The 142,454-nt window shown below is 40.2% G+C and overlaps 13 protein-coding genes, 1 long non-coding RNA gene and 2 pseudogenes across 18 annotated transcripts; 4 read left to right on the plus strand and 12 right to left on the minus strand.

Moving 5' to 3' along the window:
- The first annotated feature begins 873 nt into the window (after window positions 1-873).
- On the plus strand, window positions 874-2,948 carry LOC145420576 (inactive serine protease 35-like; annotated as a pseudogene). Its single transcript, XR_013901900.1, has 2 exons — window positions 874-1,223; window positions 1,615-2,948. The product of XR_013901900.1 is annotated as an inactive serine protease 35-like (transcript).
- A 2,807-nt stretch (window positions 2,949-5,755) lies between these two features.
- Window positions 5,756-9,103, minus strand: LOC145420578 (leukotriene B4 receptor 1-like). Its single transcript, XM_080289914.1, has one exon. It carries the CDS (start codon window positions 9,091-9,093, stop codon window positions 8,110-8,112), a length of 984 nt encoding a protein of 327 aa, XP_080146040.1. The 5' UTR covers window positions 9,094-9,103; the 3' UTR covers window positions 5,756-8,109.
- Window positions 9,104-14,859: 5,756 nt separating this feature from the next.
- On the minus strand, window positions 14,860-17,657 carry LOC113007096 (leukotriene B4 receptor 1-like). The gene has a single exon (XM_080290190.1). It carries the CDS (start codon window positions 16,885-16,887, stop codon window positions 15,955-15,957), a length of 933 nt encoding a protein of 310 aa, XP_080146316.1. The 5' UTR covers window positions 16,888-17,657; the 3' UTR covers window positions 14,860-15,954.
- A 5,769-nt stretch (window positions 17,658-23,426) lies between these two features.
- LOC145420454 (leukotriene B4 receptor 1-like) lies at window positions 23,427-25,295 on the minus strand. The gene has a single exon (XM_080289723.1). It carries the CDS (start codon window positions 25,135-25,137, stop codon window positions 24,160-24,162), a length of 978 nt encoding a protein of 325 aa, XP_080145849.1. The 5' UTR covers window positions 25,138-25,295; the 3' UTR covers window positions 23,427-24,159.
- A 3,120-nt stretch (window positions 25,296-28,415) lies between these two features.
- Window positions 28,416-31,053, minus strand: LOC113007080 (C-C chemokine receptor type 8-like). Its single transcript, XM_026143441.2, has one exon. The coding sequence runs from the start codon at window positions 31,033-31,035 to the stop codon at window positions 30,052-30,054; it is 984 nt and encodes a 327-aa protein (XP_025999226.2). The 5' UTR covers window positions 31,036-31,053; the 3' UTR covers window positions 28,416-30,051.
- A 2,332-nt stretch (window positions 31,054-33,385) lies between these two features.
- LOC113037543 (leukotriene B4 receptor 1-like) lies at window positions 33,386-36,235 on the minus strand. The gene has a single exon (XM_080289939.1). The coding sequence runs from the start codon at window positions 36,010-36,012 to the stop codon at window positions 35,038-35,040; it is 975 nt and encodes a 324-aa protein (XP_080146065.1). The 5' UTR covers window positions 36,013-36,235; the 3' UTR covers window positions 33,386-35,037.
- Window positions 36,236-40,904: 4,669 nt separating this feature from the next.
- LOC113006807 (leukotriene B4 receptor 1-like) lies at window positions 40,905-43,690 on the minus strand. Its single transcript, XM_026142993.2, has one exon. The coding sequence runs from the start codon at window positions 43,536-43,538 to the stop codon at window positions 42,564-42,566; it is 975 nt and encodes a 324-aa protein (XP_025998778.1). The 5' UTR covers window positions 43,539-43,690; the 3' UTR covers window positions 40,905-42,563.
- Window positions 43,691-46,360: 2,670 nt separating this feature from the next.
- On the minus strand, window positions 46,361-47,574 carry LOC113037544 (leukotriene B4 receptor 1-like). Its single transcript, XM_080289915.1, has one exon. It carries the CDS (start codon window positions 47,462-47,464, stop codon window positions 46,505-46,507), a length of 960 nt encoding a protein of 319 aa, XP_080146041.1. The 5' UTR covers window positions 47,465-47,574; the 3' UTR covers window positions 46,361-46,504.
- Window positions 47,575-49,223: 1,649 nt separating this feature from the next.
- On the minus strand, window positions 49,224-50,373 carry LOC113037545 (leukotriene B4 receptor 1-like; annotated as a pseudogene).
- A 340-nt stretch (window positions 50,374-50,713) lies between these two features.
- LOC113037617 (clathrin coat assembly protein AP180) lies at window positions 50,714-81,342 on the minus strand. The gene is made up of 23 exons (XM_026194880.2): window positions 80,725-81,342; window positions 80,330-80,608; window positions 69,984-70,126; window positions 69,438-69,513; window positions 67,743-67,845; window positions 67,502-67,595; window positions 67,278-67,389; window positions 67,051-67,157; window positions 66,897-66,938; window positions 66,309-66,382; window positions 66,121-66,126; window positions 65,554-65,566; window positions 65,328-65,461; window positions 64,720-64,793; window positions 64,499-64,513; window positions 63,725-63,895; window positions 61,312-61,410; window positions 57,189-57,263; window positions 54,832-54,918; window positions 53,777-53,838; window positions 52,823-52,900; window positions 52,606-52,717; window positions 50,714-51,945 (listed from the first exon to the last, which is right to left on the minus strand). The coding sequence occupies exons 2-22, from the start codon at window positions 80,457-80,459 to the stop codon at window positions 52,631-52,633; spliced, it is 1,782 nt and encodes a 593-aa protein (XP_026050665.2). The 5' UTR covers window positions 80,460-80,608; window positions 80,725-81,342; the 3' UTR covers window positions 50,714-51,945; window positions 52,606-52,630.
- LOC145420579 (uncharacterized) lies at window positions 57,252-59,053 on the minus strand. Its single transcript, XR_013901902.1, has 3 exons — window positions 58,632-59,053; window positions 57,911-57,997; window positions 57,252-57,390 (listed from the first exon to the last, which is right to left on the minus strand). It is a non-coding gene; the product is annotated as an uncharacterized LOC145420579 (long non-coding RNA).
- A 2,253-nt stretch (window positions 81,343-83,595) lies between the features above and the next one.
- pgm3 (phosphoglucomutase 3) lies at window positions 83,596-89,006 on the plus strand. The gene is made up of 13 exons (XM_026143324.2): window positions 83,596-83,736; window positions 85,692-85,900; window positions 86,002-86,186; window positions 86,289-86,356; window positions 86,551-86,684; window positions 86,829-87,024; window positions 87,107-87,264; window positions 87,363-87,446; window positions 87,536-87,634; window positions 87,740-87,859; window positions 87,944-88,066; window positions 88,299-88,472; window positions 88,596-89,006. The coding sequence occupies exons 2-13, from the start codon at window positions 85,694-85,696 to the stop codon at window positions 88,683-88,685; spliced, it is 1,638 nt and encodes a 545-aa protein (XP_025999109.1). The 5' UTR covers window positions 83,596-83,736; window positions 85,692-85,693; the 3' UTR covers window positions 88,686-89,006.
- Window positions 89,007-89,138: 132 nt separating this feature from the next.
- Window positions 89,139-93,861, minus strand: ngs (notochord granular surface). Of its 4 annotated transcripts, none has more exons than XM_080289917.1 (11): window positions 93,408-93,861; window positions 93,112-93,274; window positions 92,730-92,879; window positions 91,513-91,632; window positions 91,312-91,407; window positions 90,901-91,035; window positions 90,703-90,813; window positions 90,515-90,625; window positions 90,299-90,423; window positions 89,503-89,772; window positions 89,139-89,382 (listed from the first exon to the last, which is right to left on the minus strand). In XM_080289917.1, exons 1-11 carry the CDS (start codon window positions 93,602-93,604, stop codon window positions 89,379-89,381), a joined length of 1,482 nt encoding a protein of 493 aa, XP_080146043.1. In that variant the 5' UTR covers window positions 93,605-93,861; the 3' UTR covers window positions 89,139-89,378. The 4 variants fall into 4 exon arrangements, with proteins under 4 accessions (XP_080146043.1, XP_025999111.2, XP_025999112.2 ...); XM_026143326.2 differs by having other exon boundaries at window positions 89,139-89,387; XM_026143327.2 differs by having other exon boundaries at window positions 93,112-93,277.
- Window positions 93,862-94,333: 472 nt separating this feature from the next.
- Window positions 94,334-102,257, plus strand: ccnc (cyclin C). The gene is made up of 12 exons (XM_026143105.2): window positions 94,334-94,493; window positions 94,846-94,952; window positions 95,135-95,219; window positions 95,447-95,516; window positions 95,619-95,670; window positions 95,774-95,829; window positions 97,122-97,157; window positions 97,248-97,339; window positions 97,442-97,509; window positions 97,606-97,685; window positions 98,219-98,337; window positions 100,990-102,257. The coding sequence occupies exons 1-12, from the start codon at window positions 94,462-94,464 to the stop codon at window positions 101,042-101,044; spliced, it is 852 nt and encodes a 283-aa protein (XP_025998890.1). The 5' UTR covers window positions 94,334-94,461; the 3' UTR covers window positions 101,045-102,257.
- A 1,380-nt stretch (window positions 102,258-103,637) lies between these two features.
- Window positions 103,638-110,930, plus strand: faxca (failed axon connections homolog, metaxin like GST domain containing a). Its single transcript, XM_026143092.2, has 6 exons — window positions 103,638-104,078; window positions 107,237-107,372; window positions 107,553-107,749; window positions 107,841-108,058; window positions 108,692-108,808; window positions 109,747-110,930. Exons 1-6 carry the CDS (start codon window positions 103,819-103,821, stop codon window positions 110,049-110,051), a joined length of 1,233 nt encoding a protein of 410 aa, XP_025998877.1. The 5' UTR covers window positions 103,638-103,818; the 3' UTR covers window positions 110,052-110,930.
- Window positions 110,931-118,148: 7,218 nt separating this feature from the next.
- pou3f2a (POU class 3 homeobox 2a) lies at window positions 118,149-120,490 on the minus strand. Its single transcript, XM_026143613.2, has one exon. It carries the CDS (start codon window positions 120,340-120,342, stop codon window positions 118,948-118,950), a length of 1,395 nt encoding a protein of 464 aa, XP_025999398.2. The 5' UTR covers window positions 120,343-120,490; the 3' UTR covers window positions 118,149-118,947.
- Window positions 120,491-142,454: the final 21,964 nt, after the last annotated feature.

Here is a 142,454-nt window from a genome sequence, read left to right on the forward strand (position 1 = left end):
AACAGCAGGGGTTAAACTACAGGTAAGAGCTGCACTGGACTCATGTCTAGAAACACTTTGATAGGTCGTTTGAAATACATTTAATACACACACACACACACACACACACACACATAAACCTACACTCAAAGTTTCTCGAGGCTGATTTATATGTAAGAGCAATAAATGTTTATGTTTAAATACAGTTCTAAAAGAACGAAATAGCAACATAAACCGGAATCTGTGTCCACACGACTGCAACTTTGACCTCAAACGTGATGTCATCACTTGCTAAAAATACAAAAGCCTTCGTGCTGCTGGGCTGGTTCATCCCTCTGCATGCCTGGTGCGGACTTTATTTTTTTATACTTCGGAGTGGGATGTGGATGCCTATGAGGACCCTGCACGCTGCCTCTCATTGCGATCCCCCTCTTTTTTTTCCTTTGAGCTCAGCAAATGATGGAAGCAGTCTGCGGGAAGTATTTCGGATAGAGAGAGTTTTTTTTAATCCACAGTAAGGACAATATATTTATTTTATCTGCAGGTAGGAATGTTTTATATTTTTCATTTTTTACATGCCGCTAACAACGAAAAGGTCACATTAGCTTATTTACATTAATATGTCCTTCCTAAGAATATCTGTAAAATGTATATATTTTTAAATTTACGGGTTATGCCGATTTATTTTCATAGCTTTCACGTTGTTTGTTATTGACCTGCTTAACTTTGCAATAAATACATTAGTTTGGATCCAGAAAATATGTTTTCGGTTTTATAGGAAAGGTAATGATTATATTTCGTGATTAGATTAGAAATATTTTTCAAAGTTAACGGAAATAACTAACTAAAATGTCATTTTAATTTAAAGTGAAATCTTAAAGTGAAAGTGAAATCTTAAACATTTAGCTGCCGAGCTATTTTCAAGCTTGTGCGCCATCTGCTGGTCATTTAACTCCTAGCCTCAGTGTAAAAATCTTTTGGTATTTCTCTCCAACTCTCAAATTTTTTTTTTTTTTTACTGTATTTTCAGCGGGATGGCCCTGACTCATTTGAAGTGTGTGCTGCTCTGTGTAGCTGCACTTTCAGCTTCTGGTGTTTTTGGCAACAGTGAGAGCAACGAGGTGCACAGGTGGACCAGACAGAGCCTTCCTGAGCTGGTGGCCACACGCACAGCACTTTTAAGAACACCTTTGTTCACAGGGAAGGAAGAGGAAAAAGAAGAATTAGAAAGAAGAGCGGCAAAGATCAGAATACTTTATTGATCCCTGGGGGAAATTATTTTTTGTTACAGTGCTCCATTTTAAACCAACATTAAGACAAGACAGACAATACGCTAACTAAGAATAGTACAATATATACATACATACATACATACATACATACATACATACATAAGTCACTTATAAATAAATAGTTGGAAAAGAAACATGTGTAGCTGTAGCAGCAAACAGTGTGTTAAGTGGATGCGTTGTACAGGGAGATGACCACAGGCAGGAATGATTTCCTGTGTCGTTCAGTGGTGCTTTTCGGTAATCTCAGTCTCTCACTGAACGAGCTCCTGTGACTGACCAACATGTCATGGAGTGGGTGGGAGGTGTTATCCAACATTGTCTTTATCTTGGACAGCATCCGCCTATGCTCTGTGGAATAGAATGTCAAAGCACCCTACCACCTGTAGACCAAACTGAGCAAGAGAGAAATCTGGGATATGAGACGCTGTATGAAAATGGCACTCGCACACATACAGACATGAGTTTGCAGGGAATCAACAAGATGTCTACAAGACCACCGGCACATTCAACAGGTCTTCCCCGCAGGAAACAGCAGGTTTATGGAGCAGATGGTCGTTTTGTGATCTCAGACTCCCATTTCATCACCAACTACCCGTTCTCTGCTGCAGTCCGCATCTCTACGGGCTGTTCTGGAGTCCTGATATCTTCAAAACATGTGCTAACAGCAGCACACTGCATCCATGATGGCAGGGACTACCTGGAGGGTGCCAGGAAGGTTAGATTAGGTTTGTTACAGCTGAAAACTACAAGAGGAAGTGGGGGGAGGAGAAGAGGAGGGAGGAGTTGACAAGGAAGGAAAGGAGGGGCTGAGAAAGGTGAGAAGGAAGGAGAGGAGAAGCTAATGGATGGAGGTGGGGAGATGAATAGTTTAGTTGGGGAGAGAGGGAGAAAGGGAGTTGAAGGTAGAAGACGTAGAGGGAGAAAAAGGGCTGAGGAGGGAACAGCTGATGGTGGAGACAAAGTCTGAGAGAAGAGGGAGACGAAAAGGCCTCATTCGTGTCCGCCGCAGTACTGGGGCCACACAGGAACCAGTGTTTCGCTGGACTCGAGTTAAGCAAACAAAAATCCCTAAAGGATGGATCCACACCCAGAACTCTACTAATTCTCTTTCCCCCGACTATGACTATGCCCTTCTGGAGCTGAAACGACCAGTAAAGCAAAAGCACATGGAGCTCGGAGTAGCACCCTCGACTGCACCCCTCACAAGGATCCACTTCTCAGGCTATGATGCTGACAAAAACCTGCCTGACGGTATCGGAGATGAGAGGGTGGTTTATCGCTTCTGCTCAGTGGCAAAGGAGTCTGATGATCTGATGTATCAGCACTGCGACGCGCAGACCGGTGCTACAGGGGCGGGTGTTTACATCCGACTCAGGCAGGAAGCGGGACACACAGGCAGCAAGGGGAAGTGGAAGAGGAGGGTGATTGGAGTGTTTTCAGGCCATCATTGGGTGAAGGTGGAGGGGGGTGAGCAGAGGGACTTTAATGTTGCAGTGAGGATCACACCTCCTAAATACGCCCAGATCTGCCACTGGATCCATGGAGATCCAAGTCTTTGTAAAGAGGTCTGAAGATACAGAGAGACAGAGCAGAGGGTATGTGAGAGGCAAAGAGCTGAAGACACCTTTAAAGGGACTCAAAGATCAGGGACACTGTGTATAAAACCTGTAGAAAACTGTCTCATTGGTGCTAAACAATTAATCCTTGATTTAAAAAAAAAATAAAATAAATATATATATATATATATATATATATATATATATATATATACATATATATACATATATATACATATATATATATATACATATATATACATATATATATATATACATATATATACATATATATATATATATATACATATATATATACATATACATATATATACATATATATATATATACATATATATACATATATATATATATATATACATATATACATATATATATATACACATATATATACACATATATATATACACATATATATACACATATATATATATATATATATATATATATATATATATATATATATACATATATATACATATATATATATATATACATATATACACATATATATATACACATATATATACACATATATATATACACATATATATACACATATATATATATATATATATATATATATATATATATATATATATATATATATATATATATATATATATATATATATATATATATATATATATATATATATATATATATATATATATACACATATATATATATATATATATATACACACACACATATACAGTGGGGCAAAAAAGTATTTAGTCAGCCACCGATTGTGCAAGTTCCCCCACTTAAAATGATGACAGAGGTCAGTAATTTGCACCAGAGGTACACTTCAACTGTGAGAGACAGAATGTGAAAAAAAAATCCATGAATCCACATGGTAGGATTTGTAAAGAATTTATTCGTAAATCAGGGTGGAAAATAAGTATTTGGTCAATAACAAAAATACAACTCAATACTTTGTAACATAACCTTTGTTGGCAATAACAGAGGTCAAACGTTTACTATAGGTCTTTACCAGGTTTGCACACACAGTAGCTGGTATTTTGGCCCATTCCTCCATGCAGATCTTCTCGAGAGCAGTGATGTTTTGGGGCTGTCGCCGAGCAACACGGACTTTCAACTCCCGCCACAGATTTTCTATGGGGTTGAGGTCTGGAGACTGGCTAGGCCACTCCAGGACTTTCAAATGCTTCTTACGGAGCCACTCCTTTGTTGCCCGGGCGGTGTGTTTTGGATCATTGTCATGTTGGAAGACCCAGCCTCGTTTCATCTTCAAAGTTCTCACTGATGGAAGGAGGTTTTGGCTCAAAATCTCATGATACATGGCCCCATTCATTCTGTCCTTAACACGGATCAGTCGTCCTGTCCCCTTGGCAGAAAAACAGCCCCACAGCATGATGTTTCCACCCCCATGCTTCACAGTAGGTATGGTGTTCTTGGGATGCAACTCAGTATTCTTCTTCCTCCAAACACGACGAGTTGAGTTTATACCAAAAAGTTCTACTTTGGTTTCATCTGACCACATGACATTCTCCCAATCCTCTGCTGTATCATCCATGTGCTCTCTGGCAAACTTCAGACGGGCCTGGACATGCACTGGCTTCAGCAGCGGAACACGTCTGGCACTGCGGGATTTGATTCCCTGCCGTTGTAGTGTGTTACTGATGGTGACCTTTGTTACTTTGGTCCCAGCTCTCTGCAGGTCATTCACCAGGTCCCCCCGTGTGGTTCTGGGATCTTTGCTCACCGTTCTCATGATCATTTTGACCCCACGGGATGAGATCTTGCGTGGAGCCCCAGATCGGGGGAGATTATCAGTGGTCTTGTATGTCTTCCATTTTCTGATGATTGCTCCCACAGTTGATTTTTTCACACCAAGCTGCTTGCCTATTGTAGATTCACTCTTCCCAGTCTGGTGCAGGTCTACAATACTTTTCCTGGTGTCCTTCGAAAGCTCTTTAGTCTTGGCCATGGCGGAGTTTGGAGTCTGACTGTTTGAGGCTGTGGACAGGTGTCTGTTATACAGATGATGAGTTCAAACAGGTGCCATTCATACAGGTAACGAGTGGGGGACAGAAAAGCTTCTTACAGAAGACGTTACAGGTCTGTGAGAGCCAGAGATTTTCCTTGTTTGAGGGGACCAAATACTTATTTTCCACCCTAATTTACGAATAAATTCTTTACAAATCCTACCATGTGGATTCATGGATTTTTTTTTCACATTCTGTCTCTCACAGTTGAAGTGTACCTCTGGTGCAAATTACTGACCTCTGTCATCATTTTAAGTGGGGGAACTTGCACAATCGGTGGCTGACTAAATACTTTTTTGCCCCACTGTGTGTATATATATATATATATATATATATATATATATATATAAATAAAAATAAAATAGAGCTTTAGAAGCTTTGTATAGACAAGCCCCACAACCCACCCCCCCAAAAGTCATTTTAGTAGAAGTATTTTTAAAAGTAATCACATCTTCAAAGTGCAATATGTCAGAATGGAGCTGAATATTTCTCAGTGTATCCAATTTTAGATGTTCTTAAGATCATTCTAGGAAGAAAGAAGAAAACTTGAGGATGTTTTCTTTACAGATACATTCACAATACTGATTTACATATAAAAGAAGCAGAGTTTCCAGTAAAACATTTCCATAAAAGAATTCTTCATCAAATAATGTGAAAACATAATACCTACATGATCCATAATGCAATCCCACTGCCACAGTCTGGTTGGAGGTTAGAATAATAGTGATGTCTTTAAACTTAACTGCAACTTTTAACTGCAAAGGCTGAAGTCATGAACCTTAAGCACAGACAAGGAGTGGATGAGTTTTCTTTTCTTTTTATTATTTAAGTCACTTTAATTTCAATTTTAGCAACAGTTGTTGTTTTTTCTATTTCTAAATTGTATATAATAGGATTGTGGGTTTAAAAGAGCTGCAGCTTTTAATAAATTGTAAAAATGTGAAAAAAATATGATCTGAAATCAGCTTCTCTCTTCAATGAGAGTTTGACAGACCAACCTTGAGTTGAAGACTGCTGCATTTGTCTCTGATTCTGGATCTGTATCCTGTTCAGCCATTTATTGGGTTATTTAGAGAAGTTGGTTTTAGTTGTACTTGTTAAGGAAATACTGGTCTACATAACATATGTATGGATTTTTTTATTACTGTACTTTTGATGATTTTTGACAGTGTTGATGCAACAAACACGTTTTCTTGTGTAATTCTTTCTGTAAAGAAATGGAAATAAAATTTCTGATACAAACCAAAGCAGACAAGTCTGAGCCACGAGGATCACTGAGATCAATATATTGATGTATCCTTCATATTTCATATTCATCCACATTTTATACTTCTTTTATTTTTCTTTCAAAATTTTGTTATGCTACACTGGATAAAGATACAGTGACTTCTTGGAAATAATATGCAGGAAATCCAGCATATACTCGAGCTCTTTAGACTTCAGCAGCAGCATGAACCAGTGTACTGATTTCTGCTTCACCACAAATCACCCAAAATAAACTGAGGCCCCTTTCTAATTACAGACACAACAAAAAAACTTCCTTGTTTCTTTGATTTCCAGCTTAACTTGAACTCACTGTACATGCAAACAGAAACAAGGAAAGGAGCTCTTCAGAGTACCAGATTCACCGGTTGCACTGTATGATGCAGTACCACTCAACACCAGCAAAGGGCGACACAGTACACTATTAATCACTGCCTTTGTTACATCTTAGATTAGATTAGATTAGATTAGATGAAACTTTATTAATCCCTCGGGTGGGTGCCTTCGGGAAATTCAGTTTCCAGTAGCAAAGCACCGAAAGAAGTTGCATGTTACAGATACATTAAGGGGAATGAGAGTAAGGATATAAGCATAAATACACCATATATACACATATACACATATATAGATACAGAATATGCAATATGGATAAATAGGATTGCTCATTTGAGTGAGTATATTGCACAGTGATTATTGCACAGTCAAATATAAGAAAGAGACAAAAAAATAAAATAAAATAATAATAATATTGCAAAAATTGCACCGTGTAGAAAAGTCCTACAACTCAGTTTTTCCCGCCCTCCCTTGTCCCCCTGTTTCTCCTTCCTCTCCCCTCCAGTGAGGAGTTAAACAGTCTGATGGCGTGTGGGACAAAGGAGTTTTTAAGCCTGTTGGTTTTTGACTTTGGGAGTATATCTTAGAGGTAGAAAGTAAAGTGACTAAAGAGGATAGGTACTAACAGTGTGAAACTTTATAGTCTACTTGCCTATTTTTCAAACATATGATTTGATATAACAAAAAGTACTTTTTACAGTTTTCACTCAAAATAAAAAACATGTTTGATCTGTCTTTTAAAATAACGGATTAGGGCAAGAGGCAGGGTACAGACAGGTTTGTCGCAGGGTTAACACATAGACACAGGCAACCATTTGCACTCACATTCACACCTATAGGCAATTTAGAGTTTCCAATTAACCTATCCCCACTAACTGCATGTCTTTGGACTGGGGAAGGAAACCGGAGTCCCCGGAGAGAACCCATCCAAACACAGGGAAAACATGTTAGAATTGAACTCAGGACTTTCTTGCTGTGAGGCAACAGTGCTAACCACTGTAACAGTATATAAGCCAATGAAGCCAACGAAAAAATTTAAATGACTTGCAACATGGAAATTACTTCATTTACTTTATTCATACATCACCTAAAATTATCTAAAGGTATAGTTAACAGGATTGTCATTAAAATGGCTGTAAAGAACGGTTTGATTGTGCACTCGTGTCTTCAACCAACCGCAGCGCATTGTGCCAAGGTGCAAAGATCCAGACCACAGCAAGGATTGTCTCATGACACAGGATGTGATGTGAAAATTGTCCTGGTAACACAAGGGAGTTTGCAGCAGTGGGGAAAGCGACCATTGTGGTGGGTATACTGGGGCTTTTTGGCTGCTTTCAGCATTGGTAGTGTGGTTGGTTAGGTTAGGCAGCAAAACTCATTGATTTGGTTTTGGAAAAATCAGGTTTAGCACACAGTCGATTTGACAGGAGATGTTGCTTAACCTCATAGTTTATTATTAAACCACCAATCATCAACAGCTTTCTGTGATAGATAGAGTGGACTGCACCCTGTGTGCATCAGCAGGAGAGAGGAGATCTCTTCACTTAAGATACAATATTCATTATACATAATCTTATGTTATCTTATTATTAATTATAATAATAATATTAGTAATATAACAGTGTGGTTGAACTCTGCCATGCAGGGAAATCTCTAAGATGCTGGTTCTGTAGTGATATCTCTTGACTCAGGCAGGGTTTGAGCTATTCTGAACTTCTGTATTAAATTTTCAGCAATTTTTTGCCACATTGTGGACAAACGATCAGAAGTAAAGGCATACAGGAGTGGATTGACTGCACCATTTACAAATGTTAGTGCTCCAACAGTATTCCAGCTGTCTTCACAAAATGTTAGCAGGGCCTCATTTTTTAGGGAAATGGCTGCCACACCCAGCACATCGATAACAAAATATGGGACCCACAGGATGACAAAGGTCACAATGATGCTGGTAATCAGTTTTGTGGTCTGTGGATTGTTGAAAAAGGCTGCCCGATTCACCTTTCTGTAGAGACTGATGTATGAAAAAACAATGACAGAAAGGGACACAAATCCTACAAGGGCCTCTGTCAACAGTATAGCCATCCTCTGTCCCTCAGATGAGTACTGAGGTCTGCAATATATCCTTTGCTGATATACTTCAACTAGCTGTTGAGCTAGTAAAGCAGGAGTGGACAGGGTCATTGCAGACAGCCAGAGTGGAAGCAGCAGCTTCCTTGCTCTTACCTGATTTAAACTCCTCTGCAGGTGAATAACCTGAAGATATCGCTGGACACTGAGCACCGTCACAGTCAGCAGACTGGCATAAACACTGCCATACACAAAATATGTTATGAGTTTGCAGGGCACCAGGCTGAAGGTCCAGCTATAGAGGAAAGAGTAAATCCACAATGGAAGGGTACCCAGGCAGAGCAGGTCTGACACAGCCAGACTCAGCATCAAACTCTGGCTCAGACTGGACATGTTCTCCCAGTTTGGCTTGAGAATGATGACAGCGATGTTTCCAGGGAATCCCAGCAGGAAGCAGATGGATAGCACCACTGCAGGAACCAGATTGGTGGAGTACCAGACAGTCCCAGTTGAATATCCAGGAGAGGAGGAGATGTTATAGGTAGCCACGGTGGAGTTGACTTGTGGCATGCTGCAAACTTGCTGATTGTTGTGCACTGAACAAGTGATGATGATGATAAATGTGCAGCCACATGAACAAGTCGTTACTTTTGGTGAAGGCAAAGAGGAACTAAAAACAAGGATACTGTGATGCTGATTCAAACATTTGCATTCATGGTTTCGGGATTTTTGCATGACTCTTTTTAAAAATCTTTGCATTTATTTCCATTTATTCAGAGAGCACCAGTATAAGAACATCTAGAAACATAAGTCAAACTTTCACACTTTGATGTCATCGAATTGTAGATTTTCTACTTTTTAAGGATTTTGAGCCATTTAACATCATAGAAGCTTAGAAATGTGGTTGGACAGCTATGTTTTTTTGTTTTGTTTTTACAACAAGGAGAGCATTTATTGGGAGCTGTGGATGTGTTTATTTTATTTGCAGTTTTTGCATTTTTGTATGTAAGCATATTTGCATGTCTTTCACTAACTTTCACTTTAGCTTTTTGTAGAAATAGAGTTGAACATGAAACTGCATTAAAATTTTTCCACCCGCAAATCAGTGTAGGGGTTTTTTTTGTTTCTTTTTTTAAAACTGGTAATACAAATTTACTTCTCATGGATTTCACACTAATTCACAATTCAGCTCATAACTCTGGAGACATAAGTTTTATAATTTATAATACAGTCTGGCTATATTAACCTACAACCAGAAATGAATGACAATTCAATATCTTGATGAAGATATCTCTTAATAAACCAGATTAGGAAATACCTGAAAGTTGATTCCTTTCATTTCAATGCCATATTTTCAGTGGGAGAAATGTTTGACTCCTCATCCAAGTGACTTCTTCTTCTGCGTTTCATGGCTTCAGGTTTGTTTTGTTCGTTCTTCCCAGTTTAGGTTTTTCTTAGTTTTTGTCCCTTCCCATCTCTGCCTCTGTTTGTATTCTCACGAATTGTAAATAAAGCTCACCCGCAGTAAAGTCAGTGCCTGAAATTGGGTTCTTCTCTTACCACTCCACATGTCTGTTGTTGCAACAGTGACAGTGCTATTAACAGCGAGTTTGGGGTAAGGCTGCAGTCACCGCACTGTAAGGTGTTGACGGATGTGCTCTTAGGACCTTCCTCAGTTCAGAAGTAACTGTTCTCTTTTCACATAAATGGCCTCCATGATTCCTTGGTCAAACCAGCATTCATCTCTGTCCAGGATGTCTGCATCTCATCACTAAAGCTGACCAGTAGTCTCTAGATGCACATATGTACACATGTGTTGCAGCATCGACTTAGCTCACAGCTGTTTGGTTTCTACAGTGTATACTTCATAACAAACGGTGTCTGTATCTGACACTCCTTCACTCCTGACATACAGCCTGATGTCATCATTGTGGCTAACGGTTTGCTCCAATCTATAGTCATGAGTCATAGACTTTCTTGTGGTTCAATTCATGTTGTGCAACTCAGAGTTACAGGAGACAAATGTTTTATACATTTAGATATATCATTACTTTGGGAAATATGCAACTTTATTTTTGACTTATAATGACGGTAATGAATCCGGGTAGGTGTCTTGTTAGCCAGGTGCTACCTGCCAGCTTAACATGGATGGATATATATCTTTACATAGAAATGAAAGCTGACAACATAGACAATGCAGTAGATCAGCACAACGACGTCTTCAGAAATGAATGTAAAAGACTCTTGTCGCATGCTGAGTTCTCTAGCAACCATTGTTTAAACTCATTAACCTAATCCCATCCCTTATTATTTTTGCGATGAAGGCTCCTATAACATAAGCCAAAAAATGCAAAATATGCCAGAGCTGCTTTGATAAAAGCGTTTTGAACCAGTGTTTTGAACCAGTGTGCTTCAGTAGAGTGAAACAGTCTTCAGAGTCTCAGCGTCTCGTTTTTATTGTTGAGAATTATTTCTGAGTAGAGTTCACTTTAGTTCATGTCTTTTATGAGCTCATATTTCTTAAAATAGGGTATTTTTTTATCACTGTGTATTTAGATATCTTCTTTTGCTTTTTTTTTTTTTAGTGTGGTATATAAAACCCTTATTTTGGAAATTATACATATATGGTACTCTATGCCTGTAAGTCATTGGCTGTTTGGGGCCTGATAGACAGAAACAAGAAATGTAGCTTAGTCAAAGTACCTCTCAGATTTGCCTGTTGCATGCTATGATACAGTACCACTCCACACCAGCAAAGGGCGCTGCAGCTCACACTCTGATCAAAATTTCCATTCATATCCAAATTGTGCTTTAAGTAAAGTAAAGTGTTTTCCAGCCTTTGTGGTTTACTGCTGTTTTCCTAAAACATTTTTAGAATGTGTGCTTACCACATCGCTGCGTGACCCTGCACGCTTTAGTCAGAGATATAGCCAGGTGTACAGATACAGAGCACAATGTGTCTGAGAAGTACCCATCTCTGTCAGAGAACAGGATACATATAATAGTTTCAAACATCAGTTAAAAAGATAGTTGATTGATAATCAGTTTTGTCAGCATTGAGGTGGTTTTATTCTCCCAGTGGCATGTTGTGTTATTGTTTTTAGTATAGGTTTTCTGTTATGTATTTTTTTTCTCATTTCTCCTTCTTCCTACCTTTTATTTAATTTATTTTGTTTTTATGTTGCTTTTAAGATCTAATATGAATATGAATGAAAATTTGCAAATTTATTAATTTACATTGTCCCTGTTAAAAAACAAAACAAAGCTAATGACAACGACATTTCGACTTTTTATGGGTAGTATATCCTTTTAATACATTGAATATATCTAGAAGAGAAGTACAAATGACAAATCACACTATTCTGAAATTTAAACCTGATTAATTGTGTTACAACTGACCGATGTCAAAGTAAAATGTGTAATAGACGTGCCGGTCCACTGTGTCCATTTCATGCTTTGCATCTCCAAAACGTAAAATGAAACATGCATGCAGAAGTTCATTACCAGCAGGGGGAGATAACACACAGACTCGGGACTTCCACGTTAAACTCGGCACAGATGTTCCCGTACACTATGCCGGCCGCTTGGTTATGGTGTTCCATGTATGCCTTGTCTGCTAGCATATTGCACCATGCTGTTATGTGCTGGATTCTCTCAGGGGCATACACAGCATGCACCTGAGGTCTCGCCTCTATGGCCTCTACCCCAGCCTCTATGGATCTTGTGCTCAGAGCTTGTTCCTGTGCTGCCATGATTAGTGCCTCCGTGCTGTCTTTCAGTCCAGCCTTATATATATATATATATATATATATATATATATATATATATATATATATATATATATATATATATATATATATATATATATATATATATATATATATATATATATATATATATATATATATATATATATGAGGATGAGATGAATCCCCAGAAGAGGAGATGTTAGAAGTAACCGTGGTGGAGCTGAATTGTGCCATGCTGCAAACTTGCTGACTGTTGTGCACTGAACAGGTGATGATGATAATAAATGTGCACCCACACGAACAAGATGTTATCTTTGATGAAGTGAAAGAGGAACTAATAATAAAGATATTGTCAGAGAATTGTGTCCTAATATGGTGTCATTGTGCAGAAGGAGCTAGACGATTAGAAGATTTATTTTCAGCTTTCTTAATTTTACACTGCAAACATAGCCAGCTGCAACTTCCTGTTTTAATAAGTTTAGCAACACTGCTCACTTCTGCTTTTTACATGCTTTGTACAACTTGGTATGTTAAAGGGTCACGCCATAAATGTAGCGACTGAAAGACTGAAAGAGGTTGTGCCATAGCGACCAGAAGTGTCACACACACATACAGTCCCTTAGAGCTTCTGAATAACTTTGAAAGGAACATTAATACCGATAATATGCCATTTTCAAGCTGCCAAAAAGTGATTACCGCCTACAATTTGTCACTGAAATACTGTTACTACTTCAAAGTTGTTGGAAATCAGTTGTTGGTGCTTTATATCTACATCATCATCATCAAGTTTGCTGATGGCACCGTGGTAGTAGGACTCATCTCAGAGTAGGCAAAAGGAAGTTCAGCATGTTACTAGGAAGAGATACCTCTTAAAGTGGCCATGAGCATAGCTTATGTAAGAACAAAACAAAACACAGTTGCTTTGAGTATCCTTGTATCCCAAATTATTCATTTATTCGTTTATATTTTAACCTCCTAGGACCTGGCGTCCACATATGTGGACATCACATTTTGGGTTATTTAGACCAAAATACTCAATTTTGCTCTACAAGGGCCTGATATCCACTTACGAGGACATTATACTGCTACTGTTCTATCAAAATTTTAAACGAATATCCTCATATGTGGCTCTGATTTTTCATAAAAACAAAAATAAGGTAAAAAAAAAATCTGGTAATTCTTTGTTTTTACATTCATTGGGCCCCAATATGCCCAAATATCAAAGAGAAATTAAAAATGCATGCTGTGGAAGAGTTCAGGTCTTAGGAGGTTAATTCATTCATTTATGTGTTTGATTCTTAATGAATTTCATTATTGTTCCCAACTTTTGAGTTCAGCTTTGCTTTCGATTGGTTTAATTATTCCAGTATTTTGTGTTTTTTTACATGTTAGAGTTGTAGTTACTGGTGGCAAGGAATTTATATATATATATATATATACACGTAGTTCCTTGGTTTCCTTGTATTTTGCCTCCACTATACCCCCTGTTTCTGCTATGTTAGTATAGTTCCATTGCTGTTCTCTTATTTACTTTGATGTAATTGTTGGGGTTTATTTGTTTTTTTTTTAATTCAAAGGTGCTTTATTGGCATGACATTTGGTTTTCCCTTGTGTTTTGTCTTTACTATTACTTACTGTCCCTGATTTGTTTAAGAGGATCTCCTCCCACCTGTTTACATTAGGCCATTACTCCATTTTTTGTGTTATTTTGTGAATTACAAGGTTTTGGACATTTGAGTTTCTTTGTTCGGTCCAATAAAGGCTAGCTTTAAGTTAGCAGTATAATGTGTCACATATGACCCTTCCGAAAGATATCCAGCAAGTTTGAAGCAGAAATATTGTTTCAGTGACAAGTTATAGGCGGCAATCACTTTTTAGCAGCTGGAAAATGGCATATTAGCAGCTTTAATGTTCCCTTAAAGGGTATTCAAAGGTTCCAAGGGATTGGTTGGGGTATAGGGTGTCATATATAACTCTTCTGAATGATTTCCAGTAAGTTTGGAGGAAAAAAAAGTAATTTAGTCACAAGTTATAGGCGGCAATCAGTTTTTGGCAGCTGGAAAATGGCATATTATCAGTGTTAATGTTCCTTTAAAAGGTATTCAATGCTTCAAAGGGACACTTTGGGGTATAATGTGTCACATATAACCCTTCTGAATGACATCCAGCAAGTTTGAAGCAAAAATATTGTTTCAGTGACAAGTTATAGGTGGCAATCAGTTTTTGGCAGCTTGAAAATGACATATTATCAGTATTAATATTCCTTTCAAAGTTATTCAGAACTTCTAAGAGACTGTTTGGGGTACTACTATGTGTCACATATCGTGAGTAGAATAAACCAAAGATTAGAATACAATGTGCTCAGGTTTCCTTAGATAATAGGGGCAGGTGCAGATCAGAAGAACAGGAAATGTTCCATAAGTTTGTTTTTTAAGGATGACTTGGTCAACCCTTGTTTAAAGGACAGTTGTGGACTTTTATTCTCAAAGCATTTAATGTGACCTTAAAGCTCTCAACCTCTGAATCCCAAATGAGTTGGATTAGCTATAATTCCTGGTGTGCAACTGTGTAAAGTAGGGACTTTATTGACAGTGGGGGTTTGCCTGTCATAAAATGAGGAATAAAAGTTGCCTCAGTAAGATAAACAGTAAGAGGCAGTTACAAGCCAGGTGAGGACAGTCCCCCTGTCCCCGGTTGAAAAGATGGTGTCTCAAACTGATGGTTCACAATCCTTTTATTAAACAGCCGTGTATGTGAACACACTGTAAGAGCTACAGCATACAGGACCATTTGCAAATCGAACCGTGTGTTACTTTTGCCCTTTTCCTTTTTCATTAATAACAATTAATTATCTTTACCTTACATAACATATAACAGTGAAACTTGTAAATCATTGCAATCATTAACAACCTTGTTCCCTCATCAACCAGGTGCTAAGGAACCACTTGCAACTCAGAATTGCACCTTAACAGCCGTTTTTTCTCGTTCCCGTTCCTTAACTGTCTCTCTGTGCATTAAAAATCTCACGCTTCTACTGTATAATTTACACCGCTTGATTTATCGCACCTTGTGGCTCTATAACTTTCAAAGTAAAAGCATCAGCTGGGTCCAAGCTGCAACAAAATAATAGCCAGTACAATACTTAGGTCGGCAGGGCATAATTGCAGATGCCGTGTAAGTGCATCCGCCTTCCCTGCATGTCACCGCAGACCACGCCCCACCACATACCTCCATAGGCCGACTGAGGTGGGGCAGCCATCCGGCCGAATCTACTCCCCTCCCCCCGCGAGCGGGAGAGGGAATCGGCTTTAATAATAAACAAGAATTCAGAAAGAAAAGAAAAACAAAACAAGAAATGACAAAAATGAAAAGAAAACTGAGATTATATATGAAGATTATATATGAAGATTATATATGAAGTAAATATATAAAGTTTGCATGCTGAATTCAATTTAATGTGTACATTGATTCTTTTTAATGCTTTTCCTTATTTCTTTTCCACAAACATGTAATTCCTGAGATGTTGCTTAACCTTAAAAATTTTATATTTACACCAATCACCAACAGCTTTAAAATGGAGAGCACCACACTCTGTGTGTAACAGTAGGAAAAACACGTCACCAAAGAGCTTTCACCTTCGAAATATTACTTCTGCACTGACATCACTTGACAAATATAGATTTTAAGGAATTCTGAACTTCTGTATTAACTGTTGAGTAATTTTTTCGCAGCAGGTGGCCAAACGCTTAGAAGTAAAGGCATACAGGAGTGGATTCACGGCACTATTTACAAATGTTACTGATCCAAGTATGCGCCAGCTGTCTTCAAAAATCTTCTGCAGGTTCTCATCATTTGAGTAAATAGCTGCCACACCCAGCACAGTTACGGTACGATATGGGATCCACAAGACAACAGAAGTCACAATAATGCTGGTAATCAGTCTGGTGGTCCGTGGATTGTTGAACAAGGGGGCCTGATTTACTTTTCTGTAGAGACTGATGTATGAAAAAACAATAGCAAACAGTGACACAGTTCCTACAAGAGTCTCTGTCAACACCACAGCCATCCTCTGCCCCTTGGAGGCGTACTGACTACTGCATGTTAAATGGTGCAGTTTTTCCACCGGCTGTTGAAAGACTAAAGCAGGAGTGGACAGGATGATCACAACCAGCCAGAGTGGAACCAGCAGCTTCCACGCTTTAACCTCATGTAAACTCCTCTCGAGGTACACTGCCTGAAGGTAACGCTGAACACTCAGCACAGTCACAGTCAGCAGGCTGCTAAAAATGCTGCAATAAATAAAGTACATTATGAGTTTGCAAGAAACCAGGCCTAAAGTCCAGCTTTTGAAGAAAGAGTAAATCAGTACTGGTGTGGTAAGCGTGCAGAGCAGGTCTGACACAGCCAGGTTCAGCATCAAACTTTGACTCAGACTGGACATGTTCTTCCAGTTTGGCTTGAGAATGATGACAGCGATGTTTCCAGGGAATCCCAGCAGGAAGCAGATGGACAGCACCACCGCACCAAGTGCACCACTGGACCAGAAAGAATGAGGTAAATATCCAGGAGTGGAGGAAATGTTCAAGGTAATCGCAGTAGAGTGGAGTTGTGCCATGCTGCAGGTTTGCTAACAATGTCACGCACCGAGAAAGAGATGATGATAAATGTGCAGTCAAATGAGTGAAACAGAAACTAATAACAAAGACACTGTGACGCCAATGCAAATGACAAAAAAACAAAAAGCCAAATTAAATATAACATTTGCATTTAGTGCAGGATTTTACATGTCATGCCGCTTTCTATTCTTATTCTTTGGAAACAACAATTTTGTTACGCTCTTTGCAGTCAGTTTGACATGATTATACTCAAGAAACAGAAGTTGACAATATGAAACTAAGACAATGGCATCTCCATATGATGATAACATGAAATTAAAACCACTGGAGCAGATCATAAACAAACCTTGAGGCGAGATTATTTTGCAAACTGTTGTTCACACAAAAATGTGCTCAATAAAACTGCATCAAACCCTTCTTGCGAATTCTTTAGGTATTAATGCATGTAGTACACATCCTTTACTATTCAAATGGAGTTTATGCAAAAGTTCAATAAGGAAGACATGTAATCACTCATCTTGCTGCTTTCCTGGATGTTCGGCTGCTTTTCTGTTCTTTTAATGACTACCACTTTTCCACACTCAATCTCAATACTGAAATCATTACTCTAGTCCGATCATCTGGTTTCAGTTGTTGCTGTCAGTCATTCTCCTTTTCAGAATCCCTTTCCATTTAACAACCTCCTTCCAATCTCCACCTTAGACACCTCAGCCAGAGCTCCATCCAGCCTCATTCATCTTCACCACCACCAGTGTCTGGAGAAAGAAAACCCATGTCATTTTGCACGCTTCCTGCCCCAGGTAAATTCCTGCTATACGTTGATGATATTTTGATTACAGGCTACACACAGACTAATTGCGTAGCAAACACACTGACAGTTTTGCAACATCTAGCGGAGCAAGGCCATAAAGTCTCACAGCATAAATTGCACTTGTGGAGCCAAGAAGTAACGTACCTTGGCCACAGACTGACAGGACAAGGCAGACAGCTGTTAGACAGCAGAAAAGTAGCTGTACAATACGCTTCTAAGCCTGTCACCAAACAACAAATGATGAGTTATTTAGGTCTCTGCAACTTTTGCAGATGTTGGATACCTGAATATGCACTGCCCAACCTTTGCAAAACTTGATCTATGGCAAACACTTAGCTCTGAAAGATGAAATAGAATGGACACCAGAGGCAGACAAAGCATTTATTGACTTAAAACTTGCCCTGCAAACAAGCACAGCTTTAGCTTTGCCTGACTGTGACAAGCACTCTCCTTCCTGCGGTAGTAGATGGTGCCGAACACAGCTGTATGCAGAAGCGAACTGAAAAAATGAAACCCCGACCAGACATTTTTAGTACACTGCAGCCTACTGTTTTAGAAGCGAAAGCCCTTATTTCCTCTTTTTCAGCACAGAGTGCAGAACTAGCGGCTATCATACGTGCATGCTGCGCAAAGGTCGAGAAATAGAAATATATAAATATTCACACTGACAGTCAATATGCGTTGCACACCAAAAAAGATAATTCAGAAATTACTGAAGGCAATAACTTTGCAGACCGAGCAGCAAAGAAGGCAGCACAGCAACCTGTACAGACTTTGATGTCTGAAACCTCACATCTAATACCCCTTGGTAAGTCTAAAAAAAAGTACCCCTTATGAGGTCCTAGAGCCAAAAATCGACCACGCCATAAAAAGTGCTATAAAAAGATTATACATTAATATTTTTTCCACTTTAAATTAGCCAATCTTTTAGACCTACTTCTCCTTGAAATATTCATGTCAAGTTTTAATTACATTTCGCGGATTTTAACCCTCTATATCCCGGTTTTGTCACATGAGCGCACGGCCGTTTTTGGCGAAAAAAATTAAATATTTTCCATAAAATACATTTGAAAGTTATATTTTATTGTACTTTTAATTAGGCCTTTGGATGGACTAAAGATTGGCACCAACAGTCATTTCGATCGCCTTTTATTTTTTTTGCAGGAGCGCATTTCATAAAATGCACACACTATCGGTCCTAATCGACCACGCCATAAAAAGTGCTATAAAAAATTTATATATTAATATTTTATTCCACTTTAAATTAGCCAATCTTTTAGACCTACTTCTCCTTGAAATATTCATGTCAAGTTTTAATTACATTTCGCGGATTTTAACCCTTTATATCCCGGTTTCGTCACATGAGCACACTGCTTTTTTTGCCCCAAAAAACAAAAAACTTGAATATTTTCCAAAAAAAACATTTGAGGTAATATTCAATTGTTATTAAAATTAGGCCTTTAGATGGACTAAAGATTGGCACCAACAGTCATTTCGATCGCCTTTTATTTTTTTTTTCAGGACCAGAAAATGGTCTCCAGGCGGCAAATGCTCCTCCTCTAGGCCGAAATAAGTGCATCTTGCCGGGGTAAGTCGCGACGATTACCGGGGCACGATCACCGGGGACCCCTTTTTCCAGCACACGCCCGATACCACGTGACAACAAATACGTCATTTCCTGTTGACTAAAAAAAAAAAAAGCACCCTCTCACGGTCCTAGGGACCGAAAATGGTCCCGCCCGATCAGCGGGCGAAGCCGCTGCTGCACGCCGGAAATGAGGCTTCATTTCCCGCAGGTCTCTCTAAGCAGCCCGCTGTTTTCCAGCCCGGGGTCAAATGTGGAGCAAGGGCACCACCCGGTGGACAAATAAAAAAATTACAATTCTAAGGCCTCTTCTCCAAAACAAAAACGAAACCTAAGCCATCACCCAGATGTTAACGGTATAAATCCTGCAGTGAAAAATAGCGTTTATAATGGGTTTCAATGGGGCGATTTATGGCTTTAGGACCTCATGTGGATGGCGGTTTGTAGCTTAGCCACTTTAAGCTAATCTAATAAACGGAGACGGCAATTCTAAAGAAAAAAGAAAAAAAAGGGTTGGAAGGTTTGGCTATATTCTATTCAACACAGTGAAAATGGCCTAATATTAAAAAACGCTGTGGATGAAAAATGGCTGTAGGTCCTACAGAGGGATACCACTTGATGTACTTAAAGACGAACAGAAAGCCGCACCTATTGCAGAGCGTAAGAAATGGCTAAAGTGTGGAGCAGAACTACACAATGACTTACTGACCTGTAATGGCAAACCAGTACTGCCGACATCCCTACACTAGACAGCAGCATTAGCGACACACGGAACAGCACGTGTGTCGAAAGGGGGGAATGTCAGATATCCTCCCTAAGCACTTCACGGGAGACCTTTTTTCCACTGCCTCTCACTAGTGAGCCTATTAATAAGTCTATAAGAGAAACCACCCTAGCAGAGTGGATGACTAAATTATTTGAGAATAAAGAGATTCTCTCCAGTGTTTTGCAGGTTGCAACCAGGTGATTGGATCCACCGAAGCCACTGCAAAAAAGTGAGTGACAACACAAGCATAGACGCCGGTTCCCCCGACTCCTAGGTGTTCCCTGGTGGAGGAAAGGGCTGTTTGGGTATATCCCGCCCTTTTGTCTTCTCGCCAGTGGTCTACTCACCTGGAGCCCGGGTGTGCCTGGTCATCATGAAGAACCTTGTCCTCATAATGACTGGCATTGCGCTCCTAGTGAGCCTACTGATACTCACCTGGAGAGACAAGGACCCACAGCACCACCTGCAGAAGAAATGGTCATATGACAACTTATACCTGAAGGATATGGATAAAGAGCATAACCACCCCTGGCTGAACAATGCCTGGTACCGGTACGTCTACAACCGAGTACATACAGAAGACAACCACACTGGCTGCTACGTCTGTTCACACCTCCCAACAACAGCAATGCAAGCCACCCTATATGGAAAATCACCCAGCCTTTCCGAAGCCCTATGTATATTCTACAAGGCCACCAGCGGAACATGTTCCCCCGAAGACATCTTCGCCTTCAAGTTGGAGTTAAAAAGACAAGTCACAAAAATCGACCTGCGACGGTGTAATGGAACACTGATCAACTATAAACCTAATGAGGTAGTGTTCTGTACACCAGAGATCTCAGACTGGAACTACAGCTGTGATGACCGATACTGGGTACACCTGAATGCGACCAATGACAAGGGAAAATCTTTCAACGTCAGGAGGGAACCAGGAATACAACATCCAATGTGTTTCACCTTCGCATACGGCAACAGAAAGCTGGGGATGCACCAAAACTGCTCCCAGACTTTCCGCATGCCGCAGGACAGAAAGGCACGGATAAGCTTCCTGAATGGCACATATTGGGTGCAGGGTACAGCTTGGGCATGTGGCTCAAAGACATACTTCACCATCCCACCCAACAGCACCGGACTCTGCGCCCCAATTTTAGTGTCAGACCGCACATTCAGAATATTCCATCAGGACCAACCAAGACGCAAGAGGAGCACTGATGACGTGCAACCTCATGATCCAATCTGGGGCAGTGATGTGCCAGCGGAGTTCAAGTTGTGGACCACCGGACAGAAAGTCCTGCACTCACTTTTCCCATGGATCGGGAATGGAAAAAACATGCTAAGAATCGAGACTCTTGACTACCGATTTGGACTTTTCCTGAACAGCTCAACATGGATAAACAAGGCTCAGAATGAGGAAATCGACGCGATCAGAATAGTGGTCATGCAACACAGAGTCGCCCTGGACATGATTCTCGCTGAGAGAGGGGGCCTCTGTGTCTTATTCAACACCACTTGCTGCACCTATATTCCAGATAACGTGCATTCTTTGACCATGACCACCGCCCTGGAGAAGTTACGACAACTGAGTAATGCACAGCAACAAGACTATGTCATGAACACAGAAGATTGGCTGACCTGGCTGCTGAGCGGCAGCTGGAGGACCCTCATGATCAAAGGACTTGTCTTGATAGGAGTTCTTCTTTTATTGCTTTGCATGTTCTCAACTTGCATTCTACCCTGTATCAGATCGATGATTGACAAAATGGTACAGGCCACAGTGATCACCTATGTTGGACTGCCACAAGAAGATTTAGTATAGGAACACACACTCTCACACATACTGAATGATGCTACAATTGAAAATGTTATAAGAAGCAAGTGATTGTTAGCTGATAATAAAGTATGATTGAAGTGGTGAAATACGGTAACAACAGGGAGGAATGTTAGGGAGTTTTTATTGTTTTATTTGCTTATGCTTCAAAAGTTATGTTATACATATTTCACCAGACAGTTTTCTGTAGAAACAGGAAGCTGACCCTGTGACACTGACAAGAGACCAGCACAGAAATACATATCCGCAGAAGTTGACTTGCATTATATTATTCTTAGAAATTGACCTGCAACACACATACTCTGTGACACACACACACACACACACACACACACACACACACACACAGCTTGCATGCAGACAGACATCAGGACCTGCGTAACAGGAAATGTAATTATATTTGCATATTGACGATGTAACCTATAAAAATAAACGAATACTTCAGTTCGGTGTGATTTGCTCTGAGCTTTTCACCCGTGCAGCACGTTAACCTACACAAGTGTCTCATTGTTGTTTATTCACCTGACTGTTTGTTAACTGTAAATCTCTGACAAGATCAGAGTGGGTTGCCAGAGCGTTCTCACTCCCGAGGCGTAACATGTCGACGTTTTGTCACGTCCCGCGGCGTTCCTGAGGAACGAGAAAGGAGACCTTCGGCGTTCTTATGGTACGCGGCGGGTTATGACTGGAATCCAGTGAATGACACTCCCGCGGTAATAGACGTTCCAGCCCTGTATTCCAGCCCTAAACCTAACCAGGTCTTTAATGATGTTAAATAGCGTGTTTCTAAGCGATTTGAAGAAAAAGAGCGAACATGTGTAGATTCAGTCCAGACGGTTCTCATATGTCCTCTTTTTTCCGAGGTCGTCATTTAGGAACGTGGTGGGTAGCCAAAAGCGTAATATGGTGACGATTTGTCACCTAGCGTAAAATGTTACGCTTTGGGAGTGAGAACGGGTTGGGGTTGCAGATTCCTGAGGACCTGCATGAAGCCTGTTGTTGTGCTTCATCTTTTTGCTTTGAGCCCGTGATGGAATTAATCTAGTAGTTTTTTTTCTTCTAATTTTTATTTTATTGACAAGGCAGACAAAATTTTATGTGTTTTGAATATGTTTATTTTGTTTGCATGTGAGAATGTTTTGAATTTTGCATTTTTGTAACACAACATATTTGAATGTTTTTCAGTGCTAACATAAAAGAAAAGAACCAATATTATAATGTTAGTGGGGGTTTTTTTTTATGAATTTAGATGTCTGCATCCATTTATACTGCACTCAATGATATTTAGATTAACATTTTATATTTTCCTACAGTTGAATTGTTTTAACCATCACACCATACAAGCTCATACAAAAAGTTTGCCTGTAACCAAAAATTAACCAAAACTGTAAAATATTATAACTTTGACAATAAAAGTTCTAACTTCTATGTACAGTTGCTTGCACAATGAAAAAGTCCAGTCTTTATTTTTGGGTAGTGTGGCGGAGGGCCTCGGGTTGTCCCTGTTGAGCATCTACATTAAGTGTCATATCTCAGATGTGTGACCTCTGTAATAAGGAAAAATCCATAAAACATTGGTTCTGGGAATCCTGACGCCTCTAGTACTGGTTTGTCTATAAGTGCTGTAGTCTCTTCTGTGGGAGTTTTCCATACATTCAATGTATTTCAATGGAAGGTAAACTGCTAGCTCTCTCTGGCTGTACGAGAGAGAGGTGGCACTTGCACCAAAACCACATTCAGTTCAGCACCCCAGTAAGTACAAAGCTACCCCCCCCCCCCCACCCCTTCCCTCTCCCTGCTAATAGCAGTGACAATGCTATAACTAAGAGAAAAAACAACAATCCTTGGATATAGAATGCTTTAAAAAGAAACAAGAATTGAGAAAAAAGAAAACCAAAACAAGAAAAGAAAAGAATCCGTCATTCCGTATTTCCATAAAAACTAATGTGCAAAAAAAGCAAAAAAAGAAAGAGAAAATGGAGATTATACCATAAATTAAGGTAATAATTGATTGCCTATAATGGTATTTCATTTAATATGTACATTGATTCTTTTTAGTGTTTAGTGTTTTCATAATTCTTTTCCACAAAGATGTATATCCTCTGTTTGAGGACCAGCTGTAATCAGCACACAGCTGGTTTGAGGGGAGATGTTGCTTAACCTCAAAGTTTATCGTTACACGAGCAATCACCAACAGCTGTCTGTGATAGAGTGGATGGCACACTGTGTGTATCAATGGGATAGAGGAGATTTTTTGACTTAATTTCCCAATCAGCTTTTGTCATTGAGTTGCTTCTCCAGCAGTGAGATCTGTGGACATAGTTTGGGAAAATCTGAACTTCTGTATGAAAAGTTGAGCAGATTTGTGGCACAGGCTGGACAAACGATTAGAAGTAAAGGCATACAGGAGTGGATTCAGGGCACTGTTTACAAATATTATTGCTGCAACAGTGCGCCTAATGCCATCACAAAATGCCAGCAGGCCCTCGTTCTTTAGGGAAATCGCTGCCATGCTAATTACATTACTGACAAGATATGGCGCCCACAGGACAACCAAGGTCACAGTGATGCTGGTAATCAGTCTGGTGGTCTGTGGATTGTTGAAAAGTACTGCCCGACTCACTTTTCTGTACAGATTGATGTATGAAAAAACAATGACAGAAAGCGACACAAATCCTACAAGAGTCTCTGACAACACCACAGCCATCCTCTGGCCCTCGAAGGAGTATTGATTACTGCATGTTGTCCATCGCTGATCTTCAGATAACTGTCGAAAAACTAAAGCAGGAGTGGACAGGATCATCGAAGCCAGCCAGAGCGGAAGCAGCAGCATCTTTGCTCTTACCCTATTTAAACTCCTCTGCAGGTGAACGACCTGAAGGTATCGCTGGACACTCAGCACAGTCACAGTCAGCAGGCTGGTATAAAGACTGCAATACACAAAGTATGTTATGATTTTGCAGCCCACCAGCCTAAAGGTCCACCCATAGAGGAATGAGTAAATCCACAGTGGAAGGGTAACCAAGCACAGCAGGTCTGACACAGCCAGACTCAGCATCAAACTTTGACTCAAACTGGACATGTTCTCCCAGTTTGGCTTGAGAATGATCACAGCAATGTTTCCAGGGAATCCCATCAGGAAGCAGACGGACATCACTACTGCAGGAACCAGACCCCTGGAGTCCAAGGAAGGATGAGGTGAATCTCCAGGAGAGGAAGAGATGTTAGACGTAACCATGGTGGAGTTGAATTGTGCCATGCTGCAAACTTGCTGACTGTTGTGTACTGAACAAGTGATGATGATGATAAATGTGCAGCCACATGAACAAGTCGTTACTTTTGATGAAGTCAAAGAGGAACTAATAATAAAGATACTGTGATGCTGATCCAAACATTTGCATTGATGGTTTCAGGATTTTTGCATGACTTTTTCTATAAATCTTTGCATTTATTTCCATTTATTCAGAGAGCACCAGTGTAAGAACATCTAGAAACAAAAATTAAACTTTATCACTTTGATGTCATCAAATTGTAGATTTTCTACAATTTGAGCCATTAAACATCATAGAAGCCTAGAAATGTGGGTGGACAGCTATGTTTTTTTTTTTTGTTGTTGTTGTTTTTTTACAATGAGGACAGCATTTATTGGGAGCTGTGGATGTGTTTATTTTATTTCCAGCTGGGCATTTCTGGATTTTTGCATTTTTGTATCCAAGCATATTTGCATGTCTTTCGCTAACTTTCATATGAGCTTTTTTTAGACATAGAGTGGAAAATGAAACCACATCAAATGTTTTTTCCACCTGCAAATCATCATAAGATTTTTTTTTGTTGTTGTTTTTTTAACCGTCATGGTCCTGAGTCTGACGACTCAGTGTTTTGTGTTTCCATCTGGCCGGGCAATAACATGAGTGAGGCACAAGCTCATTATTAGCTCATTCCCTCTCTTATCCTGTTCATCTTAGTCTTGTCTCTGTCTGTTCTTCCTACCATCCCCTATATGTAGTCTGTCATGTCCCCATGCTTGTTTATCTTTTGTCTATGCCAAGTTTGTGTGTCTTAGCATAAACACTCACTGTTTACTAGAGACAAAGACCATATCTATAATCACCCTCTTGGTTATCTGAATCTCCAAAGACTGTTATTTCCCCAGAGCTAATCCCTCCACTAATCTTAACCCCAGGGTGAGAGCAGCCAGGGCCAGGTTCCAGCCAGTCCCTGAACCTTTCCTTGTTCCTAGGGTGAGGCTGTCCCATACCCAACTTGTCCCTCCAACTCTCAAGGTGAGATCAATTGGGGTCTATTCTGTCCATACACTCGTCCCTCTTCCTCGGGTGAAGGTAACAAAGACCCAGGAGGTGAGATGGTGGTGCTCAGTGGCAAAGACATCTGATGATTTGATGTATCAGAACTGTTATGTGCAGGCCGGTGTACCAGGTGTTTACATCTGAGTCAGACAGGAAGCAGGACATGCATGCAGTAAAGGGAAGTTGCAGAGGAGGGTGGCTGGGGTGTTTTCAAGCCATAGGTGGAAATTGAGGAGCGTGAGCATAGGGACTTAAATGATGCAGTGAGATTCACACCTATTAAATATCCCAAGATCTGCCACTGGATCCTTGAAGTCTTTGTAAATACGTCTGAACATTGTGAGATTATTATATTATCTTATGCCACGTTAGACCCCTAATTAAAGATTGTGAAATCATTATGTAGTTTTAGTTTGCATTATTCTCCTGACTTAGAAGAAGGTGATAACTAGTACAGTTAACTGATTTGTATTACATTAGATTGCCGATTTATGGTGAATGAATGATATTGTTTTATGATGCATGCTACTGCTGCGTTATAAGAAATATCGTTTTCAGAGAATCATGGCCTTATTTGTCTGATTAGAAAAGAACAGAACATACTGCACAGGAAGCCAAGGTCATAACTTAGGCTCACTGAGAGAGAGAAAGAATGTGGATGTTTAGGTTTTATGACTGTGGAGGGGGGCTGAAGGTATAAGAATGTGAGAAACGCTCAGACACGACGAGATCAGGCGGACACCCTCCCGCGCTCATCTCCCCTCCGGATGGTTTATCCTCAAAAGTGTTGTATGGAATAATGAGAATTGTATGGAATAAAATGATTGTTGATTGAGCATTTATACACCGAGTGTTGTCCTTCCTTCAGCCCAAAGATCAAAGAACTGAGAATTTAACAACATACAAAGCAGTGGGTTTATGGGAGGCAAAGACCTGGTGTGACTTTGCAAGAAAGATTTTTGAAGCAGGACAGTGGTCACGGTCCTGGGTCTGTGACCCAGTGTTTTGTGTTGTTTATTATTAGTCTTTGCTTTTGTGTTATTTAGAGTTCTTAGTCTTTTGGTTTCTGTCTTTGTCTCCCCTGGCAGGCATATCCCCTTGTCAAGCCCGCGTCTCTGTGTTATGTTTCCTGTTTTACTTTGACAGTCTGCATCCTATGTTAATGTTTTCAGTTTTGCTTCCCCTTGTTCGTGTCATGTTTGATTACTCCCAGCTGTGCTCTACTCCTTTATCTCGTTCCCTCGTTATCCCACTGCGTATTTAAGCCCTGTGTTTTCCGATCTCCTTATTCCATGGTGTGTGTTCTGCCTGTTTAAGTTAGGCTACATTCACACTGCAGACGAAAGCGCATCAAATCTGACTTTTTTGACCATATGCGACCCATATCGGCTCATAGGATGACAGTTCTAACAGCACAAATCCGATATTTACAAATCCGACTTTGGCCACTTTCATATGTGGTACTGAATCCGATACATATCTGATGTTTTAGAAAGCGACTGCTGTTTGAATGGTCATGTCACATTAAATCCATCTTTTATGTCACTGGCACAAGACAGACACCAATTATCAGTGCCGGAGAAGACAAACGAGAAAGTATGGCAGTGGAAACTGGAGATGGAGCGAGTCAATAGACAGAAAGTGAGGTTTTGGACTAGTTTAGCATATGGGGAGACAATTCTATTCAAGCTAAACTTGAATAACTAGCACTGTGGCCGCCATTTTTACTTCCGTAAACAGAGTGCGTTGTGTGTGACGTCTTCTTTTGCGCATGCCGGCCACTTTGAGGGCCGTGAACCGTTCACACTAGAGCGTGTTTGCTGTCATATTTTATTTGTGGTGTGAACAACCAGACAAAAAAAATCGGATTTGATCAAAAAATCGGAATTGAGCATTAAGACCTGCAGTGTGAACATAGCTTTAGTTTCTGTTTTTTGCCCTCCTGCAATAAAAGCTGAGTTTTGCGTTCACGTTTGCCTCCTGGAGTCTGCATTTTGGGTCCTCCATTCCTGTCTGCTGCACACAGTCCATGACAACAGCAGAATCTATTTACAGATTTACTGTAAATAAGAAGACTGAGGTAAGGTAATTATTTTGTAGATTTATACATATAATACAACGGGAAAAAAAAGAAAATCAAGTTGTTTTAAAATGTGAACATGATTGAATGTAATGTTTTTTGATACAAGAATGTGTGGAAGAAAAATGAACATGGCTAAAAGAAATAAAAAATGGTGTAAAATTCTTTTTAATAACAAGATGAGGAAGACCCTGCAGAAAATGACTTTTGAGAAAGTCATTAATGGACACAGAAGTAGCTTTTCAAGAAAATAAGGGGAATTCATTTCTGCTGCAATATTGTTTTCTTAGGTAAGACATAATCAGTCAGTTGCTTTGTTTTTTCTTTTGGCTCATATTACCATGAAGTATCAAAGCCTCTACTGCGATCTAGTGGTAAAGCATAATATTGCTATACAAGAGGCCAAAAGCAGCGAAAGCAGATGATATTTTAAGCTGAAGAGTAAATACGCTAATAGAATAACAATTCTTTAACACGTCATGGGGCATTTCAGTGAAAGAACAATGCAAAGCTTCGTTGAGATTTTCCAGTGAATACAATCACAGAGGCGAGTGAAGCTGACAGTGAGTGAAGCTTTCAAAAATAAAAATACATTTCTCTAAAACCTTTTCTGAAGGAAGAAGAGAACACACACATGGTGCCAGATATAGTTGTACCTTTACAGGTTTTAGTTAAACAGTTGAAAATGTGCATAATATGATGCACTGTAAAAAAACAAAAAAACAAAACAAAACTGTGCAACAGTACATAAAACAATGCAAAATTAGTTCCACTGTAACCAATTACAACAGGGAAGTGATGTTAATCTTATTTACTGCATCAGTATTAATAATCTCATGCTATACAGAGTTGCAGGAGACGATTTAACTACTTTTTGTGTTGTTTCTACATTTAATGCATTTCTACATATTATATTACTTACATATGGTATTTGGGAAATTTACTTTATTATTGAGTGTTGTGGATGTTTTCCATTTAAATAAAGCCTGCAGACAAGCGGTGAGCGGTAGCTAACATTCTTTAATCACAAACAAAGAACAGAAAAACCAAGCTTGGTGGAGAGCCTGCATGACCGCGGGGCAGACAGTCAGCAGTCTATTCCTGAGCCTAGCATGGCTCCCAGTTAAATACCTACTCCAGGAACAAAAGGCAGTACACAGCTGTTTCACACCTTAAGGTTCACACTCCCTTGCTACCTCCCAGAGTCATCGAAGAGACAAAAGATTCTTCCTGTGGAGTTGTCTGCTTCCCCCCAACTTCCTTACCAGACCCCCACCATCTGTCTAACTGCATGAGTGTGAGACATGCTAAAATCCAGTGGCACCAAGGCATTATACAATAAAATAATGTGATTAATACATAAATAAAAGAAATTCCTATACACTGAGTAAGGTCAATCTCTAGTTAGCCAGCTGCTCTCATCAAATCCTCGGGAACATAGATAAGCACAAACACATAATCAGAACTGGCAAACATTTCTCTAAGAAATATTAAAACTATTACAAAACATTTTCAGCTATAGTGAAGTCATTTTTCATTGTGTTCCCACTCTTACCAGGAAGAACACACAGCTGCTTCCTCTAATGTAATTGGTCTTTTAATTCTTTCAACATTTGTCTGCTTCCCTGTCAACAAACATGTATTTTCACATTTAGAGCTTAAACCAAAAACTCATTGTGACAAATAGAGAGCACCACAACCTACATGTAACAGCAGGAGAGAAATCACTTGACCAAAAGATGCCTTTTCCAATGTCACAAGGGAAAATTAATTCCCCTGAGAGCTTTTAACATTGAGATATTGCTTCTGCACTGATATCTCTTGACAAAGTCAGATTTGGGGAATTTCTGAACTTCTGTATTAAGTGTTCAGCAAATTTTTGGTGCAGAGTTGTCAAACGGATTGAAGTGAAGGCGTACAGGAGTGGATTCACTGCACTATTTATAAATGTTAGTGCTCCAACAATGCTCCAGCTGTCTTCACAAAACTTCAGCAGTCCCTCGTTTTTCAAGGAAATAGCTGCCACACCCAACACATTTATAGAAAGATATGGCATCCACAGGACAACAGAGGTAACAATGACCCTGGTAATTAGTCTGGTGGTCTGTGAATTGTTGAAAAACGCTGCCCGATTCACCTTTCTGTAGAGATGGATGTATGTAAACACTATGACAGAAAGTGAAAGAAATACTACAAGAGTCTCTGTCAACACCACAGCCAACCTCTGGCCATCAGAAGAGTGTTTATTTTTGCATTTTGTCCACTGTCGTTGTTCCACCAGCTTTCGAACTACCAACTCAGGAGTGGACAGGATCATTGCAGCCAGCCAGAGTGGAACCAGCAGCTTCCATGCTTCAACCTGATTTAAACTCCTTTGCAGGTGAACGACCTGAAGGTAACGCTGGACACTCAGCAGAGTCACAGTCAGCAGGCTGACATGAATGGTGCAATACACAAAGTATGTAATGAGTTTGCAAGATGTCTCACCTATCATCCAGCTATTGAGGAAAGAGTAAATCCACACTGGAATGGTAAGCATGCAGAGCAGGTCTGACACAGCCAGACTAAGCATCAAACTCTGGCTCAGACTGGACATGTTCTCCCAGTTTGGCTTGAGAATGATGACAGCGATGTTTCCAGGGAATCCCATCAGGAAGCAGATGGACAGCACCACTGTAGGAGCCATGCCTGTGGACCAGGAGGTGATGGGTGAATATCCAGGAGTGGAGGAAAAGTTAAGGGTATTCACTGTGGAGTTGACTTGTGCCATGCTTCAAGCTTGCTGACAATGTTGTGCACTAAGCAAGTTATTATAATAGATGTACCATCAGGTGAACAAGTTGTTCTCATTTGATGCTGTCAAAGGGGAACTAATAAGAAAGAAACTGTTGTGTTGACGTAAACACCTGCTGTCATTGTTTTCAGGATTTTACATGCCTTCTGTATGCATTCTGTCAACACCCAAACTTGATTCATAGTCCATATCTCTTAAGCTTGAGCATACGCTTTCATATTTAGGAGTTCATGCTATACAATTGGAGATTTTGCCATTTTTTTCCAACACTGACACATTTAAAAAAGGGAGAAATGATAATATCATATAATAAATCAAAATAAAGGCTGACAACACGAGACAAACAATAAAATCCCCGTCTGATAGTGATGGGCCACAGTGTTTCGAGGCTTTGAAGTATGTGTCAAGAAATCCAGGAAGTCCCTTATCAAGCATGTATTGAGGCTCGCTTGCAAATGAGAAGTGTAGGGACTAACGCGTTATTAAGTAACGTGTTACAGTAACTACGTTATTATTGTGGTAACGAGCACGGTAACTAGTTATTATGCCAAAATGAGGAACGCGTTAATCGTTACTGGGATTTAGATAGGGTCGTTATTCGTTACTTCTTGTGGTGGCTATCGCGGAGCTTCCACAGATTCAGTAACATTAGCTAGTGATGGAGGCCAGCGGGTGGATGAGGGAAAGAGGAGGCAGGAGGAGGAGAGACCCAAGGCGGCCGCCGGTCCGAGTGTCAGGTGAACTGAACTTCAGGTAAGAAGTTATGACCTGATGTCTATCTGGGTCAGATATAAACCAAGTTTAGGTGGAGTTTATTTTCGTTATGCTGACTTTTTCGTGCAGGGTACTAGCTAGCATGACGGAGTTTCTATACAGCTGGGTGGGTGCCATGATGTTACTGATGTTGAACTTTATTATGTTCATAAGGTTAATTATTAGAGTTGCCGTAAAAAACGGAATCATCCCATATTCAGAGAAAATATTACGCGTTTCATATTGAGGTGAAAAGGAACGCAGTTTGTCCCGGACTTTAGCTAGAATGAAAAAGACACAAAGCTGGAGTTATTCTGTGTCTTTACGCTGTCAGCTGCCTGTTCTCCTCTAATTCTCTCCCCCTCCCTCTCCTGTTGCTACTTCAATCATGAAACTGATCAATGATCAGCTGATCGGATTTTCTCTCTTGTTTGTTTATCGCCCACTTTGCGCCAGAAAGAGGAAACCAGCAGATGTCGCGTTAAACAACAGCAGCATGTTTAAGCTTGATCAGCTGTTGTTAGAATTTATTTAATATTCATTTCTAGTATCAGCTGATGTTTGCTGGAGCCACAGCTGTAAAAGCTGCTGGTCATTATGTCGGTTTGGATATGTGGTGAGAGGGAAACATGAAGATGAAACCAGGAGATGTCTTTACTGAATCATCAGAGCTGAACAGGTGATGGAGAAACAGGTTTACCTTTTGGGTGACATGAATGAGTTAAAGGGAAGTTATGAACTGTTTCTGAGAGACAAATAACACCAGGATCCTTTTCTATGTAGCTGACAGCTGGTAACTGTGCAAGGGCGGGTCTAGCAATGTTTTGCCAGGGGCGCCAGGTAGGGCATTAACAGGGAAACGGGGGCACAAAGAAATACTTTTCTTTCTTATTCTCATTTAAAATATCTAGCTTTTAAAAAATAATTATCTGAATCTTACAACAAACGATTGATAGATTGATGCATATATACCATCAAAACAGTGTACACAAAGAGGTGAAGAGCTGCTCCACCCATGAGGTGATCTCTACCAATAAAGTATTACAAATAATATGCCTGTAAATAATGAAATGTGTTACTACTATAATATACACAAGTCTGTTTTCTTTTTTTCATTCCATTGTGTGTCAATGGCAACAACACTGCATCTATGGGTATCATCTAGGCAAGATTACTGTGGGATAGTTTTGCACTCCTGCCTCTCAGCACAATGTGAAACGGTTTCTCCAAAGCCAGAGTGGTTATTAGCAAAAAGAGAAACTGAGTCTAAGCACAATGGAAAAAATATAATATCTTGATAAAAATGATAAAAGTCAACATCCGCACAGTATTCATTAGCACAATCACTGTCTCATCATTTGAAAAGACTGTGATTTTAACATCAACATCTCATGTCATGGATTTGGATTGGATTTATTCAAAAATATACTGAAATCATACTGACAAGGTTTTTGACATTGATAGACTTCTACTACTGTCAACCGCACATCAATCAACATTTTTTTTGATAAATGAATGAGCCACATACAATCAAATTAGAGTCGTTGTTTTTTTTTGTTTTTTAATTCTAGACAGTGATTACGTCTATGTTGACACTGTTGCATGACAGCCAAAACAACGTCACAAATAATTGAAATGACAATAATGGTTTTGACCAGCAGGGGGGTATGTTTACACATGAAGCCTTAAGAAACTAACCTTTTTTTAAAATCATTTAAATGGAAAGCTACAAGTCTCCATGAGGCTTCATCTGTCACTATCTGACAACATGTTTAAATATACATTTATTATAACCGTGCTATTTTACATGGAAGCGTTAGTATCAGCAAACAGGGGTGAGTCTAAAAGGGGGCATGGGGTGTACTAGACCTTTTTTTTTAATGGCTTTCGTAACCAAACAAAGCAATTATCTTTATTATCTCACATCAGTATAATTTTATATGAATTAAGCGTATTTCACAAGATTTTCAGTAATTATTAAATTGTTGTGTGTGGACATCGGGAACATTCTAAAATTGTTGTAAAAACACCAATAACTAATTTTAGGGGAGGAAAAAGGATCACAATGTACACCAGGCACAACTGTACATGTTGCATCTGCAAGACAAATATAAGAAACTTAAGTTCAGTATCAGTAGCTTGCTAATATAACACACTACCTTTACTGTAGTTAACAGAGGTGTCAACTAACTATTTTTTAACTACTGAACCAACCCTTTGCTTTCATAATATTCAGAGGAGAGTGGGCTTGCTAGCAAAGTTAATGACTGAGGTAATGTTAGTGGTTTCAGTTTTTTAGCTACTTGTACCCAACAGTTAGGATTCAGTACACATGCCTCTTTAAATTTAGACATATGTATCTATTTTAATGTGTCCTTCCCTCATACAGACTTGTTATTGTTTCTTTCAGTAGATTCATTATGACTTGTTGGTGTCAAGTCAAACCTGCCTTACTTACCAAAAAGGTAAATTTTCAACCATAAGCATTTTAAGGATGTTCAGAAATTACACATCTCAGTGCTGTGGTGTTTTAGTGAAAACCCTAAAACTGCTCCTAGGTATCCTACTTATAGATAACCATATTTTATTATGACTATTATAACGACTATGGTTTTTACTAGCAGTAACTGTACATAGTTAAACAACGTACAGCAGTGGTGGTGTACATGGTTTTTGGTATTAGTAACAGATGGATAAACATATCTGTATTTATAAATGAAATACCAAGGAGGAGTAATGATATATAAATGATAAATTAAGCACTCACTACAACCATACTAATACTTACTAATGCTTAATAGTGTTACATTATTATAAAGTGTTTTATTAAAATACACACAAACCCCCATTAGACAGTTAGTATAATAAAAAAAAACATAGGATTGCTGTATTTTTAAACCCATTTACTAGTTTAATAAAAGTATTTTTATTTTTATTTAATGGGTGTTACATTATTATGACATTAATTATGGATTAAAAGTAAAAGTATAACATTGCATATAAGATACATAATAAAATCCAACAGCACTGTTATGTTAGGTCTGATTAATTGTATTAGAACAGTGATTGGCGATATTATAGGTAATTTTGTTGTTTACACACAATTATTTTACTGTATATTTCTGTTGTTGTTGTTTTACAGTGCAGGACAGAGAAGATCCAGCATCACAGGGGGAAAATCATTTGATAAAAAAAATCTAAATAATTAAAGAGCTTTCAACGTTGTCATCTTACGTCTGAAACGGTATTTGCTGACTTAGATTGTGGGGTAATTCTGAGCTTCTGCATTAAATGTTCAGCATTTTTTTGGCACAGAGTGGACAAACCATTAGAAGTAAAGGCATACAGGAGTGGATTCACTGCACCGTTTGCAAACGTTAGTGCTGTAACGGTGCCCCATGCTGCTTCGCAAAACTTCAGCAAGTCCTTATTGTTTAGGGAAATAGCTGCCACACCCAGGACATTTATGGCAAGACATGGCACCCACACGACAAAAAAGGTTACAATGATACTGGTAATGAGTCTGGTGGTCTGTGGATTGTTGAAAAAGGCTGCCTGATTCACCTCTCTGTAGAGGCAGATGTATGAAAAAACATTGACAGAAACTGAAACAAAACCCACAAGTATCTCTGCCAACAACACGGCCATTGACTGGTTCACCGAATAGTATTGATGTTTGCAATATGTCCAATCTGACTGTTCTACCAGCTGTCGAACCACTAAAGCAGGAATGGACAGGATCATTGCAACCAGCCAGAGTGGAACCAGCAGCTTCCATGCTTGTATGTGGTTTAAATTCCTTTGCAGGTATACCACCTGAAAGTAACGCTGGACACTCATCACAGTCACAGTCAGCAGGCTGGCATATATGCTGCAGTACCCAAAATATGTTATGATCTTGCAGCCCACCAGGCCCAGGGTCCAGCTGTTGAGGAAAGAGTAAATCCAAAATGGAACGGTAAACATGCAAAGTAGGCCCGACACAGCCAGGTTCAGCATCAAACTCTGGGTCAGACTGGACATGTTCTCCCAGTTTGGCTTGAGAATGATGACAGCGATGTTTCCAGGGAATCCCAGCAGGAAGCAGATGGACAGCACTACTGCAGCAGCTATACCACTGTAGTCCCATGAAAAATGGGGTGAATATCCAGGAGAGGAGGAGATGTTAGAAGTAACCACAGCGTTGGTGAGCTGTGCCATGCTGCAAGCTTCCAGGTAATGATGTGCTCTGAGCAAGTGATGATAATAAATGTCCAGTCACATGAACTGTCAAAGAGGAACTAACAACAAGGAAACAGTCATGTCAATGTAAACATTTACACCCATGGTGTCAGGATTTTGCATGGCTCTTTTTATACATTTTTGAATTTATTACAGGTTATAACCATGTACCAAAGTTTGCTGCTGTTTCCACAAAAATGTGCTGAATAAAACTCAACCCAAATCCTGCAAATACTGTAAATGCTTTATGTCTGTAATACACATCATTTGTCAGTAAAACTTGAGAAATTTTATTTTTGCATTTATTTATTTTTGGATTTTGCATTTTTCTACCTATACACATTTGCATGTGTTTGTATAACTGGCATATTAGTTTTATTTACAAATTGAAAGGAAAAAAAGAACATAAATTTTTTCCAACCCATACATTATTGCTTTTTAGCCTATAACAACTATAATCAGGGTATATCAGCCTAAAGGAACAAGTGAAGTGATAAGGAATAATCTGTCTGAAATCCATATGTGGCTGTCATCAATGCATTACAGTAAATATCAGTCTCTCTAGTATTTCTATTCAACATGCACCAAAAAATGGGAGGATCATCTAAAGGAAAATGTTGTCTGTGAAGGTTCCCAGTCATCCAGGTCATCGTAGTCTAATGAGCTTAGAAAGAAAAGCATGTGGACTTCTTTAAGTTGCTTGAAGATGTTTCACCTCTCATCCGAGAAGTTTCTTCGGGGCTAGAGTCAAATGGTGGAGAGTCCCAGATTTAAGCTCTGAGTTAAATTGTATTGATATAGCACTGAAACACAACACCATTTTTTTTTACCTTACAGCACATATACTGTAAGATAAAGACCCTACAGTAATACAGAAAAAAAACAACCCTACAATCAAATGATACCCTATGAGCGATCATTAGGTGACAGTGAGAAACAAAAACGGCCTTTCAACAAGAAGAAGCCTCTGGCAGAACGAGGCCATGTACTGGATTGGTTGGGGTAAATGAAAAGAAATTAGACTTTCACTTAAAAAAATCTCTAGAATCTGTTATTACGGTCACTGATAGGGTAGGTGGTGGCAGGTGTTTGGTTATGGTTAGGCAGTAAAGTTAATTAATTTGGTTATGAAAACATTGTAGTTGGAGTTACATTTGCTTACTGTATGTACTCTCAGTTGTTTTCTGTTTGTTATTCACTAGACTTGACAAAACATGTCCTCAGGCTTAAAACTTGTATGAAATTTAGAAGAATAATAATAGAATAATCCTTTAATTGTCCCACAAGGGGAAATTTGGGTGTAACAGCAGCAAGAAAGACACATATACAAACAAACAGTACACAAGACACAGAACAGAAACATAAACAATTTTACATGTTTACATCAAGGACAATTGTTACCAAAAACAGAGTACTGTACCGTTATTAAATTAAATAAAATTAAATGAAGTTATGAGGCAAATCCTGGTTATAGTGTGAATTGGTTGATAAAATAGTGCAAGTTACAGCGCTGATACAAGCCTCTGTGTTTGTTCGGAGCAGTTTTGATTGTACAGTCTGACAGCTGTAGGAAGGAAGGACCTGCAGAAACGCTCCTTCATGCATCGAGGATGCAGCAGTCTGTCACTGAAGGAGCTCTGCAGTTCAGCAACATTTACATGCATTGGGGGGGGGGGGGGGGGACTCTGTCCATCAGAGATGTTATTTTGGCCAGAGTCCTTCTGTCTCCCACCACCTGCACTGGGTCCAGGGTGCATCCCAGAACAAAGCTGGCCTTCCTAATGAGTTTATCCAACCTCTTCCTCTCAGCTGCCGATAAACTACTGCTCCAACATACAACACTGTAAAAAATGACAGATGCCACCACAGAGTCATAGAAGGTCTTTAAAAGCACTCCCTGGACTCCAAATGACCTCAGCCGCCTCAGCAGGTAGAGTCTGCTCTGACCCTTCCTGTAAAGAGTATCAGTGTCGTGGCTCCAGTCTAGCTTATTATTCAGGTGAACACCCAGGTACCTATACGAGTCCACTATCTCAATGTCCACTCCCTGGATGTTCACCAGTGTCAGTGTGGTGGGTCTGCATCTCCGGAAATCCACCACCAACTCCTTAGTTTTCCTGGCATTGATCAGCAGGTGGTTCTGCTGGCACCAGTCCACAAAGTCCAGTCCACTGTCTGTACTCTGAGTCATCCTCACCTGTGATGAGGCCGACTATGGCAGAGTCGTCAGAGAACTTCTGTAGGTGGTAGCGTGGGGAGTTGATGGAGAAGTCTGCAGTGTAGAGGGTGAAGAGGAACGGTGCCAGCACAGTTCCCTGTGGGGCCCCCGTACTTCAGACCAGCGTATTAGAGACACAGCCCTGTGACCTCAATGCCCAATAAAGTATGATCATTAAAATCTAAGGAGCTTAGAACTGAAGCAGCTTCTCAGATGAGAGGTGAAACGTCTTCAAGCAACTTAAGAAGTCTAGACGCTTTTCTTTCCAAGCTCCTTAGATTATCATGACCTGGATGACTGACAACCTACATAGACATAGGATCAGGAAAGTGATTACAATCAATAATATTCTGTTTATCTGCTTAAAACTTTCACAGGTGAGGAAAAAAATCTAATTGATATTATACTCTAACTTAAGGTAAGATTGTATCCAATTCATTAGAAAGTTTGAGTCTTTTGAGATGTCTCCTTTTCAACAAACATCTACAATATTTTCACAGTTGAGGACCAGTTGTCACAAAGCTGATTTGAAGGGAGATGCAACCCAGTATCACAGCAAACTAGAAATACTGGTCTACCCTGTTTATTTCATACTTTGCCTCTCCAAAGCATGAAACATAAATATATGTAGAAGTTTTGGTAATTTGCTGCAAGCTCCAGTAACAGCAGTGGGAGGTATTTTGTTTCAAGGCAACATGAAAATAATTTGAATAAAAATACTTTTGTGTTTTATTTATTGATTTATTTCTTTATTGATTTACTTTTTTTTTTTATAGTTTTGTATTTCTTGCATTTCATTGCTAAAAAATGTCACACTAGTTTTATTTACATGAATACATCCTTAGAATATTTGCAAAGAATATTTTACATACAGATAATGAACATTTATTTTCATTTTTTTGGGCAGTCTGTGCCCAGACTTATGGGCCAGCTTTTGAGGACAGAGTAAATCAGCACTGGAATGATACCCAATTCCACGTGAACGACCAACACAAAGTGGTGTACGTCCTGGGCCATCTGACCTCAGGAAATCACATGATAAGGTGGGGCCAGGTTTCACAATGAGCTCACCCGAAACCCTGGCTGATTGGGACCCACACCCAGTTTCACACCTTGGCTCAGGCGATTAGAGGATCATCAGGGGGTCCTTTTGTCCCTCTGTGGGGGGTTACTCCCACTAGTTTTAAATCTGGGACTCCCCACCATTTGACCTTAGAACTGAAGAAGCTTCTCAGATGAGAGGTGAAACGTCTTCAAGCAAATTAAAGAAGTCCAGACGCTTTTCTTTGCAAGCTCCTTTGACCATAGAGGTAGGTGTTTCAATAATATAATATATATGATATGATGTTGTTAAATTTCTCCCTTTAAATAAATGCATGTTGTGCTAAACAACTGTTAAATTGTTTCTGACAAATGTGGCTGTTCAACTGACTAATCATTAAAATCAAAGCCTGTAACATACCTTTATTAATTTTTATATTATTTTGAATGTTTCAGTATTTCAGTGTTTCAACATATTTAAAATTTAACTTCAGTACCTCATATTGTAATGAATATTATAAAAACACCTCCTATATGTTTCAGCATCTTTGCAGAGGTTTCTTCCTGTTAAAAGGGAGTGTCACCAAGCACTTGCTAATACTTGTTGTCTGTTGATGTTTTCTCTGTATAATTGCAGGGTTTTACAATACAAAGCGCCTTGAGGTGAGTGTTATTGTGATTTAGCATTATGTAAATAAAACTGAACTGAACTGATGACATGATTTATAGACTTGTAGTGTCAGTGCAGCACCTTCTCTGCGCTTCTTCTTGTCTATTTCTAACTCTTTCTGTTGTTAAGAATGGAGAAAGATGGTCGATTCTGGTGAAGGAGGAGCTCCAAAGCAAACATTTATTCATTTTTTTTCATTAATTGTTGTTTCCACCTCTGTTTAGTTTCAATGCAGTTTTATTTATATGTCACCAAATCACAGGAGCAGTTTTCTCAAATCACTTTATACTGTAAAAAAAAAATTACATTAACTCAGAATCTACACAAGCCTCTAAAATCGAGAAAGAAGAAAATTAAAGATGTGGAGAAGCTGCTTTGGTTGTCATGAACTCACTGAATGGTAAGTTTGAGCTGTTGTCACTGTCATAGATATGTAGTAGTGATGTACGACGTGACTGATTTCCATTCCGATCTAATGGCAAGTCAAATTCAGGCTGTATCGATGGTACTGATCTGATGCCAGTACAACAACTTGTGTTTGGAAAATCAAAAGTAGCGTATTTCAAACTGTAACTTTTCTAATGAATACAAGACATGGGACTTCTTGTTCTTATTGTTTAATTATGAATAATTATCATAGAAGAAATTTAAAAAAAAAGATTTGAAAATATTCAATTACCAAAATGTGACTGAATGAAAATAATAATACAGCTGAGAAACATCTTTTTAGACTTTATAGATCCATATTATTTTAAAGCTATCTTATCTAGAAAATATTTTGCGTTGTATTTTGGGATTTTTCAAGCCTACAGCAGTTGTTTTACTGAGAGTGCCCTGTATATTTTAAAGATACCTAGTCTACATAATCCACTTTTAATGCTCTACGATTTAAAAAAAAAAAAAAAAAAAAAAGGAAATCTGTGGTTTTAAGGATGTGGGGAATTGTCAATGGAAAATTGTACTTAGTAGTCAGTATAATCTTTTAATGATATAAGTTTGCATATGGTAGAATACTGCATGTAATCATTTGTGTTTAGAAGTATATAGTTGGTGGCATATTGAAAGAATGTCTCATCCTAGGAGGTCTGTAACATTCCAGGGTGTTCTGGCGTTCACCCCCACATCCTAGGAGCATGGGAAAGGTTGTACCTTGTTTTATTGTTTTACAGTAGGATTAACGTAGCTATGTTAGTTTTAGTCTAAGTGCCTTTTTTACATATAGATGAACTGTTGGATTTTCCAGACCAGCAGGTTAAGGGAAGTCGTTTATGGGGTCACACTCTGACACACACACACACACACACACACACACACACACACACACACACACACACACACACACACACACACACACACACACACACACACGTACACCTCCACATTCCAATGTAAGGAACAAGCGCTCACTGAAGTATATAAATAAAGACCAGGGCAGTCCTCAGTGCGAGTCTCAGTTCTGGAGGCTGCCCTTGCTAGCAAGAAGTTCTGTGTTTCTCTTCTCTGATTCTCTACTGAAGAAGTGTTTTAGAGTATATCTCTTAACAGGAATTCACTCATTTAAACACAGATACAATAGAATAGAATAGAATTAAACTTTATTGTCATTGCACATGTCACAGGCACAAGGCAACGAAATGCAGTTTGCATCCATCCAGAAGTGCTTTAGCCATGATATAGATATATTACAAATATATATTAGCAATAATATAGATATGTGAGTATATTACAGAAATGGGTCTATTATGATATGTTATAATGTACACGGTATGAAGTATGTTATGAATATGCTATAACTATAAGTATGTACAGGCTGTAGTGAGGCAAAAACCTAAACCCAGATGCAAGTCACTTTCCAAAATTCAGCTACAGTGCTACATATTGCCAGCAGCTCCACATTTTGAGTGAGCACACATGAGCAGTGATGCATTTAGACAGTCGAAATTAGGATATCATTATGAGAGGCGGAAAAAGAAGTAGTTCCTACCAATCATTTAGACAATGCAGATAATATAGATGCTTTCCATTATGTTCCTGTTAATCATAAACTACAAATTTTCCCCAATTTACTATGGGAACTTCTAGATAAGAGCTAGATTATTTCTAGAACATAAATATCTGGTATTATAATTGATATTTCAGCATCAATTCACAAACCAATAGTAGTAGCAGCCCTGAGTGGCTTAGTTGTCTCAGCAGGCTTCTTTGGAGTAGCTGGATGTAGTTTGCTTAGTTAAGATTAAGGAATTCATGTAGCTGGAGACATGCTACACAGGTCCTCTGGCTAACAACTAATCTAAAGCCCAATCTGAAGTATGATCATAAGAGTGATGACAGTCGATAAGAGTCAGTTAATGGGCCTCATAGCCTTCATAGCAGGTGAAAAAATATTTTGGAGAGTATGATATAAGTTAAGGAAAAATTATATGTAATTAGAGGTCATTTAATAGGTACTTTGATTTTTTTGAATGCTGTTTGAATTCTCTGGTTGAGAACCAGCTCAACGAGTAAGTCCATTATCCGCAACAGCTTGCTGTGACAAATAGAGATGACCACACACTGTTTGTATCAGCAGAGTAAAAATCATTTCTCAGGGAGCTTATATCAATGAGGTGCTGCTCCTGCAGTGACATTTCTTGACCGAGAGCGATTTCTGAACGTCCTTCTTAACTGGTTACCAATTCTTTGGCCCAGAGTGGACAAATGAATAGAAGTAAATGTGTACAGGAGTGGATTCATGGTACTACTTAGAAATGTTAGTGTTCCAACAGCGTTCCAGGTGTCTTCACAAAACTTCAGCAGGCTCTCATTTTTTAGGGAAATAGCTGCCACTGCTAGCACATTTATGGCTAAATATGGCACCCATAGGCCAAAAAAGGTCACAATGATGCTGGTAATCAGTCTCGTGGTCTGTTGATTGTTGAAGAAAGCTGTCCGATTCACCTCTCTGTAGAGACTGATGTATGAAAAAACAATGATAGAAAATAAAACAAAACCAACCAGTATCTCTGTCAACAACACAGCTATTGACTGGCCCTCTGAGAAGTATTGATGTTTGCAATAAAACCAATGTGGTTGTTCTACCAGCTGTCGAACCACTAAAGCAGGAACGGACAGGATCATTGCAGACAGCCAGAGCGGAACCAGCAGCAAGCTTGCTCCTACCTGAGGTAAACTCCTCTGCAGGTGAACGACCTGAAGGTAACGCTGGATACTCATCACAGTCACAGTCAGCAGGCTGCCATAAACGCTGCAGTACATGAGGTATGACATGAGCTTGCAGCCCGCCAGGCCCAGGGTCCAGCTACAGACAAAGTAGTAAATCCATATTGGGAGGGTAGCCAAGCACAGCAGGTCTGACACAGCCAGGTTCAGCATCAAACTCTGGGTCAGATTGGACATGTTCTCCCAGTTTGGCTTGAGAATGATGACAGCAATGTTTCCAGGGAATCCCAGCAGAAAGCAGGTGGACAGCACCACCACAGGAAGTAGCCTCCTGGGTTCCAAGAAGAAACTAGGTGAATATCCAGGACAGGAGGAGATGTTATAGGTAATATTGGTGGAGTTGAGTTGTGCCATGCTGCAAGCTTGCTTGCTCGGGTGTGTACTGAGCAAGTGATGATGACGATAAATGTGCAGTCAGGTAAACAAGTTGCTGTTTTTTGATGTAGTCAAAGAGGAACTGATAACAAGGAAACTGTGAGCTATGCAAAATCCCAAAGACACCTGCCACCATGTTTTCAGAATTTTGCATAACTCTTTCCACAAAAGGAAATATGGACACGAATAACTGGGAGTTTTGAATCTTTTTATTCATTTATTTTGCTAGTAGGAATCTTTTGGATTTTCCTTTTTGATTTTTGCATTTAGTAGCACATTTGTATGTCTTTGGTGAAATGGAAAATTTCTTTTAGTTTGAGATGGAGTGGAAAATAAAAGCAAACATATCTTCTGTCTTGGACTATCTGAAAAGGATACAGTTTCTTGTCCTTTTTTTTAGCTTTGTAACTCTGGAATATCGTCAGATCTTCAGCCTTTTTTTCAATTCTGACATATTACCCTAAAGCCTAAAGTTTTTGTGCTGTTGAACTACATTTCAAGGTTGTTGCTTGGCTCTGCGGTCTCCACCAACAAGTCCTATCTGAACAGGATATAGTTCGTTGTTTGTGTTTGTTTGTGTAACTTGGACTTGAGTTAGAAAAAAACAAAATCCAAGGATTTACCCACATCCCCTTACTCACACAAAGAGCTCTACTAATAATGTGACCTGCAATGCAAACATACATGGAGCTCAGAGGTATCCCACATGAACCAAATCGTAGGTCTCCATGTTGAACTACTGAGAAAAAGAACACACTTTGATTACACCTAAAATGTTGAACAATATTTTTCACACATTGAAGTTTATGTCATATAATTGGATATTGACCTTTTTGTGTGGGGTCTGTTTTTTTTTTACATTTGCTTTTAGTAATTTGATCAGTTTACCATCATGTTACCCTGTAATGAGAGAAAGGTTGACTCAGACTAACAAAACGATGGTCCGATCATCAAAAAAGATCAAAATCTCTGGAGCAGAAACTGCTGAAACTGCTGACTCTTGCCTGATATTTAACTGCAAAAGTGCAAGGTAAACCCATACCCATGTTCCTCTCTTTGAACTCTTATTTTAACAAAAGCTTTATTGTTTTGAATGTGTTGGTTTTCTTTGCACCCAAGAGCTCTTTGGTTTTTGCATTTTTCCTCAGCATGGGTATTTGCATGACCCTTTTTTGTATGTAACCTGTGTGAGCTGTTTATCATGGACCCGAATGCAAATAACTGTAGGGAGGAGTACACTCATTAAGTGAGTATTAGTTCAGAGCTCCACAAACACAGAGAATTCTGGAAGAGAATCCAAAAAACCCCCAGAAAAAAACAAGAAATCACCAGGAAATACACATAGTCAGGGTTATGTCACAAAGCTCCAAAGGACGAGAAAAACAAAAGAATAACTGGAGACTAAGACAACACACATCCATGCACCCTGTATGTGCCCGTAGGTCAAATTGGTTCAAAAGTTTGCTGGAACAGGGAAGGCAGTGACAGATTTCACAAGTGATGAGAAAAAAAATAAGTAGCGTCGTACATGTTTTCATTTACAAAAAAAAATAACATACAAGAAAACATTTCATCTTTTGAGCAGCTTTACATATACTGATGTGAACCAACAGTAAAACAGATAAAATGGTCGTCTCCGATGTGGTTTTAGTATCAGAGTTACAATTAGGTTGTGGTTAGGTTGTGCCTAAGGGTTAGGGTTAGGCATTCATATTTGATTGTTAGATGTCCTCACTAAGATATAAAAAGAAGTGTGTGTGTGTGTGTGTATTATTTATTTACTTATATGAAGCAGCATTCAATTATAAATAACAAAAAATGAAAATATTCCTCTAAATATGTTCACAAATGATACATTTATATTCCTGTCAACTGACATTTTGAACTGCAAAAGCATGAGATAAACCCTTGTCAGATCTCTCTCTAAACAACACAATACATCTTTATTTAATAAAAGATTTTATTTTTTATACAGGAAGGAGAAAAATAAGTTGGAATGATTTTTTGTTATTATTGGTTTTGTTTTTGCTTGGAAGCTGCTTATTGTTGACCCAGATGAAAAAACACAGGAGGCTGGAGTAAACTCAAAGCAATCATTTATGCTGATTAGTAAAAAAAAATTCCAGAACACGGGGAAATCAGCAAAAAAATTAATAATAATAAGAATTAAAAAATTACATAAATACATGAGAATGAGGGGATACGATAACAAGTGCACAGCTGGAGATAATAGACCTAATGAGATGGGAGAACTCAACAGAAGAGCACTGCGCCTTCTCGCAGGATCTTTTTCTGGGCAATTGTGCAACCACTACAATATGGCGCATTTGTAAAGACTAATAAACATAATAATATTTAAATGTAAAAAAGAAGTAAAGAAAGAAAAGATAACTAACATCTTTTAACTTACATTTTCTTTGTGAATTATAACTATAAACTATATTATCATCATTAGTATTAGGATTAGTATTATGAAATATACTACTTATTCCTTCTTTGTTAACTCGTGATTTTTGGACAGGCTGCTTTCAGCATTGGCAGGGTCGGTGGTTGGCTAGGTTTATTCTGCAAAGCTAATTGATTTGGTTTTGGAAATTTAAGATCTACTTGTATGCATCTGATGTCTGAAGTATGGCATGCAATAGGGGATGGTAACAGTTAAAGATGATTATAATGATGATTTAAACAAGATTAAAAACTATGGAGATTAGACTATAATTTATGGTAAAATATACGTATATCACTTAATACTGGGTACTTTGTTTTGAATGTTTACCTGATTCCATGTCAACAAACATTGCATTCTATACAAACATGTTGTTTTGCAGCTCTGGGTGAGGACCAGCTTTAATCAGTACACAGCTGATGTGAGAAAAGATGTCATCATTAAACCACCAAATACCTACAGCTTGCTGTGACAAACACAGAGTACCACAGCACCTTCATCACTGAGCAGTTTCTGCAGTGATATCTGATAACTCAGGCAGCTTTTGGAGAATTCTGAACTTCTCCATTAAATATTTAGCACTTTTTTGGCAAAGAGTGAACAAATGATTAGAAGTAAAGGCATACATGAGCGGATTTACGGCACTGTTTACAAATGTTACAGAGGCAAAAGCATTCCAGGTGTCCTCACTAAACTTCATCACGGGATTGTTATGTAGGGAAACAGCTGCTATCTCCACAATATTCATGACACGATATGGCACCCACAGGACAAAAACAGTCACAACGATGCTGGTAATCAGTCTGGTGGTCTGTGGATTGTTGAAAAAGGCTGCCCGATTCACCTTTCTGTAGAGACTGATGTATGAAAAAGCTATGACAAAAAATGCCACAAATCCTATCAGGAATCCTGTGAACACCACCGCAATCCTCTGGCCCTCAGAGGAGTAGTGAGCTTTGCAGCGTATCCAGTGCTGATCGTCGTCCAGGTTTCGAACCACTAAAACAGGGATGGACAGGATCGTTGAAACCAGCCACAGTGGAACCAGCAGCTGCCATGCTTCAATTTCATGTAGCCTCCTCTCAAAGTGCACCACCTGAAGGTAACGCTGGATGCTCATTGCAGTCACAGTCAGTAGGCTGCCATAAACACTGCAGTAGCCAAGGTATGTTACCAGCTTGCAGGCCTCAACCCCGAAGGTCCAACTATTGAGAAACGAGTATGTCCACAGTGGAATGGTAAGCATGCAGAGCAGGTCTGACACAGCCAGGTTCAGCATCAAACTCTGGCTCAGACTGGACATGTTCTCCCAGTTTGGCTTGAGAATCATCACAGCGATGTTTCCAAGGAATCCCAGCAGGAAGCAGATGGACAGCACTGTTGCAGGAATCAGACTTCTGGAGTCCAAAGAGGTTCCAGATGAATTTCCAGCAGAGGAGTCGTCGTTATAAGTAACCATGGTGGAGCCGAGTTGTGGTATGTTTCAAGCTTGCTGACTGTCATGCACTGAACAAGTCATGATGATATGGTGAGCAAGCTGTTCTCCTTTGATGAATCAAAGAGGAACTAATAACAGAGAAACAGTCATGCTAATGCGAACATTTTCCATTTAAATTAGGTGTGGATCATGACGAGCTTGTGGAATGAATTAACCATTGTTGCGTGTAGCAGTAAGGCTGGCTATAAAATAAAGCAACAAGTGTTAAAAAACAAAACAGGTTAGATCTGCTCTGGCCTTGTGCGTGTGGTAATAACATGCTCATGACCAGTGTTGGTCAAGTTACTTGAAAAAAGTAATCAGTAACTAATTACTGATTACTTCCCCAAAAAAGTAATCCCGTTACTTTACTGATTACTTATTTTCAAAAGTAATTAATTACTTAGTTACTTTGTTACTTTTTAAAAACACGATTTAAAACCTGAAGAGGTGATAAAGCGATAGATCTTTCAGCCCAATTCTACTTTTTCTGCATAATCCATCATACAAAATGGAATCAAATGGAAAAATCTCTTTTTTTAACTTGTTTTATCAGTTTTAATCTTTTAACTTTATGCATCAAGCAAAAATTTAATTATATGCAACATTCTCTGAGTTGAATAAATTAGTTTAACATTTAAACCTATTTTCTGCACATTCCAGCACATAAAATAAAATGTTTTTTGTGTTTACACTCACTCTTTCAAATAGATGCAAGTAAAACACAGCAGAACATAAATAAAGTCAAAGACTCAGTGGCCCTGTTGCTCTATTTTCACCTGTAAAGCAGGACTGCGGTAGGCGGAGGTTTACCCTGGTGCAGGTGTGCCGCGGTCAGTTGAAGAATCCGCGACTTTCTCTGTGAGTTTCCCATTACGTCGTTGCGCACTCGGTACTTGCTTGGAAGTTTAGGGGTTTTTTCACTGTAAAAAGAAGTTTTCTTCCCACGCACAATGGACGCTAATGTTTTTGTCACTTTTTATGGAATCAAACTCAAAGTAAGGTCAGTACTTCCACACTTTAAACGCTGCACACTCCTACTCTCTCCCACAATCGATATGTGATCCATTGTTGATCTGCACACAGTTGTTGTCACTAACGGCGCACTGTCGTGAGACATTCTCGCAAATAAATCAAGGTTTTAGTAACGCAGTAACGCAGTGTTCCTACGGGAAAGTAACGGTAATCTAATTACCGTTTTTGCAATAGTAATCCCTTACTTTACTCGTTACTCGAAAAAAGTAATCAGATTACAGTAACGCGTTACAAGTAACGCGTTACTGCCCATCTCTGCTCATGACAGGACACACTTAAAAAGGCCAATTAACATGAATTTGACGTTCACAGTTTAACTGCAAAAGCAGCAGATAACCCCATACTAAAGTTGTTATATGCCAGATTGGGATGTAGATGAGTACCTGCATACAGCCTGCCCTTGCATTTTCCCCCCCGCTTTGAGCTCAAATGATGGAACAAGTCGGGAAGATAAGCAGGTTTCCAAGGAATCAATGAGACATCCACAGGAAGAACCCCGGCACACTCTGCAGGAGTTCACCACAATATCTTATCTCAGAATCCTGCTTCATTAAAAAAGTGTTATCTTCATTTTAGATGTTAAAAAGTATTTGCAGCTCCCAGGTTGCTGACCCCTGCCTTAGTCCAATTTGGGGGAATTCAGATCTTTTCCATTACACATTTAGCATTTTTTGGCAAAGAGTGAAAAAACGATTAACCCTCTCAGGCTCAAATTAAACTTTTTGTTGCTAATGCACAACCAAGTCCTGCAGTGGTACTTCTGAGTAAAAAAAACTAAAAATATGTATGTGGGGTAATCAGGTTGTTAGTTTTCAACTATTGCAAATTGGCAACGCCTGCCTTGAGAGGGTTAAAAGTAAAGGCATACAGGAGTGGATTCACGGCACTGTTTACAAATGGTACAGAGGCAAAAGTGCCCCAGTTGTCCTCACAAAACCTCAGCAGGGGCTTGTTATTTAGGGAAACAGCTGCTATCTCCACAATATTCATGGCATAATATGGCACACGTAGAACAAAAACAGTCACAACAATGCTGATAATCAGTCTCGTGGTCTGTGGATTGTTGAAAAAGGCTGCCCGATTCACTTTTCTGTAGAGACTGATGTATGAAAAAGCTATGACAAAAATGCCACAAATCCTACCAGGAATCCTGTGAACACCACCGCAATCCTCTGGCCCTCAGAGGAGTAGTGAGCTTTGCAGCATATCCAGTGCTGATCGTCGTCCAGGTTTTGAACCACTAAAGCAGGGATGGACAGGATCATTGAAACCAGCCACAGTGGAACCAACAGCCGCCATGCTTCAACTTCATGTAACCTCCTCTCAAAGTGCACCAGCTGAAGGTAACGCTGGATGCTCATTGCAGCCACCGTGAAACAGCTGCCTCTAGCGCTGCAGTAAATAAGGTGTTTTACCCGACACAGTATGTACCAGCATATAGAGGAAGTGGCTCACATCCAGAAATCCTACTAGTGGCTGGACAAAGATCAAGTGAAAGACAGCAAAGAGGCTCTAATCATGGCAGCACAGGAACAAGCTCTAAGTACAAGATCCATAGAGGCTGGGGTCTACCACACCAGGCAGTACCCCAGATGGGTGAGAAGGGATTTTTTTTTTTTTTTTGGAATGTATACATATGCAAAACATGCAATGTTCACAAGTGCTCAATATGTCCCCCTGCGACAGATAGCTAACAATCATATTAGATTCATTATATGAATCTAATAATATGATAGCACAACTTACATTTGCTTTTGCAAGCATGACTAGAGTCACTACAACCTCTGTTGTTGTTGTTGTTGTTGTGCAATTTCACATTTAGATTTTCAAGGCCACTGCTACCTACCAGCAACCATGTGAAACTCATGAATCCCCTCTTTCTAACAATATGTGCTTCAATTGTTAATTGTGAATATCCACCTTTTTTTTTTTTTTTAGTTTCCTTTTTTCATTATTTTGGGTAGTGTTCATGTCACAAACACTTTTTTTGTTGTTAAATATAAATAGTGCTGATAGAAACCAAAGCAGGCATAAGTGATGAACTGAGGTCACTGAGATCAACAGATGTGTCTTTTATTGCATCTCATTTGGAGTCACATGCAGGTGGGGTTGAGGGAGGGGGGGTGATGCCATCCATGTAACAAAAAACAAAAGAAAGGAATCCTTAATTTTTGATATTCATCCACATTCTTCTTGTTTTTAGGTGCCATTTTTATTTTTCCTTCAACACTTTGTTAATGCCACAATGGATTAAGATACAGTCACTTTTTGAAATAATACACAGAACATCCAGCGTATACTCGAGTGCTTTACAGTGAGCCCGTTAGCAGCACATGAACAAATGTACCAACTGCTGCTCTATCACAAATCACCCAAAAACAACTGAGGCCAATCACAAACACTTCCTCGTGTCTTTGTTTCCACCTTAACTTGGACTCATCGTATGTAGAGATAAAACAAGGAATGCAGCTCTTTCAGAGTGCCTCCCAGATTCACCTGTTTCACGTCATGATGCAGTACCACTCCACACCAGCAAAGGGCGACACAGCACACACTCTGAGCAACATTTCCACTCAATATTTGTTACAGCTTCAGAGGTATGTACAAAGTGGGAAACTTTTTAGTCTACTTGCATTTTTATCCAACCATATAATTTAATGTAACTAAAAATATATGATACACTTTTTCACTTAAAATAAAGAAAATATGTATAATCTGTCATTTAAAATAGTCTAAAATGCATATGTCAATTTTTGCATGTTTCATACAATCCCTAAAAAAAGATAATGTGAAAATGAAACGAAACACTGTTTAATGTCTTTAGTGATAATCCCAGATTTGCAGTGCAAGTGGTGTTTAAGTACATTTTGATAAGGAGCTTTTGTCCAAAAAAACTTGAAGTAGACAGGTAGGATGGATGGCCATCAGATATATATGGGTACAACCAAGTCTTTAATGACAATAAACAGTATTAGTCTGAACAACAGGGATAGAGGAGTGGGAGTTGGCCAGTGAAGTTACACCGAACACAGTCCACATTGAACAACACAGTCCTCGTCTGGGAGATGCGCAAAGAAACCAACATATATCCACCATTCCAAGTCAGCTGATACGCCAAAATCCAGAATGAATCTAAATACACATTTACTGATTTTTTTTGTTAATTTTTCTGTAGTATATTAAGTAAATGTTAACACTGAATAACACACACACCCACACACACATAAACGGAATTCTCTTTTTCTGTATCTAGGGTTCACATTCACAGTTGTGCTACAACATTAGATAAAGAGGGCAGGTTGCTTTCAGGGGTCGTGGGGGGGCAAAGATCGAAGAGTTGATGGCTGGCTGAAGAGGCTGAGAAAAAAGGGGGGGGGGGGGGGGGTGCAGACATCCACTTTCACAGAGCTCCAGACACGATGACAAACCTACACAGAGAAAGAACATGGTCTTGTTTTAGCTTTCTGTCAGAGGAATGTGTTAGCAGACACAACATATTGCATTATTATTATTAAACAGCATGAAACTGGCATGTGATATCTGATTTAACTGTCACAAGATGTTTTCCCTAACCCTAATGTCACACATTTGGTTTCTTTACCTTATCGGTACTGTTGTGGATCCCAATCCAAAGCAGCTTTTAGCACATTTTGTTTTGTGAATGCTGATCACTTAAAATTTGTGAAGTCTACTTTCAGAAAAAATCTTGATATTTGCCAGTGACTTCTGTCTGTTTACAGAAAAAAAAAAACCTCAGAAAAACCACCCTTAATTTTATCTTCAGGTCTGGGAACCACTTTTCCAGCATCAAATTGAACTTGCATGTGGTTATTGTTTAAGGCTCAAATTCTTCTCCTTATGCTTTGCTATTTCATGACATATGAGATATTTTAGTTTAGCAATTGCACAACAGGTTTACAACAAGCAACAAGCATGTCTACATCTTAAGCAGAATAACTGATGGTAGTAGTGCTGTAGATTACTGTTATGCTGAAACCCCAGCCTGTTCTACAGAGAAAAACTATACGAATGTTATCCGTAATGAGAGGAATCTGCAGTTTCAGCATACTATCAGTAAAGATGTGTACCTTGGGGGTTTCTGGATCAGTCAGTCTACATGAAGTCCTTAATATTGAGGTCATCCAGAGCGTTCCTGGGTGGTGGAGGCTTCCTGGGGCTCTGGGCGATTCCAGGAGACATCTGTAAAACACCTTATTTTAGCACTCATATTCCTTCTTTTGTCATTGTAACCTGTGCAAATAATAATATTTTCCATTGTAAAAAAAAAAAAATCAAGTGTGTTACCGGTGCTCCTGGGGTCACCCCAGCGGCTGGGAAGCCTGGTCTCGCCATTGGCATCATGGGAGCTCCAGCAACTGGTGCCTGATGGAATGGAAAAGAGTCAATAAAACTAGATGTCTGTTATTTTATGGGTGTGTGAGGGCCACCCAAAGGGGGTGATTGTCCATTAGTTATCCAGTAATGTCCTGCCTGGGCATTACTAGACTGGACTGGAGGTCTTACCATGGTGAAGCTAGGGTGAATCCCCATAAAAGGACTGACACCCATGGGTATGGTCTAAAGGTGTGGACGAGAGGGGATGGAGAGGAGGAGGTGGGATGTTACTATACTACATTTCAGATGAAAATATGGCAAAATGAACACAGGAAACAAAAATTTAAGGTAAAAAAAAAAGGACAGACACACCGAATGCTGGACAAAACAAACTGGCACACAAGAAACGAGGACACGCCACAACAGAAAGCCCAACTTCATCTTCAGTTTTTGTTGTCTATTTGCATATGAACAGGGGTTCAGAGAGCAGTGAAGCTTGTTTCATGTAGCCTTCAGATGGAAGCGTCAAACCAACTGCAATGTCCAGGTTTGCCTCAACTCAATCAGGTTTCAAAGAAAACTCAAAAATTAATAGCTGTTTCCAAGCAACAGCTTCTTAATGCAGTACTATCACTTCCCCCTTCATCACTCTCCAGTAAATATTCCAGAAACACACATTAGGCTGAATTAAATGTATGCCCTGCTTCCTAGCTTTATGGTACACCTGGAACCTGGAGAGCTGGGCCATATTGAAAAGAAAGAGGACAAATCTCCAAAACATAAGCATTTGTTATAAGTTTTTTTTTTCCTGTTTCTTTTCCATATGGTGATGAAGGCGACACTTGTGACTGCTGCTACAGGTTTGCCCTATCTGTCGCTGGCATGCGGCTCCACTCCATGCTTTAAGACACAGACAACATTTACCATCGGAGCACCCCAACTTGGGGGAGCTACCTGAGGGGCCGCTGGAGTTCCCATTGTGAGATCTTGGAAGGAAAGAAAGAGAGAAAAAAGGTACTGCAAAAAAATCTGTCGCATCATTTGTAACTTGTAATTTACTGCAGTGATTTATAAGTTACAAGACAGAAAGTCAGTTAAAGTAGATGTTTGCCATTTTAGTAGATGAGTTTCTTTGCTTTCTTTTAACAGAGGTGGAAAGATTAATAAGTTGGCTTATCTTTAACACAAGCACTCTTAAAGTTCACAAGAATGATTTACTTTCATAAATAATTTTAAGTGTAAAGAAACATATTTGTGGTTTATAGGGGAGTTAGAGCTACTGCTGCTATTTTTACTTGACTTTCTTTTTATTGTGAACTAAGTGTCAGATGGAGTCACACACTCAAAAAATGACTCTTTGCCCTCATAAACTTTAAGCAACTCACTCTGTGAGTTTGGTGCTATCAGAGGTTTCTTCCTTTTAAAAGGGAGTTTTTCCTTCCCACTGTCACCAAGCACTTGCTCATAGGTGGTCATCTGATGATTGGTGCTTTCTCTGTAATTTTATAGAGTCTTTACCATACAAAATAAAACAACTTGAGGTGATTGTTGATGTGATTTGGTCCTATAGAAATATAACTGATTTGAACTGAATATTGAATAAATGTAATGATTGTACGCCACTCAAATAAAATTCATTTCACCAAATTCCCAAATGTTTTACATTGTAACAAAATTATAAGTATTCAAATTACTTAGTTAGCATTTTGGGCATGTATACCATAAATAGGTTTGGCTCTGTTAAATATAAAAGAAAATGTGACTGCCAGCACATCTAACGTTCCCAAGACTGCTTTTCTCTTTTGTTTAATATGTAAAGAAGTAACTCTCAAGCCTTTCACAATTTATTTAGAATGAATAAATAAAGCAAACCTTACAATTTAAGAATCTCTGCTGGAGAACAAACAAGCATATTTCTCAAAATGTTAATTTACTGCATTACATAGTCCAGAAATCTAGAAATCTAAAACTCTACTTACTACTTGCCATGTTAGCCATAGAGGTGTCAACATCCCCAGCCTGGGGAGTCACTGTGGGCTTCATTACATCCCCTAGGCCATCAAATACTACAGCAGGGAGGAGGTGCAACAGGGAAGGGAGAAGATGGACAGGGGAGGGAGATATTAGTATCCTTCACTACAAGCAATTCTCACACTCTACTACAACTCAAGAGCAGGCCTTCTTATTACTTGGGATATTACCATGACAACCAACAGATGTCTCCATGACAACAGCGAAAAGAGAGCATTGAAATGTAACCTACTGAGGAAGAGTTGGTTCATTTAAAATACGACATATGGTTTCTTTTTGGAAAATACTAAATCTTAGTGAATTTCAATCATGTGAAATAGAATATAACATAAAACCATCGAATATATGACTCAGGAGACATCTGTTATGATCAATTGCAGTAAGATAAAGAACTTTAAAAGTACATATATATGTGGGACAGATATAAACCTGAGCTTGCTTCTGCATAGCATCAAACATGATGTCAAGAATGCGACCGTTAATGTAGTTTTCCCATGAGTTTGTGACTGCTGCAGAAACTGGCATGAGGGCAGAAGCACTGAAGCTAGAATGAAGCTGGGTTAAATGCTAAAGAAGCACTGAATAATAACTGCTACTTCACACAGTCCTCATAACCGTCAAGCATCTGGTGTTTCAGGAGAAAGTGCAGCTGAGCTTGCCTTGCACCACCGCAATGCAGTGCACTGTGGGAAATTAGCGTGTTAAAGAGCAAGGGGACTCACCCAATCAAATGGCAGGAAGCAAGAAATGAGCCAGCCCAAGAGCCAGATGAAGAAAGAGAGCGAGGGAGAGAGAAAGAGAGGAGAGTAAAAAAAAAAAGCACAGATGCCAAAGAGAGAGGGGGGAAAATGCAATGAGGTTTCAATAGAGTGTTTTTTTTCTAAGGAGGTTATTGTATGGTTGATAGAAAGGAAGGAAAAGAGAAAGAGTTAAGCCTTAAAGCAGAAGTATTGCAGACCATTAGTTATATAATATGAGACCAGCAGCACAAAAGGAGAGGACCAGGAACCACATAAGCAGGGATCAAGTATTGAAAGGTGAGAAAGATTGGAGGATTTTCTGAAGAATATAAGTCGTCATAAGCAAAATGTGATGCTGTTATCATGAAACTGAAGCAAAAACCAAGCCAGCAGAAACATGCACCATTTTGTGTGGCACAAACAGTGTTGATGTATGTTGCTCTTAAAAGTTAATAAATACAATCCAAAGAGAAGCTGCTGACAGCAAACCATTTCATTAACCATTACCAAAGTTAATAGAAACAGTAAGTGATACATCCACTGACACGAAACAGCTAGTCTGGCAAGCAAACCGATTTTAAGATTATCAAAGAAAGTGTTAGTAAAATATTGTAAAGTGATATTATGGTATTAGCAAGACAACAACAAGGAATCATGAGTGTTATTACAAGATGAACAGCTGTAGCCATGGATGAATGATCAGGTTAGGGCCTCTGAGCTAAGCAGAAACCCCAACCTATTCTTTTTTGGACAGGGCATCCAGGGCCCAAAAGACAGGAGAAGCAAGGTCGATAGATCTATTAACACATAAAAGTTCCACAATATGTTTAAGTCATGTTAACTCATCAACCAAAGCCTTACTGTATTCAAACAATATATTATTACTAATATTATGAATCAAATCCTTTTGTGCTGTCTGTCATTTGCAGAACATGCATGTGAACCTGTTGATGTCAAGTATGCAACTGTTTTTGTTTTTGGCAAGTGTCAGAAAAAAAACAGAGTAGCTCCTCTGTTTAGCAAGCCAAAGCAAAAAAAAAGTGGTCCTTAAAAGAGGAAGGAGAGTAGAGGGGAGGACTTTGGACTTAAGGAACTTGAGCAGCACTGACTTTGCTGAGAGCATGGTCTGAAAGGTGAAGTTCTGATGAGTGAGTAGTTTGTTACCGCATATATATTAATAATATAGACTCATATTTGGAGCGCATGAGTCCATCATTGAAATAATTTTTGAGTGGGGAATTCTATAAATGAGCGTGCTTGTTTGGTACCATGACGCCATCCAGTCAGTCTGTGAGGACCTCTGGTTAATGTTCTCTCTTTTATTCCACGCTTACAGACTTTACAAAACAATACCATCAGTCTATTTCCACTTTAAACTCGACAAAAACAAACCTTAATACAGAGGCTTTAGCTCAGGAGCCTCCAGACCTGTGCTCATAATATCTGTTATGAAATCCATCCATGACCACAATACATGCAGTGAGAGGGAACTATTTCATACAAACATGATGATATAACCTTCACTGATCACATTCAGGTTGGCACTTCCACATCTGAGGATTTACCTGACATCAGTTCAGCACCGGGGGCAACAGGAGCAGGGGCAGCAGCAGCAGCTGGGGCATCTCCTCCTGTAGGCTCTGGCAGGTCAACCAAAAAACATAAACACAGTCCACCATTCATTCCATGACAGGGTCGCAGTGGGTCGAGCCATTTCCATCGCAGCATTAAGGCAAAGAAGGGGAACAATCAGCCTTCAGCTTCACACTATTAATGTCAGACAAAATGCTTAGAGTTAGAAAAGAGGGCTTGAAAGCATGAGCGCAGGATTTTCGATTTCAGAAAATGAAAACATCACACACACATACTGCTTATAAAAATGGCCTTTTCACATGTAACACTCAGATATACACAGCAAGGAATTTTAGTTGTTAGATTTGGGCTCATAATCCTATTTTTCTAGAGGATAAATGAGAGCAAGTATAATTGTGCTGAAGTAGTGTAGCCACTTTTAGTTTAACAGAAAGAAAATCTTGAGCCAGAGTCATTATTAGCAGTTGATAAATACTTTGACTCATCTCAGCTATCTGTGTGCGAATCTCCAATAATGTATCCACCCACATGAATAACAAAAACAAAATATACAGCAGCAACAATCGCAATAGCTATGATCATAAAGGAGAAAACCTGATGGTTTCAAAATCACTTGTTTCATTTTATGTCCTTCGCTTCCTCAGCGTGAACAAGAGAGGCAGAGTGAGGGGAGGCGGTCATGTGAGTTACCCACCACCAAACAGATTCATGATGGCTCCTGTGTCAATTTTGGATGGGGGTGCTGAGGAGAGGATGGGGGCAGAGGAGCTGAACACATCCGCTGGAGGAGGCAAGGTGGAGATTATGTTTTTAGACCCCAAACACGCACAAATACACACTAAACACACACACACACAGAAACTATTCATTATAATGCACAGTGCGCTTTTATCAAGTTCAGTTTCAGTGCACGCAGTACATGCCGGAATAAGAAAAGAGGTAAGTGTCATTCACTAAATGCTTCAGACAGCTCAGTGGCTTTCAGCTGACCCATAACAGAGCAATCTCATTTCCTTCTTTTCTTCCCTGATCAAAGCCAAGGACAAAGCTGAAAAACACAAACAGCAAGACAGGATATGAGAGTAAGAGCAAGCGCAAGATGGCAGATTGAGTGCAAAAGGGTACCTGCTGAAAACAAGTCAGCACTGGGAGCGAGGTCTGTTTTGGAGAAGCTCGTGTCTGGCATGGAGTCAAAGATATCTACAAATACATGCGCACCCAAGACAGGAATATTAAAAAGCTCAAACTCTTTCAACTGGAGAGGCAAAGCTGCAAACATGTGCACATTTTCCCTCATAAAAATAATGACAAAAAAAATGTCAAACAGCCTCAAATCAGAGTCAAGAAGACACCAGCCTGCCTCAGTATGATGCGATAGTTACTAATGCCGGATCACACAAATCTCCAATGTTTACCACTGAAAAGGTCAATCCCAGGGCTGGTGGTGCTGGCGGCAATAGGAGCTGAAATGGTTGCAGTGGTGGTGATGGTGTTGGATGAGGAGGTGAAGAGCGGTGAAGGGGAATGGGAAGGGGAGGGCTGGGGCACACCCGAGCTAAAACAGGCATCCAGGGAACTAGCCGGGTTATTGCTCTCCACTGACATCATGCCGAAAAGGTCTAGACCTGAAGACGCTGCGTTGGTGCTACCATCTGAGGGAGCAAAGGGGTCTTTTGGGAAGAAATGGGGGGTGTTGGGGGTAGGAAAGAAATGTAAAACATTGAGAGAAGGGGAATGTTAGACATTGACTTTGATACAAAAGAGAGCAGACATATGGCACTGAGCAAAGGTTTAGGTCAATTCTAGACATTAGATATCTGGTCCCCCGCAGAGGCCTGATCCCAATATCAATGCGTCAGTCTGTCTTTACACAAAAAGACAGTGAAAAGTGAGAGACAGGCTGACACAGAAAAACTGCAGCAAGTGCTTCAAGATGCTTTGAAAAATGTTCCTTTGAGAACTGGTGCTGCATCAAAGAAAAAGTGCAAGCACAACAATTACTGATTTGAGGGTGAACTTATGAAGCTACTCACTGCATTATTTTTCAACATTTTTGCACAATACTGTATGTTTTATGTAACGGTTACAGGAGTACCGCAATAACCACAAGAAGGAGGTCAGAGAAATGGAAAACATCAGATGGGAATGATAGGAGGTGAAAATGTGCAGAGCTCCAACATACTCCTGCTGTCAGTCGTAACAGTTACAGCTATAAATAGCATCTGTGATGGGAGAGAAAATGACAAACAACTGGAGCGGATATTAAATCCTTTCACAGTCCATAACGTTAGGAACTTCAAATAAAACCAGGCAGTCTTCTCCATAACAGAAAGTCTAAAGTTTTCTTGTGATGACAAAAGACAAGCATGAATATTCTTGCTCTTGAACGCCACTAACAAGATTTCCCTTCCATACCCAAGCAGTAATGATGAATGAATCCATACTACCTGCACAAAGACGTGAGTTTAAACCCTCATTAACCTTTACACATTCACAACCACAGGCATCTACATCTTTCTCTGTAAAGTTATAACATTTTCTTCTTTCACAGTCATAATAAAAGAAATACAAAAACAACATAACAAGCAATATATTCCATTAAAGTCCTGTATTTTAACAACTCTTTGTTGTGCCCATGTTATCTCCATGTTCTGAGTTCAAACTACGGAAATGCACAGAAGTCGAAAGAATACCTAACTAGGAAAATAAAGTATGTAAGTAAAATATAGTAATTATTGATGAGAAACTCTGACTCACACAATTGCATTCTTCTACCGTGACACTATCGAGAGTGTGCTGGTGCACGCCATCCCTGTGTGGTACGCTGGTTGCACAACAGCTGACAAGAAGAGACTACAGAGGGTCATCAGAACTGCAGAGAAGGTGATCGGCTGTCCACTCCCCTCCCTGGACTTAATTGGCAGCTCAAGATGTCTCTCCAGAGCCAGGGCAATTATAAAGGACCACCTCCATCCTAGCCACCACCTCTTCAACATCCTGCCCTCTGGAAAAAGGCTCAGATCCATCAGGTGCAAAACCAACAGACTAAAGAACGCCTCTGTCAGTGCGCCCCAGGGTGGCTGTGGCTACAATGTAGCTTGCCATCACCAGTGTGTGAATGTGTGTGTGAATGGGTGGATGACAGGTTGTGTAAAGCGCTTTGGGGTCCTTAGGGACTAGAAAAGCGCTATACAAATACAGGCCATTTACCATTTACCATTCTTCCCGTGGGCTGTCAGAACTCTTAATGCAAACTAAGAGTGTGTAAAGACTTCCCCAAGACATCCACCCTGACACTGCTGTTGATCATCTATGTGCAATATCTCAGTCTTTCCATGTTCTGTGCAATATTTTTGGCTCATGTGCAATTATTTTGGTCCCAGTCTGTTTCAATGTTTCCTACACATACACCATGTATATAGTTCCACTCACATATGTATACATGTACACTGTTTTTATTTTATTTTATTCTATTTATTTAATTATTTATTTCTTTTCCGCCTTCGTTGTATATTGGTTTCTCTTCTTCTTACTTTATCACCTTTGTGGTTCAGCTACCCAATTTCGCTGTGCAAGAAACTGCACAATGACAAGAAAAAGCTCTAAGTCTCTAAGTCTAAGTCTCTAAATAAATATGCGCATTTTGAAAAGTTACAGGAGAAAATATAAAGCCACGATAGCGTGACTCAACGTACACAAACAAAAGCTAGCATTATTTTTTAATAGTTACACCTGTACCTTTTCTACTGTGAGTAGGTTTTTTATTACTCTGTGTAATAAAAAAAAACAAAAAAAAAACAACTTTGAAACAATTGGTTTTTATTTTAGATAGCTGTAGCTGTTGAAGCCAGCAAATCTCTAAAGCTAATTAAGCTAATATTAGCATCACAAATTAGCTCACAGCTTCTTTCCTGTTGAGGTTTTGAGTTTTTAGCTAACTTGCTTTGCTGTGTTGTTTGTATGTTTTCATGCAGAAAACATGTAAAGAAAGAATTGCTTAACTGCATGTTTTTTGTTGTTGTTGCTTTCTCATGTATGCCACTGGCTGACACACATACACACTCTCTCTCACACAGACAGATGTTGGTCACCCACCAGTTCCAGCGTTGGCAGCTGGGGTGGATGTAGCAGCAGCCCCACCTTCAGCTGCTCCTGCGGAGGCCTCAGTGGCAGGAGCAGGACTTGCGAAGGCTTCTGCAAAACCCCAGGAGAGGACAGAAACGCGGAGAGAGACAGATGAAGAAATAAGGATAAAAAAGAGAGAGTCAAAAAGCCAGAGGAAAACAAGACTATTAAGAAAAAAGAACATAAGATTAAAGCGTTTAAGTTGCAGAAGCATTTTTAAGCTGTTTTCAGCTTTTAGAAACAGCAGCGTACAGAACTGTTATGTGACATCAATGACTGACAGGTGAATGAGCAAATGGGAATACAGACAGGAGGCATTACAGCAAGGATTAATCTAGTGCACAAAGAGCCGAATAAGCCAGGACTCTACAAGTGTTACAGCTGCCATCTGTAGCTGTAGACATGTGACAGGGTTTGATAGAATTGCTTTTCAGAGATCAAAGAAAAGCATTACGGCCTATCAAACAGGACGCATGAGTGCAGCAGTGTATATACAAGCCAAAAGTGAACATGTGGTGAGTATGTGGAGAATATCTGTAGAAATATTAAGTCTAAATCTGATTGTACATTTTGTATGGATTAAAATAATGTGATTGCTTTCCCAAAAAAGCACATCACATAAAACTGCGTACCACCGATAAACGATTAAAACACAACTCATCACTAAACTGCTTGTTAGTCATTCTTATTATCATATTAGCTAGTTCATTCATTTAAATTCTATATTGAGATATTTTTCACATCAGAATTTCACTTTTAGTAATTTAAATAATGACACTTTTCATGACACTAAAGCATTGTTACTGCCCACATAGTTACACACTTTACCCAAGTAAATTTCTTCCAAGAAGGAGCAACCCTGAATGGTGACAAGATTTCATGTACCTCTCCAAATCTGATCAATTCCGCTCATAACATTTTGAAACAAAAGTTGTAATTGCAGTACTGTACTTAGCTGCGGTGTGCTGTGGAAATAACAGCTCATGGATAATTCGGACCACCCTGTGCACCACTTAGTGCACAGTACTTTTAGTAATAGACTGATTTTTTGTTTGTTGCTACATGATCAGACACAGGAAATCTTTTATACTACACGTTAGCCACTATACCACTCTCTGTAATACAGTAGATTATTATTATGTCACGGAGCACAGGAAAAGCAAGCCAACGGTCCAGAACTACAATCCTGGCTGTGCACAAATTCAGCCAAGCAATGAACTGATCAAGAACAACTGGCATGCAACATCTCTCAAAGCTATGCTAGAATGATAGTTTATTGAACAGGGTTTGATGCATCAACTGCAAATTAACAATGCCCTATTTTGCCCCCAAATCTTTATCTAGCAAACCTTTCAACTATGATGAGAAAAACCCCACTCAGCACAGCCACGCATGCCTGGGAGTGGAACCTAACCAGTCAGCCGGCTTTTTTGTCTTTGGCCTGTGGTGGTAACGCTGTCTGGATTTACAGTTTCTTGTAAATCTTGTAGAGTTTCTATCAGAAGAAACTTTGCAATCTTCACCTTGTAGTTAGACCCTTCATGTTCACCCAATATGTGTTCCTGTCACTAATGTGCACACTCTGTGAGCCCAAAGCAAGAGGCACACCTATTGAGTCTCCTCACTAAGAAACACTTTTAATAACCCTGCTGAAGTATAGACAGTGATAAGTTACAGATTAATCTTGTGAAATAAGTCAGCATTGCTGCAGGGTAGCTGATAGTTCCCCCAACTCTACCCTCACATGACAATGAATAGCGTCACAAGAAAACGAACATAGTAACCTCCAAAATGGCAAACCCTAGTTCACAAACCATCTTTTCTACACAACCTGCATGGAAGCATTTCTTTCTTTTCACCTTCTTTTAACGCTGAGTAATATCAATGCCGGCCAAAATTACGATCAGCATCTTGTTAATAAATTGATGTTTTTAGGGCATCAACGTCAAAAAGATGCTAACAGAGGCAGGGACTACTACACTGTCATGAACTGTGGCATTAGGAAATGAAAAGTGAAAATTCATGTGATAAGTTTTTCTAAACATTGAGTAGCATTGTAAGCTATTAAGTGTATATATTTTGACATGGTTAATCCATAATCAAATGTATTTAGTCTGTTTAAATATAACTAAATAATGTGGGGCTATAATTTTAAGGCAGTTGATAGGGATGTGCATCAATCCAGTACGCAGTGAAAGTTTTTGATGATACAACTTTGCTTGCAGTGGACAGACAACAACTGCCATAATTCAGCAAAGTTCTGTCTACATACTGTACGTGTTTGAGCATGCAGTCGTCTGTGTTATCATATCGTGTGATGGGTTTTACAGTTGAGCTTCCCAGAGTGATTCCTTCGTAGAGAATTTTCTGGAAGCCCACTGACCTCCCAACAGATCCACATTGGCGGCGCCAGGGGAGGTGGCAGCTGCTGTGCTAGTGGGAGGAGCTAGAGAGACTCCAGGTTCTGCTGCTGCAGGAGTGGGCGATGCCGCTGCAAGGGAGGGGGTGGGCTCAGCTGCGAGGGTGGGTTCAGATAGCAAGGAATCGCCCATTTCTTCCAGTACCATCAGGGGTGTTTGAAATCCCCATAGAAAGGAGGCAAAATAAACCACAAAAGAGGAACCAAAATAGCCAGTGGAGTCACCGTTGTGAGAGTGAAGAAAAAAAAAAGCCAAAAGAAAGGTCAATCCAAATAAAGCCCAATAAAGATCATTTAGAAGTGGCCAAAAAAAAGAAGAAGAAAAACCCGTATTTTTAAACAAATTAAAAGTCGCCAAATGATCCAGCATTGTCCAGTCATAACCAAGAAATAGATATTAAAAAGCAATCAACCAAAATAGCCCCCATTATAAACCAAAAACAGACAATGGAGTATGTGGAGGGAGGGGAGGGAGAAGGCAGAGAGAAACAAAGAGAGTACTCAGACTAAGAGAACAGCTTGAGGAGACAAACAGGGAAGTAACCATGTGACACTGCTGCAATGTTGTCTATTTTTATATTTTCTAAATAGAGAAACAATATATTGCCTCCAGGTTGCTTCAATTTCATATTACAGCAAGAAAACCAGGAAAATCAAGGCAACCTGGAGGAGGTTTTACGAATGGACTAGTCTGGACCAGATCCTACAGGTGAAGTAAAGAGGAGGAGTTGCACTCACCTGATCCAAGAAGATCTACGGAGGCAGAAAACAAAGAAACAGGGAGAAGATATGTCTTGTTCTGGGGATTTGATTTGATTCTCTAGTCAACTCCAATGAAAATAGACTGTTACGTGTTCACTAAAAGGACTAGATTACCTGTCGTTCTTTCTAACAATGACTGCGACGAAAACCATGTGCATGATACCAGCAGCTGTTCTAAAGGAAGGAGGGCCACTTACCTCCCCAAGATGTGGGGGCAGCTGATGGTGCTGAAGGGCCAGTAGAGGCCAGTGGATCCAGATCTAGCAATGAACTGGAAGATGATAAAGTTTTAACCACACTTTTCTGAGTGAAAATTTTCTGCTGCACATGATCAATAGTTTACTTGCACTTAATCAGCTGGGTGAGGTTAAAATAGCACTGTTGGAGTGACATTTTGTTACCTAGCACTAAAAAAAGTGGAGACAACATCGTGGGAAATGTCTTGCTTCTGAGATCATTTACCCATCATCCAAATTATACATGTGAACTAAATGAACTAATTTCTGTCTGTCTGTTAAAATTCTGTCATTCCCAATCACTTCCACTTTGTTATAATACCACTAACAGCTGACTGTGGAATATTTCATAGAGAGGAAATTTCACACTGGACATGTTGCACGGGTGGCATCGTATCATGGTACCATGCTGGAATTGGATTGATCAATTCTGATGGGTGGTGATTACTTTTGGCAATACTGACAATACAGATACACTGTAAGTATATGGTATTTTATAGATGTTAACAAAATCCAATGTTTTTTGAAAGGTTGCATTGGCGGGGTATTTACTAGAAATAGGAACCTACTCTTCAGCCGGTTCAGGAGCAGCTGAAGCAGCAGCGCTGCCAGCACTGTCCCCAGGAGGAGGCTGCAATGTGGGAACAGCATTTGAAGATTTGGCTGGAGTTGACGTTGGAGACACATTGTTTGTAGGAGATCCCTGGAAAGTAGACAGACAAGCCCCCTTTCAGTGCTGATTCACAATATAAAAGGCTAAAGAAAAAAACAGACTACTTTAAATGTGCATCTTACCTTTGTTGGAGACCTGAAAGTGGAAGAAAAAGAGGAGGTATAAGTGATGTGCTTAAAACAAACTGCTTGACAAAAGCTCAATTTTACAGATCATTTTAAACTCAATATCGGGGATTCAAACAAACATTTAAGATAGACTGCATCATATGTGATCATATGAAGAGTTAATTTCCAAAGTACCATAATATATAATCAAGTATGAAAACAAGAATAAAATCCAGCCCATAAGATTTGTTAAATCAGTCTGATTTTGCCAGCTTTTATTTCATTTTCAGTTTGACTTGGGAATGAAACCCTTCATATAGCGATTCACATTGCATATTAGCGTATGACAGTACACATGTGGTGACCTGCTGTTTACCAAAACATGTGTCTCCCAGAGGTCACGCATGTAATCACACCGACACACACATTTCCACGTGTGAACTATTCGATTGATCCAGTTCATAATTCACATGTGAATAATGTGCCCATTTATTACCTGGGGGAGGGTGGGGCGAGAGGTGGGACAGTAAATACATCTAAATAATTAGTAAACTGCAAACGAAACATAACACATATGCTCACCCTTCACTGGTGTTTCCAAATCAACGTAAAGGAGAGTAAAAGAGAGGAGGGGTTAAAGGAAACTGTAGAAATACAAAACCTGTTTCTACCAATATTTCTATTGGCTACTCGTGAAAACAAAAGCGGGAGATAGAAAGAGTTATCCTAATGTTTTTACTATGACGTTGCAAAGAAATGTTACGTCTTACCCCTTCTTTCCACCTTTTATATCCTCCAGGCCATTCATGTGGGTTTCCAGAGATTCTAGGATACTGCTGGGAGCCTGAGCAGAACAAAGAAATTTCAAACTGTAATCACAACTCCACACAAATCTTAAATCATCTCCTCAGATACATTCCAGCCGAGGTTTAATCACCAGAAACAAGAGTGAGAGAAAATCCCACCGCATTAGTCACATGCATGTGTCTATGCACACACAAACACAAGAGTGATTTGTGTGTTTTGTGTGACTTGTTTGTCAAATTAAAGAAAGGTCAACGTGCCAACACTTCATCCTGTAAACAGGCACTCAGCCAAAATAACCCCTTTGTTTCTGTGGTTACCGGTTCCTCGAGAGGTTTAAAGGGGCAGTCCTCGTCATCCGAGTCTGCTAGATCCACCACTACCCCTGGGTGGAGACACTGGGTGGGGAGATGGTGGTGGGTGAGACATGGGCTTCTGTGTATGCATGTGTGTGTGAAAGGAGATGGATGGTATTCATATGCATTATATATTCTTGATCCCATCGCTTGCAAAGTGGGATTAAAAAACCCTGAGAGCTGTGATATGTAACTTACATAGTTGATGTCGGGAATGTCATTTTTGTCAACTCCAACTGTCTGTTAAAGAAAAGAAATATATATATATTTAAAAAACAATATTATCACACTGCACAGACTCAGTTTTTACAGTCACTATGTGAGTCAAAAGAAAAAGGACTGCTGAGGCTACCTCAGCCAGCTTCATGAATTCTCCAATCTTTGTCACCCTGGTCAGGAAACGCTTGTAGATCTCCAAGGCCTCCTTGCATTCACTCTTCTTCATTTTGAAGAATTTCTCTACACACAAAAACAAGAGGTTTGCTGACTGACAAACACCTTGTCCATCTTTTTTGATTATCATCGGTGAAATGAACAAAAAAAACCCTGCAATCTATTCACTTTAAGTGGACTACTAACCTAATAGGTTGATGATCCCATCATTGTAGGATGCAAACAGTTTCACCAAGTCCTTGAAGAGAAGCAGAAATGCAGCATTGATGATCCCATTGTTCAGCTCCTTGGGATGAACCTGAGAGGAGACAGGACAGAGATAAGTAGGGCTGTCTGAGGTTCTGTTCATCCAAATAAATAAAGAAGAAGAAAAAGAGCGAAAAAGTGTGCAAATCAAAGCAAAGACGCACATCAAACTCCAGGAGTGTGTCAATCTGTGTCTGCAGAACAGGCATGCCTTTCAGCAGCTTCTCAGTGGTCATGGTTCTCATCACTCCATCAGCGCTGAGGTAACACAACAGAGAGAGTATTTTACACAAAAGAAGAGCCACAGGTTTTAACCACACACTAAGTAAAAGCATGTAAAAGAAAATGCTAATGGCCAAACAAGTGTTGCTATGAGCAACTGCATGCACACCGTGTTTACCGTACCCTTTCTTGACTCTGGTGAAGTCAAATGCCATCTGGCGGTAAGCGAAGGCTTTCTCATTCAGGTATCGTCCATACCGCCTGATGAATGTAGACATGTCATAGCCTACACAAAATGAAATCAAAATCAAATGATTGTTGAACAAAAAGCTAATAGGCTTCTTGCTGTCTGCTCGTATTTGTTTCTTGATTATTTCTATTATTTGTCATTTGTTTCTCAACAGCTCACTTCATGCATTGATCTCTTTTTGTCCTAGTGGGAAAATATTTTTTAGAACCTGCAGTAAACAGTGTATCCCTAAAGCAGTCAATATAACAGGAAGCACAATTTCCCCGTGTGTAGCTGAGATAGTTTGGTCCATAATTTGCTGAACACACAATTTTGTAGCCTCTGTACATTACCACAGTGGTAATGTACCACATCAAACAAAAAATATTTTTATGTAGCCCCCATTTGCAGAGGCTAAAATGAATCTGCCAATTCAAGTGAGACCTGTCATCTTATTATTTCATGACAAATGAAGTCACAAGACACAATATTTGATATAATAAGGTTTCATAGCTTTTCACTGTAATTTTAAGAGCCCAAAGGGATGTCAGTGCAAGTGAGCGAGGTCGTCATTTGGCTAAAAATACACCTTTGTGAGGGCCAAATCAGTGATCTGGCACATTCTTAAAAGGAAAAAATGCATTGGCCAGTTAAGCAACTCTAAAAGGTCCGAAATACATCAGAAGACAACAAAATGCATGATGACAGCATTTTTTCCATAGTTAAGAAAAAGGACACTCTTAAGAAAGTAGACATATCATTATCAAGAGATGCATTCATGAATGGAAGATGGCTTATAACAAGGTGCAAATCACTGGTTTCACTCAAAAACAGAAAGGCCAGAATTAGATTTTCAGGACTGGATAATGACCCAAAATACAAAAGCAATGCAACAGTTTGTCGAGGAAAAAAAGAAAATATTCTTCAAAGGATCACCTGATTTTTCAGTTATTGAATAAAACCGTACATGGAAAGACCCTGCAATAAAGGTGGCTGCAGTAAAGGCTTAGCAGCCACCTTGCAATGGAACAAATACAGCATTAGGTGATGTCCATGGGTTCTAAACTTCAGCAACCATAAACTGGGAAGGATTTCCATCCAAGTATTAAAAACAGTCCTTATATTTAAAATTATGTTAGTTTGTCCAATTCATTTTAAATCTCTGAAAATGGGGGAGCTGTGTATTTAAAGGGCTGTAATTCTTCAAGTCTGTACTTCACTTAGATTGTCTGGTTGTGTACAGAGAAGAAACTACAAAAATTCTATCCTTGTCCAACAAATTATGGATCTCATTAGTTGACACCGATTAAGTCCAAGCGAAAGGTGGAGCAGGAAAGGAGGTGGTTTGAAAAGCGTGCAACAAATTAAACAACACCCTAGATTGAATGTATATATGGAAGGGTAGCGGCTGATCCATCAGCACTGAGATCGGCTGCTGGGATTGTAGCTGATATGTGATATTTGTTATTTTCCTGTTAGTTCCTATTTTTCCTAACTTTATGTAGGTTCTTCTCTAAAATCTGTAACCTAAGGAGCAAAGGATGAGAAAGTTCAGTAATGTGCGGTTATTATCAGATTATCCATTTACAAAGAACGATACACAACGACACAAAGGGAGGATATTACAGTTGATCAGACTGTCGTCTTACCATGAGATCCGGTTTTGTCAATAAAGTTGCTGAGGTTGAACAAGGATGTCCTGGATGCCAAGTACTGAATGAACCTCTGAGAAAGAGAAAGAAAACCCAGTGAACATTCCTGTAGAAGTCAAAGCTGAAAACTACAGCCAACAACACAGCATTGACATCTTTAGTAAGGGTTTTCTTTGTTGTGCTTTTCAAGCTTTTATTCCATTATTTAATAGCTTTTACAGGAGTAATGCACAGTGGACCCATTCCACTAACTTGTGGTCAAAGCCTCTATTTATTTGTGAAACATCAGGCTTCCTGCAAATGCCTTGAAAGACCAATTTCAGCTCTCTAAAGTGGTAACTTCACACCACACCAGACATTTATTATTTATTTCAAAGGGGTGGCTGTTTTTGTCAGCAATTAGAAAAAAAACTTTACTATATTAAAGTATACTATAATATATACTATTCAGCATTTCTATTGATCTTTTATCCTGATTAGAAGAGATTCAAGCTTAAACCAAACTGCTTCACATGTTAAATGGTCTATTTACTGTTCACTAACCTCATTGCCATAGACACACATGTGGTGTGTGGTGACGAGGGCCTTGAAGACGACCACCCAGCTGGCGTTGGTGGATCGCTCAAACAGTGTGTCAGCCATCTGAGGGATGTTCACGTTGGTGGTATTGGTGGCTGACACCAGGTCTGCAACACAGCAACAAAGAGTTCTACTCATCTGTCAAAGGTTCTCTCACAGAGTGCTTTAACCTTGTGGTAACTTTAAACAGCTTATTGTCGTCTTCTTCTTCTTCTTTTAACTACAGTGGATTGCCTGTCTCCATCTCACCCCATCACTTACATCCGCTTCTGTCATGCAAAGAATCTGCATGCTTTCCTTTACTACATCTAAGGGTCTTCTCTGTGGTATTCTTCTTTTCCTCCTGACTGACAGCTCCATATTCAACAGCATGCCTCCACCTCTCTAGGCTCTCTGCTTTGATGAAAACCAACCCCACCTTCAATCGATCTGTCACTTCTACCTTACACCTCACTACTGTCTCACTGTCCTCATACATGTCCTGCACCACCCTCACATGCTTCTCTGTCATGCCTGACTTCCTCATACAGTACCCCATCATGTGCTTTCTCTAGATCTACAAAAACACACTGCAACTCCTTATGATCTTCTCCATTCAAACCAAATATCACGTCTGTAGTGCTCTTTCTCTGGATGAAGCCATGCTGCTGCCCACTGGTCATCACCTCTCTTCTTGATCTAGCTTTAACAACTCTTTCCCATAGCCTCATGTTATGGCTCATTAGTTTTATTACTCTGTAGTTACTACAGCTCTGCACATCACCGTGTTCTTGAAAATTGGTTCCTGTAGACTTCATCTCCTTTCCTCAGGCTTCATCTCACTCTCCAGGATTGTATTAAACATTCTGGTCAAACAGTCCACTGCCATTGCTCCTAGACATCTGCATACTTCTGCAGCAATGTCTCAAAGACCAAACACCTTTCTAATCTTTATTCTCTTCATAGCTGCCCCCCACTTCCTTTTTACTAATCCTCTGTACTTCCTGATTCACTAACTTTCCTACACCCTTCATTAAATAGCTTATTATATGCTATTAAAAGGGAAGTGAACTTATTCTTAGACACACATCTGCAAGATTTTCTGCCCTGATTTAACTGCTGTGATTAAATTTTGATTAAGTGAGGAGGCAAAGTGCTCACTGCAGAGCTGCACCAGACAGTTATGAAAATATTGAGGCAGGAGAAATACCTGATGCACATACCAAATGTTGGTGCAAGAACCCAGCCACCCACCCACACACACACACACACACACACACACACACACGCACACACACACACACACACACACACACACACACACACAGACTCACATAAGGGGGGACACACGCTGACAATGCAGAGAGAGAAAGAGAGAGAATTATGCTTTGTCATCTCTCCCTGGCTGCCAGTTCAGATACTCAGACAGAGAAGTCTCCAGAAATAAAGAGTCCTGACTATTGCATCAGTAAAAAATATAACAGAAGGTACAACGTACTTTGACAGTAATGATACAGATAAGATGAACCTAGGCGTAACCCAAATACCGAATCTTTTGGTTTTTCTGTTTTGAGAAAAACCAAAAGATTCGGGTTTTGAAAAGGTTGGACTCATGTGATTTCTCAATCTATTTCAGACTCATGTTCTTCTTGTGAACACTCAAGATTTTCATTCTCTATATCTAACATACCACGGCTGATAGCAAAAGAAAACTGAGTTTTTGTATTGAAAATGTAAAAAAATAAATAAATAAAATCTAATAAGCAGAAATAAAGATAGAGACACTAAAGACACATGAATGGTCCATGGCTTGAAACTAATAAAGCTATAATCACTAATCATGCATTACACCTACAGAAGCTACGGCTCAATCATGGACACTTATGATGTGAAGCTCCCAGTGCACCCTTTTTGTGCTGATGTTAATGTCCGTGGGCGCTGGTGACTTTTTCACACTATGCACCTCAGCACTCAAGCACCCCAATGTGTGACTTTATGTGTTCTCGACTGACCGAGTTACTGTGCTTCCACTTTGCATTAATGCCACTTACAGTTGATTGTAAAATATCTAGGTGGGAAGAAATTTCACAAACTGACTTTCTGTAATGCCTAAGTGAGCTCTTTAGAATGACCCATTTTTTCAGAAATGTTTATAGACTGCATGGCTAAGTACTCAGTACTTGATTTTATATACTTGAATGAAAGCCCTAAATTCAAAGATTAAGAGGTGTGGGCCAATACTTTTGTCCATATACTGTGCATCAGCATTGCTCACAAGCTTAAAATAATGGTATGATGACATGAACTGTGAACGGTTCTGCATCAGCCATGCCTATCTGCAATGAATAATGAACAGTTTGTTTATTCTTTTTTCCTTTGTTCATGCTTTGATTGAGTTTGGCATCAGTTTGTTTTCTTTCCAATAAAGAAAGGATATGGCATGCGGCTGAAAAGTAGGCACAAAAAGTTTAGTTGAAACAGAAGAAGTAACACTTTGAGAGGGCACTGACAGACATTTATGAAGTGTAAATAAAGAAATGTATCCATTGGTAGATTTTGTATATGTTGTGCTCACTGTGGCAGTAGAACAGATGAACATTTCGTTTTATATGTTCTTGCTCACTTAAACATAGCATAGTGTAGCTGTACATTGTTTTGTGTCCTGCTGACATTGGCATCTGAACAACAAGGACACAACTGAGTGTATCCATACAGAAAGAAATGCAGCAAATATTGGCAGACATCTGTGATAATGGAGGGAGTGGAAGGCCATTCTATTCAATAGACCTTGAGCTTGTTTCAAATAGGTAGAGAGCAAACTATAAATTAAACCAGACCACAAGTCTGCAAGGTGATGAGAAAAGGGATGACAAGAAGGAAGAGAACAGTAGGGAGTCAGATGAGTGTGCAATAAAAGAAGCGATATACGAGTTTGAGCAATGAAGCTGCTCAGGGTCCAGACAACAGGCTGGTTGGGGGGTTGGGGGTTTTAATGCTTGGGGTGCTGTAAACAGATTATTACTAATCACTGATCCTGTTCTTTTCTGTTGTGGTTGGTTGCTACACCTCACACACCCTGTTCTACACACTGCTCATCACCTAACACGTCTTCATTATCAGCTTTTTGTCTGTGGTGTTGTAGGATGTTTCACTGATAATCTGATGGAACTGATGATCTTAGCACAAAACGAACCGGACAAAATGAAAATAAACAGCAGGTGGATGTGCTCCATGAATGTGTTTTAGCTGGTTCACAGTGATGATCACAGCTCTTCCTTTGATCTTTGTTGAACTAATTACACCCCAGTCCATCTGTACAGCTTCACCAGATGGTAACAGCGACACTTCAGCTGCTCCAAAGATGTCTGATGTTTTTAATGAAGGTTGGGGTGACATCAGTCCTTCCACTGTACATGTTTAGATATGATTTAGTCTCCATTTTCCCACTTTAGTGTCATTTAGTCTATGTTAAAGAAAATCTTCTCTCATTTTTTATCATTTCAACCAATCATCCCCTTCCTTATTTGAATATACTCTATGTTTTGTTAAAGATTGTCCTGAAGCTTTTTCAAACACACACAAACAGAGTCAGGATCCACAATGGCTGAGATTAGATTATATAACATTATCATGTCACTGGCACAGCTACAAGTTTAGATTTCTATTAGCAGCATGAGCACAGCACTAACCAAGAGCCATTTTCTCAGATGTCCAGCTCATAATAAATATCAATTTACATACATAATCTCATCCGTTTATGGATGTTAGCTATGTTGCCATATTAGCCATATCACGGGTTGTAATCCATGCTGCCGTGTTGTGGTACCATAACCCGAAACAAACACACACTGACATACAACTGGTGTGCCTATGTGTGCATAATGAGGATTGGCTGAGCTAAATAAAGACTCTTACGGTAATCCACGAGTTCTAAGAATGAACTGCGAGGCCTCACACTGTGTATTTCTCTGCACCACAGTGTCTCAGTGTGCGTTTTCTACCCTACATCTTAGTCTGAGGAATGAGTTTTACAGTTACACAACAAAATCGTGCACCAGCCCGAATATTCTAGATAATGGTAAGCAGAACACATCTGCTTACTGTGCTACATGTGTAGATTTATAATGCTATCAATAATACTTTAGGCGGTTGTTCATTGGAAATATATAGCACATAAATTTCAGACCTAGCATATACAGCTAGCTAAACATTACAATTTCTATGGTAAATAAAAGTTAAATAAGGAGCTTTTAATGTGACCAGTATCTCATATGGGACCTCACTGCACCACTTAGCAGAATGTTTTAATCAGCTAACATTTTGGGAAACATCTAACTTGCTAACAGAAGGTACCATGGATTCCCGACCTGACCGAGTCCTTTTTTCTCTTTTTTTGTTGTTATTGTATTTCTTGTTCTTGTTTTTTTTATTGAGGACTGTACTACTCCACAATGAAGCTCAGAATTTTATGGACAATCGTGTTTTTTATCACATTTTTTACGGCATCTGTGTCCGGAGAGCGCGTGGAGGTCCGACCGCCAATTGTTTACAGCAGGGATCAGCTGTTAGCCCTCGGGGCCTCCGCTGTTCTGCCTACCGCCAAGCGAGCCAACATCCCCCAATAGGTGAGGAGGAAGAGACGCGGCACTCGGGGCGGGATTGGGCGTCGCAGTAAGGTTAGGAGGTACCGGCCAGCGATTCCATCTGTTATTATGAGGAACGTGAGATCGCTCCCCAAAAAAATGGATGAACTGGCGGCTCTAACCCGACATTAGAGGAGCTACAGGGAATGCAGCGTGATGTGCTTCACAGAGTCGTGGCTAACCACACTAACTCTGGACTCACACATAAACATAGATGGTTTCCATCTGGTCCGGGCAGACATAAAAAAGAAAAGTGGTAAGAAGAGAGGAGGGGGTTTGGCTGTGTTTGTGAACGATAGATGGTGTAACTCTGGTCATTTATCTATCAAAGAGACGCTAGGCTGTAAGGACATTGAGCTGCTAGCGGTTAGCATGAGACCGCACTATTTACCGCGAGAGTTTACACACGTCATTATGATAGCTGTGTATGTCCCGCCCTCTGCTAACGCTGCAGCAGCCTGTGAGATCCTGCACACTGTAACCAGCAGACTCCAAGCACAGCATCCTCAGGCCCTTTTCCTGATCTCTGGGGACTTTAATCACATCTCCCCATTCTCCACTCTCCCCGCCTTCACCCAGTATGTCACCTACCACACCAGAGACAATAAAACATTGGACTTATTGTATGCTAACACCAAGGAGACATACAGCTCATCACCTCTCCCTCCCCTGGGGGGCTCAGATCACAACCTGGTTCATCTCCAGCCTGTGTATAAACCTTTAGTACACAGAGAACCAGTTGTGAAATGCACAGTTAGGAAATGGTTGGCAGAGACTGAAGAGGCCCTGAGGGACTGTTTCCATTCTACTGTATGGGACAACCTCTGCAGCCCTTTGGAGGATGACCTCAACAGCATCACAGACCGCATTACGGATTACATGAACTTCTGTGTGGACAACACCATACCCATCATAAAGGTACGGTGTTTTTCTAACAACAAGCCATGGATAAATCCTGAAATAAAGGCTCTCCTCAAGGAGAAGAAGAGTCTTCTCCGGTACCCATACCAAAGACCTCCCATCCCAAGGACCTCAGCAGCTACAGGCCGGTAGCCCTAACATCACATCTGATGAAGACCCTCGAGAGGTTGGTTCTAAACCATCTGCGCCCCCTGGTGAGGTCTTCATCTGCTGCAGTTTGCTTACCAGCCTGGCATCGGGGTGGAGGACACCATCATCTACCTCCTGCACCGAGCTCTGACTCACCTGGAGAAGCCTGAAAGCACTGTGAGGATCATGTTCTTTGATTTCTCTAGTGCTTTCAACACCATCCAGCCACGACTTCTGAGAGACAAGCTGGAGCTATTGGGAGTGGACCACCACTCTGGACTACCTCACAGAACGCCCACAGTATGTGATGTCACAGGGCTGTGTCTCTGATACGCTGGTCTGCAGTACGGGGGCCCCACAGAGAACTGTGCTGGCACCGTTCCTCTTCACCCTCTACACTGCAGACTTCTCCATCAACTCCCCATGCTACCACCTACAGAAGTTCTCTGACGACTCTGCCATAGTCGGCCTCATCACAGGTGAGGATGACTCAGAGTACAGACAGTGGACTGGACTTTGTGGACTGGTGCCAGCAGAACCACCTGCTGATCAATGCCAGGAAAACCAAGGAGTTGGTGGTGGATTTCCGGAGATGCAGACCCACCACACTGACACCGGTGAACATCCGGGGAGTGGACATTGAGATAGTGGACTCGTATAGGTACCTGGGTGTTCACCTGAATAATAAGCTAGACTGGAGCCACGACACTGATACTCTTTACAGGAAGGGTCAGAGCAGACTCTACCTGCTGAGGCGGCTGAGGTCATTTGGAGTCCAGGGAGCGCTTTTAAAGACCTTCTATGACTCTGTGGTGGCATCTGTCATTTTTTACAGTGTTGTATGTTGGAGCAGTAGTTTATTGGCAGCTGAGAAGAAGAGGTTGGATAAACTCATTAGGAAGGCCAGCTCTGTTCTGGGATGCACCCTGGACCCAGTGCAGGTGGTGGGAGACAGAAGGACTCTGGCCAAAATAACATCTCTGATGGACAGAGTCTCCCACCCAATGCATGTAAATGTTACTGAACTGCAGAGCTCCTTCAGTGACAGACTGCTGCATCCTCGATGCATGAAGGAGCGTTTCTGCAGGTCCTTCCTTCCTACAGCTGTCAGACTGTACAATCAGAACTGCTCCCAACAAACATAGATGTTTACATCAGCGCTGTAACTTGGCACTATTTTATCAACCGATTCACACTATAACCACGGTTTGCCTCTGATCTGTATTAAATTTTATTTAATTTAATAAAGGTACAGTACTCTGTTTTTGGTAACCATTGTCATTGATGTAAATATGTAAAAATTGTGTATGTTTCTGTTCTGTGTCTTGTGTACTGTTTGTTTGTATATGTGTCTTTCTTGCTGCTGTTACACCCAAATTTCCCCTTGTGGGACAATTAAAGGATTATTCTATTCTATTCTACCAGTACTCTAGTGTTTATATGTGAAATACAGTGCATGGATAAAGATATTTGATGGTTAGCACAGGTTAGCATAAGTTCTCAAAACAGGGGAAAACTTTCTAGCCTTGCTTTATCTAAATACATCAAAATTAGCCAAAGCTAGTAAATTCATCTCACGCTGACAACAGGAAATTAGGAAGTTAGTGCTCCCACACCACACACTCCCTACAGCAAGTAGCTCCATTTGTTTGAGTTGGCAGAATTTTTATGCAGATGCAGACCCAAAAGGAAGTTGTGTCTCTTCCCTTTGGGTCTGCATCAAACCAGGGATCTTTCACTTATAATCCACTACACCATAAAGCCTCTTCCATGTTACTCTGCAATCTGAAAATAGCAATATTCCACTTTCAATATATACAGTGTTTCTTTAAAACACTGTTTAGAAACTTAATCTAACTAAACAGACTGTGAAGAATTAAAAAAATAGGACATTACAGTATGTTGAAGTTGTCAAATATGTAAGTTAGTATATTGTACTGTCTGCTTAAGTTAGCATGCTAATTAGCTAGCACCAGGTGACGGAAAAGCAATGTTGTCCGGAGAGGATTTTTTTTTTTTTACAGTCTGTGATTCTTTACTCTTTTTAATCATGCTGAATGAAAGACAGTCAATGAAAAAAACATAAACTCAATGATGTCTGATGTCTTAGCAGTTTGGTTTCTTCCTGCATTTATACTTCCTCACACATGCTTTAGATGCCCCCTCCCAGAGTCACTGACAATAGGCAATACCAAGGACTGGCCCACACAGCATATAAGTGAGGTCATATCATTAATCCAGCAACCCCTTCCACTTATGAATTGCATCTTTAAATCGAGGAGATGTAAAATGTTAGTTTGTGAAGTTTATAGATGCCAGTGGGCACGTGTTCTACATCTGGAAAAAGCCAGGCTGACTCAGGTACTAAACTACTGACTGAATAATCTAAAGCTCGTATGACATAGTTCTAGATCAGGTAAGAACACTGGGACACTCTTCATAACAGCAATTTTATACCAATTTGACATTTAAAAAACGGACAATCAGTGCCTGTGGTGATGAGAAAACGCTACTCTTTCATTGACCTTGGGTGGATACATTAACTCTGTACATGCCCTCCATTGTTTCTTTCACTATGTTTGCCATAACCATGCATGACTAGACAAACCAGAAATACAAAATTCAATGCAGTGTGTCATTTAACCCCAGCCCGTTTCATAATAAAATCAAACACAGACATCTAAGTCAAAAGACAAGGCGATTTTTGCTCCAAAGGAAAAGCACATAACATTTTGAGCTTTTAGTTTGTAGTTTATTCATGGGTGGAAAGGCACCTGTATGTTCTTACTAATCCATATTTACACACCTGCTTCTTCTAAGGCTACTTATTATGTTGCTGAAGACAATCAAATCAGTAATTTGTTCTCATAAAAGTGGACCATGTCACTAAAAAGGTCAGACAGTTAACTGTACTGAAAGACCAAAACAAATGTCTCAGTTTAATAGCTACACATCCATTGTGATTTCCTCTGCAGTCTAGTGATGACAGGCATGTCATTTCCACTCTTTCTTCTCAGAGTCCCCTTCTGTCATTACACTGCCCCCTGACACTATTAATCTGTTCCCTTGGCAACTGCACTGCACAACCACCGCTACACATGCATGTCAAGCATTGAATAACCCTAATAATTACCAAGCAATAACTAAAACCTGTAGTTGCATAATATATTTAATATTATTAATCAAAAACACTGAAAGCTAGCTAATTAGAAATGTTTTGATCATTAAAAATTACCCTAGTGAGCCTTTAGTTGTTTATTAGATTTTTTTTGCTATGTGTGGTTCTTCATAGGTCTTCATAGTGAAAATGTGTTTTACTGTTTTGAGGTGAGGAATTTCCTCCAGCCAAGACTGCAGCAGAGGCACAGTGGCCTACATACCAGAGGTCTGTTGAACAGGGATAGCTGAGTAGGTAAAGTGGTCGCCCCATGATTGGAAGGTCGGCGGTTCGAATCCACTTAACGGCTACCCTGAGGTACCCCTGAGCAAGGTACCGTCCCTACACACTGCTCCCCGGGCGCCTGCTTAGTGGGCTGCCCACTGCTTCACTGAGTGAATGGGTCAAATGCAGAGAAAAACAAGTAATTTCCCCATGGGGATCAATAAAGTATCCATTATCATTATTATTATTAACTGCCCTGTTGAATTACCCTAGAAATAGACCCAGTATAACCTATTTGATTATGGAAATAAAAGACACATGTTTATGTTATAGCTTACTAAATGAAAATATATAGAGAAATCTCTACATGTCTGCAGCAGTTTTATGTCCTTGGACAAAAAGGCTACAACACGTCCACACATGCACATGTCCAAATCAGCACCACTGAAAGCTAGAAACACTGAAACTATCACATGGAGCAGCAGAGAATGAGGAAACAATGCTCTCTGGTGTAGTCTAGCTTTTGCATTGTCACCTTTGGCTTTGTAAATTATGCAAGACAGCCATTGGCTGATTTTTAAATTATTCAGCAGGGGAGTGGATCACAAGATATAAAGTCCTAGCAGAAGACACAGGACCAGACTAGACCTGACCACACACACACACAACCTTGGAAAACACACAGGCAGACATACAAGAAAAAGAGCCAATCAAACTATCCAGAGCAGTGCCACTGCTTTGGGTTGACTCAGTGTTTGTGGTAATGATGATTTGTGGAGGTGGCTCCTGCTGTCATCTGTAGATGTGTCAATGAAGCTGTGAGGTTTGTAATTTAATTCAGCTGTGACTTTATTGGTCTTAAATGGCTCCACTCTAACCCAGTTAGTGCACAGGCTCCTGTACGCTGCACCACCTCGGTTACAGTCGGTTTCAGCATGGAGTAAAAGAAAGTGGCCTTGAAACAGCAGGGGAAGGGAAACTTAAATGGGTCTGTCAATCTACCTTAAAATCATACATGTTTCTCCTTCCCAATCTCTCCTTCTTTCTCCCTGGGTGTCCACCATCTTCGCTGGACACAAAGGGTCAACAGAGGGGGTCATCACCATGGCTACTATATCCTGCAGCACACCCATTTAAGTAAACGGAACGAACAAGCCCATAATGCTGGCATGGTCTGCGTGTGTGGCTGTGTAATATGTAAGGCCTAGGACCTATAAAGCTACAGTCAGTGCAGTGAGGATGAGGGCCACACTTACATTCCAGGTGCTTTTTCTTGGGCGCCATCACTTCGTGAGTGGTGGCTTTGCAGACAGCCCGGGCCATATCCGATCCCGTTAGCTGGTACTGCGCAGCGGCAATGCGATCCGTGAGCGTTTGCCCCGACATTTTCTCCTAGTTGTTTCGACCTCCTCAGGAATTTATTTCACCACAGGACGGTGAGGGGGAGGGGGGAAAAATACGAATACAACCCAGCTTCTTCCCTGCGGTTCACTGAGATGAGTGCGTCCCTCTCCCAGATAATATAGGCCTGCGACCTTATGTGTGGGAGGGGGTGGGGGGAAAGCAGAGAAAATGAGCTGGATAAATGTTATTTTCGCAGTAAATCGTGTGGTCACGTTGTTAATATTCGCCGTTGCATGAGTAGACTTACGCAAGGTTGTGAATTCCCGGCGGCTCGTTCTGTTATAGGCTCCGAGCGTTCAGTTCAGCACCTTGGAGAGCTAAAGCCACTCGGTTATGTAACAAGCTGGCGACGAAAGCTATTTTCTCAACCCGGTGAAATTTATTCCAGCAATGGAATAGACTCGTCTAATCGTAGAACAGTGTTTCTGAAAAATAAGGTATATAAATCAGCGCTGCATAAGTCGGTCAAATGTCCCTGTTGGGGGGAACACCGGTTTTAGCTCCCTTTCCCTCCTTCGTTGTTGCATTAAAAAAAAAAGCTTTTGAATAAACGAAGAACCCGCAGTGCAAAGCAGGTCGTCAGATTGCGGCTTTTCTTTCCTCTTTGATCCGTCAGTCTCGGCTCGGAAATGCCGTTTCAGGCTGTGGTCCTTTCCTCAGATAGAAAATTGCGCACCGCTTCCCGTCGCCAACACTGCGCAGCGCAAGAGGCTCGGGAACAGGAAAAGCGAGGAGGGAATTTCCTTTTCCCCTTCCCCCTGTGGTTTGTTTATTTATTTGACCTGTCTACAAGTCCATCCAGACTCTCCTCTCGGCAGCTTCTCGGACAGCGTTGGGTGACACACGTCGCATCACCACGTCTCTTAAAGGGGTGTGAGCATGGGGGGGTCACAGTACAGAAATCGCTATCAATTTGCGCCAAAGGGTTAATACACCAGCGTCATGGTGGCATACTAGCTGCTGCATGTGGGCTGTATCCCACCGGGGCTGCTCGTAGATCACGCGGAGTGACAGATGATGAAGGTGAAACAATTCCTGCTCTAAGCAGGCTCCTTTTAAATATGTGATCGGCAGAGGTATTTTTAATCACACGTTAAACCACAAAAAACTACTGATCACAATATTTTTTTGTTTTGTATTTGGGAACATCACGTATTTTGTATTCAGAGCAGATGATATTGGGGATGTATGCCATATGGTGAGTTAGCGTATTTGCTTGTAGCTCAACTCTGCCAGAGAGCTCGATAATCACGATGCATTCTGGGTAGACCCGGCCATGTTGTTGTTCACGTAAAACCAAAGTTAGTCATTTATGCTGCTATTATGAGCCCTTGGCTTATCTGATATTGTGAATCTTGTTTATGTTCTTGTTATTTAGGCTAGGTTTTTTAATTTAATTATTAACAAGATAATTATTTTTAAAAAAAAGATGGACACCGGCCTGTAGCCAGATTTGGGCTTATCCAGGTTAACTTCAAGGTTGACCCTGGATTCACTTCTTGCCAGGCTAAATTGCCATGGTGACTTACGCTGCCGAACTAGTGATCAGTAGGTGTGAAACTACACACATACATATATTTAAATATAATATGAGTAAAAGGTTTGGACACACCTAATTATTTAATGTTTTTTCTATATTTTGATGACTATTACAGTGTAGATTTTCACTTAAAGCATATGGAATTATGCAGAAACAAAAAAGTGTGAAATAACTCAAAACATGTTTTAGATCTTCAAAATAACCACTCTTTGCTTTGATTACTGCTTTGCACACTCTTGGCATTCTCTTAATGAGCTTCATGGGGTCGTCACCTGGAATGGTTTTATATAGTTGTGAGTAGACATATACACACTTATTCAAACTATACATTTTAACGCATGTCATAAATTATGTTTATATATATCGTTTATATTCATATTTATGTCAGTATTTTTAGCTTATCTAAGTTTTATTGCACTGTGTGAAGAAGTATTGCCTTCATTTTGTTATGCTTGCATAATGACAATAAAGTCTAGACTCTTGAAACTTTTAACTCACACAGTTGACATTTTTTTCCTGCTTTCATATAGGCTAAACTTTATTAGTTCAGCAACTCTTTCCCCTTTCTTACAGGCCAAACCATTTCAAGTACACAGACATTCATAAAATGCTTTCAAAACCACACAGATGTACAGTGCTTACCCACCCATAATGCTGATTTAAATGTAGAAGCTGGGTTACTAGCATTCTTTACTATAAGATCAACACAGAATGCAACATTTTCTCAACAAAACATTTGTGGGACTCAGTCAGGCAACCAGTGAGGCTTGGCTCTGTGATTCATGCAGAAAAACATTTTTTGGATCTTTGGCCCTGCAAAGACACTTTGCATAGTTTCTTTTTACTTGGTATTTTTAATGCTGCAGGTTTACATATTTCTTTTCTTTTCCAGTTTATAATTTTACATCTTATAGCACCACATACATCTTTATTAGGCAAAAGGTTTTACTTGGAATTTTAATATTGCAGTGTCATAATGCCCTTACGTTTCTACACTATAGTTACACTAAACTGTACAGTGAATCTTTCAGAATTAGAGTAATTCATTCGTTAAATTGTTTTTCATGTATTTTATTATGGTACAGTGTTTCATTACAGCACTTCATGTTTTGGTGCAGCAGCAAGTGGAAGGGCTTGTGGTGATGCCAGTCAGAGGGAGTCGCAGAGACTTCTGTGTGTCTGAGGTGTAAAATCCTACCCAGATTTCATTGTCGCATTTCAAAAGCTGGCTTTCCGGAAACAAAGGAATAAAGATTTTGCTTTCGCAGCTGTCCTGCAGCCTGTATCCATGAAAGAGATGTCTGATATGAAGTGTACGGGAGGTGCCCAGTCAGGGCACTATAATGCATGACGTCGGCGACGTCACGATCCAGTGCTCTGCAGAGCTCTAAATAGAACCCTCAGTTGTATCACTTCTGTATTTTAATTTTGTTTTGCTTCTGTGTTGTTTTACTTTTGTTTTTGTTGTCTTTCTCATTGTGAAAATGAGCTGGGGAAAAAAATACAATAATTAGGAAAATAAAATGTACCGACAGTAAAGTATAAAAAAGAAACAAAAAAAAACGCTCGACTCTGGCTGAGCATGCGCTGTGTATTCGCAACACGTGACGTACGCGGAAATGAAGCCACGTCTCCCGTGAGAAGGGAGAAGGAGGAACCTAGATCCAGGAAGCTTTTCACTGACTGCACTGTAGTGGAGATACTTCAGAAAACACAACAGTAAGTAAATTAAAATTAAGCGAATCTGCTGCACAGCGCAACCTTTGGTTTAAACACAACGCGTTTATTGTAGTCTCTTTGTTTATATGGCTTGAGACGATTTTATGTAACTTATTTTACTTGGGAGAAGCACGTAACTTTCTTTGCCATTCATTTGTTGTGCTTCATTTTATTGAGCTTTATACTTTGCCCTCATTAAGTGCTGTCAGTGTTTAGTCCAGTCGCCGTGTTTTTAATCTATTAAATATGGTTAAATATGATAAACAGCATTTTAATAAAGTAAGGATTTCCAGACAAGGGCTTGGGCATGTGACCTCAAATCAAAATCACGACTAATTAAAACATTTTACCCAAATTACGATTAGCGAACCATTATTTATAGTAATAACCTTCATGGTTTGCTAGGCTTGTTTTGCAAATATGTTCAAACAGTAAAGCTGGGACACACACACACACATAACATATAAAGGTGGTATTACCTTTGCTAGAGCCAAAATTGTATTTATTTATTTATCCTTTTACTAAACTGCCTTCAAGTAAACAAACAGGCATTGCTGTCAAACATGTTCATCAAATATTCCAGCCAGCAAAGAAAAACAGAATATAAACAAATAAATGAAGTACCTTAAATTAACTCATTCCAAGTATTTCTGTTTTAAAGCATTCCTCTTTTCCAATCATTTTATACACTGAAGATAAATTGCATAATTTTTAAATGCAGAAAAACTTGGAATAAACAAAACTACACTTATAAATATAAAACTTTCCAATAATCAAAAGGCTTACACACCGAAATTCCACCTTGGCTCTTTATAGAAACCCGAAACTTAATCATATCATATTCTAACACAGGAAATGCTTTTTTTTTTCTACGACAACCATTAATGAACAGTGTCTATGTAACTTAATTAACAGCATGATAATCAGAAAACTTGAAACTTAACTAACTTTTAATTACATCAACATTAATGTTATTCCTCCAGCTTTTTGTAAAAGATATGCCAGGATACTAAACCATAATGTTAATTTTTTACAAATGCTCCAACCATTTTAACATAGTACTTAGTACATGAGTTACTTCAAGCTCGATGACATTCATACCTCTCGTTTCTACCGATTTTACAACATTGCTTTTCTGAATAAGATGTTCTTTATTACTCCAATGAATTTGGTTTTATAGTTCTGTTTAATACAGCTAAAGTGTATGCTGGATTTACTAATCTGGCAGTGCAAACTTCTGTAAAAGGAATTCTTTTTTTCTTCACAAAAAATGTGAAGAACCTTTTTAGCAAAGGTTCCCTGAAAAATGTAATTCTCTGAAACCTTCAGAGAGGCTTCAGGAACCTCCAGGGAACACTACCTGAGGAGTTACCCAGAAATTATTTTGTGAAAACTATTGTTTAGAGGGAGCACACCCTGAAGATTCCCTCTAGGACTTTATGAAAAAGAGTCTTGAGAGAAGATGCGTAGAGTGTTTCCTACAAATTTAGTGTTTGCAATTTTCTTTTTTTTAGGAATGTTCTCTGAGGGTTTGTTTTGTAAAACCTTCATTTAACCATCATAAAACTTTCATTCAAAATTAATTTGTGAAACTTTAAAGACAAACTTCAAAGGGAACGTTCTTTAATAACAAAGACTTGTACAAAATTCTCCAAAGAACATTTTTCGAGAATTCCTTATTTAAAAACAATATCAGGGAACTTTTAGGGAACTTCAGAACTCCTCTAAATAGTCCATTGTTTGTTAAAGAGTTTATTTTAAAAATTATCTGTTAATAAACAGATAATCATTTTTTTTGATAAGTGTTATGGTATGCATCGGTAGCTTGAATCCCCTGCTTTTATTGCATAATAATAACTGTACATGTTATAATTCAAGTAAGGTTAACATGGCGGGGCTTTTAAGGAAGATCTTAACACTTTCTCTGCCACTGATGCTTTTCTGATATGTTTCAGCAATGGCCGAATTTCAAGAAATATCAAAGCTGTCCGCTTTGCACCCGAAGCCCGCAGGGCTTGTTTTGCAGTATGGTACTTCTGGCTTCAGGACCAACGCCAAACAGCTGGACCACATCATGTTCAGGATGGGTCTGTTGGCCACAGTGCGCTCCAAAAAGACCAAAGCAACCATCGGTGTCATGGTCACTGCATCGCACAACCCAGAGGTTAGAGGGATTCATAAGCGCAAATAGCTATGGTTTATTTTCATCATAAATTACAACTTCAGCCCATTCCTGTTTGTCTCATCATGTCTGTACTTGTGTAGGAAGACAACGGTGTGAAGCTCGTTGACCCGATGGGCGAGATGGTGACACAGGACTGGGAGGAGCATGCCACCCAGCTGGCCAATGCAGATCAGGAAGACTTGCTCACTGCTCTGAAGAACATTATAGAAAAGGAGGCCATTAACATGAGCCAGGAGGCTAATGTGTTTGTGGGAAAAGATACTAGGTATAATGTCTTACTACAAACAAATAAATCAAAAACTGATCAAATATAAACCTGTGTGTATGAGTAGAATAGCTTCTTTACAGTCGTGTCCTCTGCCTGTAGGAGCAGCAGTGCCAGCCTTTCACAAGCAGTACTGGATGGAGTTTCTGCTCTTGGTGGTCACAGCAAAGGTAAGAGAAGTGGATACCTAAAAGATATTCCTGTGATTGGCTGCCCCTCAGCTGGGTTGCATTAAAATATATGCTTTGCAATGTATTAGTTTCCTTCTTTGCTTGGCTTTTTTGTTTTTGTTTTTGTTCTTTTATTGTTGGTTCTTCTTCTGGCTCCTTATCTGCCTTTTTATCCTTTCCATCTGTCCTTTCAGACTATGGTTTGGTGACCACCCCTCAGCTTCACTACATGGTCTGCTGTCAAAACACGCAGGGTAAATATGGAGAGGCCACAGTGGAAGGATACTACACTAAATTCTGCCAAGCTTTCATTCAGCTCACCAAGAATGTAAGAAGCAGAAGTGTGTCGTGTGTTATTTTGCGCTTGCATTCAGTCACTCTTTGTTTGTTTGTGTCAACGTGTTTTATGATACATTCATTCATCCAGGAACTACTCCTTTCTTTCTCTCCTCCATGGTTTTCTTTCCATTAGACGTCCAACCGTACGGATGACCAGAAGCACCTCTGCCTGGATGGCGCTAATGGCATTGGGGCTCTGAAGGTACGTGAGATGGAGAGTCACCTGAAGAAAGAGCTACAAATTTCTCTTAATAATGATGGCAGCAAAGGAAGGCTGAACCACCAGTGCGGAGCCGACTATGTGAAGGTGCAGCAAAAACCCCCAACAGGTGCGCATAGGGCCAGTTAAATTACTTGAATGTACTGTAATCGTTTTAATATGCGAGACCTGTCTTGCATTCTCACATGAAGGCATTAAGATTAACCCAGGAGAGCGATGCTGTTCCTTTGATGGCGACGCCGATCGAATAGTTTATTACTACACAGACTCTGAAGGAACATTTCACCTGCTGGATGGAGACAAGATGGCTACCCTCATCAGCACTTTTCTCAAAGAGCTGCTCACACAGGTATACTCTAAAAAAAAAAAAATCATGTAAATGACATACGGGCACGCGCTTACCAAGAATCGCTGTTCTTTGTATTTTTTCTCCCTTGGAATGCACAGGCTGGACTAGACTTGAAGATAGCAGTAGTGCAAACTGCTTATGCTAATGGAAGTTCAACACACTATCTGGAGAACACAATGAAGGTGACAAAAAAAATTCCACAGAGAATTCAGGTGTTTTATTTAGTATTTATATGGAGAGGACGGTTCTCACAGATTTATTTGACAATTAGGTCTTAGTGAGGTGTACGAAGACTGGAGTGAAGCATCTTCACCATGTAGCCCAGGAGTTTGATGTCGGTGTGTACTTTGAGGCCAATGGCCACGGAACAGTGAGTACACACATATGCACACATATTTAAATGCACTGAAAATCACCTGTAAGGCTAAAAATCAGAAGTAATGTGTCATCCTGCGTTTGTTTGTGTTTGGATCAGGTGTTGTTCAGCAAGGCAGCTGAAGAGAAAATCCAGCAGCTGGCTGAGGACACAAACGTCAACGACGAGAGGAAGAAAGCAGCTCTCCTGCTGCGAAACACGATCAACGTCATCAACCAGGCACGCTCACGCTGACATCAATGTTGAACTGAGCTCATGCAGACAATGGAGCTCTGTTGTTAACGTTGATATTTTCTTTTAAAGACTGTAGGAGATGCCATTTCTGACATGCTGCTGATTGAAGCCATACTGGCCATCAAAGGAATGACTATCCAGCAGTGGGACACCATCTATACCGACCTGCCAAATAGGCAACTTAAAGTCAAGGTGCTCATATTGTATAGTTATGTATTATATCCAGGATATAAAGTGTGACTGATAGAAAGAAATACGCACTTTACATTTAATTTATTCCATAGTATGATACAGCAGTGCCGAACCAAACTAAGGAGGCTTTTATTTTTTTAGATAAACGTTTGTCTACTATAACCCTGCACATAGCCAGTTAGAGATAGTGGCTCCTGAGGGTGATCTTTTTTCTTTTTCTTTTTTTGTGTAGGTGGCGGACCGCAGGGTGATAGACACAACAGACGCAGAGAGGCGGGCGGTGACCCCAGCAGGCCTGCAGGAGGCCATCGACAATTTAGTGAAGAAATACAGACAGGCTCGCTCCTTCGTGAGGCCCTCTGGCACAGAGGATGTGGTGAGAGTATATGCAGAGGCAGACACGCAGGTGAGAAATCTATTTTCCAAGTTTTCTCTGTTATTGATTCTCAAGCCAGTGTTACTGAGGTTAAAAAATATCTGGAAGGGAAGGGTTTTGTGAATAATACTCTGGCTCTCTGTGTTGTTTCAGGAGAGTGCTGACGCCCTGGCACATGAAGTCAGCCTTGCAGTGTATCGCCTTGCTGGAGGAGTTGGGGATGAACCCAAACCATTGCATTAGAACCACAATCACACAAACACACCATATTGATCGATCAGAATTACAGAATTGCTGATCATTATTTTATTTTTTATTTTTTTAAAGTCAGGTGATACCAAATGATTTTATATTGTCCTTATTTTCTTTGTATTTCTGTCACTCTGATGATGGGGTACACATGAGGGGAATTAATAAAGGTTGGGGGAATTGTGTGTGTGTATATAAAATTTAAACAGTCAAACAGCTGGTTTTAATGTGGGTGGTCATTTCACTTGGTCCCAGATATTTGTGAACAGTTATTTTAAATAATTCCCTTAATTTTCATTAAATCATGTAAGTTTACATAATGACTGTTGAATCGGCTTTGCTGCTATTATTTGAATTAAATAATGGAAAAAAGGAGAGTGGGGTTTTTTTTAATTACAGTGAAGTAACACTGATAGAATTCTATGATTGAATTGACAACCACAACTATTTTTGCTTGCTGTTTATTTTTCTTACTTTCAGTGACATGCTCATGTCACACAGGAGGGTTAGATAAGCAGAGGCTGAGAGCGAGATAGGACCAGGCAGAGCGGAGTGATGACGGCACACCAGATGTACTCAAAAAGAATCACAGAGCTGGGGGTTTATTCTTCATCTGTGTCATCGGCTGCTCCGGAAATGACGATGGTGCACTCCTGTGTGTCACTTTCGTAAATGTCCTCATCTGTCTTAACTGTTCTGGGAAAGGGGAGATCAGACAGAATAATATGATTACTGTGTAGTCACTAGAGATCTGGCTGAAAATGTTACAGGTTTTATGTGTCATGCATTCCGTGCCAAAGTCATCCTCTACCTGATGAGGACCGTCTTTCTCTTGGACATCACTGTTGCCTGCTTCTCTAAGTTACCATCAGCCTGGATGTCTGATGAGGCTGCTGCTATTCGGCCAGCACCTGCAGCTCTCTCAGTGCTGTTACCGCTTGTATCACTCAAAGATCCACCCAGCTTTGAAGGTGCTGAGAGAGCACATTTGCTATCACTGGAAGGAAGTTGCAAGCCTCCAGTCAAGGAAAGGTTTTGGACCATGGTGCCCAATCGGCTGTCTTCCCCCTCAATCAGTTTTCTAACACACAAACATACGAAAAAAGAAAGGAAAACTGATGACAATTTGAACCAAAGTTTTACCGGTTTACATCCATCTGATCTGTTGCCCGATTTTCTTTCCACATCTTGTGTAATTTTGCATACCTCCACCTTTTCTTCCTGTTTTCCTTCTTGACAGCCACCCTTCCACTAAGGCCATTTCTAATGAGGCTTCATTTATCAGTTGTAAATGAATGATTAATAGCTCAGTGTTAAGTGGTTTACCAAATAAGGACAGGTACAAGAACTGGACTGAAAATTAGTGAAAAAGGGTGGCAATGTCCAAAGAAAAACATTGAAAACCTTCAAAAAGCCTTGAGAAAATTAGAAGGGAAATCTGTTTCTTTGGAAGCAAACTGTAAAGAAAAAAAGGAGTGTCTCAAGACTTTTGCATAATACTATTTATTTTCTACTTGATGTAAAAGCCACACACCCACATCTGTGTGTGTGCACATTAACAGTTTAAGTGTTCTAAGTGCTTAAAACCTATTGTAATGCTTGTTCACCTGTAGGTGGCGATCTCAATCTCCAGAGCCATCTTGACATTCAGGAGGTTCTGATATTCTCGCAGCAGCAGAGCAGTCTTTTCCTTGCTCACCTTCAAATGCACTTTAATTCCCTCAATGTGCTCCTGTTGAAATTACATCAGAGGTGTATGTTTTTTGTTGTGATCAGGCCATAGGATGACAAAAAATATCTCTATAAGTCAGTCAGTTAGTTACCTCTAAGCCCTTCTCTTCATTCTTATATTTCTCCAATCTGTGACGGATCTCGGCCTCCAAATACTCATTCCTTGTCTTCAGTACCTCCAGTTCATGTTCTTTGTCTAGGATCTAATTGTGCATATGTACACTGAGTATCCAGAAAAGTTGCAGAATGAACCACAAGAAGAACAGAAAGTAACACTCACATTCTTCCTATAGGCAGCAATTTCCTCTCTCATACTTCGGACTTTTTGAATATGTTCACTGGAGGTGTTATCAAGATCCTGAAACTTGGTTCTATACCAGGTCTCCATTTCCTGGACAACACAGAATGAGATGCAAAGAGATCTAGAGACTAATTCTCCAGAGTCGGGGCATACTTCAGCTTCATCAATGCCACTTACCTCCAGGTTTTTGGCAGCAATGCTGTCGTACTGAGACTGAATCTGTTTTAGGGCAGGGGAAAGGTCTGGGAGGCCAAACATAAAGTCAGATTCAGAGGATGCTGAAGAGATGTGCAGGATCAACTCCTCAATTTCCTTTCAGTAGAACAAAAACAAACACGGGTGGGGGACAGTTAAATGAGCTAGGAACATTTTCAAATCTACCACTCTGCCCCACAGATAAATCAGAACTTGTCTGTTTGACTTCCTCTGAAGTTTTCACACCAAATAGATAACTGCAATATTTATGGTCTTACTCACTCTGTCCATCAACACGAGCTGGATTTGACAATAACCAGCAAATTTACAGCCCGTTAAACCACTGATGGGGAATATGAATGACGTGCCAACCACGAGGCAGCTATGTGTTACCTCTTTGTGAACTCTCTGCAGGAAGGAGAGTTGAACCTCCAGATTTTCCAGCTGCCTCTCCAGCGCAATCCGGGCTGAGGTTGCTTCGTCCACATTCTGAGAAGAACAGAAACAACAGGGATATAAATGTAATTTATTTTCACAAGCAGCTGCTAAGTGTCTTTATTCAAAGTTACAAATTGACTTTTCATTGTGTCATACCGGGCGTAGAGCCTCAATCTCATACTCTGACTTCTTCCTGGTCTCCAGGGCTTCATTATATCTTGCCTTCAGCGTGTCCAACTGGCCCAACATTGCCGCCTTGGCTGCCAAAGACAGATCCTGTACAGGCCACAGATACAACTGTCAAACTCCTGTAGAATCAAAAAACAGTGCTACCCCTCTGCGCTAGCGCTACCCAATGTGGGAAAAGAGGTAAAGGAGGAAAACAGGACACAGTTGCAAACCATTTGACAATACACAAAAAAACAAGAACATGAAAAAGAACCGCATCATTTATGTGCAACAAAATATTACAAATACACACACACACATAAAATTTTAACACTTTGGCCAGCTTATCCCAGCAGGGTACTTATTTTCCACACCAGAGTTTCTGCAAAAAGAAAGAAAAAAAACAAAGAAAAAAGAGAGACTGTGGAATCATGACAGCACAAGAACAAGCTCTAAGTACAAGATTGATAGAGGCTGGTGATTTTTTTTTGTTTGTTTGTTTGTTTTTGTTTTTTGCCTGTCCCGTTTGGTTCTTTAGCCATCAGAATTGTTGTCTGAAGGCCTTGCCGTATTGGTCCATTTGATCGACCTCTGCTATTATTATTTATTTTATTTTCAGTTGTTACAGACGGGATAGACATGGCTGGGGGACAGGAAAGGGAGAAAGAAAAGGAGAGAGGGGGAGGGAAAGAAAAACAGAGGGGAAGAGGGACAGTAAGAAGGGGCACTTATAAAGAAACAATCTCCTGGATCACCTGTTGAGAGAGAAAAAAAGAGAGCAACATAATAAACACAACACCATCGCAATAATGTAGCTTAGTGTAAATAACAGTAAATACTAAATATTGAATGTTGTAGTGCAGCACGCAGAACCGGCAGCGCACAATGTCCTTTGAGGTAGCAGTCAACAAAGGTGTAGTTTGTGTCTGTGAGCAGTGAACACCCGTGTGTGCACCTGTGCGTACACCTGTGTGGATGAGCGTGCTTGTATTCAAAAGGTTTGCCCATGTAACAATCTGCTAGAGGGTGTGGGGAGCCATAGCCCCGTCCCCCAGGACGACAACAACACTCCATCAATATTTTACTGCTGAGGGGTAAGAACTGAACAAATAAGGGAGTGAAATAATGCAGTGGTGACTACAATAAGGACCCACACCAGCTCTCTCAGTTTGCCACTTAAAAAGTCACTTGACTCTCTCTCTCACCCTTTGCTCTCTCATTTTCTCTGCGTCCCTGTTCACTTCCTTCAGCTGAGACTCGTAGAGTTTCCTAAGCCCAGATGATCTGTCATAGCTGCTTCTCAGGGCCTCAATCTCAGCCTCCAGCTGCTTGTTTTTTGACTCCAGTGTTCTCACCTAAAGCAAGGAGCATGAGAAACAGGTTAAAAGTAAAAAAAAACCCAAAAAAACCCCCAAAATGTACAATGTGCTTCATCTTAAAAGGTTATGAAGCACTATGTGTAATATTAACTTTTATGTTCTTGTTCATTTCTGAATAAGAAAAACAGACAACAGAGCAGACCTGTGTGTATGTGTTTCAGGTTTTATTATAAACACAGAAGCAGAATATGGTTGGACTGCAGATTACTTTTTCGATATACACTGTCAGACGGTCATTGAGGATGACCATCTCCTGCCTTTCGTGGGTACGAGTCAGCATAAAGGCCCGGTTCTCCTCTGCAGCCACATCCAGGTCCAGTTCCAGCTCACCATCCTTAGACACACCAAAGCACAGAGCTCCCATACTTGTACTGCTTTAGGAAAGGAAGAGAAAACTTTTTTCTGATTGATGTTAGTATTTTTTGTTTCACACTTCTTTAAAAAGACAAATCTGAACACAACTAACATAAATAACCAATAAATACATTTTTACACGTTACCCACCTGGTCAGTCGAGCCTTGTTACTGAGGGCCATGCGCCCCCTTGTCTCACCACTCCGGGTGAAGCTTGCTGACCGATGCCGGGTCTCCTTCCGGGTGGGAGATGGACTGGAAGCCCGCAGCTGGCAGGCAGAGCTGGCTGCCAAAGTGCCCTCGAAATGACGGCGGTATGAAGACATCCTCTCTGGACTGCGGCTCATCCTGGCAGACTTCACTTATGGAGCTGAACACTGGAAACCGGACGCTTACTTTGTCTCACAGTCTGTGCTGGGGTCTTATATTCTCCTCAGCCCTTCCCTCAGCACCTAAAGAGGAATGTAGAACCTCCCCAACCAAAGGGTGCATGTCCCTACAAATATCTGTCAAGCTTACGCCAAATAATTTATTAGACCTATGGACTGCTGAAAGAATATTACTGACAATAATGACAGAATTTTCTGCTGAACTACTTTTAAAGCCTCCTTTAAAGCAACGTGTATATGCAGTGCACTGAAATCTGAATTTAGAGCCCATATTATTCTCAGCAATATACCAGTCACACATTTTGGTGGATAAAAACTTCCAGACAGAAGGACAGACTTACGACGACTGACATGTGTTTCTTACTTACTCACTGTTTCTTAGTGTTGTCTTGTGTCTGGTGATTTTTGTTTTACTTGTACAGTGCAATGTTAATAGAATCAGGCTAGCTTGAATATAAAATATCAAAATGTTACTGCATCATGTTACTGTATTACTGTAAATGGTAACTGTATCATTAACACAATGATATTGACTGGACATGGACTGCTTTAGTCCTTTGAATAATGTTACTTTATTTAAATTAATTATCAATTATTTAAAACTCAAATCAACACTGTCTGAAGAAAAAAAATCCCACTTTTGACATTTTAAAGGATTTTAAATACAATCCGGAACCATCCCCTTTCGTTTTCCGGAAGGTTTTTGATGTTACTCTAGCTTCTGCTTAGCCTAACTACTTTCCGTCTGGTATTCACTCCTTTGCAAGCGAGTAATATCAGTTTAAAGCTTACTTCTCTACCTCAGCTGCTACGATATGGCGGGGAATTTTTGGCAGAGTTCTCATTAGTAAGTTTTTATTAAAACTTCGACATGTTACGGTTTTGTTTATGAATTCGCCTTCTTTGTTGTGAGGCCTAGCTGTGTTTGCGGATGCATCGTATGACGACGCTAACAGTTTCTCCTAAACTGCTGCTAGGATCTAAAATAGTCAATATAAATAAGACCGAAAGAAAACTCAGTAAGATTGTATATGCCATAAAACGTAATCATGCAAGCGTTCTGTTATGTTGTCAGCGACACCAGAGCCGGCGGCTAAAGCTTAGCTTTATGTTGTTATTGTTGTCTTGCCTGCTAGCTTCATTGCTCACGTTTTGACGTCTAAGCGGTTTAAAACAATATTGTTTCATGTATTTGTCAGTCTGCAGTGGGTCCTGGATAAGCAGGACCTGATGAAAGAGCGCCAGAAGGACCTGAAGTTTCTCACAGAAGAGGAGTACTGGAAGCTACAGATTTTCTTTGCCAATGGTATTTGTTATATTTGGCTGATAGTAATTGATAGCCTACCAAGTTATGTTGGTATTGTTCGTGTAAGCTGTGTTTGCTTAAGAAAAAAACATCTCCAGGCTTAACAGTTATTTATAGCCAATCTATATTGGTATAATAAAATGCGCTATACCTCTTTTCATATTTAATTCTGTGTCTTTCAGTGATCCAGGCTTTAGGTGAACACCTGAAGCTGCGTCAGCAGGTCATTGCTACTGCAACTGTTTACTTTAAACGCTTCTATGCCAGGTAAACGGATCCCATCCAAATAGACTAAAAATCTTATTTTTATACTCCTGTGGGAGTGGCAGTGAAATGTGTCCATATACTCCATTCAAAAACATCTATCATTCAATATAAAATGTTTTAGGTTATTGTGTTCAGTTTTTTAAATAGTTGTTTTTATTATTATTATTTTTTTTTACTTTAATACCTACTACTCAAACAAATAATTTTCTTTGTCTTCTTCTATGTAGGTATTCTCTGAAAAGTATAGATCCAGTTCTCATGGCTCCTACCTGTGTTTTCCTGGCTTCTAAAGTTGAGGTATGAGTGTTTCTGTGCTGCCACGAAGCCTCGAAGTTCCTTACTGTCTTTAAGGTTCCCACTTATTAACTGATCTGATCTTAATCATTTTTGTCCTTTTAGGAATTTGGAGTTGTATCCAACACCAGGCTGATCTCTGCAGCAACATCTGTGTGTAAGTGACTGTGTTTAGCAACATATTCTTTAAATTTAAAAATAAATGTGTTTTTTCTCCTGCAGTGTAGGTTGTATAATGCTGTTTTATTTTTCTCAAACAGTGAAAACAAGATTTTCCTTTGCCTTTCCAAAGGAGTTCCCCTACAGAATGAATCATGTAAGTAAAATATCCTTGCGGAAGTTAATATAACAGGCACAGCATCATAATATAAAGAGGTAAAGTGATCTTTTTTATGACAGTCAAAAATACCGTTTTGAGTTTTGATGGTAAATTGCACAGGACAGAAAGAGTTGAGGACATTAGACATGAAAAACATTTAAGTTGTTGTCTTATGTACATGATATTTTAGTAAAGCAGAGATTGAGGAAAAAATGGACAGAATTCAATTGATCTGAAAAGTTATTTATTAACCGCCATGCCGCTTTACAACATAACAAGAACATTTTACTCTATATCACAGTGTCATGGCATTAATGTCTATTAATATGTGAGATTCCCCAGCTAATGTTCACACCCTTGTGATGAAAACTCAGTTACTCTGAGAGATAGCATTGTACTGTGTGCTACAGTACGCACAGTTGTTGTGCACAGCATCTCACATTGTGGTGGCAAATGCAGTGAGCTGCCACAAGATTATTTATCTAGCATCACTGCAGGGTTTCCGGGACATCACCAGCACAGCTTTGACATGCCCTCTGACCAGAAAAGTGTGTAAATTATTATTTATAGAGGGCCACTGCAAAGTGATAAAAGGAGGGAGTGGTTCACACAGCAGGGAGGGAATTTGCAAGGTGATGCTACTCATAAACATAAATTTTTGTGTCTGCTTTTGCAGACATAGTAAAAGAGAATGATGGAGTAGCACACAGACAGTTCTAAACAAAAAGCGGTGTAGATTGTGAGCAGTCTAATATTTGCTGGTGGAGTTTTTATCAGAAGTTTAATTATTTCTAATTGTGCTACAAGTGACTGCTTATCTATTTGAATGTTTACTAAACCATAAAAATTCAAGAACGGGTAGCTTAACTTCCTCAAGTTATAAGTCAGAGAAAATAAACAAAGAGGGATAAATAAAATTGTTATTTTGCATGTTAATTGAGAAATTTTGGAATTGCTTTATTAATTATTATATATACACTGTATGTATGTGTGTGTGTGTATATGTATGTATGTGTGTATATATATATATATATATATATACACACACTATGTCACGTATGTTGAATAGTATTTAAAAGCTTTGCAAGCTTTTAAAGGTGTATAATATATTATACTGTCCAGATGGTCTTCTCTCAGATGTCTTGGTTTTTAAGCATTTTTAATTTGTGTTGTGAGTAAGTTATCTCTGTAAGAAGCTGCCATGTGTTTTCTTTGGAGTCTTCTCTGAACTAGTTTATGTTGCCATGCATGTTGTGTCCTAAACCCAGTCCTGCTTTGTGTATTTACAGATATTAGAATGTGAATTTTACCTTTTGGAGCTGATGGTAAGTACAGAAAGATTTGTGTCTTTAGTGCTGGCTTGACTGAGTGTTGTGTTACTGATTTATTGATGTAATATTTTTCTATGTTTTCAGGACTGTTGCCTGATTGTGTACCACCCCTACAGACCACTGTTGCAGTATGTGCAGGATATGGGACAGGAGGACATGCTGCTGCCTCTGGCCTGGTACGATACCATCTGCTTGACATTTGTCGCTTTTGCTTATTCGATTTAGTTGTTTTTGTGTGTCCTCACTCTGTGCCTGCCCTGCCAATGTCTCTTTACCAGGCGAATAGTGAATGACACGTACAGGACAGATTTGTGTCTGCTCTACCCTCCCTTCATGATCGCCCTGGGTAAGACTTGTACCCATGCATTTCAGATTGTTCTCTAATATAGTTACTGATTTTAAATAAGCTTTAACCTGATCAGTTTTTCTTTTCCTCCCACAGCCTGTCTGCATGTTGCCTGTGTGGTGCAGCAGAAAGATGCCAGACAGTGGTTTGCAGAGCTCTCGGTCGACATGGACAAAGTCAGTTTGATATCAGTTTCAGTGTTGTAGAGTTTTACCCATTCGTACTTAGCCTCATAACATATAGCAACTTGAGGTTCCACACATTGTGATATGGCAGGCACATTGTTGCCTGTTTAAATCAAGTTTTTACATATTTATTCTCACTTTGCCACCATTAACTGCTGATGAGTTATCTGCGTTTAAGTAGCACGAGGTCATGAGATTGACCTAGTTATTAAAATCACTGCTATCCTTTTATGTACTGTATGTGTATGTGCTAGTAATATTTTGTGCTCAAATATTAACCACATAAAGTGATATTTTTGCTATGGATTTGAGCATGTAACATACTGACACAGACGGATCATGTCATTCACTTCATGTATATGATTTTACATAAGAAAATGTTCATTTTGTTCAATGACTACTGTATATTTTACTTACAGGAAAATGACCCATTTTACTTTGATTTAACATTTGTGAGTTTTCATTACTGATGTTGCGTTGCCTCACGTTGTCTTGTGTTTTTTGTGTGTCTATTTTTTGTAAAGATCCTGGAGATTATCCGTGTCATTCTGAAGCTGTATGACCAGTGGAAAAATTTTGATGATAGAAAGGAGATAGCTGCTGTCCTAAATAAGATGCCAAAACCCAAACCACCTCCAAACAGGTATGTAGTGTACTTGTTTCTTTCTCTTTAAAAAAAAAAAAATCCTATATTTTAAAACACACAGGACAGATTAAGTAGAGTAAAATATCAATCATATATATTTCACCTCTGTAATATTCTTGATATTTAAATTGAGCCATTTGTGTATATATTTTAGCTATTTTTTATATTTTGTAAACTTCGTAATATATTGTATAATTTAATTAGTTTAGTCTGTTACTGTTATTGTTTTGGAGCAACTGTAACTCACATAATTTGCTTAGGGATTATTAAAGTATTCTGATTCTTACAAACCAATTTATAAAAGAAGTTGGGAGGTTAGACCTTTGTGCAAATAAAACAAAAATGCAAGGATTTGGTGCAAAAACAGAGATTTTGATAAAGTGGTTTGATCAACACAGTTTTAGTTTTAACATCTGGTTTGTTGCCGCTACATATTTTCAGTGTTTAAGTGATTTTGAAATGACTTTTATCTCAGTTCATGTGTACATTTTACAGTGTTTTTCCTTTTTTATGCAATTTTTTTTTTTTTTAATAATGTGAACAACACAGTGCTGCCTGTACAGTGGCTTGCAAAAGTATTCGGCCCCCTTGAACTTTCCCACATTTTGTCACATTACAGCCACAAACATGAATCAATTTTATTGGAATTCCACGTGAAAGACCAATACAAAGTGGTGTACACGTAACAAGTGGAACAAAAATCATACATGATTCCAAACATGTTTTACAAATAAATAACTGAAAAGTGGGGTGTGCGTAATTATTCAGCCCCCTTTGGTCTGAGTGCAGTCAGTTGCCCATAGACTGCCTGATGAGTGCTAATGGCTAAATAGAGTGCACCTGTGTGTAATCTAATGTCAGTACAAATACAGCTGCTCTGTGACGCCCTCAGAGGTTGTCTAAGAGAATATTGGGAGCAACAAAACCATGAAGTCCAAAGAACACACCAGACAGGTCAGGGATAAAGTTATTGAGAAATTTAAATCAGGCTTAGGCTACAAAAAGATTTCCCAAGCCTTGAACATCCCACGGAGCACTGATCAAGCGATCATTCAGAAATGGAAGGAGTATGGCACAACTGTAAACCTACGAAGACAAGGCCGTCCACCTAAACTCACAGGCCGAACAAGGAGAGCGCTGATCAGAAATGCAGCCAAGAGGCCCATGGTGACTCTGGACGAGCTGCAGAGATCTACAGCTCAGGTGGGGGAATCTGTCCATAGGACAACTATTAGTCGTGCACTGCACAAAGTTGGCCTTTATGGAAGAGTGGCAAGAAGAAAGCCATTGTTACCAGAAAACCATAAGAAGTCCCGTTTGCAGTTTGCCACAAGCCATGTGGGGGACACAGCAAACATGTGGAAGAAGGTGCTCTGGTCAGATGAGACCAAAATGGAACTTTTTGGCCAAAATGCTATGTGTAGTGGAAAACTAACACTGCACATCACTCTGAACACACCATCCCCACTGTCAAATATGGTGGTGGCAGCATCATGCTCTGGGGGTGCTTCTCTTCAGCAGGGACAGGAAAGCTGGTCAGATTTGATGGGAAGATGGATGGAGCCAAATACAGGGCAATCTTGGAAGAAAACCTCTTGGAGTCTGCAAAAGACTTGAGACTGGGGCGGAGGTTTACCTTCCAGCAGGACAACGACCCTAAACATAAAGCCAGGACAACAATGGAATGGTTTAAAACAAAACATATCCATGTGTTAGAACGGCCCAGTCAAAGTCCAGATCTAAATCCAATCCAGAATCTGTAGCAAGATCTGAAAACTGCTGTTCACAAACGCTGTCCATCTAATCTGACTGAGCTGGAGCTGTTTTGCAAAAAACAATGGGCAAGGATTTCAGTCTCTGGATGTGCAAAGCTGGTTGAGACATACCCTAAAAGACTGGCAGCTGTAATTGCAGCAGAAGGTGGTTCTACAAAGTATTGACTCAGGGGGCTGAATAATTACGCACACCCCACTTTTCAGTTATTTATTTGTAAAAAATGTTTGGAATCATGTATGATTTTCGTTCCACTTCTCACGTGTACGCCACTTTGTACCGAATACTTTTGCAAGCCACTGTAGTTAGTGTCATACTGACGTAACACTGACATGGGGATTTCCATGTTAGAGGTGGCTGAAAAGATGGAGATGATTAAAAAATAGTCTCAGGTGAAAATGATTGTAGACGGTTGTCTCATCAGAATCTGTATTATTTTTTTTATTTATTTTTTTTAAATTGCCACGTTTGTACACAAATGAGGATTTGTCTTGGGTGTCATGGTACAAAAAAAAATAAATCAAACTGTGGTACAGAAATGGAATATATGGTGTTTACAGTATCTTTAAATATTATTATTAATCCTCATAACAGGAAAAAAATGTATGTATGTATGTACGTACGTACGCTAACTACCGACAGATATTAGAATAGAAATTAAGAAATATGTAAAGGTTGTGCAAAGTGTAGGTAGAAAATTACTGTACATGTGAAGATGAGGTTTGAGCTTCTTTTCTCTGGAAATGGTTTCACAAGTTAATTGTTTTTAATTGCTGTGGGTCTGCTTTCATTAGTACAGTATGTTCTTGTACACTTGGACTTCTCACAGTCTATCTCAGTGACCTGTATGCACTTCATTTTTCTCTCTGTCTGCAGTGAGAGTGATCAGAGCTCCAATGGGAACCAGAGCAACTCCTACAGTCAGTCTTAGCATGCCGTCTGTATTTCCGTGGGAATCCATAATGTCGACGTGGAGGATCTTCTTGTAATGTCACAGTGCAACCATTACAGTGTCACTTGGAAACAGTCACAATAATCAGAAATTTGATCCTCAATCAACCCCCACTCCCCAACAAACTGAGTGTCTTTACCTTTTCCTCCTTGTCTGATCATTATGGGTTTGTGGACTGAGCGAGAAACACGGAAATGCCTGCAGTGAACAGCAAATCGAATACAACAAGCCATGACGTTGTCTCGATTAGGCTCCAACTTGAAACGAACTTAAAAGCCAAGGAACATTTTGGGGGTGGAAGGGAATGTAGGGGGAACAGATGTAATGGTTCAGTAGACACTCGTCATTGTGATGATCCTGACATCCTTGAACAGTCCAGAGGAGTGAGTGTTTACACGTCGAGCTCCGTGGGATTTGAAAAAACAAAACTTGATCACGAGCACTGTGCGTGCATGTCTGTGTCTGTGTGTACTACATGTGAGCGGCCACTCTGGGTGGGTTTTAATTCCTCAGGGATTGCAGTAGACTTTTTTTTTTTTCCTGTTAATTGATTTTGAGCTTACAGGGTGGATCTTATTGGTTATCACCCTGTTCAGCTGTGATGGGATGCACCTGCCCTGTTAAGTGTCTCTGCTGGCTGATTGGTAAACTGTGGCTGGAGAAATGCCAAGAGAAGCTCCTCATGAGGGCACAAATGAGCTCTTTGAATACAAGAATTTACTGTTTTGAATTATGACAACCCACCAACCCCCACCTCCTTGTAAATAGCCTTATGATACTTTTCTTTTATCTTTCATGCTTTTGCTTATATAAGAAAAGTTTAATGGAAATCATGAGCTGGTTTGTGCTTCAGATAAAAGTGCCCCTGTTTGTTTTTATAGTAAATATTTTTTCCATTTACCCTACTTTAGTTGTATAGTGCATTATCTAACACTTTTTTTGTTTTTGGAAAAACCTTTGCTTTTAATTTGTCAGGAACATATTTTTTTAAATGTTTATCTGCAAAGTTTTGGTTGTACCTTATTTTAATTTACTCTATTCCCTGAATTTAATCACTGAGTTGTGGCAATATGTGTGTGTAAATGTCTCTATATTTTTGTGATGTAATACAGCGGAAGCTGTGTGTGTGGCTGTACTTAAAACAAGGTGCTTGAAAGCCTTACAAAATAAAAGCTGCTGGTTAAAGAGAGAACCCCTCATGAAAGCACATTGTCCCATTCAGGTGAACTGCATAGTGTGCTGCTATTGTTGCTTATTATTATTATTTTTCTTTCAGGCCTTTTCTTTTTTTTTTCCTTTAAAAAAAAGAAAGAAAAACAGATGTGGCACGGTGCCCTCTGGCCTTTTTCCTGCCATTCAACTCCTCTATTGTTGGTGTCCACTTTAAAATAGGGTGTGATCCTATGATCCTACATGGATATATCTAGTTCTAGTTAAAGAACAAAGAAAATATTATTTTAAGGCTCATTTCGAAGCTCAGTTATGGTAATAAAGTCTATTGTGTATTGTCTACTTAACAAAGTGGGCCTTCGTTTTTGTGTAATGCACATTGAGGCATCTTCCAGCATGTTACAAAAGTCATAGGAAATCCTTTTTACCAACAGCAGTGTCTGCTCAGAGCAGGGGCTGTGGTGGGACCCCTAGTGTTGATTACAAAGAGTGACAGCTGACATGTACTGGTAGAAAATTCGGAATGTGCACAGCCTGGGGCTCCAAGTGGCGACATTAAAAATGAGGATAAATTGTACGTTATGATTATGAAAATGAAGCACTGAAGGTGCAGTAAACTCTGGTAGTTGACGCCTTCGGGGTACAGTCAGTTCCCGTGACGTCGCTTTAGCTGCATAAGGGCAGCGGAGGTAGTATGGCAAGCTATGTGATGTCTCCTTCAAAATAAAGGTCTAAAGTCAAGATTACACATGAACTGACAAAATGCGGAAGCAAAACTATTTTTAAGTGCTTCTTCAGGAGTACTTAATCATAACCTTAACGTAAAGTCTGTGACAAATCTGTTGGCAACCGCACCGACAAGGAATTAAGTTTAAAATAAGTGTAACCCCAAAGAATTAATCATGGTCAAAAGATACAAAAGCCTGTTTGAAGTTCGACTTTTAAAGCTACTACGCTTCAGTAAACTTGAAACAAATCTTCATATTTTCTCATTCTCTGTGGCACACCTGTTCATTTTTGTGACCTTTTATTGCCACAAATATTGTGCTGTTTCTAATATTTTTATTAGCACTGTTGCCTCATTTATAAGAGTTTTATCTGTTTTAAAAGGTTAGATACAAAGTATTGTCAAAAGGGAAGGAATTTTGTCCTGTTGCCACTCATTCATTTGGCTGTCCACCAGTAAAGTAGCCTTATTATTTTGTAGTAGTTTAATAATGGTTTGTATTTAGCTTTGGATTTATCTATTTTTGTTCGGCACTTTTCTTGACATTACTCGAATTATTTTGCAAAGGATGACCCGCAAATCCACTTTTATATTGAAAACATAACCGGAACCCCTTTTGTGTTTCACTTACTCTTGACAGTAATTATAAAAAGGGGGACATAACCTGGGAGCTCCGAGCGGGCTTCAGAGAAAGTCAACCCCGCTACGGGGACGGGCTCCGGGCGGGATGCTTGTGTCCGGTCGGCTGGTCCTCGTGCCGTCGCCTCTCACCTGCATCCGCGTGCACCCATGAAGCCCCCGCTGATGAAGCTCTTGGCTGCCAGGGTGAGGCGGAAAGTGGCCAGAGACAGAGAGCATGTACTGGCGTGTCGGGTTCGCCTGGACTCGGTCGTGTGTGGCTGATCTCGGACCGAACCAGAGCCTCTCCTCCGGTCTGCTGGGGTCCGATGATCAGCTCTCGTTTTACGGGTACATCATCGCATACCCACTGCAGGACTGCGGCGGGATCATGTCAGCTTTGGGCTCGGACTCGTGGTGGCGGAAAACACTGTATTTGACCGGAGGGGCTCTGCTCGCTGCCGCTGCTTATCTGCTGCACGAACTGCTGGCCATCAGGTACCAACAACAACAACAACACAGGGACTGCCAGAGAGAGGCAGACCTCAGGATCCCTGTACGCAGGCCTCCCAGGCCAGAGCACAATCCGTGTGGATTTGATCTGCTCATATTTTCACTCCAAAGCTGTATTTTCCACTGAGGTCTGATATTACTTAATCTCGTCTGATTGGGCTGGGTGAGAGTGGAGACGGGGGAGAAGGAGTCGTGAGTGGGGGTGGGGGTGTTGTGATGTAACGGAACCTCCACCCCTTGAGCTTCCTCCTCATAAACACACACATATTAGGGGAGATTTCCATCTTCGCTAGCTTATTTCTGTGATTAGTGATATGATAATAGTTTATTAGTGTTATTGTATGTCCGTGTGCTACCACGGCCTTCACATAGCTCTGCTGCCAAATGAAAGGACATTAGAGGCAGTAGGTCGCTTTCATTAGTCTCTGCTAGAAGGACGAGGGAGGTGATGGAGGTTAACACTCCCGCTGGTGTTTAGGTCCAGTCTAAACGCTGCAGTGGTGTGTCGGTCTTTTATAACCTCTGATGTAAACACCTTGAATCATGAAGGTTGCGGGAGGGGATATGGTAGCTTTAAAGTAGAAAGAAGCGCTGTGTGCTTGATTATTCATTTTCAGGGTGAAAGCTTTGACTGAGCGAGTTTATTTCTTCGATTTACCCGCAGTCCAGGCCAGGGTCTGTGCTATGTTACAGTTTAAAGGGTACTTAGTGTTACTGCAAATGACACTGACGATGTGCTTTTAAGATGAGGAAACGGAAGCTTCCTCTGCGGTTTTTTTGTTGTTGTTTTTTTGTACCTGTATGAGCGGATATGTTGCAGTTTCCCCCCTGCCTCCCTTTCTCTACATCGTCCTGTCAGCAGCCATGCGTGCTGTAGGCGATCCTCTTCTATTCTGGTGTCAGCGGCTATTTAAGCACCGCACTGAAAATAGACAGCTCCTCTGCACTCAGCCGCCTGCTTGTTTGTCGTTTCAGCACTTTACACGGCGGACAGCTCCTTGTCCTAATTCTGCATCCTCTCCGCGTGAATGTGCTGCTTTTCGTCTGGCTGTGGTTGTGGCAGTTTTGACATTAACCGGTCGGTGATTCGTTATTATAATGTTACAGTTTTCATGCAGACAGCCCACGTGATGCACATACTTACGACCTTTTCATTTTCATTTTTTATTTTGCTGACGAAAGCAAGAGAGTAACTTAGTAAAAACTAAAGCAGGAGGACATTAACTGTGAGGAAATGTACTGACAGTTTCCTCAAATAATAAAAACCAGATCAGAATAATCTGGAGAGCGGAGAGCCAATCAGAACAGCCGATGAGTATGGAAGTGATTCAGTCAGAAGGTTAGAGTCGCAAATTTGATCTGGCCCCGGAAACAGTGCAGCAAAATTGCTAATTTTGGTATGATCCAATACCAAGTAAATACTGGGCCACTATTGCCGATACCAATATCAGTACCAATACTGATTTCAGTGTATAAAGGCAGTTTATGTAGGGGAGAGTAAGTGTGTCATGACTAATGAGACGAATCACTATCAATTTTCAAATTTTAGACCACTGAATCGCTGTGATTTTTACTTTCCACAATAATTAGTTAACACAATAAAAACACAACGTTCACCTTTTCATGGATATGAAACTGTGTTGTTGTCGTTTTTTGTTTGTTTGCTTTTTGGAAACTTTTTGGAGTGCAATTGTTCCTGTCTCTAAAGGACTTTTTTCAAGTGTGCTTTACGCTGTAAATAAATCCATGACAGTCAAAACAAAAAGGTTTCAAAAACACAATTCAGAGGGCGACATACCTTACTTAGAGGATAGAAACAGAGTATCAGCCCTCTTGTGCTAGTATCAATCCAATACCAGTTCCAGCGTTGGTATTGATGCTATCCATATTTGGATCGATCTGCCCACTACTAGGTACAGCTAGCGCCCATGACCCCCGTTTCTCACGGAAATGCAACAAAATTCTAATGCTTGGTAGGAAGAGAAGAGTAGACATATGGACATAATTTACATTTGATGTCAAGGAAAACAGGACGCTGGAAAAACTCTCAACAGTAAAAACACAACAATTTTTACACCAACATTTTTATATTTTGTCACCTGAATCAGCTTCAGATCTAGTCTGCTATAATCTTTAGATATTTGGCCAACTAAAACTAGACTGAAAGTAAAAGATTTGAAAAAAATATGGCTAAAATTAAATAAAAATGTGCTGTGCTTCTGAGACTTACCTTAACCATAAAATCTGCTAAACTACTTTAAGTCTATCTTTGTATGCTCCCCCAAAACTGGCTAAATACATACACCAACCTTATTACTCTAACAATAACCACAAAAATAAGTGCTTTATGAGCAACTGTGGTGGCTATCTCCATATTTTTTTGTTCATGGACTCTTCTACAGTTGCAGTATAGTTCTTTATCTTGTAATGGGCTTTTGGCCAGACTTCGACTGTATGAAGCTAATAGCTCTTCTCCCTTTAAGGCCGCCCTCCAAGCCAGATTTCCTCTGATTGGCTGCCCTTTGTAAACCCGTGTGCCTGTGCCAAAACTGACTATTCAATGATGCCCACTCTCACTGACATCAGAGGGGCTAATAACATCAAATAATAGAAAAAACTACACTCTCTATATAGTTGATACAAAATACTTGGTTAACACTCATCCTAACTTAAATTTAAACATGGTCTAATGTTATATCAAGTGTTTGTACATCTAAGATCTAAAGATTTGTGTCATGCCGACTTCCTTTTTGTTCCCTAAAAGCGGGAACAGCCTAATTGCTTCCCTGTTTTCAGCTATAATATGAAGTAGACTACTATGAGGATGGTATCAGTCTTCTAATCAAAGTGAAAAGCAGGGATGTATTTGAGGCTGATAGATTGGTCTTAATCCATCATATTTACAATGTAGCATCAAGAGAAAAGGCTAAACTTCTGATGAAGAACACAATCCAAATGAAAAAATGCTGAAAACTGCAAAGGACTAAATGTCTATGTAGAAATATAGAAGACGAGTGCTATGTCCATGTATGCAGTTGACTCACACCCAACCCACACTCTACATTTTAGTGTTTAGTTGTTGTTTTTTCACAACCCTTGGAGTGTATGTGACATGCAGCTCTTTCCTTCTTTGCCTCATACAGAAAGGAGGAAGAGCTGGACTCTAAAGATGCAATCATACTCCACCAGTTCTCCAGGCCCAAAACTGGCGCCCCATCTCTGTCGCCTTTCTGCCTTAAGCTGGAGACCTACCTCCGTATGGTTGACCTGCCCTACCAGGTATGACTGTGTTTATGTGGCTGCAAAAGAAAAACAATATTTTGTCTGTTATATAATAAAATGAATTTATTAAAAATAATCTCTCCTGCAAAGGTCACTCAGTTTCTTTTGCAGCATTTACCAACCACTTTGAGAATTTTCTCATCATCTTCCCACCCCCTTTCCTTAATCCTCTTCTAGAACTACTTTGATGGGAAGCTTTCGCCGCAGGGAAAGATGCCATGGATCGAGTACAACCAGGAGCAAGTGTGTGGGACAGAATTCATCATCGACTACTTGGAGGAGAAGCTGGGCGTGAGCCTCAACAAGAGCCTGACACCCCAGGAGAAGGCCTTATCACGCGCCATCACCAAAATGGTAGATGAGCACTTCTACTGGTGAGGGACCGCTGAGATTCAAGCTGATTGTTTTTGTATTAAATGAGTGCATCTGTGTGTCTGTATATATAAATATATATGCATCTCACAGGACCATAGCTTACTGTCAGTGGGTGGACAACCTGGAGGAGACCCAGAAGATGCTGTCGGTGAGCGGTCCACTGAGTGACCTACTCAAGTGGATCCTGAGTCACCTGACAGGTGGGATAGTTAAGAGGGAGATGTATGGTCACGGGATTGGACGGTTCTCTACCGAGGAGGTGTACGCCTTAATGGAGAAGGACATGCGCACCCTGGCCACCCTGCTAGGTGAGGGTTTTTTTTCCAATTTAAAATAGTATGAGTCAGCCTATGGGCAACTGAATCTATTTAAGTATGCATTAAGGTTAGAAGTATGTTTATCCAGAAGACAAATGGATTCAAAACTTGGAATCCAGAAAATCACCCAGATTTAGATGTGGTCACATTCGAGTCTTCAGTGGGAAAACACCTTTTTTTTCTTCCTTTTTTTTTGCTTTGTTTTGTAAATCTACAAATCACTTTGTATTGTGAAGCTCGATCTCAGTGTGTGTCACCATTTTGGTTGCATATTTTACCCCAGGGCCAGATCAGTGGCTTTTCAATATGCGCCTTGAGACCTATAACCAGAGACATCACTTTTGTTAGCAGCAGTAGATGGAAAAAAACTGAAGGGATTGCTGAACACTGACCTGCTGTGGTAGAAACTTAGCATTGCAATCACTGTCAAACCGGGTAGTTCATGGTAGACAATTTGCAGTTGTTTGGCCATGACAGGTGGCTTCTCAGGTTAAATGTTTTTCACTAAAGGTGTCAGTTAATCTGTTACCAGTATGTGTTTATTTATTATAAAACAGAAGAAAATGGAATTCAAGGGGGGAAAGCTTCACTGTTTGACTTATATTTTTCTGTCTGCTGTCTAAGGTGATAAGAAGTACATTATGGGCTCTAAGCTTTCAACAGTAGACGCCGCAGTGTTTGGTCACCTGGCCCCTGCTATGTGGACGCTACCGGGATCGCGGCCAGAGCAGCTAATCAAAGGTGAATTCACCAGAAAGGCAGTCTACCTAATTTCAAGCAAACTTGCACTTGAGTGATGTATGTACAGTATACACAACTCCAATTCCAAAAAAGTCAGGATGATGCATAAAGTGTAAATCAAAACAGAATGCAATGATTTGCAAATCTCTCAAATCCATATTTGATTCATAATAGAACACGGGAAACATATCTAATCTTTTTCTTTCTGAATTTTTATATGAAATATAGAAATATAGAAATGTGAACTTTTGCATGTTCTAATTACACATTCAGCACAGAATTCATACATTTGAACACTATGTATGAGAGGAAAACAACACAATGTCCTTTAGCGAAAATCATAATCAACTGATGCAAGATGAGAAACATCAAAATGAAAATGAAATTCACTAAACTGTAAATCAAGTTATTTGTTTATCTAAGAGAATAAGAATAAAATTAATAATAAGAAACTCTCTGATCTTTGACTTAGAAACTTTTTTAACCTTTTCTGCTAACCTTTAAAGCTCATCAGTGCCTAAAAGGACCAATGGAAAAGTGATGAATTATCATTTTATTACTATTTATACATAAAAATCTGTTTTCTTCTTCTTTTAAATCTAAGTCATCATTACTGGAAAATAATATTTCAGTTAGGGCCACTTTAGTCAAAAGAAGGTGTTATTTCCATTAGGCAGTGCAATATATGTGTATACACAACAGCCCAAGATGGGATTAAAATGAGCAACTGGTGTTTAGGTGGGTTGCAAAGCAGCTTGTAGGCAGGCTAGAGCAGTTGCACAGAAATCCCCAGTAAAGTGTTTCCTGAGCTATCAGCTGGCGTTGCTATTTGCTGTTTTATGGACTGTGAGATCTAATCCTATACTCACTTATATCACTGGTGTCTCAGTGAGATACCTTATGGGCGCTGTACCTACTGAGATGTTTGTTCCACCCAGGTGAGCTGATCAACCTCGCCATGTACTGCGAGCGCATCCGCCGACGATTCTGGCCCGAGTGGTTCGTCGACCTGGAGGACTTCCGCTACAACGACACCACAGAGGGCAGCGACTCGCCCTCGAAGCTCCCCGACCTCGGCCTCTACTCCCGCACGGACACTTTCCAGGACGATACGCGCTCAAACACTTTACACACTCACACGCCACAAGACCCGCCATCGTCTCAGAGTGACCCCACGGGCCACTCACTGTACGACTCTGACATGGACACAGAGTGTTCTGAAATAGACCAGCCAAAGTGCTGACGAAACACACACACACACTTATAGTACACACTACATATAGGCACGCCGCAGGAGGGAGCTGCATCCCACCTATGTTCTACCTCTTAGAACAGAAAACAACAGGGGGGTGTATTCGGTGTTCGCCGGCCGGGACGTTGAGGGTGTAGGAGGGTAAAGTGCCAACTGTAGTGGAGGAAAGATTGCAGAACAAGGAAAAAAAGGTACAACAGAGATGAAACTGGAAAAGAAGTGAAGAGAAAAAAAAGAAATGTAGGTTTAAAAGTGAGAACTAGACGCATTCAAATCAGGAGTAAATGACGCAGTTGCCGAGAAACTCCTCCACATCAACTGCAACCACAACCTTCTACCTGTTGTCTGTTGCGTGCCCACTGTTGTCCCTCGTAGCAGCTCGCACCACCCAGCAGCGTTTTGCGTCTGTGTGTGTGAGTATTTGTGAGTGCATGTGTGTGTGTGCGTGTACCAAATGAACCTTTAATACATGAAAGGATCTGTACAGAATCCATCAGAAAGAAAACATTTCAGTGTAAATATATAAACGAATCTGACTTCATTCTCAGATTTAATAGATAAAAACTGTATTATATATGAGTATAAATAATATAGATAGGCTGGAACTATAGTATTATGTCGTCTGTCATATGGTGTAAATATTCTAGGTGTTTATCTTATGAATTCCTACCCTGCTGGTCTAAGATCAGCTAGAGGAACCCTGTGAATTCTTTTACTGTATGTATCCGATTACAGGGATATTACAGTATTTAAACAGTTGAGAAAAGAAAACTCATAAAACATAATAGGTAGTAAACTCCCAGTTTCCATTAACATCTTGTCTAACTGAGGCAATTATTTTGCCTCCAAAAAATCCCCCAAATCTTAATGTACGCTGCTGTTTTTAGGAGATTTTACATGCATTCAAGCATTGAGCGCACGCCAAACAATCGTGTAGATATAGAGCGATAGATAGAAGACAGTCTGAATCAAAGTGCATGGCTGATTCAGGCCCATAAGTCTCTCTTAGCACCCCACATTGATAATCTTTAGCTACATTTCTTAGTAAGCCTAGTGTGATGGAACGATGTAGCTTGTTTGTCGGTGCCTCTGGCCAAATCAGCCGTGCGAGCATGTATCCAATGGATTATGGAAAAAAAGCACTTGTTTTCTTTCAGCATTTCTGTCAGAAAATGTTACGTAAAGCAATAAGAGACACAGACACAGGTTCAATTTATGCCAGGCTGTGATAATTGTGGTGTGTGATGGTAAGGAGCAGGCTCTATGTGCGCTTGTCGTTCATCAAGCGCACGTACCGACAACGTTTTGTATGCATGGAAGAAAGGGCGAAATACTATTTATGTTCCTGTGCACATTAGCCTCACATCATTTTAAAAATATTTAGCTCTAGAAGTTTGTTGTCTGTACTTACAGTCCTGGTATAAAGAAAGCACACCCTCTTTCAACTCTAAGGTCAGAAAACACGTCAGGACATATTAAAAAGTCACATGGTCTTACCAGATTCTAAAATAATGTATATATAGCCTCAGGTGAATACCAACGCATGACGTATTACACTGTGTTGTTATTAAAAAAAATAAGCTGAAATGCAGAAGCAGGATGTGAATAACCAAGTATACCCCATGGTCCAGTAGCCATCTTTAAGCATCAGTAATCGGACGTAATTGTTTTCTCCATGACGGAATCAGTCTCTCACATTGTTGTGGTGAAAATCTTTTCATGTGGCTGCAACACAGACCAACATCATCACACCTCCACTCCTGTACTGGACAGTTGGTGTGACATATTTGTGTTAATTTGCTTTGTTTGGTTTTCTCCAAACATGGTGCTGTGCATTATGGCCAAACACCTCCACTTTAGTCTCATCTGTCCAAACGGCATTGTTCCAGATGTCTTGTGATCTGTGATCTACATGTGAACTGTAATATTTAACATGCTAACTGAGGCCTGTAGAGTCTCAGATTTAGCTCTTTGTTTTTTTCAGTTTCTGTAAACACGGCACAGCCAGACTTTGGGGTGAATTTGCCAGGATGTCCACTCCTGGGACGACTGACAAATGTTTTCTCCTTGAGATTAATCTTTCTCACTGTTGAATGACAGACTTCAAATTGTTTGGAAATCGCATTATAACTCTTCTCTATGAACTTTGCAGAAGTCTTTGCTCCTTGGGAGTGTGTTAACGCAAACAAGCGGCAAAACCTTTTCCTTTCAGAGAATTGCTCACACTTCCTGATGATCAGTTAATGAAGTGCATTTGATTAACAGCATCCGGTTGCTACTTCTGTGGAAGCAGTGAGGGTGTACACACACTGCATCTGTATTTTTGGCTTAGTTTTAGTTAAGTAAATAATGACATGGTGTAATAATGCATGTGTTATTTTTCACATCAGGTTGTAGTTACCTCATTTAAGGATCTGGTAAGGACCAGATGTGCAAAACTGTAAAACTTAGTGTGGGTGTTCTTTATTTTTCACATGACTGTACCTGAGCTAGTTAGGTGAACTCAGCAATCACAGTCAGTCCCAGACATTTTATTCGACCTGTCCTACACTTTGTCCATAACGGAGTTACAGAGTTGCTGAAACTAAAAGTTCTGTTAGGGAACTTTAGGGGAAATTACAGCTCTCACAGTAAACAAATTGTGGAGGTGATCAGTAATTACAGTTGGAAAAACTGTAATGTGAGGCCTTTAATGGGTGTATACATGATGTCAGCCAGTAAGTTACACTAAAATATATTTGGCGTAATTTTAAAAACTGCGTCTCCAGTTAGTCATTTGTCCACCAGAGAGCACTGGAAGCAATTTTTTCAAATATGCTCACAACTCCTGCTGCTCTCAGTTCTAATAACCACATTTATAGGATAACATTAAAAATGTCTTTTATGCTATAATAAGTTGTTTTTGTATGTTTGAGTTTTTCAAATGCTCAGAATTGTCTCCAAAATGTGCAAGCGTGGCTTCGTTTGTGGGGATGCTGCATGTATGTAAGACTAGAATTAAAAACAGATGTAGCATCAACTTACCTCTAATTCGAAAGAAGAAGCAACAATCCTACATAACGAAGGGAACTGATGAGGAAAGAGTCCAAAGGATGAGAGGGCTTTTTATTTATTTTTTGATCCTTAAGGCACTATTACGATTCTGATGTCATTTTAAAACCATGAGTTTGAATGTGATGATGCCTCGCTGTTGAATTCTGCTCGATAAAACAATGCCATAAGTTGCTAGTCCAAACTCTGAGTCTGATCTAAGTCTTTTGTGGGGACACAGCAGACACTGAAGCCTTTATGGGTGTGTGTATGTGTAAGTGTGTGTGTTCAGCAGCTGAATTTCAGTGGAGTAACAGACTGAAACTAAGAAGCTAATGAACTGAAAAGTTTGGTTTGGTGTCTTAAAACCCCTGGCCTGCATGCTATTGCCTTTTAATGTTAGTAGTCAGATTCAGCCTTATGGACGCTGAAGCTAAACTGTTTACTTCATACCAGTGCCAGTGTATGACTTCTGTTTTTGTATGTTACATTTATTTATATATTATATTTAGTTTATGCTATTTCTATTAATTTGTTAAGATGGCTGATGTGCTTGAATTTGATAAGCAATTCTACTTTTTTTCTACATTTTGCACTTTAGTTATGTTTACACGTGTTACGTTTCTATGTCTGAAAATCACTGTCAGACTAATGATATGCATTGGTGTATTAGTGCACTGCTAGATTTTCTTCAGGCTTCTGCTGACATATAACTCTTATAAAAGCTACACATGTCCATCCACAGCAGTGGTTGCATGTATATCCACAACCTGGAAAGTTTTCCAGCTCATACATGCGGTTTGCTGCATGTCTGACATTTGCTGCAGACTCTGCCTTTACAAGACACAATAACTCAGCTTCACCCTGCAGTGATTTATGTTCACTTGAAGCCGAGATACCAAACTGACACTCGATCTTCTGTAAGCAGGGTGAGGTGAGTCATCCTGCTGATCGGCTGATCATCAGTGTCTCCTCTCTCCCGTGCGACTTCACCTCTGGCAGTACAAATTGCAAAAGTCCTCCTGATAAGAGTCTGTTGCCAACTCTGTCTGTCTCAGTGTTCCTCTGCATTTCGAGGTGAGAAGTCAGGGTTTAAGCCCCGCCCTGCGCGTCACAGTTCCCATTCTACCCCGATTCCTGCTTGTAGACTTGTAGAGGCCACATTGCGCTGTTGTCTTGATGTTGTGCGTGCGGAAAAACACTTGTGGTATCTTGTTGGACTGTAAATAAGTGAGCCAGAAAAAAGCCAAACTAAATATATAATTTATAAATGTATATATATATATAGATATATATATAGAAAGACAGAGAGAGTGAGATAAATGAATATGACCTGAAAGAACATGCTCTGCAAGGGTTAAAAAAAAAGAGATTCTTATGAATGTATCATAAACAGAGATAAATGCTGTATGACAATGGATTACTTCTAATATTTCATTAAATATAACTGCCATATTTTCCTCTGGTTTTGTTTCCGTCATTGTGTGGATTGCTGCATGCATGAAAAATTAGAATATTTCTGCATGAACTGTTCAGTATCAACATGTTGAACTGGGTATACTCTGGCATATCTATCTCATAATCCCTCTCCCTCTGTGCTTGCTGCCATACGACAATACTAAGCCCACCCAACAATGCTGAAGGATTAGCTCTCTGCCCTTTTCTTTGGGCTCTAAGGGAAACAGAGAGGAAAAAGCAGGGTATAGAAAGAGAAAAGGCAAGTTGCGGGAGCACCAATGTAGAGACGGAGCGTGGGTTTGGGTGCGAAGCGGGCTTGAAAAGGGGAAGAGACAAACAGCTCGAGAACAGATGAATGATATTTGATAGCTTTGGCTGGTTGCGTTTCTGAGACCATTGTGCAAAATCCCTGGGAGATCGCTTCCACACAAGATAGGGGAGACAATTCAGGACTGACAATGACACCAGAGTATAAATCATCTCTGGTGAGTCAAAGATGGCATACAGTGTCAGAGGGAGCAGCTGTGTGTGTGTGTCTAACACGTGGCTGAATGCATGATATGTGAGGTGAGACAATGTGTGTAGTGAGAACTAAGCGTGTCTGAGTGTGTGTGTGTGTGTGTGTGTGTGTGTGTGTGTGTGTGTGTGTGTGTGTGTGTGTGTGTGTGTGTGTGTGTGTGTGTAAAAATATGAAAAATGCAGAGGATGCCTGTAGGAGCGTGAGGGCCGGGAGGAGGGCAGATGGTCGCTTGCTGATAGGACGGAATCCAGGCAACGGGGTCCTCCAGAGAGCTGGGTTCAAACCAGGTTTACACACACACACACACATACACACACACACACACACACACACACACACACACACACACACACACAAATATTCACGCTTATCTCTTTCTTTCTCTTTCAGGCACTCTCTTTTGTTGCCCCTCAACTGCACACACCAGTTTCAAGTGGTGTCAAAATAAAAGCTTGTGTATATCAAATGATAGTAAAATAAAATACAGGTGCACAGTTAGACAGATTCCTTGTTATTTTAAGGTTGATAGCAAATTATATATCTACATATTTTTTCATTTACTTTAACTTGACCTATTATTGAATATTCGAAATTACAAAAATGTGCATTGTCAGTTTGTTTAAATAAAGATATCCCAGTTCCACATTCTCAAAATGCAAAGTGTCAGAATGTTTTTAACCACCATTCACCTAGAAATTTAACACAGGTAAATAAACTTTGCCTCCATCTCCCCTTTAATTGATACTACAATAAACCTTTTTTTTTTAGAGTATGTTTGATCAAGATTGTGGTGGAGAAATGCAGGAATCTAGTAAAATAACATAATAACTGGATCTAAAAATTAGGGGAAAATTGTGAATCTTTATAGTAAAGAAGGAATTATAATAACAATAATAATAATAATAATAATTTCACTCAAAAATGAGTAAAATTCAAAATCTGTATGTGTTCTTCACTTTTTACCTACTTTTTTAAATTTAATGCCATTTTTAAGCTTGTGTGTCTTCTCTTGTTCTGTAACCTCAACACATAACTAATTGCCTAATGATTATTCATGAAAATCGATGATTATGGAATAATGGACACACTGGCCTGTAAAAAAATAATAATTTTGAACATCGGCATTCACCGTTCAAAAATCGACCACCTTACATTCAACTTAAGGCTCTTGAGGCTTCCTTTAAACCACCAGGTGGCGTCAGGACACTTTCCGATTTGACCACCGATCAGGCCAAGGTGTAATAAAACATACAGTACAGACACGAGGTGAACAAACCCAGTGCAGAGATGTACTGTTAAATGCATTTCCAGCTGGTGAAGGCTCGCACAGGTTCTGAAACAACAGTTTAAGCTTCATTTTTTTTGTAATTTAGACTGAAGCCACAACCTTTTAATCTCTATTTGAAAAACCCTGTCGATATGTTCTTTTTCCTTTTTTTGCACAACATTTCAGTGTTAATTTATTTGCACACGTTTCCCATTTAAACTATTTGTATATTACTTCATCGTACATGAAAATGATAAATAGGACAGGTTTATGGTTATTTTTAGTGTGCATGCTGATGGCAGCAGGCCCAGTTATACATAATAACACTATTGTTACATCAGCTTCTGTACCTCACCTGCAGTGAGGCCTATATACCTTCATTTCACATCCTTTACAGACAGGCCTGCTTTTTATTTATTTATTCATTGCCTAATAACATTTTTTTAAATTTTGCTTCGATGGTCAGAAATTTATCTCGCCGTGCTTGTCGATCACATTTCGCATTTATCCTAATAATAATAATTTGAAGTCACTTGCTGAGCATCTTCTGTAACATCCATCACACAGCAGTATCAGAGCACATCAGCGGTAGCAAACACTTCAGCGAAGCAGGTGAAACATTTTAAACAACCGAGACGAACTGATAAAATCCCCAATTTTAATGCGAGTCCGCACACAATAAAAAATACAGTTAAATGCGACTTTTCCCCCTTCTTTCTTCCACCCTGAAGCGCAATGAACGTGCAGGACTGCAGAGTTTTAGAAAACAAATACGCTTTAATGACAAAAAGCATTTAGAAATTGTGCAATCGTTGATTTCTTTTTCCTCTTCGTTTGATCACAGATTTCAGGTCACTGCTATTTTGTTTTGGTTTGCCTCTTTTTTCCCCTCCACCCATCAGAAACTCAAATTCAGCTGAAGATTAAACAGGGTGTGATTACAGTATTTTTTTTTTTAAATTTCACAAATATGGGGCCTTATTTTAATCGAGGGCGAATTGTTATGTAATACCTACCCATAAATAAAAAATGCCATGTGCGTATTGCAAAACGTTACATAAAAATATTGCTATGGTTATTTTTTATGATTGGCGATGAAAAGGGAGGTTATAGACCTACTTTGATGTTGTTAGGTAAGACTTATACATTCAGGTTTGTTATTTTTTTTGTACACTGTCTCACATTAACAAGCTTTGGTCTATTAAAAATGTTCCTCTCCAGTCATCAGTATTCCTCAGCTTTATTTGAGTTTCCACTTTCTTTCTTTCTTTTTTTCTGTTTTATATATATATGTATATTTATTCTTCATAATTTGGTAAAAGAACCTTTTAGTGGGTTTTTCCTCCCACATACACTCCTACTATCAGATCAGGTTATCAATCACAGGATTTCAGTGGCACAAGAACACGTGTCTGTGTTTGTGCTTTGGCACAGACTGACAGAAAAGAAACTGAACATACAAACAACCAAACGAACGAACGAACGAAGCAATACAAAAACGAATGAAGATACATCCCACAGATCGCCTTCTCCGTGAATGAATGAGTCATACAGTAGTAGTAGTAGTAGAAGTATAGCCACTGTGGCCAGAGCTGGTACCAGGATATATTCAGTTTTTTTCTTCTTCTCAGGAAAAGAAGGCAAAATGGGCTGGATTGTTCAGAGTGTTCCAGCCGGACAGTCTCGGTCTTTCTCGTCACAGCATTTTGGAAAAGTACAGAAATAACAAACAGCAAAAACACACTGTAAACAGGCGCACAGAAATTTCTGCACAAAAGGAAAAGCCTTGAAGTCCACCAATACTCAGTCTCAATTGTATTATTATTATTATTTATTTATTTTATTATTATTATTTGCTGATAAATTAGGAATGTAAAAATGTAAATACTTTCACATTTTATTATATTAAAGCAATACTGTATTTTTATTGTGAATAAGTTCAGGTCGTCACAATAAATTTAGACGAATACCTACAATTTTACAATAATAATAATAATAATAATAATAATAATAATAATAATAATAAATTATCTGGCTGGTATTGGCTTAAAATTTTAAACATTGTACAGCAGGTGTCTGCCATTTCAGCCCTCTCTTGCCACAAGCCGCGAAGAACCCCTGTTGCTTTTGTTATGATGGAAAGATGGCGTTTATTTACCCACACTCACTGCGACTAAATCATCATGCCCGAAGCGAGTTTTTATGTTTTTTCTCCCCGCGGACACGTCTCGTCCGTGTCACACTCTGCCTTTTTTTCATCTCTTCTTCTTCTATTTTTTTAAATAACATATTTGATGATGGCACACTGGCGCCTGGGTCTGGCATAAAGAAAATGTCGCTGTTTTTTTCTTATTCTTTTTTTTCTGGTTAGCACACACCACCCCGATACGTTTGGCAGTTCTGCGGCATGAAACCTCTCCATACGGCTCTGCTATGAGTATTTTTAGCGCTCGCGTGCCACTGCGTGTCCCCACTGTGTCTGTCCGTGGGTCCAACATCTAAACTGGCTGAGGTCCAGTTCCGAGCGGTCCAGCACAGAGAATAAAAGAAATAAGGAGGCGTTATACCTCCTTTAAGGGGTCCGTGTTTTTACTCGGGATTGAGAACTGAGGTCACTGCACGGGAGTTTGTCCTCCGTGGCGAGGAGGGGTGTCCCCGTACATGTCCTCTCCTCCAGGTATCTGTCCCCCAGCGGGCGTCATCCTCTTCTCCTTTTGCCGCCGGTTACAAAACCAAACCCTCACCACCTCCTTCTCCAGCTGCAGGCTGTCCGCTAGGGAGTTGATCTCCGCTGCTCCCGGTTTTGGACATTTGAGAAAATGGCTCTCCAGAGCCCCTTTGACGCCCACCTCAATGGAGGTTCTCTTTTTCCTTTTCCGTCCCTGTGCCGCGATTTTATCCAAGCTGGTGGGGCTCCCCGAGGTGGAGTCCGCCTCCTCCAGCCACTTGTTCAACAACGGTTTTAGTTTGCACATGTTTTTGAAGCTGAGCTGAAGCGCCTCGAACCTGCAAATGGTCGTCTGAGAAAAAACGTTCCCGTACAGTGTCCCGAGAGCCAGTCCCACGTCCGCCTGGGTGAAGCCAAGCTTGATTCGCCGCTGTTTGAACTGCTTGGCAAACTGCTCCAACTCGTCAGAGGTCGGCGTGTCCTCGTCAGACTGATCCTGATGGCCCCCGTGCTGGTGATGGTGTGTGAGAGACTGCTGGTGGGCCCCGGGGCCGCCTCCGTGTTCACTGAGGTGCGGACTGTGGCTGTGGTGGTCCTCTTCGCGCAGAGGGTGGTGGTGCATCCCCCCTTGCTCTCCCCCCGGCATCAGACCGAAGCCGGACTGAGAGTACACCAGGCTCTGGCCCTCAGATGTCGCCATACCGGAGATGTGCGTTGTGGCTGTGCTGGTTCGCCATGCTCTGGCGTCGTGATGCGCCTGCTGGTGCGCTAGGTGAGGGTGTCGCTGTTGCTGCTGCTGCTGTTGCTGCTGCTGCTGCAGACTGCTGGAGTTCTGCAGCTCCTCTCGGTCACTGTCATGCAATACGGGTTTCACGTCCTGTTCTCCGAGGGGACTAGACGGCCAGGGTGCCCCGCTGTCACCGTGAGACAGCGCCGTTATCCACTGGTGCGCGTGGCTGAGCGGATGCCCAGCGCCCGGTAACGTGCTATAGTCGTTCTGGAGCAGGGTGTGCGCGTCCCTGTACGCTGCCGCCTGCTGCATGCTCCCGGACTCCGAGTGCGGCGGCGGCGCGCTGCTGGGGGTACTGAGGACGCTGTAGTGGTTGGACGTTGCGGTCGCCATAACTATCGGAGCCAGAGTGATAGCTGGAGTTAAAAGGAGGCTGCCTTTGACAGTAACTCTTTTGCGCCACGGGGCAGCTAGGCGTCTCTCTCCAGCATCTCCCGGGCGCTGTGCCAAGGGGACGCAGAGGCGCGCACCTGTGGTCCGCCTCGCTCCGCTCTTTATTGGCCAAGAACGGTTGACAGATGTGGTTACCCCTGACAGCACCCCGCTCATTGGTCACGGGAGATTGTACAGAAACCCCAATCACTCTGCCCAACAATACAGGCAGTCCTGCAGGATGCTAGAGTACTACAAAGTGGAGGGAGAAATCAGGCAGTGTAAACACAGAATAGGCAGAAGAACCTGGGTTGTACTAAAAGAAAAAAAAAAAAGGGGGGGGGGGTGTCTGACGTTTCTGTCTTTGTTTTAAAGTACTTTTATAACCTTGATCTGGGTCACTGGGTCACAAGTGTTGGATTTGTGCGTCAAAACGCTGCGTAAAAGTTACACACGAGATGAAGACTTTACATATTATTTATTGTAGGATAGCCATCACTCCCGTTTTAATAGTTTTTTTAAACGCAACTTTCAGAGAGCAAAATGTTTAAAATTACCAAACATTCCGACCACGTCTGATTCCACGCGCGTGAAGTTGGATATCTGGAGGTTATTTTGCGCCACGAAAACAAAGCAGCGATCGTGACGAGAAACTTCCAGCTGCCTCTCTGCCCCCAGGACGCTGTCCAGAGAGAGGGGCTGCGTGCTTCCAGCTTCTGCCCCGTTACCATGGCGAACGCAGTGAATGGAACAACAACGCCCACGTCACAGCTGCAATTCGCTCCTTCTTTTCGTTCCGTTCCAAAGGGCTCATTGGGGCCGCGCTCTCGGCCGACGGGACAAATAATAGGGAGGAGGGGAGGGGGAGGAGGAGAGGGCAAATAGGGGCCGAAAATAGAGGAGGCTTACAAGAATGGATCCCTCTGCCTGCTCTGAGCCCACTCCACCCTACACCACCCGCCCCCACCTCCACCTGCCTGTTGGGTAAACTTTGAGATGTGGCACGCGAGGCTTGGCTTTTCAGACAGCAGGCCTCGACCTTTAATGTGCGGATGAGGAACAAAATGTAGAAAATATTTCCTCCTTCAGCAAATTTGTGCTCTCCAACATGAGTTTTAAATGGTATACCCACAAGTCCCATAAATACCATTTAAAATATCCACTTTATTGCACTTTAAAATCTCTTAGCTGATAATTAATGCAACTTTAGACTAATCCAGGAAATCCCACACTTATTTGACAGCTAATGTTACCTGTAACTATGAAGATTGAGCTTTTAAACATAATCTGATGCACTGATGTTTGATTAAAGCTGTGCTGTAATGACGATTTTAATGTATATTATCATATAAACACTACTTTGTGTACATTTTGAAGACTTTGAATTCTCCATGAAAGTGTTTTTAATGGAAACTAAGCTTTCACTAAAGGCTTTCAGTACCTCGTTTATCATTGTAGCACAGGATCGTTAAGGTGTTGGGAAGACAATATCAGTTAAGTTAGTGAAAATTCATCAAAGCACTAATTTTTTTGCAGCATCTGCTGGTCCTATCTTTAAATTAATGCAATAATATTGAAATTAAACTATTCTTAATTCTGCTGAGTCCCCCTGAAACCCTATTAGACCCCTCGGGGGTCCCTGGACCTACTTTGGCAACTACTGGTATTTAGGAGATGTGATTTTATTGGCTCAAAGTGGGGCACTGACTGTAAGACATCATAGCTATTAGGAGGTTAAAGGAACCTCAAAGGACCAAAAAACATCAATGTTTCACCTTCAAACAGGGATGCTGTGCAGCATCATGGGCATCAAGGAACATCTGTGTAATCTTTTATATATATATATAAAATAAATTTAAAGCCAGAGGGACTCTAAGGCATGCAAAGAAAATAGCATTTATAAGGTTATTGAAGACCAAGGTGACCTACAATAAAATTTCATATAAGAACTGATAGGTTAACCAATAAATCCTTCAACTGATTGAGCCGAGGATGCATAGACATAAACTGACGCGCTCAGATTTATAGGGATCGAAAGAACACTGGCTTATGATTAGGGTGTAATTCGGAGAATTACCAAATGTGTCGCCAGGGGCTCTGGCAAGCCGTGTGTTGAGAGAGGCAAAACATATTACCCTAATAGACTAATATGCAAACTACTGGCTGCCCAATTACAGGACTTAATAACGCATAAACGATGCGGGTCCTGTTCTTACAAGACGAAGAGGTCGTTGTTAATTCAGTCAAAGGGCCGGCTATGCTGTCAACACAGGCAGCGCTTTTGCACACACATGCAGTCTTCGTTTCCCTGTCTGTATTCACGAGTGAAAGTTAATGATGGAGATTCTGAGCGTTAAATTAACAGTAATTATGGCCCCAGTGCTGTAAAGATTCAATTTCTTCCCAAGTCTAATGGGCCAAAGTGTCCCTGTGCGCAGGCACAACTCTTTATGAGATATTTATGATTGAATGATTATGATTGAGATGGAACGAAAACAAACACGCACACGGAAAAACCCACAGAAGAAAGGCATCTGTTCCTTTTTTTACATTTCCTACATTTTTGCTGTATTTGAATTTGTTTTTACTCTCTCTGTTTATTTATTTTTTTGGGTGTAGCAGTGCAGCAGGAGTACTACATTAAAGGCCAGCACTTTTTGAATCCAGATGTGAAAAGCCTTTTTTTATTGGCTCCTGTGTAAACAGTACCACCCGCTCTCCCACACTGCTTTGAGAACGAACAGTTCAAGTGTGAGGTGAAGCCATTAATGTGAGCGAATGTTTGCAAGCACACCAGTACTCTGGCTGCTTTCACTTTCTCTAGACCAGTATGTGACCAGCCCATGTCCCTCCCCCTGTGGGAACTCTAACACAGGGGTAACTGGGGCAAGGGGGGCTCCTTTATGCTGCCGGACACAGGGAGATAATGGCCATTCCTCCACAGCTGGCCCACACAATCAAAGGAAGAGGGGGCTCGGAGGATTCCAGCTTTAACCAGCCCATTGTCTGGGCTAATTACATCTGAATGCAAGACTCGGAGAACCCACCTCCCCCCTGAGTGAAACCTGAACAGAATACCCCAAACAACCCTTCAGAGATGAGGGAGAGTGCACAGACACGGGGCACACACACAGAAAAATATAAACCCTGGACTAATTCATTACCCCTAAATGTAAGCACACAAACACTCACGCGCGCACACACACACACACACACACACACACACACACACACACACACACACACACACACACACACACACACACACACACACACACACACTCAAGCCTCGTTCATTACCCATACACACTCTTGTCCCCAGCAGGCTCTTATCGTAGTTTCGTGTCTCTCACTTGCTCTCACACACACATACTCACTCAGATGTGGCACTCAGCATTAGATCAGATCTCAGCTTGCTCCTCTCAGAAGAGATGAGGAGGTCTTAGAGGACTTAGGTTGAATAGAAAACACAGAGAAGAGCCATTCCCCATTGCACCCCCAAAATCCCAATCTACACCCTCCCTCGCGCCCCCAACCACCAGTGCTCGACTCCATCTGCAGCCTGAAGTACGTGGCCTGGGCTCCGTTCGGTGCGGTCTGTTAAAACTACATGTCAGGAGGTGATGTTTTAGTGTTTTCGGTTGTTTTTTGGGGGTTGGAGTCAGAGAATACATCCAGCTGGATTGATATGGATTTCCTCCAGTATGATGAGCACTGCAGTGAATGCGGGTGTTTGAAACAAAAAGAGCAAAGACAGAGAAAAAATGTGTTGCTGTGATGGCTTATACTAGAAAGTGCAGGTACAAACACAGTAAATGGCTTTAAAAATGTCCGGAAGAGTTTACTGCTTGCATCAGAGATTTTGAATGGATGTTGGAATTTAGGCTGAAGCTCTGAAAGAGTTTTAAATGCAAGAACCAAAAGCAGCTGAAATCAGTCAATGATCATTTGCTCCGAGAATTAAAAAATGTAAATTTTTAGCATGGCATTTAAAGCAGTTGGTGTGCGAGTTGAATAGTGAAGGACGACGGCTGTGGGTTTGTCGTTCAGAAAATTTACAGATGAAAGCCGTTAAAATGTCAGCTAATCTGTAAATGATGACTTTTAATCTGAAGTTGAAGTGCCAATGATAGTTTGGACTAAATGACAGAAATGTCAGTTGGAGTATAGTTGTGTAGTGAGTTAACATGCAGAGGCTGAAAGCTGTTTATTAAACTTTAATGTCAAGTTAATGACTGTTAATCTGCTGGTGTGCATGTGGGCACTGAAAATGCCAGATGAAGTGTGAAGGATGAAAGCAATTGAAACCACTACCGCAGATAGTTTAAGTGCATCGTAAATAGTTGTAGAGTCAGTTGATGTGTAGTCACCTGGAGGGTTGAAACATGAAGCCAGTGCAGAAGTGCCAAAATGCAGTTCCCTGAATGGCCATTTGAGGCTGGCACCAAAACTCATATCAGTGAGTTGGTCGCCTTAAATATCAATTGTAAAATCTTCAACTAAATACCAGCATTATCCATGTTTACAGCCTAGTACCAATCTGTAAAGATAACCTTTTCATTTACATTTTATGAAAGATTAAACGTCTGCTTTATTATTACGGGCATTGCAGTTTTCAGTTGCAGACTGATGCCGACTAGGTACCTTTTGCTGAACCGGACCTATCAAACATATTTGCAGGGTTGGTTTAATTTGGGTCATTTTGCTGCAGTCGTCTAGTAAATAACATTTAATTCAGTTTTTTATATAGAGCCAAATCATAACAACAGCCACCTTGAGGGGCTTTATATTGTAAGGTAAAGATTGTACAATAATGTAGAAAAAACTCCAACAATCAAACGACTCTCTGAGCAAGCACTTGGTGACAGTGGAAAGGAAAAACTCTATTTTATAAGGAGGAAACCTCTGGCAGGACCAGGCTGCCATGACTGGTTGAGGGTGAATTAGGGCATGGCTTGCTGTGCAAACAGTCATACCAACAGCTCATACAAGAAGACTATAATAACTTAGACTTTGGTCCTTCCATGCTACATATACAAGCATATAGGGAAACAACCTTTCTCAAGAATTTCCTGTCTTTGGAGGAGGTCTTGTTTTTTTCCCAGCTGATGAAAAACTATCTGCTGCAGATGAGCCGTATCTGAAAGTCAAGTCTTTAAGAAATATGAAGAAATACATTAAAGGCATGACACAAGACCTGAGACATGCAACTGACTCATCAGTTGATCCATTGACTCTTCAGTGAAACCTCATCAGAAATGGTCTCAATGCAAGGTGGGCTTCTAAGGAAGGAAAACAGGGAGAAAAGGCAGAGAAGAGTTATGCCAAATTACACAAGAACTGGACTGAAAATCAGTGACAAAAGGTTTCTTGGACCTGTTGATGAATACAAATTAGAAATTTTTGGTACAAGTTGTTGCCAATATATAGAGAGGTCAAGAGAGGGGTACAAGAGTGAGTGTCTGGAAACTGTCTGATTGGCACCAGATTAATTTTTCAGCATGACAATGACCCCAAACACACTGCAGTACACACACACAGCTGGATCAAAAAACAAACAATATCTTCCTCCAGAGCTTGGACCTCAAAATTACTGGAGCAAGATGGAATAAAAAGGCAGCCAAAATCCAGTGAAGAGCTTTAAATGCCCTTTAGGAAGCCTGGAAAACTATTCCTGAAGACTACTTAATGAGATGACGAGAAATCTTGCCTGAGAGGTAAACAAATCACTGCACCAATTTTCAATTTTTCTAGCAAAATACAAAGAAATGAGGGGGTAGCTCAAGACTTTTGCACAGTGCTAATGGTTTGCATGTATATAAACAGCCAATTTCTCTTTTCCTAGCTTGTAAGTACTGATATATGGACATATACACCAATTTCCATGGACACGTTTCACATTGTGCGTTTGTGTACGTGTGTGTGTTTATGTGTGTAAGAGGTGGTGTCAGGGTTGGGAGGTCTCACTGGTGCTCAGTTTAGCATTGATTTATTCTCTTTCTCCAATTTATTTCCCCTTCGCCTGATCTGCCTCTGGGAGGACAAATGGAGGAGAAACACCAAGCGCAGTAACTATCTCACACACACATGCAGACACCACTAGCTGTATTTTACACAAAAAGTGACAAATGTTTCAAAGTACAGGAATACACTCAAATACTCAAATTCATATTTCTGTATAGGGGGTGGAAAGCCAACACACACATATAGTCAAATACCTCTAAAGCCTAGATCTCGATTTCCAGTGTTTCTGTGGTGGACCAATCAGACTAGTGACCATTCTGTGGATCTATAAATTCACAACACTCCTCAAGTCCCAAGACACCAGAGCTACTATAAGACTTCTCATGTTGTCCCATATAACTGTCTTCAGAGAACCTATAAAGACATAAAGGGATGCTCCTACCTCTAGCTGAGTGGTCATAATTCACCGGCAGGTATTTTTACCGTGACATTGCTGTAGAGGTGCACAGATTCATCTCTCCTCCTTCTTTAAAATGTCCTACACAAACTCGAGTCAGGGGAAGCAGTCGTATTTTACCAGCAGCTACTTGTCACAGCCTGGTGTAATGGTTTGGAGGTGTAGGGTTGTATTGGAGTGTGTGGCCTCGTGGATACAAGCTTAAAGCCTCGTGTCACTTCTGCTTTGGGGGGTGATAACAAACCTCTCCCTTTTCTCCTCAAGCAGAAAAAGAGCACATCAGGAAAAGGGGGAGTGCGGGACGGGAGAAGGGGCAGGTAGGTCGTTAAACCCACTTGAAAGCTCAGCGCCTTGATCGATAGTCTTGGGCCAAGCAGGGATTAAAATCAGGCTAAGTCTGTTCCAATCAATACTGATGGCTAACCCTGGGGTTAAAGCAGGAGTAAATCTCCATAAACGTCCATACACAAATCTGCACTGCGCCCTACAGTACAAATAAATCTACAGCTATCCATGCAAATGGACACACAATGGGTTACTGTGTGAGCACAGTCGATATGAATGAGTCCTGTATAGGCCTTCAGCGAAGACAGAGACTGGTTGTTTGTACCTGGGTATACACTGTTTATGTGAAAGATTGAAGTAATAAATTGGAGTTTGTCGATGAAAATGAGCAGAGTGAGTAAAATCCTTATAAAGAGGTGCAGAGTGTTTAAATTGAGAAACAAACAGCAAGTTTCCATGTTTGTGCGTACACACAATCAGAGAATAATTTAAAGAGCTGAAATGTATGACTGACTGCTTTGCACCCTAACCGAGGAGGGACATTGCTGTCTAGACTGATCTTACAAACATAGGTCTCTCTATTGATTACTAATACAGATCAATGCAGGTATTGACAGGAAAGGATGTTGTATTTCGATATTCCAATCAGCTAATTTTTCTAGTGTAAAGTTTAATGTCTCTTTCTTAAATGGTTATCGGTTTCCTCTAATCATTGGGGACAGATCACAGACCACAAAAAAACAGGAACCAACAGAAGTAAAATTAATAAAAACTGATAACTGTTGCTATAGTAGCAATAGTTTGGGAAATATTTTATATTAAGTCAGGAGTTTCTGAGGGTTAAAGACTATGTTGACGGTTGGGATGGGGGTGGATGGTGGTCAACCAAAAGTGACATCGCATCAGCTAGCGTGAGCCGTGATTTGGTGTTGTTTCAGCTTGTCATACGCTTTTTTTGTTTTTTGTAATGTGGAATGCGCCAGGTTGAAGACACCATTTTCAATCGATTTGTACTTTTCAATGATGTATCAGTACAAGAACTCAGAGACTCTCAGATTATTCAGAGGGAGATGCTGCAACAGCTTAAAAAGATTAAACTTTCTGTAGAAAACTCTGGAAAAAAATCTCTTTGCAATTCCTTCTACTCCTATATCAGCACTGATATGAAGGTTTTCTTTGTGTAGTGAGTCCAAGTGTTCAGGAGAAGATTACAGTTGTGATGGGACTATGGTGATGTCATTGTTTGTGTGTGAAACAGCAAACGTATCAATTAGGCCATTAGATGAGAAGACTTTATGGTGAGTCTCATTTAGCATTTATTTTCACATTTAGTGTATACTACTATGTGTATATAGAGATATTAGCTTTAAATTGTGTGCTAGTATACTTTTATTTGCTATTTTCAATACATTTGGGGATTCACAGTGAAATGTACAGATACCAGTTTCTTACTGGGATGTCCTTAACAGTCAAAGATTTGAAGGTTGAATATTGTAACCTTACTCTGATCACAATTTCAGTATAATTGGGGGGCCAAACAACTTGCTAGCCAATGCTAGCTAGCTAACAACAACTTTGTCTTTATCAAACATTACTGTTTAATGTGGTGTTAAATTAGGTTTATGAGTGGTCAAAGAGTTAGCAATTTGCAAATGTTTGCTAATGCAGCTAGCTTAACAATCCATGAGATGTTGCTATTATTATTCGCAATGAGTCCACAGCTAGTTTGTGAAATTCAGACCTTAATCTAGTAAGTACTGAAGTTTCTTGTGGTCATGTGTGTTTTGCTTGAGATATCCACCATATTGGAAGTGAAACAACCACTGGCCACTAAGAAAAATTTATTATTTCAAAGAAGTTGGAAACAAGTGTGTTGGACCAAAAATATCCTTAGGATTGCTTTAGTCGCCAGCAGATTGCCTCAGTTGCCCATAGATTTCATGGAAAATTCTGACTTGTCTGCAGATATTTGCTAATTACTAGCTAAGCAGTGGTAAAACTTCAAAAAATGTTAATAATTAAATTGAGACAGCCACACCTTTTAAAATCTGCTTGGTGCGTTTTGTGTAAACAAGACGGTGTGTTCCAGATGGTTGCCAGTTGGTTGGAGGTCAGTCTCTAAGACTTGAGCTTTAATTACTTGACCCTGCACTATCACCATGATTGTCACACATCCAAAATAGCGGAAAAGTTAGTCTTAAGAGATTGTCTGCAAAATCTCAATACTCTGTGCAATACACGAAGGTAGGAAAAAAGTACCCAAAAGAGACAAAAAGTTATTTTTCTACTGCTTTTATACTTTTTTTTCTCTGTCTTGTTTACATGTTAACAACTAAATTTAACACACGCTTACAAAAACCTGACAGTTCTGTCTAAAACCCCTTGAAACCAAAAAATACAAGCACATTGTCCGCTTTTCACTTAGACTCCAATGTGAAATCATACTTTTTTTTCTCCCCCCACCGAACACACAACACACAGTTGACAATATTTGGCACAGTCTTCACAACTCAGCTCTCTTGTGTTCATGTGCTAAAGCATTGTCTGTCAAAACGCTGAAGCAAAAGGATCAGTTGGCCACACTGATGACTCACAGGTGCAAACACTAGTTACTAAATTGGTCAATTACAAATCAGAACAGAGGGGCGAAGGTGAGTTCTCTTGCTTTGGAGATGAAGGGATGACAATGGTGCACAGAGAAATGGAAGGAGAGGGTAAAGAGGAAAAGGGCATAAAAGATAAAGAGGGAGTTGCATTGTGAAAACAGCTGGGTAAGTTTGGGTGAATTGAAAGATGGACATTTTTATTTTTATCAACAAAAATGTTTGAGGAGCTGCTTTTCATTTGGTTTTGCAAGGTTTCTGTTTACTGCCTTGTTGTGATGCCTTTTGTTTTAACGAGTGTAGTTAAAGAAGATTAAATTATCTCACAGTTGAGTTTACAAAAAAAACATTTTAGATTTCTATTTTAGATACAGGACACAATATATAGATGTATATTTATAATGCATATTTCATATATTAAAAAGGGGACTCCACATTTATTCTATAAAATGTGCTTTTATTGTGGATCATGTCACTTGCATGCATCTCATCTCTTTACCAGAGAATCTAACTGCCTTTAACCCCTGTGTCCTCCATCACTCCTACGAGCTGTTGGGGGTTGTGAAACGAGGGCAGAGGGAGGGCTATTCAATAGACTTCTTACTTTTGTGTGTCTTTTTTAAACACCCAACAAACACACAGGCCCCCCCTCCAGTGCAGCACCCACGCCAAACCCAGATGCAAAGGCTAGAGTTTGGGCCAAGTAACATATATTTCCCCGAGTTTATAAGTAAACCAGTGTGTGATGTGAGAAGCATCAACCGCATCTCCTGGTTTTAAATAATTTGTGCTGAAATCAGTCACGCTGCTATGTTCATGAAGTTAAGATAAAGAGGACATTGTGTGTTCGAATGGATAACATGTGAGAGATGGTGTGAGGCATGACTACATTTAAAGATCTTTTCCTGAAACTTACCCAAGATGCATGTCCAGAAATCGAACCAAGATGGATAGGGGTAAGGCCTTGGGGAGCAGTAATGGTTGTTCTCAGTGTGGTAATCAAACTAATCTCTGTCTTGTTCTCTTACTTGTTTTCTCTTTCTAAAGCTCTTTTAAATCAAGTTTTTCTTTTTCTTTTTTGCTTTCCTGTGTTGCTTTCCTTACATGTACCTCCATTTTTTTCCCTGAGTATGAAATCGTCAAAGGATTAGTCCCCCAGTGTTTCCAGTCTCTAGTTACCATGGGATACAGATGTGCTCAAGTTCATTACAGTGTCTCTCAGCATGTGGAATTTCATAATGAACAGACAAATTCACTGTCAAATAAAACATGAAAGCAACGTGGTATTTGCCAAGAGGATATGTATTTGTGGAGTAACTCTAATATTGAAGGCTGTACTCCGATGTGTAACAGCTTATTTAATGAAACAATTGTGCATATGCAACCATATAACTGGAAATTTGAAGACAAGGTACCAGGATTTCTGCACGGATTAAATCTTATCTGATCTTTAGCTTAGTCGCAAGTATACAATTTGTCTTTATTCACCAATTTAAGTAATAACTTGAAGTACAGGTTGGAAAAAGAAAGCGAACTCCTGAATTTTCAGAAGCTTCTTTGGCAGAAAGAAACAGCAATGAAAGTTTCATATAGCTGCTTGAAAATGAGGAGTCATTTCGAACCATTCCTCCCTGTAAAAGTGTTTCAGTTCATCAATATTTCTGTCATGCCTCAACTGAACAGCCCTCTTCAGGTTATGTTGCAGCATATTAATGAATTAAGGTCAGGACTCTGACTTGGACATACAAAAAACAGGATTTTTTTTCTTTCAACCGTTCTATTGTTGCTTTACTTGTGCTTTAAATGTGTGCTATAAATCATTGCTTTGTCTACCCAAACTCTGCGGAGCTTTTAGTCAGAGACTGCTGCGATGACATTCTCAGATTTAGAATTAATTGTTCCCTCAGTGATTACAAAGCAACCCGACTGCACTATATGCTAAACAGCCTCAAACCATCATGCTTCCTCTACCATGCGCCATAGGTTTTCTTTTTTCCCCTCCAAATGCCAAAATGCCAAGGAATTTCACTTTTGTCACAGTAATACACAAAACGTTGTCCCAGGTTTTGTGTGTTGTGTGGAACATCCAGGTGATTTTGTGGTATCTGCCACTAACAACGTTGTTATTAAGTGTCTTTTTTATAGTGGACACTGAATCAAAGATTTGGGCTAGTTGTAGAGATTTCTGGCAGTTATTGTGCTCTTGATGTGATCTTTGCAGGATCACAGGCATTTTTCTCCTTAGCTACACTTTCCAGTTCCTCCTGGGGATTCCCGAGTCATTCCCAAGCCATATGAGGAACACAATTGCTCTGACTTGTGGGTCTAACCCAGGTGGCCTTTTGAGGTGCCCAAACCACCTCCAAAGGGACGGGCTTATGAGGATCCTAACCAGATACATAGACTACGTCAAATGGGTCCTTTTAACACGGGTTGAGAGAACTATGAATTACCACCATATAATCTGGTAGTAAATATATTATAGGGTTACCTAGGCTACCAGAACTTGGAATGTCCCCTAGCGACTAAACAGTTCACTTCCTGTGTGGATGGAGCTTAATTTCATCTCCTGCATTGGAATGCCTGAATTCAAGTAATGTTATTAGCAAAGATATTGACTTATTTTTTTCAGCCTGCACTTTATCACTCAGTGAGATCAGCAAGACTTTAAAAGTAGAACTTTTTGTGTGTTATTAGTGAAATTGTGTTTGTCTGTAAATGTGATTTAGACAAAGATTAGGCTCATTTTACGAGTAATTAATGCAGAAATCCTGGTAATTCTAAAGGGTTCACAAACTTTTCTCTTGCAGCTGTCTCATTATATGATTGGCAGATGCACAAAAGCGAAGAAATGAAAGCAAACATTGCATTTTTTTGTGAAGGAATACTGCTTTACACGCTTCTCCTCCATGCATATCAAATATGCTTTAGCAATTGAAAAGCATAATTCAGGGTGGAGGGAAAACAGAGGAGGCACTCTTGGAGGCAACCTAGCCAATTAATTTGCTGCTCAGATCTCAAAGCCTCACTGGAGAGGTGCTAGGCTACATACCACCAGGCTAATTTGTGTAGTAGGTCTGTATTAAATATATGCATGAGGCTAATTCAGTTAGTGTCGTAGCCCTGTAGCTGTGGTGAGTGCGGCGCTAGCTCCCATTAGCGATGTTTCTGCCTCCAGTGGAAATCAACAGAAGTCGAGGCCGATTCCGCTTTTTGCATAAAGCAAACAAAATTAAATTTGCTTCGCTAAATCAAAGTGTAGTGCCAAATGTGGGACTCTCTCGCGCTCTCTCCCCCGCTGTCTCTGCCTCTGTCTGTCCGTCTGTCTGTCTCCTTTTCTCTCTGAGGGATAAATTACTCCAGAATCATAAAAGAGTAAAAAAAAAAATTATAGAGAGAGGAAAAGAGAGATTTTAGTCAAGTGGGATTCCCCCTCCCAAACAATCCCGGCATGCTTTTGCTTACTGAGATGCGTCTCCAGCGTGTTGTGAGAATTTCTCTGATTTCGGCTGTCTTGCTCTGCATGTTTCCCTGTGTGTCTCTGGTTGTACGGTGCATGCATTTAAAGGATTTGTGTGTCTCGATCAGCATGATCTCACAGGAAAATTCACATTTATTTGTCAGGAAAATTAAAGTCATGTTCAGCGTGTGATGTGAACAAAAACGGAACAGACCATCTGGGCGAGTTATGTTTATTTGTTTTTTACATTAACGTTACAAAAACCGTGTTACAAACCATATCCAAACCTCATTTTAACTTACAGTTTGTCTTTTGACCGTGAGTTAAACTTCATTTTAAACATGTTTCATGCTGAAAATTAGACGTGATGGATTCTCGAGAATGGGATTTAATCATGTGGTCGTGTGAGAATTCATTTATTTTGTGCAGTTTTTATTGTCAGATTCAGGTGCCACTATCAATATGTGTAAAAGAGTGTGACAGAGTGTGTTTGTATTAGTGTGTGTGTGTGTGTGTTTGTGTGTGAGGGAGACAGATAGATAAGGAATGAGAGCTCCTTGCAGTATACTGCAGAGCTAGTCAGTTAAAAAAAAAGGGGGGGGGGGGGGGGGCTTGGCTGTTCCTATTGAACTTGACCTGCGGGCCAGATCAATGTATGTGTGAGTGTGTCTGTGTGTGTGTGTGAGAGAGACAATCCTGGGGTGTGTGCATGTGTGTGTGCGCAAGTGCGTGTCCACGAGCGTGAGTGCGCGCTGCCAGATCAATGTGTCTCCGTGTGCCACAGAATGAGAGAGCACACTGATTACCCAGGGGGTGGCGGGAGGGAGGTGGAGGGGGAGGAGGAGGTGGGAGGAGGAGGATGATGATACAGAGGGGAGGAGTGGAGGGGAGTGGAAGGGTAGGAGGGGGGGGTGATGAGATTGAGCAGAGGACAGAGCTGAGACCAGGATCAGGAGAGAAGCTCAGCTCATTTCATTTTCATTTTCCCTTCATTTCACTGCGAGCTGTGCCGTGTGCCGGGGCATTCCACACGGATGGGGTGCCAAAAATTTAGATCCATAGCCAGATGGCATAGATCAGTCGGGAAATAGCAGCACAATCTGAATGCGATGGGATGGGTTTGGGAGGGTCAGTGAGCCATGCTTCTTGAGTCCTCTTGCTACGCTCTTTTTCTTTTTTCCTGTGTCCGTTAAGTGCCTCTACATTAATAAACTCTCACATGATCAGAGCGATGCAGTTTATATGACGTAGACATGAAATTCAACCAGCCTCAAGGCCACTGACAAGATTTCTTTATATGTGTATTAAGATGTTTGCTGTCTGTGTGCCTTGTCTTGCTTTTAAAAAAAATGTTTTTTATAGTTAAGAGTATGAAGGACTGTGTAGCAATCCTCAGCACTGCAGGGGCTCCTCTCATCTCTGTGTACGTGCATGTGTGAAGTGTGTGAGTTCTGTTTGCAAACCCCTGCCCGTGTCCAATCAGCACGTAGCCTGTGTAAAGTGTATGTGTGTGTGAAAGGCAGACAGAAGAGGCTATGAGTGGAGGTACGAGGTGATCTCCTGCCTTCTCTCTGAAGGGTTATACTTCATTTTCATATTTGGATGAGAATGTACAGCTAATAAAAATCGCACAGCAGCTAAAGAACTGTTGGCATTTTCACCACTTGCGGAGAAAATTAATTCCCAGATTTTTACATTTAATTGAAAATAGTCACATAAATGCCTTTTTTACTAAACAATCAATTGTAACAGGAAGACTCTTATTTTCAGTGAAAAGTGGAGCTCTCCAGTGTCTGCGTCAGGCGTTTCAGTGCACACTGCCAGAGAATTTTAACTAAACTCAACTCTGACCCCTAAATATGCCGGCTTTTATGACTGTGTCCAATGCTGTTTTAGCTTTGACAGGCAGTGAATTGGGCAGAGTGATGGTATCAGCTTTGCTAGGGATGTGAAAGAAGCTGAATTCGAGAAAGCCTCATTTTTTTTCTGCAGGGACTGAACAAACAGGACGGAAAAGACAAAAGAAAAGTTCTATCTTACCAGCAAAAAGTTTTAGAGTACCTCTATCCCTTATGGTTTATGGGAACCCATGGTTGACCTTAAATAGTACAAATGTATCTTGCAAACAAAAGAAAAAGGAAAGAATCATCTCAAACTCATACAAAAACAACCATTTTCAGGCATTAAAAGATGAATTAACTTGTCCAGGAAAGAAATGCAAATAATTCTTAGAGATGCCCTAACTTCTTAAAACCTTCTGCTGGTGCAAGCGCTGGAACAAACTGTTACTACGTCATCTGTGCTGACCTCAATCACAAATGTGATGGTGAAGTCAGATTCCACTGTTAAGTGCAGGATTCAAATACTAGATCCTTTTTTAAAATGATTTTCATGTAAGGTTGTGCTGCTATGAATTTTTTCAACAAATGTGCATTTCAGTGTAAAGCAAGCTCTTTGTGACAGTCTTTAAAACTTCACTTTAAACAGCTTGTAGCTTCAATGAACAAAACATTTAATTAAAATCTTGGTAAAGTAAAATCGCTATGCAACTTACCAATGTCAAGTAAATGTGCTCGTTATTATTATATAGTGCTTTTCTACTCAAGCACTCAAAATTCTTTAGACAACATGCCTCATTCAGCTATTCACGCAAACACTTTTTATGCCTCATTGCTTTCTAGCTAGCATCTTGCCCAAGGATACTTTGGCATGGTGCAAAAAAACTCAGCAACCTTCCAATAAATAGACGACCCGCTTAACCTCCTTAGCTACAGCCACCCTTCTTCATTCAAGTTCTACCATACCACTACCATTACTGGGTTATTAGCCAGTAACCTTTACCAGGAATGGAAAACATAGATTAACACTGAGTGACATTACAACCCCGTGTCATCTGTGTATCTGTAAGTGATACATTGCAACACAATAACCTGCATTACATTACAGTATCTGTGTAGCTGAAGAAGAAAAGATAAACGGCATTGCTGTGTTAGCCTGTATTAATATTGCTATTTAATTAAATGTGTTAGTTCAGTTACTTAGCTTCATTTTCTTTTTCTGCAAGTTAACATTGCATTGACTCATGAAGATGTGACTGTATTTGTCTGCAAACATTTATAAAAATAATAAAATCGGATACTAGTATCAATAATTGTATCACAAGACAGATTATTCGCTGTTTAACACATATGTTCAAAAAATGTTTTTTAAGATCATGAAAATCATTTAAATAAGCAATAATTTTGAAATTAAACACATTTTGCACCCGAAATGAGACCCCATCTTTACACAGTCTCTGATGAGCTATTTAATATTTCAAAGAAACTTACATGTTCTGCAGTGATCACAAGTGGACATGTGTTTTTAAAAAAATAATAGGTTCTAATGGTACATTGTTGTTTCATTGTTATTGATGCAAGTAAACTAGCGATAGCAAGGCTAATCTACTTGTTTCTACACAGCACACCTGTCCTCTCTTTTTCAGTCAAATCAGCATAATTTCTTGGCTAATCGCTAGCCTTCTTACACTAATGTGTGTGCACTGTGTTCAACTTGTTTCAGGTATATCTCAGAGATTATTGTGAACACAACCCAAAGTTAATCTTCTGAACTCCTAGCAGTTTCTCTTTTTCTACAAAAACCTAGAGTTTTGCCAAATTCTAACTTATAAGAGTGAAACTATAGTGACTTCCTCTTTAACATAAATTTGGCTAACAGACATTTAGCTGTTATAAGAACTTTCCGGTAATCTCTGGTCTGCACTTTCCAATGCAATCTAAGATAAATAATAAGCCACTGCATGAAGTAAGCATCATGTTAAACATTAAATAAATAATAACCTAACCTTACCTAATCTGAATAATGTTTAGGACAATATATACAAAGCAGAAAAAATATTTTACGTTAACAACATCTTGATAGCTGGTACACAAAATTCTTTATAGCTGTGACAACAGTTGGCATGAACCTCACAGTGGCTGTGGCCATGTGCTCGTGACGGTAGTTCTCACACACTGGAGTTGTTTAGTTCCCACACCATTTAACCTACATCATACACACACACCATTCATTCATACAAAGTTTCTTAAAGACTCAGCTGGAAATCTGGAAACCCATTGGCTGTTGTTAATGAGATATTACAAAATGTAAGTCTGAGTAAGAACTGGAAAAACAGAAGCATGTATTAGGAGGGCAGTGCTGGATTTACAGGTAAAGATGTGACTGTGTACATGACAAATAAAAGGAGTTTGAAGGTGAGGGAAGATTCAGGATGTAATAGGGAATGGACTAATTAAATGTTAAAGCATAGTGGCGCATCATTTCAGACATTACCAGAGACATTTATATTGAACAGAACTTACAGATTGTTGTTTTCTGACATTTCTAAAAAGAAGCTTCAGAAAATCTGATCAAATCAAAATCAGAAATGTGTGGAGGAAGCGTGTTTTCGAGGCTGTTTGACGATCTGATGAGCGGTTGGGACGATGGGAACTTTGTCACAGCACATTTCGCTTCTTTTGTTTAATGTGACTCAACATTTTTCTGTGAGGCTTGTTGTTACTCTGAATAGAAGTCATGGTGTACGTGAAGAAAACTGAAGATGCGTGTCGCATGTAGGCTAAGGTCAGAGTTACTTACATCTGAAATATCAAGTAAAATGCAAGCTGTGATTAAAAAAAAAAGAAAGAAAAAAAGTTGCCTATAAAGCAAACAGGGAACACGTGATTTGAATTTGAACTCTCTTCCAAGGTCGTCTCCTTATGTGTGTCACATTGCTCCTGCTATTCTATTTGTATATCACCCCTTTGAAGGAACATTCACAACACAAGTGCCTGCACATTTGTAATTCCACTATGGACCTCAAACTGGGACAGAGAGCAAACATTAACTGTTGTGTCCAGCCGAACACGTGACCCATCATATGTGGATGCTCGTAATTGCCCCTGAATAAACAACTGTGAGTAATCGAAACTGAAAGACCAAATTAATGCAGAAGCAGATGTTAATGGACAGTTCAGTTGCAGATTATTATTATTTATTTATTCATTTTTGGTCACAGTGATTTCCCAGAACAGACTAACGATGAGCAATGAAATGCTGTCGACTGAGTGAAGACGGCAACCGCCGGTTGTGCAGTCAACTTGAAACGACATCAATCATACGCAACCGAAGAAACACAGACAAAAAGTGCAGACTGATGTCCACTTTTAAACTCCGAACTACAGCTGTAAATCATAACGAAGTGCTTTAAAACATACTACTTTAAAAACTAGCTGTACATTCAATAAAAAAGTACAGTTTGCTTGTTGCTGACTTTAGCTTTATCGAAGCTGTTATGACGATTTCACACATTGCAGCAGTAGCTACATCCACGTCACGTGTGATATTAGGACAGACACACACACACATACACACACACACACACACACACACACACACACACACACACACACACACACACACACACACACACTGCTCTCTGTAACCCCTGCCTGTGTAGCTCTACCCCAGGAGGAAATTGAATTGGAGAGTTGACCCCGCCTGACACAAGGCAAGCACCATTGATTTTTATTGAAACATGAGCCATCAATACCGAGATTGCTTTTGATTCATGGGGTTTCTTTGCCCATGTTTCCCCAGCGAATGGTGCAGGCTGGATTTGATTATCACTTAAGTCATCTTGTTGTTGTAATTCCAGTTGTGGCACACATAAATTAATCCAGAACCTCATGAATTATATTAGAGAAACTGTTTCATTTGAAGCAAATTAATATTAGATATTTAAAAATAAATAAATAAACAAATTGGCTCCGCTTTCAGCGGCGACAACTATTGTTTTTGAAAGTGAACACTAATGAAATTTGAAGTTTATCGACCAGGTTAATAATGGTATTCTATACAGACTATGTAACAGACCTGAATACCTATACAGACGAAAGCAGTCACACCTTAAAGTCCTAGTGGGTGTTGTTTGAGAGTTTTGATCGTATCACAGAATCTTTATCAAATCAAATTATACATTTGTGAATTTGATTATTTCTTTCCTTAACGTACAAACCGCCCCCGTGTTTTTCCTTACGCTTTAAGGCTGTTAAAATGATCATATTCATCACTGACTGACACAGTTGGCTCAGTTCCACTCTTCATTAACTCTACTATATGAAAACACTGAGAACCTGGAAAAAGTCCAGATACACAACATACGACTTACAGGTAGCAGGCTGCTTATGAGAATAAGGAACGTAAGTGTTACAAAACCAGTGGTAAACTGTGATACACTTTCTCTGCTGATTGTTCTGAAAATATTTAAATTGGTCTGAAATATTAAATATGCTGATCCAGAATGCTGCAGTGAGAGTACTGAATGGGACTAAAAAGAAAAGAGCATATTTGTCCCACATTGGCTTTTCTTCAGTGCCTCCATGCTAAATCCAGAATCAAATTCAAAATCGAATTCGCACATACAAGATCTTAAATAATCAGGCCCCGTCTTGTCTTAAAGCTCTCATAGCATAGTACTGTATCACTCCATTAGATCATTTTACTCTAAGACTGCTGGTTTCCTTGTGGTTCATAGAGTATTTAAAAGTAGAATGGGAGGCAGAGCCTTTAACTTCCAGGCCGCTTTTCTGTGGAACCATCTCCCAGTTAAGGAGTCAGACACCGTCTCTACTCTTAAGATTAGGCTTAAAACGTTCCTTTTTGATAAAGCACACAGTTAGGGCTAGATCAGGTGACCCTAAATCCTCTCTTAGTTATGCTGTAATAGGCCTGGGCTGTTGGGGGCTTCCCATGAGCATTTCTTCTTCCTACCATGTGTTTTCCCTTCTTGTGTGTTTACACAACACTACTATATTTAATCATCCATCATTTTTCATCTCTATCTCCCACAGTGTATCTTTGTTTCGTCTTCCTCTCCTTACCTCCAACCGGTCTTAGCAGACAGCTGCCCATCCGTGAGCCTGTTTTACCTGAGGTTTCTGGTTTCTGAGGTTTCTTCCTGTTAAAAGGGAGTTTTTCCTTCCCACTCTAGCCAAGTTCTTGTTCATAGGGGGTCATGTGATTGTTGAGGTTCCTTTGTAATATTGTAAGTTTTGTACCTTACAGTATAAAGCTGTTGTTGGGAATTGGCACTATTTAAACAACAGGATTTCCACAATTATCCCCACTTTATCCAATTCAAGAAGAAGGGCTGGAGCCTAACTAAGCTGTGATAGGACAAGAGCTGCAGTACACCCTGGATAGGTTGCCAGTTTCTCACAGGGCTAACACAGAGACACAGACTTGCCTTTAGACTGTGGGAGGAAGCCAGAGTATCCACAGTATTTCAGATACATGCAAAACCAGTGTCAGTTTTAACCCCAGTAAAATTTCCCTACTTATAAACAATTTGGTTGGCTCCATATATTAAACAATGGGACAATGGGAGGATCTCCCACTCTGTGTGTGTGTGTGTGTGTGTGTGTGTGTGTGTGTGTGTGTGTGTGTGTGTGTGTGTGTGTGTGTGTGTGTGTGTGTGTGTGTGTGTGTTTCATCGTACTGGTGGGAAAGCTGTGCCCTCCCTCTCCCAGACTAGAGAGCTCTTTTGGTTTAGGGAGGGTGAAAGTGCTTATAGGTATTCACTAACGTGCTAACCAACTCACAGATTTGTATGATTGACTTGCACTGTCCTAATGTTACAGCGTGTGCCTCTTCTTTCATACACTGCACACTTGTGCTGTGTTTAAAGTGATAAGTAAATGTTAATAGGCCTGGCCTGATAACATCTTTTAAAAATAAGACATCTATTGTGAAAAAGTGACCGGGGTGCTCTTTTGGACGTCAAGACGAGGATGATATGTTCAGATACTTACACTGCATGCTTTGTCTTGGCTGCTGTAGCACGTCTTATCTTCAAGCTAAATATGATCACCTCTTGTGCCCAGAGTCACACCCTTGTTTGGATGATTTGAACATGGTCACACGCAATCATATGAAATGTTTTAATGGGATTTCAGTCATTGGATGCTGTGACCTGCTTCTCAGCTGACCACTTAATTCTATCAGGACTCTGGACAAAGAGCATCACTCTGCCTCTTGATCACGGTTATGACCACACAGCTCACAGCATTAATGAGCCCTTTACAGGCAAAATCATGTGCACATTCATGAGCACATGGACACAAAAACACACACTAATGCTTTTATATGAACTAATTACAGACAAACACGTTTGATCTGCGCTCAGGTACTTAACAACGCGCACACACACCCATACTCGCACACATTCGACTGATGAAAGCCAGCACAGTGCGGCTGTGGTGGTGCATACTGATGCCTAGCCAAGAGCTCCCCGCTGGGCTTAGCTTGATCCCAGTGTGCCCCTGATGGCTTGGAAACTCTGAAGATCTACTCTATGGTTAACCTGCAACATACACTCAAGTACGTGCATGTCCACACACACACACACACACACACACACACTCCTCACAAAGCTTCAGTATGTTTTATTGGGCTGAATTTGGCTTTCGACACACAGCCACAATTCACTGTCACCAAAAAACAAAGCACGAGCGACCTGTGTGAAGCTGTCAGTGCTGCTCGTAGCTAGGACTCTTTTCCTCACTAACACACGCTGATAGACACTCATATTTCCTGTGGTAACAAGCGTGAAAGTGGCCTCATAAATCCAAAGTGATTTTACAGAGACCACATCAGCGGCCTAAAGGAGATGTATTATGTAAATAAAACAACATGCCGTCTGTAATGCTGCCTTGTTGCTACCAGCAGATCATAATGACTCAGTGGGAGACCTTCAGTTGAATACAGCAACAGTTCGATTAGGTGTACATGAGTGTGTGTGTGTGTGTGCAGGCAAGCCCCCACGCAGACACACTCCTCCACTACATGATTTGATATTTCATCATAAGTCTGTATCCCAGCGTGATGTGCTCCTTTGTAGCCTGCTATGGTCCAACAATCTGTGAGCAGAGCACGGGGAAGGCAGGGCTGGTGCACTTCCGTGGTGTCATGCACAAACACACAGGCACCAGTCACACTGTTTATTAAAGGTGAAAGAGCGAGGAAGCGTGTGTGTATGTGTGTGTTTGTGTACAAAAGCTTGCATGCAAACACCAAATGGACTCGAGCACAGTTGGGTCTTCGCTGTGGGCCACAACAGCGCAAACATGACTCAGATTCACATATTCAGTCATTCACACACACATCCACACACACACCTACGCACGCCCTAACGGCTCGCCCAGCTCCGACCCGTGATGGATTGGCTGCACTCCTGCCGTGACAGACGAGCGATGGATGGAGAGCCGAGAAGATGAAGGGAAGAAAGGGATGGTGGAGGAGGAAGAGGAGGTGGGAGGGGTGGGGTGAGGGTGCGTGCATGCATGCGCGGGTAGTGTTGGAGGAGAGAAAAAGAGCTGAGTGCAGTGGTCTTGGTGCCAGGGAGGATCTTACACGGGGGCCAAGCAGATCATTTCCTCCTCGGCAGCACGTGTCATTTCCTCTAAACAAACAGCCCTTC

Source organism: Astatotilapia calliptera, chromosome 15, assembly GCF_964374335.1.
Source record: "Astatotilapia calliptera chromosome 15, fAstCal68.1, whole genome shotgun sequence".
NCBI lineage: Eukaryota > Metazoa > Chordata > Actinopteri > Cichliformes > Cichlidae > Astatotilapia > Astatotilapia calliptera.

Bases quoted from the DNA above. Each gene is read 5' to 3' on its own strand.
- pou3f2a (XM_026143613.2), bottom strand. From the start codon at position 120,342: ATGAGCGGGGTGCTGTCAGGGGTAACCACATCTGTCAACCGTTCTTGG.
- faxca (XM_026143092.2), top strand. From the start codon at position 103,819: ATGTACTGGCGTGTCGGGTTCGCCTGGACTCGGTCGTGTGTGGCTGAT. The intron at 104,079-107,236 runs GTACCAACAACA...TGCCTCATACAG, and splicing joins CACGAACTGCTGGCCATCAG to AAAGGAGGAAGAGCTGGACT. The intron at 107,750-107,840 runs GTGAGGGACCGC...TGCATCTCACAG, and splicing joins GTAGATGAGCACTTCTACTG to GACCATAGCTTACTGTCAGT.
- LOC113037544 (XM_080289915.1), bottom strand. From the start codon at position 47,464: ATGGTTACTTATAACGACGACTCCTCTGCTGGAAATTCATCTGGAACC.
- LOC113007080 (XM_026143441.2), bottom strand. From the start codon at position 31,035: ATGGCACAAGTCAACTCCACAGTGAATACCCTTAACTTTTCCTCCACT.
- pgm3 (XM_026143324.2), top strand. From the start codon at position 85,694: ATGGCCGAATTTCAAGAAATATCAAAGCTGTCCGCTTTGCACCCGAAG. The intron at 85,901-86,001 runs GTTAGAGGGATT...GTACTTGTGTAG, and splicing joins CTGCATCGCACAACCCAGAG to GAAGACAACGGTGTGAAGCT. The intron at 87,860-87,943 runs GCACGCTCACGC...TTTCTTTTAAAG, and splicing joins CGATCAACGTCATCAACCAG to ACTGTAGGAGATGCCATTTC.
- ccnc (XM_026143105.2), top strand. From the start codon at position 94,462: ATGGCGGGGAATTTTTGGCAGAGTTCTCATTA. The intron at 95,830-97,121 runs GTAAGTAAAATA...GTGTATTTACAG, and splicing joins TCCCCTACAGAATGAATCAT to ATATTAGAATGTGAATTTTA. The intron at 97,510-97,605 runs GTAAGACTTGTA...TTCCTCCCACAG, and splicing joins TCCCTTCATGATCGCCCTGG to CCTGTCTGCATGTTGCCTGT.
- LOC145420578 (XM_080289914.1), bottom strand. From the start codon at position 9,093: ATGCCACAAGTCAACTCCACCGTGGCTACCTATAACATCTCCTCCTCT.
- ngs (XM_026143325.2), bottom strand. From the start codon at position 93,604: ATGAGCCGCAGTCCAGAGAGGATGTCTTCATACCGCCGTCATTTCGAG. The intron at 92,880-93,111 runs GTAATCTGCAGT...TCCTTGCTTTAG, and splicing joins TGACAGTGTATATCGAAAAA to GTGAGAACACTGGAGTCAAA. The intron at 89,388-89,502 runs GTAGAGGATGAC...CCCCTTTCCCAG, and splicing joins AGAAAGACGGTCCTCATCAG to AACAGTTAAGACAGATGAGG.
- LOC145420454 (XM_080289723.1), bottom strand. From the start codon at position 25,137: ATGGCACAATTCAACTCCACCATGGTTACGTCTAACATCTCTTCCTCT.
- LOC113007096 (XM_080290190.1), bottom strand. From the start codon at position 16,887: ATGGCACAACTCCACTCTACTGCGATTACCTTGAACATTTCCTCCACT.
- LOC113037617 (XM_026194880.2), bottom strand. From the start codon at position 80,459: ATGTCGGGGCAAACGCTCACGGATCGCATTGCCGCTGCGCAGTACCAG. The intron at 61,411-63,724 runs GTCAGTGGGCTT...GGGGTTTTGCAG, and splicing joins CAATGTGGATCTGTTGGGAG to AAGCCTTCGCAAGTCCTGCT. The intron at 57,264-61,311 runs GTGGGTGACCAA...TTGACCTGCCAG, and splicing joins AGCTGCCAACGCTGGAACTG to AGCCTACAGGAGGAGATGCC.
- LOC113037543 (XM_080289939.1), bottom strand. From the start codon at position 36,012: ATGGCACAGCTCACCAACGCTGTGGTTACTTCTAACATCTCCTCCTCT.
- LOC113006807 (XM_026142993.2), bottom strand. From the start codon at position 43,538: ATGGCACAACTCAACTCCACCAATATTACCTATAACATCTCCTCCTGT.